Consider the following 144,179-nt stretch of genomic DNA (forward strand, 5'->3'; position numbering starts at 1 on the left):
TCGCAGTGTGGCCCCCGGATCTCAGCTCTGCAGCCCCCGATCACTCGCAGTGTGGCCCCCGGATCTGAGCTGTGCAGCCCCCGATCACTCGCAGTGTGGCCCCCGGATCTGAGCTGTGCAGCCCCCGATCACTCGCAGTGTGGCCCCAGCAGCAGACGGTGGTGCAGCCCCCGATCACTCGCAGTGTGGCCCCAGCAGCAGACGGTGGTGCAGCCCCGTCAGTTCCTACATGAGTGTCTGCTGCCGGTGACATCAGCAGAGGAAGGATGCGCAGTACAAGCCAATGGGAGACACAGGACGGAGCTGGGGAGGGGGCGACCCGTCATCTGCTGCCAGGGGTCAGCTGGTGTCAGGGCTGCAGAGCCGGGGGACAGGGCAGCAGGTATCCCAGCAGCCACCGCTCTCTAACTTGCACCCCCTGTGTAATACACTGCACCCCCTGTATAATACACTGCACCCCCTGTATAATACACTGCACCCCCTGTATAGTATACACTGCACCCCCTGTATAATACACTGCACCCCCTGTATAGTATACACTGCACCCCCTGTATAGTATACACTGCACCCCCTGTATAATACACTGCACCCCCTGTATAGTATACACTGCACCCCGTGTATAATACATTGCACCCCCTGTATAGTATACACTGCACCCCCTGTATAGTATACACTGCACCCCCTGTATAGTATACACTGCACCCCCTGTATAGTATACACTGCACCCCTGTATAGTATACACTGCACCCCCCTGTATAGTATCCACTGCACCCCTGTATAGTATACACTGCATCCCCTGTATAGTATCCACTGCACCCCCTGTATAGTATACACTGCACCCCCTGTATAATACACTGCACCCCCTGTATAGTATACACTGCACCCCCTGTATAATACACTGCACCCCCTGTATAGTATACACTGCACCCCCTGTATAATACACTGCACCCCGTGTATAATACATTGCACCCCCTGTATAGTATACACTGCACCCCCTGTATAGTATACACTGCACCCCCTGTATAGTATACACTGCACCCCCTGTATAGTATACACTGCACCCCCTGTATAGTATACACTGCACCCCCTGTATAATACACTGCACCCCCTGTATAGTATACACTGCACCCCCTGTATAGTATACACTGCACCCCCTATATAGTATACACTGCACCCCCTGTATAGTATACACTGCACCCCTGTATAGTATACACTGCACCCCCTGTATAGTATACACTGCACCCCTGTATAGTATACACTGCACCCCCTGTATAGTATACACTGCACCCCCTGTATAATACACTGCACCCCCTGTATAATACACTGCACCCCCTGTATAGTATACACTGCACCCCCTGTATAATACACTGCACCCCTGTATAGTATACACTGCACCCCTGTATAGTATACACTGCACCCCCTGTATAGTATACACTGCACCCCCTGTATAATACACTTCACCCCCTGTATAGTATACACTGCACCCCTGTATAGTATACACTGCACCCCCTGTATAGTATACACTGCACCCCCTGTATAATACACTGCACCCCCTGTATAGTATACACTGCACCCCTGTATAGTATACACTGCACCCCCTGTATAATACACTGCACCCCCTGTATAGTATACACTGCACCCCCTGTATAGTATACACTGCACCCCCTGTATAATACACTGCACCCCCTGTATAATACACTGCACCCCCTGTATAGAATACACTGCACCCCCAGTATAGTATACACTGCACCCCTGTATAATACACTGCAACCCCTGTATAGTATACACTGCACCCCCTGTATAGTATACACTGCACCCCTTTGTATAGTATACACTGCACCCCCTGTATAATACACTGCACCCCCAGTATAGTATACACTGCACCCCCTGTATAGTATACACTGCACCCCCCTGTATAATACACTGCACCCCCTGTATAGTATACACTGCATCCCCTGTATAGTATACACTGCACCCACTGTATAGTATACACTGCACCCCCTGTATAATACACTGCACCCCCTGTATAGTATACACTGCACCCCCTGTATAGTATACACTGCACCCCCTGTATAGTATACACTGCACCCCCTGTATAATACACTGCACCCCCTGTATAATACACTGCACCCCCTGTATAGTATACACTGCACCCCCTGTATAGTATACACTGCACCCCCTGTATAATACACTGCACCCCCTGTATAATACACTGCACCCCCTGTATAGAATACACTGCACCCCCAGTATAGTATACACTGCACCCCTGTATAATACACTGCACCCCCTGTATAGTATACACTGCACCCCCTGTATAGTATACACTGCACCCCCCTGTATAGTATACACTGCACCCCCTGTATAATACACTGCACCCCCAGTATAGTATACACTGCACCCCCTGTATAGTATACACTGCACCCCCCTGTATAATACACTGCACCCCCTGTATAGTATACACTGCACCCCCTGTATAATACACTGCACCCCCTGTATAATACACTGCACCCCCTGTATAGTATACACTGCACCCCCTGTATAGTATACACTGCACCCCCTGTATAATACACTGCACCCCCTGTATAGTATACACTGCACCCCCAGTATAGTATACACTGCACCCCTGTATAGTATACACTCACCCCCTGTATAGTATACACTGCACCCCCTGTATAGTATACACTGCACCCCCTGTATAATACACTGCACCCCCAGTATAGTATACACTGCACCCCCTGTATAGTATACACTGCACACCCCTGTATAGTATACACTGCACCCCCTGTATAATACACTGCACCCCCAGTATAGTATACACTGCACCCCCTGTATAGTATACACTGCACCCCCTGTATAGTATACACTGCACCCCCTATATAGTATACACTGCACCCCCTGTATAGTATACACTGCACCCCCTGTATAATACACTGCACCCCCTGTATAGTATACACTGCACCCCCTGTATAATACACTGCACCCCCTGTATAGTATACACTGCATCCCCTGTATAGTATACACTGCACCCCCTGTATAGTATACACTGCACCCCCTGTATAGTATACACTGCACCCCTTGTATAGTATACACTGCACCCCTGTATAGTATACACTGCACCCCCTGTATAATACACTGCACCCCCTGCATAGTATACACTGCACCCCCTGTATAGTATACACTGCACCCTCTGTATAGTATACACTGCACCCCCATTTATAGTATACACTGCACCCCCTGTATAGTATACACCGCACCCCCTGTATAGTATACACTGCATCCCCTGTATAGTATACACTGCACCCCTTGTATAGTATACACTGCACCCCCTGTATAATACACTGCACCCCCTGTATAGTATACACTGCACCCCCTGTATAATACACTGCACCCCCTGTATAGTATACACTGCATCCCCTGTATACTATACACTACACCCCCTGTATAGTATACACTGCACCCCCTGTATAATACACTGCACCCCCTGTATAGTATACACTGCACCCCCTGTATAGTATACACTGCACCTACTGTATAATACACTGCACTCCTGTATAATACACTGCACCCCCTGTATAGTATACACTGCACCCCTGTATAGTATACACTGCACCCCCTGTATAGTATACACTGCACCTCCTGTATAGTATACACTGCAACCCTGTATACTATACACTGCACCTCCTGTATAGTATACACTGCACCCCTGTATAGTATACACTGCACCTCCTGTATAGTATACACTGCACCCCCTGTATAGTATACACTGCACCTCCTGTATAGTATACACTGCACCTCCTGTATAGTATACACTGCACCCCCTGTATAGTATACACTGCACCCCCTGTATAGTATACACTGCACCCCCTGTATACTATACACTGCACCCCCTGTATAGTATACACTGCACCCCCTGTATACTATACACTGCACCCCCTGTATAGTATACACTGCACCCCCTGTATAGTATACACTGCACCCCCTGTATAATACACTGCACCCCCTGTATAGTATACACTGCACCCCCTGTATAATACACTGCACCCCCTGTATAGTATACACTGCACCTCCTGTATAGTATACACTGCACCCCCTGTATAATACACTGCACCCCCTGTATAGTATACACTGCACCTCCTGTATAGTATACACTGCACCCCCTGTATAGTATACACTGCACCCCCTGTATAGTATACACTGCACCCCCTGTATAGTATACACTGCACCCCCTGTATAGTATACACTGCACCCCTGTATAGTATACACTGCACCCCCTGTATAATACACTGCACTTCCTGTATAGTATACACTGCACCACCTGTATAGTATACACTGCACCCCCTGTACAGTATACACTGCTCCCCCTGTATAATACACTGCACCTCCTGTATAGTATACACTGCACCCCTGTATAGTATACACTGCACCCCTGTATAGTATACACTGCACCCCCTGTATAATACACTGCACTTCCTGTATAGTATACACTGCACCCCTGTATAGTATACACTGCACCCCCTGTATAGTATACACTGCACCCCCTGTATAATATACACTGCACCCTTGTATAGTATACACTGCACCCCCCCCTGTATAGTATACACTGCACCCCCTGTATAGTTTACACTGCACCCCCTGTATAGTATACGCTGCACCCCCTGTATAATACACTGCAACCCCTGTATAGTATACACTGCACCCCTGTATAGTATACACTGCACCCCTGTATAGTATACACTGCACCCCTGTATAGTATACACTGCACCCCTGTATAGTATACACTGCACCCTTGTATAGTATACACTGCACCCCCCCCTGTATAGTATACACTGCACCCCCTGTATAGTTTACACTGCACCCCTGTATAGTATACACTGCACCCCCCCTGTATAGTATACACTGCACCCCTGTATAGTATACACTGCACCCCCCTGTATAGTATACACTGCACCCCTGTATAGTATACACTGCACCCCCCTGTATAGTATACACTGCACCCCCCCCCCTGTATAGTATACACTGCACCACTGTATAGTATACACTGCACCCATGTATAGTATACACTGCACCCCCTGTATAGTATACACTGCACCCCTGTATAGTATACACTGCACCCCCTGTATAGTATACACTGCACCCCTGTATAGTATACACTGCACCCCCTGTATAATACACTGCACCCCCTGTATAGTATACACTGTACCCCCTGTATAGTATACACTGCACCCCTGTATAGTATACACTGCACCCCTGTATAGTATACACTGCACCCCCTGTATAGTATACACTGCACCCCTGTATAGTATACACTGCACCCCCTGTATAGTATACACTGCACCCCTGTATAGTATACACTGCACCCCTGCATAGTATACACTGCACCTCCTGTATAGTATACACTGCACCCCTGTATACACTGCACCCCCTGTATAGTATACACTGCACCCCTGTATAGTATACACTGCACCCCTGTATAGTATACACTGCACCCCCTGTATAGTATACACTGCACCCCTGTATAGTATACACTGCACCCCCTGTATAGTATACACTGCACCCCTGTATAGTAAACACTGCACCCCCTGTATAATACACTGCACCCCCTGTATAGTATACACTGTACCCCCTGTATAGTATACACTGTACCCCTGTATAGTATACACTGCACCCCTGTATAGTATACACTGCACCCCCTGTATAGTATACACTGCACCCCTGTATAGTATACACTGCACCCCCTGTATAGTATTCACTGCACCCCCTGTATAGTATACACTGCACCCCTGTATAGTATACACTGCATCCCCTGTATAGTATACACTGCACCCCCTGTATAGTATACACTGCACCTCCTGTATAGTATACACTGCACCTCCTGTATAGTATACACTGCACCCCTCTATAGTATACACTGCACCCCCTGTATAGTATACACTGCACCCCCTGTATAGTATACACTGCACCCCTGTATAGTATACACTGCAACCCATGTATAGTATACACTGCACCCCCTGTATAATACACTGCACCCCCTGTATAGTATACTCTGCACCTCCTGTATAGTATACACTGCACCCCCTGTATAGTATACACTGCACCCCCTGTATAATACACTGCACCCCTGTATAGTATACACTGCACCCCCTGTATAGTATACACTGCACCCCCTGTAAGGTATACACTGCACCCCCTGTATAGTATACACTGCACCCCCTGTATAGTATACACTGCACCCCTGTATATTATACACTGCACCCCCTGTATAGTATACACTGCACTTCCTGTATAGTATACACTGCACCCCCTGTATAGTATACACTGCACCCCTGTAAAATACACTGCACCCCCTGTATAGTATACACTGCACCCCCTGTATAGTATACACTGCACCCCCTGTATAGTATACACTGCACCCCTGTATAGTATACACTGCACCCCCTGTATAGTATGCACTGCACCCCTCTATAGTATACACTGCACCCCCTGTATAGTATACACTGCACCCCCTGTATAATACACTGCACCCCCTGTATAGTATACACTGCACCTCCTGTATAGTATACACTGCACCCCTGTATAGTATACACTGCACCCCCTGTATAATATACACTGCACCCCTGTATAGTATACACTGCACCCCTGTATAGTATACACTGCACCCCCTGTATAATACACTGCACCCCTGTATAGTATACACAGCACCCCTGTATAGTATACACTGCACACCCTGTATAGTATACACTGCACCCCTGTATAGTATACACTGCACCCCTGTATAATACACTGCATCCCTGTATAGTATACACTGCACCCCAGTATAGTATACACTGCACCCCCTGTATAGTATACACTGCACCCCCTGTATAATATACACTGCACCCCTGTATAGTATACACTGCACCTCCTGTATAGTATACACTGCACCCCCTGTATAGTATACACTGCACCTCATGTATAGTATACACTGCACCCCCTGTATAGTATACACTGCACCCCTGTATAGTATACACTGCACCCCCTGTATAGTATACACTGCACCCCCTGTATACTATACACTGCACCCCCTGTATAGTATACACTGCACCTCCTGTATAGTATACACTGCACCCCCTGTATAGTATACACTGCACCCCCTGTATAGTATACACTGCACCCCTGTATAGTATACACTGCACCCCCTGTATACTATACACTGCACCCCCTGTATAGTATACACTGCACTTCCTGTATAGTATACACTGCACCCCCTGTATAGTATACACTGCACCTCCTGTATAGTATACACTGCACCCCCTGTATAGTATACACTGCACCCCCTGTATAGTATACACTGCACCCCCTGTATAGTATACACTGCACCTCCTGTATAGTATACACTGCACCCCTGTATAGTATACACTGCACCCCCTGTATAGTATGCACTGCACCCCTCTATAGTATACACTGCACCCCCTGTATAGTATACACTGCACCCCCTGTATAGTATACACTGCAACCCCTGTATAGTATGCACTGCACCCCTCTATAGTATACACTGCACCCCCTGTATAGTATACACTGCACCCCCTGTATAATACACTGCACCCCCTGTATAGTATACACTGCACCCCCTGTATAGTATACACTGCACCCCCTGTATAGTATACACTGCACCCCCTGTATAATACACTGCACCCCCTGTATAGTATACACTGGACCCCTGTATAGTATACACTGCACCCCCTGTATAGTATACACTGCACCCCTGTATAATACACTGCACCCCTGTATAGTATACACTGCACCACTGTATAGTATACACTGCACCCCCTGTATAATACACTGCACCCCTGTATAGTATACACTGCACCCCTGTATAATACACTGCACACCCTGTATAGTATACACTGCACCCCTGTATAGTATACACTGCACCCCTGTATAATACACTGCACCCCTGTATAGTATACACTGCACCCCTGTATAATACACTGCACCCCCTGTATAGTATACACTGCACCCCTGTATAATACACTGCACCCCTGTATAGTATACACTGCACCTCCTGTATAGTATACACTGCACCCCCTGTATAGTATATTCTGCACCTCATGTATAGTATACACTGCACCCCCTGTATAGTATACACTGCACCCCTGTATAGTATACACTGCACCCCCTGTATAGTATACACTGCACCCCCTGTATAGTATACACTGCACCCCCTGTATAGTATACACTGCACCCCTGTATAGTATACACTGCACCTCCTGTATAGTATACACTGCACCCCCTGTATAGTATACACTGCACTTCCTGTATAGTATACACTGCACCCCCTGTATAGTATACACTGCACCCCCTGTATAGTATACACTGCACCCCTGTATAGTATAAACTGCACCCCTGTATAATACACTGCACCCCCTGTATAGTATACACTGCACCTCTGTATAGTATACACTGCACCCCCTGTATAATACACTGCACCCCTGTATAGTATACACTGCACCCCTGTATAGTATACACTGCACCCCCTGTATAGTATACACTGCACCCCCTGTATAATACACTGCACCCCTGTATAGTATACACTGCACCCTCTGTATAGTGTACACTGCACCCCTTGTATAATACACTGCACCCCCCTGTATACTATACACTGCACCCCCTGTATAGTATACACTGCACCCCCTGTATAGTATACACTGCACCCCTTGTATAGTTTACACTGCACCCCCTGTATAGTATACACTGCACCCCCTGTATAATACACTGCACCCCCTGTATAATACACTGCACCCCCTGTATAGTATACACTGCACCCCCTGTATAATACACTGCACCCCCTGTATAGTATACACTGCACCCCTCTATAGTATACACTGCACCCCCTGTATATTATACACTGCACCCCCTGTATAGTATACACTGCACCCCCTGTATAGTATACACTGCACCCCCTGTATAATACACTGCACCCCCTGTATAGTATACACTGCACCTCCTGTATAGTATACACTGCACCCCTTGTATAGTATACACTGCACCCCCTGTATAATGTACACTGCACCTCCTGTATAGTATACACTGCACCCCCTGTATAGTATACACTGCACCCCTGTATAGTATACACTGCACCCCCTGTATAGTATACACTGCACCCCCTGTATCGTATACACTGCACCCCTGTATAGTATACACTGCACCCCCTGTATAGTATACACTGCACCCCCTGTATAGTATACACTGCACCCCTGTATAGTATACACTGCACCCCCTGTATAGTATACACTGCACCCCCTGTATAGTATACACTGCACCCCTGTATAGTATACACTGCACCCCCTGTATAATACACTGCACCCCCTGTATAATACACTGCACCTCCTGTATAGTATACACTGCACCCCCTGTATAGTATACGCTGCACCCCCTGTATAATACACTGCACCCCCTGTATAATACACTGCACCCCCTGTATAGTATACACTGCACCCCCTGTATAGTATACACTGCACCCCCTGTATAATACACTGCACCCCTGTATAGTATACACTGCACCCGTGTATAGTATACACTGCACCCCTGTATAGTATACACTGCACTCCTGTATAGTATACACTGCATCCCCTGTATAGTATACACTGCACCTCCTGTATAGTATACACTGCACCCCCTGTATAGTATACACTGCACCCCTGTATAGTATACACTGCACCCCCTGTATAGTATACACTGCACCCCTGTATAGTATACACTGCACCCCCCTGTATAGTATCCACTGCACCCCTGTATAGTATCCACTGCACCCCTGTATAGTATACACTGCATCCCCTGTATAGTATACACTGCACCTCCTGTATAGTATACACTGCACCCCCTGTATAGTATACACTGCACCCCTGTATAGTATACACTGCACCCCCTGTATAGTATACACTGCACCCCTGTATAGTATACACTGCACCCCCCTGTATAGTATCCACTGCACCCCTGTATAGTATCCACTGCACCCCTGTATAGTATACACTGCACCCCCCTGTATAGTATACACTGCACCCCTGTATAGTATACACTGCACCCCCTGTATAGTATACACTGCACCTCCTGTATAGTATACACTGCACCCCTGTATAGTATACACTGCACCTCCTGTATAGTATACACTGCACCCCCTGTATAGTATACACTGCACCCCCTGTATAATACACTGCACCCCCAGTATAGTATACACTGCACCCCCTGTATAGTATACACTGCACCTCCTGTATAGTATACTCTGCACCCCCTGTATAGTATACACTGCACCCCTGTATAGTATACACTGCATCCCCTGTATAGTATACACTGCACCCCCTGTATAGTATACACTGCACCCCTGTATAGTATACACTGCACCCCCTGTATAGTATACACTGCACCCCCTGTATAATACACTGCAACCCCTGTATAGTATACACTGCACCCCCTGTATAGTATACACTGCACCCCCTGTATAGTATACACTGCACCCCCTGTATAATACACTGCACCCCCAGTATAGTATACACTGCACCCCTGTATAATACACTGCACCCCTGTATAGTATACACTGCACCCCCTGTATAGTATACACTGCACCCCCTATATAGTATACACTGCACCCCCTGTATAATACACTGCACCCCCAGTATAGTATACACTGCACCCCCTGTATAGTATACACTGCACCTCCTGTATAGTATACTCTGCACCCCCTGTATAGTATACACTGCACCCCTGTATAGTATACACTGCATCCCCTGTATAGTATACACTGCACCCCCTGTATAGTATACACTGCACCCCTGTATAGTATACACTGCACCCCCCTGTATAGTATACACTGCACCCCTGTATAGTATACACTGCACCCCCTGTATAGTATACACTGCACCCCTGTATAGTATACACTGCACCCCCTGTATAGTATGCACTGCACCCCTCTATAGTATACACTGCATCCCCTGTATAGTATACACTGCACCCCCTGTATAATACACTGCACACCCTGTATAGTATACACTGCACCTCCTGTATAGTATACACTGCACCCCTGTATAGTATACACTGCACCCCCTGTATAATATACACTGCACCCCTGTATAGTATACACTGCACCCCTGTATAGTATACACTGCACCCCCTGTATAATACACTGCACCCCTGTATAGTATACACAGCACCCCTGTATAATACACTGCACACCCTGTATAGTATACACTGCACCCCTGTATAATACAGTGCATCCCTGTATAGTATACACTGCACCCCTGTATAGTATACACTGCACCCCCTGTATAGTATACACTGCACCCCCTGTATAATATACACTGCACCCCTGTATAGTATACACTGCACCTCCTGTATAGTATACACTGCACCCCCTGTATAGTATACACTGCACCTCATGTATAGTATACACTGCACCCCCTGTATAGTATACACTGCACCCCTGTATAGTATACACTGCACCCCCTGTATAGTATACACTGCACCCCCTGTATACTATACACTGCACCCCCTGTATAGTATACACTGCACCTCCTGTATAGTATACACTGCACCCCCTGTATAGTATACACTGCACCCCTGTATAGTATACACTGCACCCCCTGTATACTATACACTGCACCCCCTGTATAGTATACACTGCACTTCCTGTATAGTATACACTGCACCCCCTGTATAGTATACACTGCACCTCCTGTATAGTATACACTGCACCCCCTGTATAGTATACACTGCACCCCCTGTATAGTATACACTGCACCTCCTGTATAGTATACACTGCACCCCTGTATAGTATACACTGCACCCCCTGTATAGTATGCACTGCCCCCCTCTATAGTATACACTGCACCCCCTGTATAGTATACACTGCACCCCCTGTATAGTATACACTGCAACCCCTGTATAGTATGCACTGCACCCCTCTATAGTATACACTGCACCCCCTGTATAGTATACACTGCACCCCCTGTATAATACACTGCACCCCCTGTATAGTATACACTGCACCCCCTGTATAGTATACACTGCACCCCCTGTATAGTATACACTGCACCCCCTGTATAATACACTGCACCCCCTGTATAGTATACACTGGACCCCTGTATAGTATACACTGCACCCCCTGTATAGTATACACTGCACCCCTGTATAATACACTGCACCCCTGTATAGTATACACTGCACCACTGTATAGTATACACTGCACCCCCTGTATAATACACTGCACCCCTGTATAGTATACACTGCACCCCCTGTATAGTATACACTGCACCCCTGTATAATACACTGCACCCCTGTATAGTATACACTGCACCTCCTGTATAGTATACACTGCACCCCCTGTATAGTATATTCTGCACCTCATGTATAGTATACACTGCACCCCCTGTATAGTATACACTGCACCCCTGTATAGTATACACTGCACCCCCTGTATAGTATACACTGCACCCCCTGTATAGTATACACTGCACCCCCTGTATAGTATACACTGCACCCCTGTATAGTATACACTGCACCTCCTGTATAGTATACACTGCACCCCCTGTATAGTATACACTGCACTTCCTGTATAGTATACACTGCACCCCCTGTATAGTATACACTGCACCCCCTGTATAGTATACACTGCACCCCTGTATAGTATAAACTGCACCCCTGTATAATACACTGCACCCCCTGTATAGTATACACTGCACCTCTGTATAGTATACACTGCACCCCCTGAATAATACACTGCACCCCTGTATAGTATACACTGCACCCCTGTATAGTATACACTGCACCCCTGTATAGTATACACTGCATCCCCTGTATAGTATACACTGCACCCCCTGTATAGTATACACTGCACCCCTGTATAGTATACACTGCACCCCCTGTATAGTATACACTGCACCCCCTGTATAATACACTGCAACCCCTGTATAGTATACACTGCACCCCCTGTATAGTATACACTGCACCCCTTGTATAGTTTACACTGCACCCCCTGTATAGTATACACTGCACCCCCTGTATAATACACTGAACCCTCTGTATAGTATACACTGCACCCCCTGTATAATACACTGCACCCCCTGTATAGTATACACTGCAACCCTCTATAGTATACACTGCACCCCCTGTATAGTATACACTGCACCCCCTGTATAGTATACACTGCACCCCCTGTATAGTATACACTGCACCCCCTGTATAATACACTGCACCCCCTGTATAGTATACACTGCACCTCCTGTATAGTATACACTGCACCCCTTGTATAGTATACACTGCACCCCCTGTATAATGTACACTGCACCTCCTGTATAGTATACACTGCACCCCCTGTATAGTATACACTGCACCCCTGTATAGTATACACTGCACCCCCTGTATAGTATACACTGCACCCCCTGTATAGTATACACTGCACCCCTGTATAGTATACACTGCACCCCCTGTATAGTATACACTGCACCCCCTGTATAGTATACACTGCACCCCTGTATAGTATACACTGCACCCCCTGTATAGTATACACTGCACCCCCTGTATAGTATACACTGCACCCCTGTATAGTATACACTGCACCCCCTGTATAATACACTGCACCCCCTGTATAATACACTGCACCTCCTGTATAGTATACACTGCACCCCCTGTATAGTATACGCTGCAACCCCTGTATAATACACTGCACCCCCTGTATAGTATACACTGCACCCCCTGTATAATACACTGCACCCCCTGTATAGTATACACTGCACCCCCTGTATAGTATACACTGCACCCCCTGTATAATACACTGCACCCCTGTATAGTATACACTGCACCCGTGTATAGTATACACTGCACCCCTGTATAGTATACACTGCACCCCCTGTATAGTATACACTGCACCCCCTGTATAGTATACACTGCACCCCCTGTATAATACACTGCACCCCCAGTATAGTATACACTGCACCCCCAGTATAGTATACACTGCACCCCCAGTATAGTATACACTGCACCCCCAGTATAGTATACACTGCACCTCCTGTATAGTATACACTGCATCCCCTGTATAGTATACACTGCACCTCCTGTATAGTATACACTGCACCCCCTGTATAGTATACACTGCACCCCTGTATAGTATACACTGCACCCCCTGTATAGTATACACTGCACCTCCTGTATAGTATACACTGCACCCCCCTGTATAGTATACACTGCACCCCCTGTATAGTATACACTGCACCCCTGTATAGTATACACTGCACCCCTGTATAGTATACACTGCACCCCCTGTATAGTATACACTGCACCCCCTGTATAATACACTGCACCCCCTGTATAGTATACACTGCACCCCTCTGTATAGTATCCACTGCACCCCTGTATAGTATCCACTGCACCCCTGTATAGTATACACTGCACCCCCCTGTATAGTATACACTGCACCCCTGTATAGTATACACTGCACCCCCTGTATAGTATACACTGCACCTCCTGTATAGTATACACTGCACCCCTGTATAGTATACACTGCACCTCCTGTATAGTATACACTGCACCCCCTGTATAGTATACACTGCACCCCCTGTATAATACACTGCACCCCCAGTATAGTATACACTGCACCCCCTGTATAGTATACACTGCACCTCCTGTATAGTATACTCTGCACCCCCTGTATAGTATACACTGCACCCCTGTATAGTATACACTGCATCCCCTGTATAGTATACACTGCACCCCCTGTATAGTATACACTGCACCCCCTGTATAGTATACACTGCACCCCCTGTATAGTATACACTGCACCCCCTGTATAGTATACACTGCACCCACTGTATAGTATACACTGCACCCCCTGTATAATACACTGCACCCCCTGTATAGTATACACTGCACCCCTGTATAGTATACACTGCACCCCCTGTATAGTATACACTGCACCCCCTGTATAATACACTGCAACCCCTGTATAGTATACACTGCACCCCCTGTATAGTATACACTGCACCCCCTGTATAGTATACACTGCACCCCCTGTATAATACACTGCACCCCCAGTATAGTATACACTGCACCCCTGTATAATACACTGCACCCCTGTATAGTATACACTGCACCCCCTGTATAGTATACACTGCACCCCCTGTATAGTATACACTGCACCCCCTGTATAATACACTGCACCCCCAGTATAGTATACACTGCACCCCCTGTATAGTATACACTGCACCTCCTGTATAGTATACTCTGCACCCCCTGTATAGTATACACTGCACCCCTGTATAGTATACACTGCATCCCCTGTATAGTATACACTGCACCCCCTGTATAGTATACACTGCACCCCCTGTATATTATACACTGCACCCCCTGTATAGTATACACTGCACCCCTGTATAGTATACACTCACCCCCTGTATAGTATACACTGCACCCCCTGTATAGTATACACTGCACCCCTGTATAGTATACACTGCACCCCCCTGTATAGTATACACTGCACCCCTGTATAGTATACACTGCACCCCCTGTATAGTATACACTGCACCCCCTGTATAGTATACACTGCACCCCCTGTATAATACACTGCAACCCCTGTATAGTATACACTGTACCCCAGAGGAGTAATGCTCTGCAGGATGTATTTGAGGATCTGATCACATTCCTCCTCCTTAGGAATATTACAATTGACTTGATTCTGGTGCATGGTATCAGGGTGCGATGATCTGCAGAATAGGAGAAGGTCCCCAGGTGCATCATGTTATTTCTGTCTCTCAGATATAGGGTCATAGTGACCCGGGGTTGCACAGGTCTTGGGGTCGCTGCAGCTTCGTTACAGTGTCTCTCGTCAATAATACATGAGAGTAATTGTATCTTTCAGAACAAGGTGACAACAGCGAGGCAACAGAGCGCAGCCAGCGAGATCATTAGTATCTACACAAGAAGCTGAGCCCCTTCTGCCTGCGCTCACCCTCCAGCTGTGGGAGAACTACAACCCTCAGCAAGGACTGCCTGATGAGAGATATAGGGATGCCATGAGATAACGCTGTCCTATGTTATTTGTAGGATCTCTGCTTGCTGTATGAAACAGATAGGGGGTCATTTACTAAGGGCCCGATTTGTGTTTCCCCGACGTGTTACCCGAATATTTCCAATTTGCGCCGATTTTCCCTGTATTGCCCCGGGATTTGGCGCAAGCGATCGCATTGTGGTGCATCAGCTCCGGCATGCACGCGACGGAAATCGGGGGGCGTGGCCCGACGGATTCGGAAAAACCGCCGCATTTAAAACAATAAAAGTGTCGCTTAGGACGCGCTTACCTTCACTTGGTCCGGTATATAATCTGTATGTAGTGATCTCCCCCTAGTGGTGGTGTGTAATCTGTATGTAGTGATCTCCCCCTAGTGGTGGTGTATAATGTGTATGTAGTGATCTCCTCCTAGTGGTGGTGTATAATGTGTATGTAGTGATCTCCCCCTAGTGGTGGTGTATAATCTGTATGTAGTGATCTCCCCCTAGTGGTGGTGTATAATCTGTATGTAGTGATCTCCCCCTAGTGGTGGTGTATAATGTGTATGTAGTGATCTCCTCCTAGTGGTGGTGTATAATCTGTATGTAGTGATCTCCTCCTAGTGGTGGTGTATAATGTGTATGTAGTGATCTCCTCCTAGTGGTGGTGTATAATGTGTATGTAGTGATCTCCTCCTAGTGGTGGTGTATAATGTGTATGTAGTGATCTCCCCCTAGTGGTGGTGTATAATGTGTATGTAGTGATCTCCTCCTAGTGGTGGTGTATAATGTGTATGTAGTGATCTCCTCCTAGTGGTGGTGTATAATGTGTATGTAGTGATCTCCTCCTAGTGGTGGTGTATAATCTGTATGTAGTGATCTCCCCCTAGTGGTGGTGTATAATGTGTATGTAGTGATCTCCCCCTAGTGGTGGTGTATAATGTGTATGTAGTGATCTCCCCCTAGTGGTGGTGTATAATCTGTATGTAGTGATCTCCTCCTAGTGGTGGTGTATAATGTGTATGTAGTGATCTCCCCCTAGTGGTGGTGTATAATGTGTATGTAGTGATCTCCCCCTAGTGGTGGTGTATAATCTGTATGTAGTGATCTCCTCCTAGTGGTGGTGTATAATCTGTATGTAGTGAGCTCCCCCTAGTGGTGGTGTATAATGTGTATGTAGTGATCTCCTCCTAGTGGTGGTGTATAATGTGTATGTAGCGATCTCCTCCTAGTGGTGGTGTATAATCTGTATGTAGTGATCTCCTCCTAGTGGTGGTGTATAATCTGTATGTAGTGATCTCCTCCTAGTGGTGGTGTATAATCTGTATGTAGTGATCTCCCCCTAGTGGTGGTGTATAATCTGTATGTAGTGATCTCCCCCTAGTGGTGGTGTATAATGTGTATGTAGTGATCTCCTCCTAGTGGTGGTGTATAATGTGTATGTAGTGATCTCCCCCTAGTGGTGGTGTATAATGTGTATGTAGTGATCTCCTCCTAGTGGTGGTGTATAATGTGTATGTAGTGATCTCCTCATAGTGGTGGTGTATAATGTGTATGTAGTGATCTCCCCCTAGTGGTGGTGTATAATGTGTATGTAGTGAGCTCCCCCTAGTGGTGGTGTATAATGTGTATGTAGTGATCTCCTCCTAGTGGTGGTGTATAATGTGTATGTAGTGATCTCCTCCTAGTGGTGGTGTATAATGTGTATGTAGTGATCTCCCCCTAGTGGTGGTGTATAATGTGTATGTAGTGATCTCCTCCTAGTGGTGGTGTATAATGTGTATGTAGTGATCTCCTCCTAGTGGTGGTGTATAATGTGTATGTAGTGATCTCCCCCTAGTGGTGGTGTATAATGTGTATGTAGTGATCTCCTCCTAGTGGTGGTGTATAATGTGTATGTAGTGATCTCCTCCTAGTGGTGGTGTATAATGTGTATGTAGTGATCTCCTCCTAGTGGTGGTGTATAATCTGTATGTAGTGATCTCCCCCTAGTGGTGGTGCATAATGTGTATGTAGTGATCTTCCCCTAGTGGTGGTGTATAATGTGTATGTAGTGATCTCCCCCTAGTGGTGGTGTATAATCTGTATGTAGTGATCTCCTCCTAGTGGTGGTGTATAATGTGTATGTAGTGATCTCCCCCTAGTGGTGGTGTATAATGTGTATGTAGTGATCTCCCCCTAGTGGTGGTGTATAATGTGTATGTAGTGATCTCCCCCTAGTGGTGGTGTATAATGTGTATGTAGTGATCTCCCCCTAGTGGTGGTGTATAATCTGTATGTAGTGATCTCCTCCTAGTGGTGGTGTATAATCTGTATGTAGTGATCTCCTCCTAGTGGTGGTGTATAATGTGTATGTAGTAATCTCCTCCTAGTGGTGGTGTATAATATGTATGTAGTGATCTCCCCCTAGTGGTGGAGTATAATGTGTATGTAGTGATCTCCTCCTAGTGGTGGTGTATAATGTGTATGTAGTGAGCTCCCCCTAGTGGTGGTGTATAATCTGTATGTAGTGATCTCCCCCTAGTGGTGGTGTATAATCTGTATGTAGTGATCTCACCCTAGTGGTGGTGTATAATCTGTATGTAGTAATCTCCCCCTAGTGGTGATGTATAATCTGTATGTAGTGATCTCCTCCTAGTGGTGATGTATAATGTGTATGTAGTGATCTCCTCCTAGTGGTAGTGTATAACCTGTATGTAGTGATCTCCCCCTAGTGGTGGTATATAATGTGTATGTAGTGATCTCCCCCTAGTGGTGGTATATAATGTGTATGTAGTGATCTCCCCCTAGTGGTGGTGTATAATGTGTATGTAGTGATCTCCCCCTAGTGGTGGTGTATAATCTGTATGTAGTGATCTCCTCCTAGTGGTGGTGTATAATCTGTATGTAGTGATCTCATCCTAGTGGTGGTGTATAATGTGTATGTAGTGATCTCCCCCTAGTGGTGGTGTATAATGTGTATGTAGTGATCTCCCCCTAGTGGTGGTGTATAATGTGTATGTAGTGATCTCCTCCTAGTGGTGGTGTATAATGTGTATGTAGTGATCTCCCCCTAGTGGTGGTGTATAATCTGTATGTAGTGATCTCCTCCTAGTGGTGGTGTATAATGTGTATGTAGTGATCTCCTCCTAGTGGTGGTGTATAATCTGTATGAAGTGATCTCCTCCTAGTGGTGGTGTATAATGTGTATGTAGTGATCTCCCCCTAGTGGTGGTGTATAATCTGTATGTAGTGATCTCCTCCTAGTGGTGGTGTATAATGTGTATGTAGTGATCTCCTCCTAGTGGTGGTTTATAATGTGTATGTAGTGATCTCCTCCTAGTGGTGGTGTATAATGTGTATGTAGTGATCTCCTCCTAGTGGTGGTGTATAATCTGTATGTAGTGATCTCCTCCTAGTGGTGGTGTATAATGTGTATGTAGTGATCTCCCCCTAGTGGTGGTGTATAATCTGTATGTAGTGATCTCCTCCTAGTGGTGGTGTATAATCTGTATGTAGTGATCTCCTGCTAGTGGTGGTGTATAATGTGTATGTAGTGATCTCCTCCTAGTGGTGGTGTATAATGTGTATGTAGTGATCTCCTCCTAGTGGTGGTGTATAATCTGTATGTAGTGATCTCCCCCTAGTGGTGGTGTATAATGTGTATGTAGTTATCTCCCCCTAGTGGTGGTGTATAATCTGTATGTAGTGATCTCCTCCTAGTGGTGGTGTATAATCTGTATGTAGTGATCTCCTCCAAGTGGTGGTGTATAATCTGTATGTAGTGATCTCCCCCTAGTGGTGGTGTATAATCTGTATGTAGTGATCTCCTCCTAGTGGTGGTGTATAATGTGTATGTAGTGATCTCCCCCTAGAGGTGGTGTATAATGTGTATGTAGTGATCTCCCCCTAGTGGTGGTGTATAATCTATATGTAGTGATCTCCTCCTAGTGGTGGTGTATAATCTGTATGTAGTGATCTCCTCCTAGTGGTGGTGTATAATGTGTATGTAGTGATCCCCCCCTAGTGGTGGTGTATAATCTGTATGTAGTGATCTCCTCCTAGTGGTGGTGTATAATCTGTATGTAGTGATCTCCTCCTAGTGGTTGTGTATAATCTGTATGTAGTGATCTCCCCCTAGTGGTGGTGTATAATCTGTATGTAGTGATCTCCTCCTAGTGGTGGTGTATAATCTGTATGTAGTGCTCTCCCTCTAGTGGTGGTGTATAATGTGTATGTAGTGATCTCCTCCTAGTGGTGGTGTATAATCTGTAAGTAGTGATCTCCCCCTAGTGGTGGTGTATAATGTGTATGTAGTGATCTCCTCCTAGTGGTGGTGTATAATGTGTATGTAGTGATCTCCCCCTAGTGGTGATGTATAATCTGTATGTAGTGATTTCCTCCTAGTGGTGGTGTATAATCTGTATGTAGTGATCTCCCCCTAGTATTGGTGTATAATCTGTATGTAGTGATCTCCCCCTAGTGGTGGTGTATAATGTGTATGTAGTGATCTCCTCCTAGTGGTGGTGTATAATGTGTATGTAGTGATCTCCCCCTAGTGGTGGTGTATAATGTGTATGTAGTGATCTCCCCCTAGTGGTGGTGTATAATGTGTATGTAGTGATCTCCTCCTAGTGGTGGTGTATAATGTGTATGTAGTGAGCTCCCCCTAGTGGTGGTGTATAATGTGTATGTAGTGAGCTCCTCCTAGTGGTGGTGTATAATGTGTATGTAGTGATCTCCTCCTTGTGGTGGTGTATAATCTGTATGTAGTGAGCTCCCCCTAGTGGTGGTGTATAATGTGTATGTAGTGATCTCCTCCTAGTGGTGGTGTATAATGTGTATGTAGTAATCTCCCCCTAGTGGTGGTGTATAATGTGTATGTAGTGATCTCATCCTAGTGGTGGTGTATAATCTGTATGTAGTGATCTCGCCCTAGTGGTGGTGTATAATCTGTATGTAGTGATCTCCCCCTAGTGGTGGTGTATAATCTGTATGTAGTGATCTTCTCCTAGTGGTGGTGTATAATCTGTATGTAGTGATCTCCCCCTAGTGGTGGTGTATAATCTGTATGTAGTGATCTCCTCCTAGTGGTGGTGTATAATCTGTATGTAGTGATCTCCTCCTAGTGGTGGTGTATAATCTGTATGTAGTGATCTCCCCCTAGTGGTGGTGTATAATGTGTATGTAGTGATCTCCTCCTAGTGGTGGTGTATAATCTGTATGTAGTGATCTCCCCCTAGTGGTGGTGTATAATCTGTATGTAGTGATCTCCTCCTAGTGGTGGTGTATAATGTGTATGTAGTGATCTCCTCCTAGGGGTGGTGTATAATGTGTATGTAGTGATCTCCTCCTAGTGATGGTGTATAATGTGTATGTAGTGATCTCCCCCTAGTTGTGGTGTATAATCTGTATGTAGTGATCTCCCTAGTGGTGGTGTATAATGTGTATGTAGTGATCTCCTCCTAGTGGTGGTGTATAATCTGTATGTAGTGATCTCCCCCTATTGGTGGTGTATAATGTGTATGTAGTGATCTCCTCCTAGTGGTGGTGTATAATTTGTATGTAGTGATCTCCTCCTAGTTGTGGTGTATAATCTGTATGTAGTGATCTCCCTAGTGGTGGTGTATAATGTGTATGTAGTGATCTCCTGCTAGTGGTGGTGTATAATCTGTATGTAGTGATCTCCCCCTATTGGTGGTGTATAATGTGTATGTAGTGATCTCCCCCTAGTGGTGGTGTATAATGTGTATGTAGTGATCTCCCCCTAGTGGTGGTGTATAATGTGTATGTAGTAATCTCCCCCTAGTGGTGGTGTATAATGTGTATGTAGTGATCTCCTCCTAGTGGTGGTGTATAATGTGTATGTAGTGATCTCCCCCTAGTGGTGGTGTATAATGTGTATGTAGTGATCTCCTCCTAGTGGTGGTGTATAATCTGTATGTAGTGATCTCCCCCTAGTGGTGGTGTATAATGTGTATGTAGTGATCTCATCCTAGTGGTGGTGTATAATCTGTATGTAGTGATCTCGCCCTAGTGGTGGTGTATAATCTGTATGTAGTGATCTCCCCCTAGTGGTGGTGTATAATCTGTATGTAGTGATCTTCTCCTAGTGGTGGTGTATAATCTGTATGTAGTGATCTCCCCCTAGTGGTGGTGTATAATCTGTATGTAGTGATCTCCTCCTAGTGGTGGTGTATAATATGTATGTAGTGATCTCCTCCTAGTGGTGGTGTATAATGTGTATGTAGTGATCTCCCCCTAGTGGTGGTGTATAATGTGTATGTAGTGATCTCCTCCTAGTGGTGGTGTATAATGTGTATGTAGTGATCTCCTCCTAGTGGTGGTGTATAATCTGTATGTAGTGATCTCCTCCTAGTGGTGGTGTATAATGTGTATGTAGTGATCTCCCCCTAGTGGTGGTGTATAATGTGTATGTAGTGATCTCCTCCTAGTGGTGGTGTATAATGTGTATGTAGTGATCTCCTCCTAGTGGTGGTGTATAATCTGTATGTAGTGAGCTCCTCCTAGTGGTGGTGTATAATCTGTATGTAGTGATCTCCCCCTAGTGGTGGTGTATAATGTGTATGTAGTGATCTCCTCCTAGTGGTGGTGTATAATCTGTATGTAGTGATCTCCCTCTAGTGGTGGTGTATAATGTGTATGTAGTGATCTCCTCCTAGTGGTGGTGTATAATGTGTATGTAGTGATCTCCTCCTAGTTGTGGTGTATAATCTGTATGTAGTGATCTCCCCCTAGTGGTGGTGTATAATCTGTATGTAGTGATCTCCTCCTAGTGGTGGTGTATAATCTGTATGTAGTGATCTCCTCCTAGTGGTGGTGTATAATCTGTATGTAGTGATCTCCCCCTAGTGGTGGTGTATAATCTGTATGTAGTGATCTCCCCCTAGTGGTGGTGTATAATGTGTATGTAGTGATCTCCCCCTAGTGGTGGTGTATAATCTGTATGTAGTGAGCTCCCCCTAGTGGTGGTGTATAATCTGTATCTAGTGATCTCCCGCTAGTGGTGGTGTATAATCTGTATGTAGTGATCTCCCCATAGTGGTGGTGTACAATCTGTATGTAGTGATCTCCTCCTAGTGGTGGTGTATAATGTGTATGTAGTGATCTCCCCCTAGTGGTGGTGTATAATCTATATGTAGTGATCTCCCCCTAGTGGTGGTGTATAATGTGTATGTAGTGATCTCCCCCTAGTGGTGGTGTATAATGTGTATGTAGTGATCTCCTCCTAGTGGTGGTGTATAATGTGTATGTAGTGATCTCCCCCTAGTGGTGGTGTATAATCTGTATGTAGTGATCTCCCCCTAGTGGTGGTGTATAATGTGTATGTAGTGATCTCCCCCTAGTGGTGGTGTATAATCTGTATGTAGTGATCTCCTCCTAGTGGTGGTGTATAATGTGTATGTAGTGAGCTCCTCCTAGTGGTGGTGTATAATCTGTATGTAGTGATCTCCCCCTAGTGGTGGTGTATAATCTGTATGTAGTGATCTCCCCCTAGTGGTGGTGTATAATCTGTATGTAGTGATCTCCCCCTAGTGGTGGTGTATAATGTGTATGTAGTGATCTCCTCCTAGTGGTTGTGTATAATCTGTATGTAGTGATCTCCTCCTAGTGGTGGTGTATAATCTGTATGTAGTGATCTCCTCCTAGTGGTGGTGTATAATCTGTATGTAGTGATCTCCTCCTAGTGGTGGTGTATAATCTGTATGTAGTGATCTCCTCCTAGTGGTGGTGTATAATCTGTATGTAGTGATCTCCTCCTAGTGGTGGTGTATAATCTGTATGTAGTGATCTCCCCCTAGTGGTGGTGTATAATCTATATGTAGTGATCTCCCCCTAGTGGTGGTGTATAATGTGTATGTAGTGATCTCCCCCTAGTGGTGGTGTATAATCTGTATGTAGTGATCTCCCCCTAGTGGTGGTGTATAATGTGTATGTAGTGATCTCCTCCTAGTGGTGGTGTATAATCTGTATGTAGTGATCTCCCCCTAGTGGTGGTGTATAATGTGTATGTAGTGATCTCCCCCTAGTGGTGGTGTATAATGTGTATGTAGTGATCTCCCCCTAGTGGTGGTGTATAATCTGTATGTAGTGATCTCCCCCTAGTGGTGGTGTATAATCTGTATGTAGTGATCTCCTCCTAGTGGTGGTGTATAATGTGTATGTAGTGATCTCCTCCTAGTGGTGGGGTATAATCTGTATGTAGTGATCTCCTCATAGTGGTGGTGTATAATCTGTATGTAGTGATCTCCCCCTAGTGGTGGTGTATAATGTGTATGTAGTGATCTCCCCCTAGTGGTGGTGTATAATATGTATGTAGTGATCTCCCCCTAGTGGTGGTGTATAATGTGTATGTAGTGATCTCCTCCTAGTGGTGGTGTATAATCTGTATGTAGTGATCTCCCCCTAGTGGTGGTGTATAATGTGTATGTAGTGATCTCCTCCTAGTGGTGGTGTATAATGTGTATGTAATGATCTCCTCCTAGTGGTGGTGTATAATGTGTATGTAGTGATCTCCCCCTAGTGGTGGTGTATAATGTGTATGTAGTGATCTCCCCCTAGTGGTGGTGTATAATCTGGTATGTAGTGATCTCCCTCTAGTGGTGGTGTATAATCTGTATGTAGTGATCTCCTCCTAGTGGTGGTGTATAATCTGTATGTAGTGATCTCCTCCTAGTGGTGGTGTATAATCTGTATGTAGTGATCTCCCCCTAGTGGTGGTGTACAATGTGTATGTAGTGATCTCCTCCCAGTGGTGGTGTATAATCTGTATGTAGTGATCTCTTCCTAGTGGTGGTGTATAATCTGTATGTAGTGATCTCCCCCTAGTGGTGGTGTATAATGTGTATGTAGTGATCTCCTCCTAGTGGTGGTGTATAATCTGTATGTAGTGATCTCCCCCTAGTGGTGGTGTATAATCTGTATGTAGTGATCCCCCCTAGTGGTGGTGTATAATCTGTATGTAGTGATCTCCTCCTAGTGGTGGTGTATAATCTGTATGTAGTGATCTCCCCCTAGTGGTGTATAATCTGTATGTAGTGATCCCCCCTAGTGGTGGTGTATAATCTGTATGTAGTGATCTCCTCCTAGTGGTGGTGTATAATCTGTATGTAGTGATCTCCTCCTAGTGGTAGTGTATAATGTGTATGTAGTGATCTCCTCCTAGTGGTGAGGTATAATCTGTATGTAGTGATCTCCTCCTAGTGGTGAGGTATAATCTGTATGTAGTGATCTCCCCCTAGTGGCGGTGTATAATGTGTATGTAGTGATCTCCCCCTAGTGGTGGTGTATAATCTGTATGTAGTGATCTCCTCCTAGTGGTGGTGTATAATGTGTATGTAGTGATCTCCTCCTAGTGGTGGTGTATAATCTGTATGTAGTGATCCCCCCTAGTGGTGAGGTATAATCTGTATGTAGTGATCTCCCCCTAGTGGCGGTGTATAATGTGTATGTAGTGATCTCCCCCTAGTGGTGGTGTATAATCTGTATGTAGTGATCTCCTCCTAGTGACGGTGTATAATGTGTATGTAGTGATCTCCTCCTAGTGGTGGTGTATAATCTGTATGTAGTGATCTCCCCCTAGTGGTGGTGTATAATCTGTATGTAGTAATCTCCCCCTAGTGGTGATGTATAATCTGTATGTAGTGATCTCCTCCTAGTGGTGATGTATAATGTGTATGTAGTGATCTCCTCCTAGTGGTGGTGTATAATCTGTATGTAGTGATCTCCCCCTAGTGGTGGTGTATAATCTGTATGTAGTAATCTCCCCCTAGTGGTGATGTATAATGTGTATGTAGTGATCTCCCCCTAGTGGTGGTGTATAATCTGTATGTAGTGATCTCCTCCTAGTGGTGGTGTATAATGTGTATGTAGTGATCTCCTCCTAGTGGTGGTGTATAATCTGTATGTAGTGATCCCCCCTAGTGGTGAGGTATAATCTGTATGTAGTGATCTCCCCCTAGTGGCGGTGTATAATGTGTATGTAGTGATCTCCCCCTAGTGGTGGTGTATAATCTGTATGTAGTGATCTCCTCCTAGTGACGGTGTATAATGTGTATGTAGTGATCTCCTCCTAGTGGTGGTGTATAATCTGTATGTAGTGATCTCCCCCTAGTGGTGGTGTATAATCTGTATGTAGTAATCTCCCCCTAGTGGTGATGTATAATCTGTATGTAGTGATCTCCTCCTAGTGGTGATGTATAATGTGTATGTAGTGATCTCCTCCTAGTGGTAGTGTATAACCTGTATGTATTGATCTCCCCCTAGTGGTGGTGTATAATGTGTATGTAGTGATCTCCTCCTAGTGGTGGTGTATAATCTGTATGTAGTGATCTCCCCCTAGTGGTGGTGTATAATCTGTATGTAGTGAGCTCCCCCTAGTGGTGGTGTACAATCTGTATGTAGTGAGCTCCCCCTAGTGGTGGTGTATAATGTGTATGTAGTGATCTCCCCCTAGTGGTGGTGTATAATGTGTATGTAGTGAGCTCCCCCTAGTGGTGGTGTATAATCTGTATGTAGTGATCTCCCCCTAGTGGTGGTGTATAATGTGTATGTAGTGATCTCCCCCTAGTGGTGGTGTATAATCTGTATGTAGTGATCTCCTCCTAGTGGTGGTGTATAATGTGTATGTAGTGATCTCCTCCTAGTGGTGGTGTATAATCTGTATGTAGTGATCTCCTCCTAGTGGTGGTGTATAATCTGTATGTAGTGATCTCCCCCTAGTGGTGGTATATAATGTGTATGTAGTGATCTCCCCCTAGTGGTGGTATATAATGTGTATGTAGTGATCTCCCCCTAGTGGTGGTTTATAATGTGTATGTAGTGATCTCCCCCTAGTGGTGGTGTATAATCTGTATGTAGTGATCTCCTCCTAGTGGTGAGGTATAATCTGTATGTAGTGATCTCCCCCTAGTGGCGGTGTATAATGTGTATGTAGTGATCTCCCCCTAGTGGTGGTGTATAATCTGTATGTAGTGAGCTCCCCCTAGTAGTGGTGTATAATCTGTATGTAGTGATCTCCCCCTAGTGGTGGTGTATAATGTGTATGTAGTGAGCTCCCCCTAGTGGTGGTGTATAATCTGTATATAGTGAGCTCCCCCTAGTGGTGGTGTATAATGTGTATGTAGTGATCTCCTTCTAGTGGTGGTGTATAATCTGTATGTAGTGATCTCCTCCTAGTGGTGGTGTATAATGTGTATGTAGTGATCTCCCTCTAGTGGTGGTGTATAATGTGTATGTAGTGATCTCCTCCTAGTGGTGGTGTATAATGTGTATGTAGTGATCTCCTCCTAGTTGTGGTGTATAATCTGTATGTAGTGATCTCCCCCTAGTGGTGGTGTATAATCTGTATGTAGTGATCTCCTCCTAGTGGTGGTGTATAATCTGTATGTAGTGATCTCCTCCTAGTGGTGGTGTATAATCTGTATGTAGTGATCTCCCCCTAGTGGTGGTGTATAATCTGTATGTAGTGATCTCCCCCTAGTGGTGATGTATAATGTGTATGTAGTGATCTCCCCCTAGTGGTGGTGTATAATCTGTATGTAGTGATCTCCTCCTAGTGGTGGTGTATAATGTGTATGTAGTAATCTCCCCCTAGTGGTGGTGTATAATGTGTATGTAGTGATCTCCCCCTAGTGGTGGTGTATAATATGTATGTAGTGATCTCTCCCTAGTGGTGGTGTATAATGTGTATGTAGTGATCTCCTCCTAGTGGTGGTGTATAATGTGTATGTAGTGATCTCCCCCTAGTGGTGGTGTATAATGTGTATGTAGTGATCTCCTCCTAGTGGTGGTGTATAATGTGTATGTAGTGATCTCCTCCTAGTGGTGGTGTATAATGTGTATGTAGTGATCTCCTCCTAGTGGTGGTGTATAATGTGTATGTGGTGATCTCCCTCTAGTGGTGGTGTATAATGTGTATGTAGTGATCTCCTCCTAGTGGTGGTGTATAATGTGTATGTGGTGATCTCCCTCTAGTGGTGGTGTATAATGTGTATGTAGTGATCTCCTCCTAGTGGTGGTGTATAATCTGTATGTAGTGATCTCCCCCTAGTGGTGGTGTATAATCTGTATGTAGTGAGCTCCCCCTAGTGGTAGTGTATAATGTGTATGTAGTGATCTCCCCCTAGTGGTGGTGTATAATCTGTATGTAGTGATCTCCTCCTAGTGGTGGTGTATAATGTGTATGTAGTGATCTCCTCCTAGTGGTGGTGTATAATGTGTATGTAGTGATCTCCTCCTAGTGGTGGTGTATAATCTGTATGTAGTGATCTCCCCCTAGTGGTGGTGTATAATCTGTATGTAGTGATCTCCCCCTAGTGGTGGTGTATAATGTGTATGTAGTGATCTCCTCCTAGTGGTGGTGTATAATGTGTATGTAGTGATCTCCTCCTAGTGGTGGTGTATAATGTGTATGTAGTGATCTCCTCCTAGTGGTGGTGTATAATCTGTATGTAGTGATCTCCTCCTAGTGGTGGTGTATAATCTGTATGTAGTGATCTCCCCCTAGTGGTGGTGTATAATCTGTATGTAGTGATCTCCCCCTAGTGGTGGTGTATAATGTGTATGTAGTGATCTCCTCCTAGTGGTGGTGTATAATGTGTATGTAGTGATCTCCCCCTAGTGGTGGTGTATAATGTGTATGTAGTGATCTCCTCCTAGTGGTGGTGTATAATGTGTATGTAGTGATCTCCCCCTAGTGGTGGTGTATAATCTGTATGTAGTGATCTCCCCCTAGTGGTGGTGTATAATGTGTATGTAGTGATCTCCCCCTAGTGGTGGTGTATAATGTGTATGTAGTGATCTCCCCCTAGTGGTGGTGTATAATGTGTATGTAGTGATCTCCCCCTAGTGGTGGTGTATAATGTGTATGTAGTGATCTCCCCCTAGTGGTGGTGTATAATGTGTATGTAGTGATCTCCCCCTAGTGGTGGTGTATAATGTGTATGTAGTGATCTCCCCCTAGTGGTGGTGTATAATGTGTATGTAGTGATCTCCCCCTAGTGGTGGTGTATAATGTGTATGTAGTGATCTCCCCCTAGTGGTGGTGTATAATGTGTATGTAGTGATCTCCCCCTAGTGGTGGTGTATAATGTGTATGTAGTGATCTCCTCCTAGTGGTGGTGTATAATGTGTATGTAGTGATCTCCCCCTAGTGGTAGTGTATAATGTGTATGTAGTGATCTCCCCCTAGTGGTGGTGTATAATGTGTATGTAGTGATCTCCCCTTAGTGGTGGTGTATAATGTGTATGTAGTGATCTCCCCCTAGTGGTGGTGTATAATGTGTATGTAGTGATCTCCCCCTAGTGGTGGTGTATAATGTGTATGTAGTGATCTCCTCCTAGTGGTGGTGTATAATGTGTATGTAGTGATCTCCTCCTAGTGGTGGTGTATAATGTGTATGTAGTGACCTCCTCCTAGTGGTGGTGTATAATGTGTATGTAGTGACCTCCTCCTAGTGGTGGTGTATAATGTGTATGTAGTGACCTCCTCCTAGTGGTGGTGTATAATGTGTATGTAGTGATCTCCCCCTAGTGGTGGTGTATAATCTGTATGTAGTGATCTCCCCCTAGTGGTGGTGTATAATCTGTATGTAGTGATCTCCCCCTAGTGGTGGTGTATAATGTGTATGTAGTGATCTCCCCCTAGTGGTGGTGTATAATGTGTATGTAGTGATCTCCCCCTAGTGGTGGTGTATAATCTGTATGTAGTGATCTCCCCCTAGTGGTGGTGTATAATGTGTATGTAGTGATCTCCCCCTAGTGGTGGTGTATAATGTGTATGTAGTGATCTCCCCCTAGTGGTGGTGTATAATGTGTATGTAGTGATCTCCCCCTAGTGGTGGTGTATAATGTGTATGTAGTGATCTCCCCCTAGTGGTGGTGTATAATCTGTATGTAGTGATCTCCCCCTAGTGGTGGTGTATAATGTGTATGTAGTGATCTCCTCCTAGTGGTGGTGTATAATCTGTATGTAGTGATCTCCTCCTAGTGGTGGTGTATAATGTGTATGTAGTGATCTCCTCCTAGTGGTGGTGTATAATGTGTATGTAGTGAGCTCCCCCTAGTGGTGGTGTATAATGTGTATGTAGTGATCTCCTCCAAGTGGTGGTGTATAATCTGTATGTAGTGATCTCCTCCTAGTGGTGGTGTATAATGTGTATGTAGTGATCTCCTCCTAGTGGTGGTGTATACTGTGTATGTAGTGATCTCCCCCTAGTGGTGGTGTATAATCTGTATGTAGTGATCTCCCCCTAGTGGTGGTGTATAATGTGTATGTAGTGATCTCCCCCTAGTGGTGGTGTATAATGTGTATGTAGTGATCTCCCCCTAGTGGTGGTGTATAATCTGTATATAGTGATCTCCCCCTAGTGGTGGTGTATAATGTGCATGTAGTGATCTCCTCCTAGTGGTGGTGTATAATGTGTATGTAGTGATCCCCCCCTAGTGGTGGTGTATAATCTGTATGTAGTGATCTCCCCCTAGTGGTGGTGTATAATGTGTATGTAGTGATCTCCTCCTAGTGGTGGTGTATAATGTGTATGTAGTGATCTCCTCCTAGTGGTGGTGTATAATGTGTATGTAGTGATCTCCTCCTAGTGGTGGTGTATAATGTGTAAGTAGTGATCTCCCCCTAGTGGTGGTGTATAATCTGTATGTAGTGATCTCCCCCTAGTGGTGGTGTATAATGTGTATGTAGTGATCTCCCCCTAGTGGTGGTGTATAATGTGTATATAGTGATCTCCCCCTAGTGGTGGTGTATAATGTGTATGTAGTGATCTCCTCCTAGTGGTGGTGTATAATGTGTATGTAGTGTTCTCCCCCTAGTGGTGGTGTATAATCTGTATGTAGTGATCTCCCCCTAGTGGTGGTGTATAATCTGTATGTAGTGATCTCCTCCTAGTGGTGATGTATAATCTGTATGTAGTGATCTCCCCCTAGTGGTGGTGTATAATCTGTATGTAGTGATCTCCCCCTAGTGGTGGTGTATAATGTGTATGTAGTGATCTCCCCCTAGTGGTGGTGTATAATGTGTATGTAGTGATCTCCCCCTAGTGGTGGTGTATAATGTGTATGTAGTGATCTCCCCCTAGTGGTGGTGTATAATCTGTATATAGTGATCTCCCCCTAGTGGTGGTGTATAATGTGTATGTAGTGATCTCCCCCTAGTGGTGGTGTATAATGTGTATGTAGTGATCTCCCCCTAGTGGTGGTGTATAATCTGTATATAGTGATCTCCCCCTAGTGGTGGTGTATAATGTGTATGTAGTGATCTCCCCCTAGTGGTGGTGTATAATCTGTATGTAGTGATCTCCTCCTAGTGGTGGTGTATAATGTGTATGTAGTGATCTCCCCCTAGTGGTGGTGTATAATCTGTATGTAGTGATCTCCCCCTAGTGGTGGTGTATAATGTGTATGTAGTGATCTCCCCCTAGTGGTGGTGTATAATCTGTATGTAGTGATCTCCTCCTAGTGGTGGTGTATAATGTGTATGTAGTGATCTCCCCCTAGTGGTGGTGTATAATCTGTATGTAGTGATCTCCCCCTAGTGGTGGTGTATAATCTGTATGTAGTGATCTCCTCCTAGTGGTGGTGTATAATGTGTATGTAGTGATCTCCCCCTAGTGGTGGTGTATAATGTGTATGTAGTGATCTCCCCCTAGTGGTGATGTATAATGTGTATGTAGTGATCTCCTCCTAGTGGTGGTGTATAATGTGTATGTAGTGATCTCCCCCTAGTGGTGGTGTATAATGTGTATGTAGTGATCTCCCCCTAGTGGTGGTGTATAATCTGTATGTAGTGATCTCCCCCTAGTGGTGGTGTATAATCTGTATGTAGTGATCTCCCCCTAGTGGTGGTGTATAATCTGTATGTAGTGATCTCCTCCTAGTGGTGGTGTATAATGTGTATGTAGTGATCTCCCCCTAGTGGTGGTGTATAATGTGTATGTAGTGATCTCCCCCTAGTGGTGGTGTATAATCTGTATGTAGTGATCTCCCCCTAGTGGTGGTGTATAATCTGTATGTAGTGATCTCCTCCTAGTGGTGGTGTATAATCTGTATGTAGTGATCTCCCCCTAGTGGTGGTGTATAATCTGTATGTAGTGATCTCCTCCTAGTGGTGGTGTATAATGTGTATGTAGTGATCTCCCCCTAGTGGTGGTGTATAATCTGTATGTAGTGATCTCCCCCTAGTGGTGGTGTATAATGTGTATGTAGTGATCTCCCCCTAGTGGTGGTGTATAATGTGTATGTAGTGATCTCCCCCTAGTGGTGGTGTATAATGTGTATGTAGTGATCTCCCCCTAGTGGTGGTGTATAATGTGTATGTAGTGATCTCCCCCTAGTGGTGGTGTATAATCTGTATGTAGTGATCTCCCCCTAGTGGTGGTGTATAATGTGTATGTAGTGATCTCCCCCTAGTGGTGGTGTATAATGTGTATGTAGTGATCTCCCCCTAGTGGTGGTGTATAATGTGTATGTAGTGATCTCCTCCTAGTGGTGGTGTATAATGTGTATGTAGTGATCTCCCCCTAGTGGTAGTGTATAATGTGTATGTAGTGATCTCCCCCTAGTGGTGGTGTATAATGTGTATGTAGTGATCTCCCCTTAGTGGTGGTGTATAATGTGTATGTAGTGATCTCCCCCTAGTGGTGGTGTATAATGTGTATGTAGTGATCTCCCCCTAGTGGTGGTGTATAATGTGTATGTAGTGATCTCCTCCTAGTGGTGGTGTATAATGTGTATGTAGTGATCTCCTCCTAGTGGTGGTGTATAATGTGTATGTAGTGACCTCCTCCTAGTGGTGGTGTATAATGTGTATGTAGTGACCTCCTCCTAGTGGTGGTGTATAATGTGTATGTAGTGACCTCCTCCTAGTGGTGGTGTATAATGTGTATGTAGTGATCTCCCCCTAGTGGTGGTGTATAATCTGTATGTAGTGATCTCCCCCTAGTGGTGGTGTATAATCTGTATGTAGTGATCTCCCCCTAGTGGTGGTGTATAATGTGTATGTAGTGATCTCCCCCTAGTGGTGGTGTATAATGTGTATGTAGTGATCTCCCCCTAGTGGTGGTGTATAATCTGTATGTAGTGATCTCCCCCTAGTGGTGGTGTATAATGTGTATGTAGTGATCTCCCCCTAGTGGTGGTGTATAATGTGTATGTAGTGATCTCCCCCTAGTGGTGGTGTATAATGTGTATGTAGTGATCTCCCCCTAGTGGTGGTGTATAATGTGTATGTAGTGATCTCCCCCTAGTGGTGGTGTATAATCTGTATGTAGTGATCTCCCCCTAGTGGTGGTGTATAATGTGTATGTAGTGATCTCCTCCTAGTGGTGGTGTATAATCTGTATGTAGTGATCTCCTCCTAGTGGTGGTGTATAATGTGTATGTAGTGATCTCCTCCTAGTGGTGGTGTATAATGTGTATGTAGTGAGCTCCCCCTAGTGGTGGTGTATAATGTGTATGTAGTGATCTCCTCCAAGTGGTGGTGTATAATCTGTATGTAGTGATCTCCTCCTAGTGGTGGTGTATAATGTGTATGTAGTGATCTCCTCCTAGTGGTGGTGTATACTGTGTATGTAGTGATCTCCCCCTAGTGGTGGTGTATAATCTGTATGTAGTGATCTCCCCCTAGTGGTGGTGTATAATGTGTATGTAGTGATCTCCCCCTAGTGGTGGTGTATAATGTGTATGTAGTGATCTCCCCCTAGTGGTGGTGTATAATCTGTATATAGTGATCTCCCCCTAGTGGTGGTGTATAATGTGCATGTAGTGATCTCCTCCTAGTGGTGGTGTATAATGTGTATGTAGTGATCCCCCCCTAGTGGTGGTGTATAATCTGTATGTAGTGATCTCCCCCTAGTGGTGGTGTATAATGTGTATGTAGTGATCTCCTCCTAGTGGTGGTGTATAATGTGTATGTAGTGATCTCCTCCTAGTGGTGGTGTATAATGTGTATGTAGTGATCTCCTCCTAGTGGTGGTGTATAATGTGTAAGTAGTGATCTCCCCCTAGTGGTGGTGTATAATCTGTATGTAGTGATCTCCCCCTAGTGGTGGTGTATAATGTGTATGTAGTGATCTCCCCCTAGTGGTGGTGTATAATGTGTATATAGTGATCTCCCCCTAGTGGTGGTGTATAATGTGTATGTAGTGATCTCCTCCTAGTGGTGGTGTATAATGTGTATGTAGTGTTCTCCCCCTAGTGGTGGTGTATAATCTGTATGTAGTGATCTCCCCCTAGTGGTGGTGTATAATCTGTATGTAGTGATCTCCTCCTAGTGGTGATGTATAATCTGTATGTAGTGATCTCCCCCTAGTGGTGGTGTATAATCTGTATGTAGTGATCTCCCCCTAGTGGTGGTGTATAATGTGTATGTAGTGATCTCCCCCTAGTGGTGGTGTATAATGTGTATGTAGTGATCTCCCCCTAGTGGTGGTGTATAATGTGTATGTAGTGATCTCCCCCTAGTGGTGGTGTATAATCTGTATATAGTGATCTCCCCCTAGTGGTGGTGTATAATGTGTATGTAGTGATCTCCCCCTAGTGGTGGTGTATAATGTGTATGTAGTGATCTCCCCCTAGTGGTGGTGTATAATCTGTATATAGTGATCTCCCCCTAGTGGTGGTGTATAATGTGTATGTAGTGATCTCCCCCTAGTGGTGGTGTATAATCTGTATGTAGTGATCTCCTCCTAGTGGTGGTGTATAATGTGTATGTAGTGATCTCCCCCTAGTGGTGGTGTATAATCTGTATGTAGTGATCTCCCCCTAGTGGTGGTGTATAATGTGTATGTAGTGATCTCCCCCTAGTGGTGGTGTATAATCTGTATGTAGTGATCTCCTCCTAGTGGTGGTGTATAATGTGTATGTAGTGATCTCCCCCTAGTGGTGGTGTATAATCTGTATGTAGTGATCTCCCCCTAGTGGTGGTGTATAATCTGTATGTAGTGATCTCCTCCTAGTGGTGGTGTATAATGTGTATGTAGTGATCTCCCCCTAGTGGTGGTGTATAATGTGTATGTAGTGATCTCCCCCTAGTGGTGATGTATAATGTGTATGTAGTGATCTCCTCCTAGTGGTGGTGTATAATGTGTATGTAGTGATCTCCCCCTAGTGGTGGTGTATAATGTGTATGTAGTGATCTCCCCCTAGTGGTGGTGTATAATCTGTATGTAGTGATCTCCCCCTAGTGGTGGTGTATAATCTGTATGTAGTGATCTCCCCCTAGTGGTGGTGTATAATCTGTATGTAGTGATCTCCTCCTAGTGGTGGTGTATAATGTGTATGTAGTGATCTCCCCCTAGTGGTGGTGTATAATGTGTATGTAGTGATCTCCCCCTAGTGGTGGTGTATAATCTGTATGTAGTGATCTCCCCCTAGTGGTGGTGTATAATCTGTATGTAGTGATCTCCTCCTAGTGGTGGTGTATAATCTGTATGTAGTGATCTCCCCCTAGTGGTGGTGTATAATCTGTATGTAGTGATCTCCTCCTAGTGGTGGTGTATAATGTGTATGTAGTGATCTCCCCCTAGTGGTGGTGTATAATGTGTATGTAGTGATCTCCCCCTAGTGGTGGTGTATAATCTGTATGTAGTGATCTCCTCCTAGTGGTGGTGTATAATCTGTATGTAGTGATCTCCCCCTAGTGGTGGTGTATAATCTGTATGTAGTGATCTCCTCCTAGTGGTGGTGTATAATGTGTATGTAGTGATCTCCCCCTAGTGGTGGTGTATAATCTGTATGTAGTGATCTCCTCCTAGTGGTGGTGTATAATCTGTATGTAGTGATCTCCTCCTAGTGGTGGGGTATAGTCTGTATGTAGTGATCTCCTCCTAGTGGTGGTGTATAATCTGTATGTAGTGATCTCCCCCTAGTGGTGGTGTATAATGTGTATGTAGTGATCTCCTCCTAGTGGTGGTGTATAATGTGTATGTAGTGATCTCCCCCTAGTGGTGGTGTATAATGTGTATGTAGTGATCTCCTCCTAGTGGTGGTGTATAATGTGTATGTAGTGATCTCCCCCTAGTGGTGGTGTATAATGTGTATGTAGTGATCTCCCCCTAGTGGTGGTGTATAATCTGTATGTAGTGATCTCCTCCTAGTGGTGGTGTATAATCTGTATGTAGTGATCTCCTCCTAGTGGTGGTGTATAATCTGTATGTAGTGATCTCCCCCTAGTGGTGGTGTATAATGTGTATGTAGTGAGCTCCCCCTAGTGGTGGTGTATAATGTGTATGTAGTGAGCTCCTCCTAGTGGTGGTGTATAATGTGTATGTAGTGATCTCCCCCTAGTGGTGGTGTATAATCTGTATGTAGTGATCTCCTCCTAGTGGTGGTGTATAATGTGTATGTAGTGATCTCCTCCTAGTGGTGGTGTATAATCTGTATGTAGTGATCTCCCCCTAGTGGTGGTGTATAATGTGTATGTAGTGATCTCCCCCTAGTGGTGGTGTATAATGTGTATGTAGTGATCTCCTCCTAGTGGTGGTGTATAATGTGTATGTAGTGATCTCCCCCTAGTGGTGGTGTATAATCTGTATGTAGTGATCTCCCCCTAGTGGTGGTGTATAATGTGTATGTAGTGATCTCCCCCTAGTGGTGGTGTATAATCTGTATGTAGTGATCTCCTCCTAGTGGTGATGTATAATCTGTATGTAGTGATCTCCCCCTAGTGGTGGTGTATAATATATATGTAGTGATCTCCTCCTAGTGGTGATGTATAATCTGTATGTAGTGATCTCCCCCTAGTGGTGGTGTATAATATGTATGTAGTAATCTCCTCCTAGTGGTGATGTATAATGTGTATGTAGTGATCTCCCCCTAGTGGTGGTGTATAATGTGTATGTAGTGATCTCCTCCTAGTGGTGGTGTATAATCGGTATGTGGTGATCTCCCCCTAGTGGTGGTGTATAATGTGTATGTAGTGATCTCCCCCTAGTGGTGGTGTATAATGTGTATGTAGTGATCTCCTCCTAGTGGTGGTGTATAATGTGTATGTAGTGATCTCTCCCTAGTGGTGGTGTATAATCTGTATGTAGTGATCTCCCCCTAGTGGTGGTGTATAATCTGTATGTAGTGAGCTCCCCCTAGTGGTGGTGTATAATGTGTATGTAGTGATCTCCTCCTAGTGGTGGTGTATAATGTGTATGTAGTGATCTCCCCCTAGTGGTGGTGTATAATCTGTATGTAGTGATCTCCCCCTAGTGGTGGTGTATAATCTGTATGTAGTGAGCTCCCCCTAGTGGTGGTGTATAATCTGTATGTAGTGAGCTCCCCCTAGTGGTGGTGTATAATCTGTATGTAGTGATATCCCCCTAGTGGTGGTGTATAATCTGTATGTAGTGATCTCCTCCTAGTGGTGGTGTATAATCTGTATGTAGTGATCTCCTCCTAGTGGTGGTGTATAATGTGTATGTAGTGATCTCTCCCTAGTGGTGGTGTATAATGTGTATGTAGTGATCTCCTCCTAGTGGTGGTGTATAATCTGTATGTAGTGATCTCCTCCTAGTGGTGGTGTATAATGTGTATGTAGTGATCTCTCCCTAGTGGTGGTGTATAATGTGTATGTAGTGATCTCTCCCTAGTGGTGGTGTATAATGTGTATGTAGTGATCTCCCCCTAGTGGTGGTGTATAATGTGTATGCAGTGATCTCCCCCTAGTGGTGGTGTATAATCTGTATGTAGTGATCTCCTCCTAGTGGTGGTGTATAATCTGTATGTAGTGAGCTCCTCCTAGTGGTGGTGTATAATGTGTATGTAGTGATCTCTCCCTAGTGGTGGTGTATAATCTGTATGTAGTGATCTCCTCCTAGTGGTGGTGTATAATCTGTATGTAGTGATCTCCTCCTAGTGGTGGTGTATAATCTGTATGTAGTGATCTCCTCCTAGTGGTGGTGTATAATCTGTATGTAGTGAGCTCCTCCTAGTGGTGGTGTATAATGTGTATGTAGTGATCTCCCCCTAGTGGTGGTGTATAATGTGTATGTAGTGATCTCCTCCTAGTGGTGGTGTATAATCTGTATGTAGTGATCTCCTCCTAGTGGTGGTGTATAATGTGTATGTAGAGATCTCCTCCTAGTGGTGGTGTATAATCTGTATGTAGTGATCTCCCCCTAGTGGTGGTGTATAATGTGTATGTAGTGATCTACCCCTAGTGGTGGTGTATAATGTGTATGTAGTGATCTCCCCCTAGTGGTGGTGTATAATCTGTATGTAGTGATCTCCCCCTAGTGGTGGTGTATAATCTGTATGTAGTGAGCTCCTCCTAGTGGTGGTGTATAATCTGTATGTAGTGATCTCCCCCTAGTGGTGGTGTATAATGTGTATGTAGTGATCTCCCCCTAGTGGTGGTGTATAATGTGTATGTAGTGATCTCCTCCTAGTGGTGGTGTATAATGTGTATGTAGTGATCTCCCCCTAGTGGTGGTGTATAATGTGTATGTAGTGATCTCCCCCTAGTGGTGGTGTATAATGTGTATGTAGTGATCTCCCCCTAGTGGTGGTGTATAATGTGTATGTAGTGATCTCCCCCTAGTGGTGGTGTATAATCTGTATGTAGTGATCTCCCCCTAGTGGTGGTGTATAATGTGTATGTAGTGATCTCCCCCTAGTGGTGGTGTATAATGTGTATGTAGTGATCTCCTCCTAGTGGTGGTGTATAATGTGTATGTAGTGATCTCCCCCTAGTGATGGTGTATAATGTGTATGTAGTGATCTCCTCCTAGTGGTGGTGTATAATGTGTATGTAGTGATCTCCTCCTAGTGGTGGTGTATAATGTGTATGTAGTGATCTCCCCCTAGTGGTGGTGTATAATGTGTATGTAGTGATCTCCTCCTAGTGGTGGTGTATAATGTGTATGTAGTGATCTCCTCCTAGTGGTGGTGTATAATGTGTATGTAGTGATCTCCTCCTAGTGGTGGTGTATAATGTGTATGTAGTGATCTCCCCCTAGTGGTGGTGTATAATGTGTATGTAGTGATCTCCCCCTAGTGGTGGTGTATGTAGTGATCTCCTCCTAGTGGTGGTGTATAATGTGTATGTAGTGATCTCCTCCTAGTGGTGGTGTATAATCTGTATGTAGTGAGCTCCTCCTAGTGGTGGTGTATAATGTGTATGTAGTGATCTCCTCCTAGTGGTGGTGTATAATGTGTATGTAGTGATCTCCTCCTAGTGGTGGTGTATAATGTGTATGTAGTGATCTCCCCCTAGTGGTGGTGTATAATCTGTATGTAGTGATCTCCTCCTAGTGGTGGTGTATAATCTGTATGTAGTGATCTCCTCCTAGTGGTGGTGTATAATGTGTATGTAGTGATCTCCTCCTAGTGGTGGTGTATAATGTGTATGTAGTGATCTCCTCCTAGTGGTGGTGTATAATGTGTATGTAGTGATCTCCCCCTAGTGGTGGTGTATAATCTGTATGTAGTGATCTCCTCCTAGTGGTGGTGTATAATCTGTATGTAGTGATCTCCTCCTAGTGGTGGTGTATAATCTGTATGTAGTGATCTCCCCTAGTGGTGGTGTATAATCTGTATGTAGTGATCTCCTCCTAGTGGTGGTGTATAATGTGTATGTAGTGATCTCCCCCTAGTGGTGGTGTATAATGTGTATGTAGTGAGCTCCCCCTAGTGGTGGTGTATAATCTGTATGTAGTGATCTCCCCCTAGTGGTGGTGTATAATGTGTATGTAGTGAGCTCCTCCTAGTGGTGGTGTATAATGTGTATGTAGTGATCTCCCCCTAGTGGTGGTGTATAATGTGTATGTAGTGATCTCCTCCTAGTGGTGATGTATAATGTGTATGTAGTGATCTCCCCCTAGTGGTGGTGTATAATGTGTATGTAGTGATCTCCCCCTAGTGGTGGTGTATAATGTGTATGTAGTGATCTCCCCCTAGTGGTGGTGTATAATGTGTATGTAGTGATCTCCTCCTAGTGGTGGTGTATAATGTGTATGTAGTGATCTCCCCCTAGTGGTGGTGTATAATGTGTATGTAGTGATCTCCTCCTAGTGGTGGTGTATAATGTGTATGTAGTGATCTCCTCCTAGTGGTGGTGTATAATGTGTATGTAGTGATCTCCCCCTAGTGGTGGTGTATAATGTGTATGTAGTGATCTCCCCCTAGTGGTGGTGTATAATGTGTATGTAGTGATCTCCCCCTAGTGGTGGTGTATAATGTGTATGTAGTGATCTCCTCCTAGTGGTGGTGTATAATGTGTATGTAGTGATCTCCTCCTAGTGGTGGTGTATAATGTGTATGTAGTGATCTCCCCCTAGTGGTGGTGTATAATGTGTATGTAGTGAGCTCCTCCTAGTGGTGGTGTATAATGTGTATGTAGTGATCTCCCCCTAGTGGTGGTGTATAATGTGTATGTAGTGATCTCCTCCTAGTGGTGGTGTATAATGTGTATGTAGTGATCTCCCCCTAGTGGTGGTGTATAATCTGTATGTAGTGATCTCCCCTAGTGGTGGTGTATAATCTGTATGTAGTGATCTCCCACTAGTGGTGGTGTATAATGTGTATGTAGTGATCTCCCCCTAGTGGTGGTGTATAATGTGTATGTAGTGATCTCCTCCTAGTGGTGGTGTATAATCTGTATGTAGTGATCTCCTCCTAGTGGTGGTGTATAATCTGTATGTAGTGATCTCCTCCTAGTGGTGGTGTATAATGTGTATGTAGTGATCTCCTCCTAGTGGTGGTGTATAATCTGTATGTAGTGATCTCCCCCTAGTGGTGGTGTATAATGTGTATGTAGTGATCTCCCACTAGTGGTGGTGTATAATGTGTATGTAGTGATCTCCCCCTAGTGGTGGTGTATAATGTGTATGTAGTGATCTCCCCCTAGTGGTGGTGTATAATCTGTATGTAGTGATCTCCCCCTAGTGGTGGTGTATAATGTGTATGTAGTGATCTCCCCCTAGTGGTGGTGTATAATGTGTATGTAGTGATCTCCCCCTAGTGGTGGTGTATAATGTGTATGTAGTGATCTCCCCCTAGTGGTGGTGTATAATGTGTATGCAGTGATCTCCCCCTAGTGGTGGTGTATAATGTGTATGTAGTGATCTCCCCCTAGTGGTGGTGTATAATCTGTATGTAGTGATCTCCCCCTAGTGGTGGTGTATAATGTGTATGTAGTGATCTCCCCCTAGTGGTGGTGTATAATGTGTATGTAGTGATCTCCCCCTAGTGGTGGTGTATAATGTGTATGTAGTGATCTCCCCCTAGTGGTGGTGTATAATCTGTATGTAGTGATCTCCTGCTAGTGGTGGTGTATAATGTGTATGTAGTGATCTCCTCCTAGTGGTGGTGTATAATCTGTATGTAGTGATCTCCTCCTAGTGGTGGTGTATAATCTGTATGTAGTGATCTCCTCCTAGTGGTGGTGTATAATGTGTATGTAGTGAGCTCCCCCTAGTGGTGGTGTATAATGTGTATGTAGTGATCTCCTCCTAGTGGTGGTGTATAATGTGTATGTAGTGATCTCCTCCTAGTGGTGGTGTATAATGTGTATGTAGTGATCTCCTCCTAGTGGTGATGTATAATGTGTATGTAGTGATCTCCTCCTAGTGGTGGTGTATAATCTGTATGTAGTGATCTCCTCCTAGTGGTGGTGTATAATGTGTATGTAGTGATCTCCCCCTAGTGGTGGTGTATAATGTGTATGTAGTGAGCTCCCCCTAGTGGTGGTGTATAATGTGTATGTAGTGAGCTCCCCCTAGTGGTGGTGTATAATGTGTATGTAGTGATCTCCTCCTAGTGGTGGTGTATAATGTGTATGTAGTGATCTCCCCCTAGTGGTGGTGTATAATGTGTATGTAGTGATCTCCCCCTAGTGGTGGTGTATAATGTGTATGTAGTGATCTCCTCCTAGTGGTGGTGTATAATCTGTATGTAGTGATCTCCCCCTAGTGGTGGTGTATAATCTGTATGTAGTGATCTCCTCCTAGTGGTGGTGTATAATGTGTATGTAGTGATCTCCTCCTAGTGGTGGTGTATAATGTGTATGTAGTGATCTCCTCCTAGTGGTGGTGTATAATGTGTATGTAGTGATCTCCTCCTAGTGGTGGTGTATAATCTGTATGTAGTGATCTCCCCCTAGTGGTGGTGTATAATGTGTATGTAGTGATCTCCTCCTAGTGGTGGTGTATAATGTGTATGTAGTGATCTCCTCCTAGTGGTGATGTATAATGTGTATGTAGTGATCTCCTCCTAGTGGTGGTGTATAATCTGTATGTAGTGATCTCCTCCTAGTGGTGGTGTATAATGTGTATGTAGTGATCTCCCCCTAGTGGTGGTGTATAATGTGTATGTAGTGATCTCCCCCTAGTGGTGGTGTATAATGTGTATGTAGTGATCTCCTCCTAGTGGTGGTGTATAATGTGTATGTAGTGATCTCCCCCTAGTGGTGGTGTATAATCTGTATGTAGTGATCTCCTCCTAGTGGTGGTGTATAATCTGTATGTAGTGATCTCCTCCTAGTGGTGGTGTATAATGTGTATGTAGTGATCTCCCCCTAGTGGTGGTGTATAATGTGTATGTAGTGATCTCCCCCTAGTGGTGGTGTATAATGTGTATGTAGTGATCTCCCCCTAGTGGTGGTGTATAATCTGTATGTAGTGATCTCCCCCTAGTGGTGGTGTATAATGTGTATGTAGTGAGCTCCCCCTAGTGGTGGTGTATAATCTGTATGTAGTGATCTCCTCCTAGTGGTGGTGAATAATCTGTATGTAGTGATCTCCCCCTAGTGGTGGTGTATAATCTGTATGTAGTGATCTCCTCCTAGTGGTGGTGTATAATGTGTATGTATTGATCTCCTCCTAGTGGTGGTGTATAATGTGTATGTAGTGATCTCCCCCTAGTGGTGGTGTATAATGTGTATGTAGTGATCTCCTCCTAGTGGTGGTGTATAATGTGTATGTAGTGATCTCCTCCTAGTGGTGGTGTATAATGTGTATGTAGTGAGCTCCCCCTAGTGGTGGTGTATAATCTGTATGTAGTGATCTCCTCCTAGTGGTGGTGTATAATGTGTATGTATTGATCTCCTCCTAGTGGTGGTGTATAATGTGTATGTAGTGATCTCCCCCTAGTGGTGGTGTATAATGTGTATGTAGTGATCTCCTCCTAGTGGTGGTGTATAATGTGTATGTAGTGATCTCCTCCTAGTGGTGGTGTATAATGTGTATGTAGTGATCTCCCCCTAGTGGTGGTGTATAATGTGTATGTAGTGATCTCCTCCTAGTGGTGGTGTATAATCTGTATGTAGTGATCTCCTCCTAGTGGTGGTGAATAATCTGTATGTAGTAATCTCCTCCTAGTGGTGGTGTATAATGTGTATGTAGTGATCTCCCCCTAGTGGTGGTGTATAATGTGTATGTAGTGATCTCCCCCTAGTGGTGGTGTATAATGTGTATGTAGTGATCTCCCCCTAGTGGTGGTGTATAATGTGTATGTAGTGATCTCCTCCTAGTGGTGGTGTATAATGTGTATGTAGTGATCTCCCCCTAGTGGTGGTGTATAATGTGTATGTAGTGATCTCCCCCTAGTGGTGGTGTATAATCTGTATGTAGTGATCTCCTCCTAGTGGTGGTGTATAATGTGTATGTAGTGATCTCCTCCTAGTGGTGGTGTATAATGTGTATGTAGTGATCTCCTCCTAGTGGTGGTGTATAATGTGTATGTAGTGATCTCCTCCTAGTGGTGGTGTATAATGTGTATGTAGTGATCTCCTCCTAGTGGTGGTGTATAATGTGTATGTAGTGACCTCCCCCTAGTGGTGGTGTATAATCTGTATGTAGTGATCTCCTCCCAGTGGTGGAGTATAATGTGTATGTAGTGATCTCCCCCTAGTGGTGGTGTATAATCTGTATGTAGTGAGCTCCCCCTAGTGGTGGTGTATAATGTGTATGTAGTGATCTCCCCCTAGTGGTGGTGTATAATCTGTATGTAGTGATCTCCTCCTAGTGGTGGTGAATAATCTGTATGTAGTGAGCTCCCCCTAGTGGTGGTGTATAATGTGTATGTAGTGATCTCCTCCTAGTGGTGGTGTATAATCTGTATGTAGTGATCTCCCCCTAGTGGTGGTGTATAATCTGTATATAGTGATCTCCTAGTGGTGGTGTATAATGTGTATGTAGTGATCTCCCCCTAGTGGTGGTGTATAATCTGTATGTAGTGATCTCCCCCTAGTGGTGGTGTATAATGTGTATGTAGTGATCTCCCCCTAGTGGTGGTGTATAATGTGTATGTAGTGATCTCCTCCTAGTGGTGGTGTATAATCTGTATGTAGTGATCTCCTCCTAGTGGTGGTGTATAATGTGTATGTAGTGATCTCCCCCTAGTGGTGGTGTATAATGTGTATGTAGTGATCTCCCCCTAGTGGTGGTGTATAATGTGTATGTAGTGATCTCCTCCTAGTGGTGGTGTATAATCTGTATGTAGTGATCTCCTCCTAGTGGTGGTGTATAATGTGTATGTAGTGATCTCCCCCTAGTGGTGATGTATAATCTGTATGTAGTGATCTCCTCCTAGTGGTGGTGTATAATGTGTATGTAGTGATCTCCTCCTAGTGGTGGTGTATAATGTGTATGTAGTGATCTCCCCCTAGTTGTGGTGTATAATGTGTATGTAGTGATCTCCTCCTAGTGGTGGTGTATAATGTGTATGTAGTGACCTCCCCCTAGTGGTGGTGTATAATGTGTATGTAGTGATCTCCCCCTAGTGGTGGTGTATAATGTGTATGTAGTGATCTCCCCCTAGTGGTGGTGTATAATGTGTATGTAGTGATCTCCTCCTAGTGGTGATGTATAATCTGTATGTAGTGATCTCCTCCTAGTGGTGGTGTATAATCTGTATGTAGTGATCTCCTCCTAGTGGTGGTGTATAATCTGTATGTAGTGATCTCCTCCTAGTGGTGGTGTATAATGTGTATGTAGTGAGCTCCCCCTAGTGGTGGTGTATAATGTGTATGTAGTGATCTCCTCCTAGTGGTGGTGTATAATGTGTATGTAGTGATCTCCTCCTAGTGGTGGTGTATAATGTGTATGTAGTGATCTCCCCCTAGTGGTGGTGTATAATGTGTATGTAGTGATCTCCCCCTAGTGGTGGTGTATAATGTGTATGTAGTGATCTCCCCCTAGTGGTGGTGTATAATCTGTATGTAGTGATCTCCCCCTAGTGGTGGTGTATAATGTGTATGTAGTGATCTCCTCCTAGTGGTGGTGTATAATCTGTATGTAGTGATCTCCTCCTAGTGGTGGTGTATAATGTGTATGTAGTGATCTCCCCCTAGTGGTGGTGTATAATCTGTATGTAGTGATCTCCTCCTAGTGGTGGTGTATAATGTGTATGTAGTGATCTCCCCCTAGTGGTGGTGTATAATGTGTATGTAGTGATCTCCCCCTAGTGGTGGTGTATAATCTGTATGTAGTGATCTCCTCCTAGTGGTGGTGTATAATGTGTATGTAGTGATCTCCCCCTAGTGGTGGTGTATAATCTGTATGTAGTGATCTCCTCCTAGTGGTGGTGTATAATGTGTATGTAGTGATCTCCCCCTAGTGGTGGTGTATAATGGTGTATAATGTGTATGTAGTGATCTCCCCCTAGTGGTGGTGTATAATGTGTATGTAGTGATCTCCTCCTAGTGGTGGTGTATAATGTGTATGTAGTGATCTCCTCCTAGTGGTGGTGTATAATCTGTATGTAGTGATCTCCCCCTAGTGGTGGTGTATAATCTGTATGTAGTGATCTCCTCCTAGTGGTGGTGTATAATATGTATGTAGTGATCTCCCCCTAGTGGTGGGGTATAATCTGTATGTAGTGATCTCCCCCTAGTGGTGATGTATAATGTGTATGTAGTGATCTCCCCCTAGTGGTGGTGTATAATCTGTATGTAGTGATCTCCCCCTAGTGGTGGTGTATAATCTGTATGTAGTGATCTCCCCCTGGTGGTGGTGTATAATGTGTATGTAGTGATCTCCCCCTAGTGGTGGTGTATAATGTGTATGTAGTGATCTCCTCCTAGTGGTGGTGTATAATGTGTATGTAGTGATCTCCCCCTAGTGGTGGTGTATAATGTGTATGTAGTGATCTCCTCCTAGTGGTGGTGTATAATGTGTATGTAGTGATCCCCCTAGTGGTGGTGTATAATGTGTATGTAGTGATCTCCCCCTAGTGGTGGTGTATAATGTGTATGTAGTGATCTCCTCCTAGTGGTGGTGTATAATGTGTATGTAGTGATCTCCCCCTAGTGGTGGTGTATAATGTGTATGTAGTGATCTCCTCCTAGTGGTGGTGTATAATGTGTATGTAGTGATCTCCTCCTAGTGGTGGTGTATAATGTGTATGTAGTGATCTCCTCCTAGTGGTGGTGTATAATCTGTATGTAGTGATCTCCTCCTAGTGGTGGTGTATAATGTGTATGTAGTGATCTCCCCCTAGTGGTGGTGTATAATGTGTATGTAGTGATCTCCTCCTAGTGGTGGTGTATAATCTGTATGTAGTGATCTCCTCCTAGTGGTGGTGTATAATGTGTATGTAGTGATCTCCCCCTAGTGGTGGTGTATATTCTCTGTACAGTGTGAGGCTCAGCTCTGAGGGGTTGTTGTGTCTCGGGGGTCACTACGGGTAACCCCTCTATACCTGTGTCTTTTATACTGCATTCAGACTGACAACAGATAGCAATAGTTTCCTCACTGATTTGGTGACTGGTATTTGTGAATTTGTACTAGACCTAATAAAGTTTAATGAAAAGCTCTGCCTGGTGGGTCCTTGCACGCTGCGTCATGACGTTATAGAGCTGCCTCAGTTCCGCCTGTTTCCAGTTGCTTCTTCATTGTCATCGGGGTCCTGAGCGGTGCAGGTGTCCCGGGCGCTGCCTGCTCTATTTCCGGTGCTGTGAGGCTGCGGCTCGGTGTCTATCCCGGTGTCACGATGTCTGAGGATACGGAGCGCTCCGATGGCCGCATCGTAAAGATGGAGGTTGACTACAGCGCCACAGTGGACCAGCGGCTGCCGGAGTGCGAGAAGCTGGCGGCGGTGAGAGGGAGACGGGAGCAGAGTCATGCCCATGGAGGGGAGGCGGGGCCTGCTCCTCCATTATATCATATTATACAGAGAGGAGATAGAGAGAGAGAGAGAGAGAGGGGGGGGGGGATTACAGGAGAGAGAGAGAGGGGGGGGGGGATTACAGGAGAGAGAGAGGGGGGGGGATTACAGGAGAGAGAGGGGGGGGGATTACAGAAGAGAGAGAGGGGGGGGGGATTACAGAAGAGAGAGGGGGGGGGGATTACAGAAGAGAGAGAGGGGGGGGATTACAGAAGAGAGAGAGGGGGGGATTACAGAAGAGAGAGAGGGGGGGATTACAGAAGAGAGAGAGGGGGGGATTACAGAAGAGAGAGGGGGGGGATTACAGAAGAGAGAGAGGGGGGGATTACAGAAGAGAGAGAGGGGGGGATTACAGAAGAGAGAGAGGGGGGGATTACAGAAGAGAGAGAGGGGGGGATTACAGAAGAGAGAGAGGGGGGGGATTACAGAAGAGAGAGAGGGGGGGGATTACAGAAGAGAGAGAGGGGGGGGATTACAGAAGAGAGAGAGGGGGGGGATTACAGAAGAGAGAGAGGGGGGGGATTACAGAAGAGAGAGAGGGGGGGGATTACAGAAGAGAGAGAGGGGGGGGATTACAGAAGAGAGAGGGGGGGATTACAGAAGAGAGAGGGGGGGGATTACAGAAGAGAGAGAGGGGGGGGGATTACAGAAGAGAGAGGGGGGGGATTACAGAAGAGAGAGGGGGGGGGATTACAGAAGAGAGAGAGAGGGGGGGATTACAGAAGAGAGAGGGGGGGGGATTACAGAAGAGAGAGAGAGGGGGGGGATTACAGAAGAGAGAGAGAGGGGGGGGATTACAGAAGAGAGAGAGAGGGGGGGGGATTACAGAAGAGAGAGAGAGGGGGGGGATTACAGAAGAGAGAGAGAGGGGGGGGATTACAGAAGAGAGAGAGAGGGGGGGGATTACAGAAGAGAGAGAGAGGGGGGGATTACAGAAGAGAGAGAGGGGGGGGATTACAGAAGAGAGAGAGGGGGGGGATTACAGAAGAGAGAGAGGGGGGGGATTACAGAAGAGAGAGAGAGAGAGAGAGGGGGGATTACAGAAGAGAGAGAGAGAGAGAGGGGGGATTACAGAAGAGAGAGAGAGAGAGAGGGGGGGATTACAGAAGAGAGAGGGGGGGATTACAGAAGAGAGAGAGAGAGAGAGAGAGGGGGGGATTACAGAAGAGAGAGAGGGGGGGGATTACAGAAGAGAGAGAGGGGGGGGATTACAGAAGAGAGAGAGAGAGAGAGAGGGGGGATTACAGAAGAGAGAGAGAGGGGGGGATTACAGAAGAGAGAGGGGGGGATTACAGAAGAGAGAGAGAGAGAGAGGGGGGGGGGATTACAGAAGAGAGAGAGAGAGAGAGGGGGGGGATTACAGAAGAGAGAGAGAGAGAGAGAGGGGGGGGATTACAGGAGAGAGAGAGAGAGGGGGGGGATTACAGGAGAGAGAGAGAGAGGGGGGGGATTACAGGAGAGAGAGAGAGAGAGAGGGGGGGGATTACAGGAGAGAGAGAGAGAGGGGGGATTACAGGAGAGAGAGAGAGAGAGGGGGGATTACAGGAGAGAGAGAGAGAGAGGGGGGGGATTACAGGAGAGAGAGAGAGAGGGGGGGATTACAGGAGAGAGAGAGAGAGGGGGGGGATTACAGGAGAGAGAGAGAGAGGGGGGGATTACAGGAGAGAGAGAGAGAGGGGGGGATTACAGGAGAGAGAGAGAGAGAGGGAGGGGGGGGGATTACAGAAGAGAGAGAGAGAGAGAGGGGGGGGATTACAGAAGAGAGAGGGGGGATTACAGAAGAGAGAGGGGGGGATTACAGGAGAGAGAGAGAGAGGGGGGATTACAGAAGAGATAGAGAGAGGGGGGGATTACAGGAGAGAGAGAGAGAGGGGGGGATTACAGGAGAGAGAGAGAGAGGGGGGGATTACAGGAGAGATAGAGAGAGGGGGGGGATTACAGGAGAGATAGAGAGAGGGGGGGGATTACAGGAGAGAGAGAGAGAGGGGGGGGATTACAGGAGAGAGAGAGAGAGGGGGGGGATTACAGGAGAGAGAGAGAGAGGGGGGGGATTACAGGAGAGAGAGAGAGAGGGGGGGATTACAGGAGAGAGAGAGAGAGGGGGGGGGATTACAGGAGAGAGAGAGAGAGGGGGGGGGATTACAGGAGAGAGAGAGAGAGGGGGGGGATTACAGGAGAGAGAGAGAGAGGGGGGGGATTACAGGAGAGAGAGAGAGAGGGGGGATTACAGAAGAGAGAGAGAGGGGGGGATTACAGAAGAGAGAGAGAGAGAGAGAGAGAGGGGGGGGATTACAGAAGAGAGAGGGGGGGATTACAGAAGAGAGAGGGGGGAGATTACAGGAGAGAGAGAGAGGGGGGGGGATTACAGAAGAGATAGAGAGAGGGGGGGGATTACAGAAGAGAGAGGGGGGGGATTACAGAAGAGAGAGGGGGGGGATTACAGAAGAGAGAGGGGGGGGATTACAGAAGAGAGAGGAGGGGGGATTACAGAAGAGAGAGGAGGGGGGATTACAGAAGAGAGAGGAGGGGGGATTACAGAAGAGAGAGGAGGGGGGATTACAGAAGAGAGAGAGAGAGGGGGGGATTACAGAAGAGAGAGAGAGAGAGGGAGGGGGGGGGATTACAGAAGAGAGAGGAGGGGGGATTACAGAAGAGAGAGGAGGGGGGATTACAGAAGAGAGAGGGGGGGGATTACAGAAGAGAGAGGGGGGGGATTACAGAAGAGAGAGAGAGGGGGGGGATTACAGAAGAGAGAGGGGGGGGGATTACAGAAGAGAGAGAGAGGGGGGGGATTACAGAAGAGAGAGAGAGGGGGGGGATTACAGAAGAGAGAGAGAGGGGGGGGGATTACAGAAGAGAGAGAGGGGGGGATTACAGAAGAGAGAGAGAGGGGGGGATTACAGAAGAGAGAGAGAGGGGGGGGGATTACAGAAGAGAGAGAGGGGGGGATTACAGAAGAGAGAGAGGGGGGATTACAGAAGAGAGAGAGGGGGGGGATACAGAGGGGGGGATACAGAGGGGGGGATACAGAGGGGAGAGAGGGGGGGGGATACAGAGGGGAGAGAGGGGGGGATTACAGAGGGGAGAGAGGTGGGGGGATACAGAGGGGAGAGAGGGGGGGGATACAGAGGGGAGAGAGGTGGGGGGATACAGAGGGGAGAGAGGTGGGGGGATACAGAGGGGAGAGAGGTGGGGGGATACAGAGGGGAGAGAGGTGGGGGGATACAGAGGGGAGAGAGGTGGGGGATACAGAGGGGAGAGAGGTGGGGGGATACAGAGGGGAGAGAGGGGGGGGATACAGAGGGGAGAGAGGTGGGGGGATACAGAGGGGATAGAGGTGGGGGGATACAGAGGGGGGGATACAGAGGGGGGGATACAGAGGGGAGAGGGGAGGGGGGGATACAGAGGGGAGAGAGGGGGGGATACAGAGGGGAGAGAGGTGGGGGGATACAGAGGGGAGAGAGGGGGGGATACAGAGGGGAGAGAGGTGGGGGATACAGAGGGGAGAGAGGTGGGGGGATACAGAGGGGGGGATACAGAGGGGGGGATACAGAGGGGAGAGGGGAGGGGGGGATACAGAGGGGAGAGAGGGGGGGGATACAGAGGGGAGAGAGGTGGGGGGATACAGAGGGGAGAGAGGTGGGGGGATACAGAGGGGAGAGAGGTGGGGGGATACAGAGGGGAGAGAGGGGGGGGATACAGAGGGGAGAGAGAGGGGGGGGGATACAGAGGGGAGAGAGAGGGGGGGGGATACAGAGGGGAGAGAGAGGGGGGGGATACAGAGAGGAGAGAGAGGGGGGGATACAGAGAGGAGAGAGAGGGGGGGGATACAGAGGGGAGAGAGAGGGGGGGATACAGAGGGGAGAGAGAGGGGGATACAGAGGGGAGAGAGGGGGGGGATACAGAGGGGAGAGAGGGGGGGGATACAGAGGGGGGAGGGGGGGGATACAGAGGGGAGAGAGGGGGGGATACAGAGAGGAGGGGGGGGATACAGAGAGGAGACGCGGTGGTCTGTGTCTGGGTGGTCCTTGCTCCTCCCCCTTCTTGCCAAGTTGTGCTAATAATTTATGGAGTTTAAAGGATTTTCTGATTTTTTATTTTAGGAGGGAAAACTGCAGGAGGTGATAGAGACGCTGCTGTCACTGGAGAAACAGACGCGAACGGTGCGTACAAACTACGTCTATCATACAAAGGGATACAGGGTGTAGCGGTACATCTATCACGGCGGGGGGAGGTACGGGGTGTAGCTGTACATCTATGGGGGCAGGGGAGGCACGGGGTGTAGCTGTACATCTATGGGGGCAGGGGAGGCACGGGGTGTAGCTGTACATCTATGGGGGCAGGGGAGGAACGGGGTGTAGCTGTACATCTATGGGGGCAGGGGAGGAACGGGGTGTAGCTGTACATCTATGGGGGCAGGGGAGGAACGGGGTGTAGCTGTACATCTATGGGAGCAGGGGAGGAACGGGGTGTAGCTGTACATCTATGGGGGCAGGGGAGGAACGGGGTGTAGCGGTACATCTATCACGGCGGGAGAGGTACGGGGTGTAGTGGTACATCTATCACGGCGGGGGAGGTACGGGGTGTAGCGGTACATCTATCACGGCGGGGGAGGTACGGGGTGTAGCGGTACATCTATCTCGGCGGGGGAGGTACGGGGTGTAGCGGTACATCTATCTCGGCGGGAGAGGTACGGAGTGTAGCGGTACATCTATCACGGCGGGAGAGGTACGGAGTGTAGCGGTACATCTATCACGGCGGGAGAGGTACGGGGTGTAGCGGTACATCTATCACGGCGGGGGAGGTACGGGGTGTAGCGGTACATCTATCAAGGCGGGGGAGGTACGGGGTGTAGCGGTACATCTATCTCGGCGGGGGAGGTACGGGGTGTAGCGGTACATCTATCACGGCGGGGGAGGTACGGGGTGTAGCGGTACATCTATCTCGGCGGGGGAGGTACGGGGTGTAGCGGTACATCTATCTCGGCGGGAGAGGTACGGAGTGTAGCGGTACATCTATCACGGCGGGGGAGGTACGGAGTGTAGCGGTACATCTATCACGGCGGGGGAGGTACAGGGTGTAGCGGTACATCTATCACGGCGGGGGAGGTACGGGGTGTAGCAGTACTTCTATCACAGTGGGGGTGGTACAGGGTGTAGCGGTACATCTATGGGGGTGATGGGTGACCCCGCTACATAACCTGCCCCTCCCCCAGGCCTCTGACATGGTGTCCACGTCTCGCATCCTGGTGGCACTGGTGAAGATGTGTTATGAAGCCAAGGAGTGGGATCTGCTGAACGAGAACGTCATGCTGCTGTCCAAGAGGAGGAGCCAGCTCAAACAGGTACCGCCCACTGGGGGAGGAGGGGTCTGTGTCATGTGACCAGTACATGGAGGGCGGGGTTTCTTGCATGGGTGTGACCTCTTTGTTCTCCAGGCAGTGGCCAAGATGGTGCAGCAGTGCTGTAAGTACGTGGAGGAGATCACAGACCTCCCCATCAAGCTGCGGCTCATAGACACCCTGCGGACCGTCACCGAGGGGAAGGTGAGGAAACCTGGGGGGCGGGGCCTGGGGGGGAGCCTGGGGCTGGCGCTGTCACCCTGGGGGGGAGCCTGGGGCTGGCGCTGGTACCCTGGGGGGGAGCCTGGGGCTGGCGCTGGTACCCTGGGGGGGAGCCTGGGGCTGGCGATGTCACCCTGGGGGGGAGCCTGGGGCTGGCGCTGGTACCCTGGGGGGGAGCCTGGGGCTGGCGCTGGTACCCTGGGGGGGAGCCTGGGGCTGGCGCTGGTACCCTGGGGGGGAGCCTGGGGCTGGCGCTGTCACCCTGGGGGGGAGCCTGGGGCTGGCGCTGTCACCCTGGGGGGGAGCCTGGGGCTGGCGCTGTCACCCTGGGGGGGAGCCTGGGGCTGGCGCTGTCACCCTGGGGGGGAGCCTGGGGCTGGCGCTGTCACCCTGGGGGGGAGCCTGGGGCTGGCGCTGTCACCCTGGGGGGGAGCCTGGGGCTGGCGCTGTCACCCTGGGGGGGAGCCTGGGGCTGGCGCTGTCACCCTGGGGGGGAGCCTGGGGCTGGCGCTGTCACCCTGGGGGGGAGCCTGGGGCTGGCGCTGTCACCCTGGGGGGGAGCCTGGGGCTGGCGCTGTCACCCTGGGGGGGGAGCCTGGGGCTGGCGCTGTCACCCTGGGGGGGGAGCCTGGGGCTGGCGCTGTCACCCTGGGGGGGGAGCCTGGGGCTGGCGCTGTCACCCTGGGGGGGGGGGAGCCTGGGGCTGGCGCTGTCACCCTGGGGGGGAGCCTGGGGCTGGCGCTGTCACCCTGGGGGGGGGGAGCCTGGGGCTGGCGCTGTCACCCTGGGGGGGGGGGAGCCTGGGGCTGGCGCTGTCACCCTGGGGGGGGAGCCTGGGGCTGGCGCTGTCACCCTGGGGGGGGGGAGCCTGGGGCTGGCGCTGGTACCCTGGGGGGGGGGGGAGCCTGGGGCTGGCGCTGGTAACCTGGGGGGGAGCCTGGGGCTGGCGCTGGTACCCTGGGGGGGAGCCTGGGGCTGGCGCTGGTACCCTGGGGGGGAGCCTGGGGCTGGCGCTGGTACCCTGGGGGGGAGCCTGGGGCTGGCGCTGTCACCCTGGGGGGGAGCCTGGGGCTGGCGCTGTCACCCTGGGGGGAGCCTGGGGCTGGCGCTGTCACCCTGGGGGGGAGCCTGGGGCTGGCGCTGTCACCCTGGGGGGGAGCCTGGGGCTGGCGCTGTCACCCTGGGGGGGAGCCTGGGGCTGGCGCTGTCACCCTGGGGGGGAGCCTGGGGCTGGCGCTGTCACCCTGGGGGGGAGCCTGGGGCTGGCGCTGTCACCCTGGGGGGGAGCCTGGGGCTGGCGCTGTCACCCTGGGGGGGAGCCTGGGGCTGGCGCTGTCACCCTGGGGGGGAGCCTGGGGCTGGCGCTGTCACCCTGGGGGGGAGCCTGGGGCTGGCGCTGTCACCCTGGGGGGGAGCCTGGGGCTGGCGCTGTCACCCTGGGGGGGGAGCCTGGGGCTGGCGCTGTCACCCTGGGGGGGGGGGAGCCTGGGGCTGGCGCTGTCACCCTGGGGGGGGGGAGCCTGGGGCTGGCGCTGTCACCCTGGGGGGGGGGGAGCCTGGGGCTGGCGCTGTCACCCTGGGGGGGGGGAGCCTGGGGCTGGCGCTGTCACCCTGGGGGGGGGGGAGCCTGGGGCTGGCGCTGTCACCCTGGGGGGGGGGGAGCCTGGGGCTGGCGCTGGTACCCTGGGGGGGGGGGGGAGCCTGGGGCTGGCGCTGGTACCCTGGGGGGGGGGGGAGCCTGGGGCTGGCGCTGGTACCCTGGGGGGGGGGGGGAGCCTGGGGCTGGCGCTGTCACCCTGGGGTGGGGGGGGGAGCCTGGGGCTGGCGCTGTCACCCTGGGGGGGGGGGGAGCCTGGGGCTGGCGCTGTCACCCTGGGGGGGGGGGGGGAGCCTGGGGCTGATGCTGTCACCCTGGGGGGGGGGGAGCCTGGGGCTGGCGCTGTCACCCTGGGGGGGGGGGAGCCTGGGGCTGGCGCTGTCACCCTGGGGGGGGGGGGAGCCTGGGGCTGGCGCTGTCACCCTGGGGGGGGGGGAGCCTGGGGCTGGCGCTGTCACCCTGGGGGGGGGGGAGCCTGGGGCTGGCGCTGGTACCCTGGGGGGGGGGAGCCTGGGGCTGGCGCTGGTACCCTGGGGGGGGGGGAGCCTGGGGCTGGCGCTGTCACCCTGGGGGGGGGGGAGCCTGGGGCTGGCGCTGTCACCCTGGGGGGGGGGAGCCTGGGGCTGGCGCTGGTACCCTGGGGGGGGGGGAGCCTGGGGCTGGCGCTGGTACCCTGGGGGGGGGAGCCTGGGGCTGGCGCTGTCACCCTGGGGGGGGGGGGAGCCTGGGGCTGGCGCTGGTACCCTGGGGGGGGGGAGCCTGGGGCTGGCGCTGGTACCCTGGGGGGGGGGAGCCTGGGGCCGGCGCTGTCACCCTGGGGGGGGGGGGAGCCTGGGGCTGGCGCTGGTACCCTGGGGGGGGGGAGCCTGGGGCTGGCGCTGGTACCCTGGGGGGGGGGGAGCCTGGGGCTGGCGCTGGTACCCTGGGGGGGGGGAGCCTGGGGCTGGCGCTGTCACCCTGGGGGGGGGGGGAGCCTGGGGCTGGCGCTGGTACCCTGGGGGGGGGGGGAGCCTGGGGCTGGCGCTGTCACCCTGGGGGGGGGGGGAGCCTGGGGCTGGCGCTGGTACCCTGGGGGGGGGGGGAGCCTGGGGCTGGCGCTGTCACCCTGGGGGGGAGCCTGGGGCTGGCGCTGTCACCCTGGGGGGGGGGGGAGCCTGGGGCTGGCGCTGGTACCCTGGGGGGGGGGGGAGCCTGGGGCTGGCGCTGGTACCCTGGGGGGGGGGGGGAGCCTGGGGCTGGCGCTGTCACCCTGGGGGGGGGGGGGAGCCTGGGTCTGATGCTGGTGGGGGGTGTATTTAGGGGGCTCTGACCCCTCTGCTTCTCTCTCAGATCTATGTGGAGATAGAGCGGGCGCGGCTCACTAAGACCCTGGCCGCCATCAGGGAGCAGAGCGGAGACGTGAAGGAGGCGGCCGCCATATTGCAGGAGCTTCAGGTAAGGAGCCGCCGCTCTGTATGGGGGGCCCGGGGATTACCCTGGTAGGTCCTACTGATCTCCAGGCCCAGCGGGTATAACAGGGGGAGGAGCCAAGCACCCAGCATCCTGCGCTGTATTGTAGGTGGAGACGTACGGATCCATGGAGAAGAAGGAGAAGGTGGAGTTCATCCTGGAGCAGATGCGTCTCTGCCTCGCTGTGAAGGATTATATCCGCACCCAGATCATCAGCAAGAAGATCAACACCAAGTTCTTCCAGGATGACAACACCGAGGTAACGACATCCCCAGAGCTACACTCACTGTCCTGCTGTATTATACTCCAGAGCTGCACTCACTATTCTGCTGTATTATACTGCAGAGCTGCACTCACTATTCTGCTGTATTATACTGCAGAGCTGCACTCACTATTCTGCTGTATTATACTGCAGAGCTGCACTCACTATTCTGCTGTATTATACCCCAGAGCTGCACTCGCTATTCTGCTGTATTATACTGCAGAGCTACACTCACTGTCCTGCTGTATTATACTGCAGAGCTGCACTCACTATTCTGCTGTATTATACTGCAGAGCTACACTCACTGTCCTGCTGTATTATACTGCAGAGCTGCACTCACTATTCTGCTGTATTATACTCCAGAGCTGCACTCACTATTCTGCTGTATTATACTGCAGAGCTGCACTCACTATTCTGCTGTATTATACTGCAGAGCTGCACTCACTATTCTGCTGTATTATACTGCAGAGCTGCACTCACTATTCTGCTGTATTATACTGCAGAGCTGCACTCACTATTCTGCTGTATTATACTCCAGAGCTGCACTCACTATTCTGCTGTATTGTACCCCAGAGCTGCACTCACTATTCTGCTGTATTATACCCCAGAGCTGCACTCACTATTCTGCTGTATTATACCCCAGAGCTGCACTCACTATTCTGCTGTATTATACCCCAGAGCTGCACTCACTATTCTGCTGTATTATACCCCAGAGCTGCACTCACTATTCTGCTGTATTATACCCCAGAGCTGCACTCACTATTCTGCTGTATTGTCCCCCAGAGCTGCACTCACTATTCTGCTGTATTGTCCCCCAGAGCTGCACTCACTATTCTGCTGTATTGTCCCCCAGAGCTGCACTCACTATTCTGCTGTATTATACTGCAGAGCTGCACTCACTATTCTGCTGTATTATACTGCAGAGCTGCACTCACTATTCTGCTGTATTATACTGCAGAGCTGCACTCACTATTCTGCTGTATTATACCCCAGAGCTGCACTCGCTATTCTGCTGTATTATACTGCAGAGCTACACTCACTGTCCTGCTGTATTATACTGCAGAGCTGCACTCACTATTCTGCTGTATTATACTGCAGAGCTACACTCACTGTCCTGCTGTATTATACTGCAGAGCTGCACTCACTATTCTGCTGTATTATACTCCAGAGCTGCACTCACTATTCTGCTGTATTATACTGCAGAGCTGCACTCACTATTCTGCTGTATTATACTGCAGAGCTGCACTCACTATTCTGCTGTATTATACTGCAGAGCTGCACTCACTATTCTGCTGTATTATACTGCAGAGCTGCACTCACTATTCTGCTGTATTATACTCCAGAGCTGCACTCACTATTCTGCTGTATTATACTCCAGAGCTGCACTCACTATTCTGCTGTATTGTACCCCAGAGCTGCACTCACTATTCTGCTGTATTATACCCCAGAGCTGCACTCACTATTCTGCTGTATTATACCCCAGAGCTGCACTCACTATTCTGCTGTATTATACCCCAGAGCTGCACTCACTATTCTGCTGTATTATACCCCAGAGCTGCACTCACTATTCTGCTGTATTATACCCCAGAGCTGCACTCACTATTCTGCTGTATTGTCCCCCAGAGCTGCACTCACTATTCTGCTGTATTATACCCCAGAGCTGCACTCACTATTCTGCTGTATTATACCCCAGAGCTGCACTCACTATTCTGCTGTATTATACCCCAGAGCTGCACTCACTATTCTGCTGTATTATACCCCAGAGCTGCACTCACTATTCTGCTGTATTATACCCCAGAGCTGCACTCACTATTCTGCTGTATTATACTGCAGAGCTACACTCACTGTCCTGCTGTATTATACTGCAGAGCTGCACTCACTATTCTGCTGTATTATACTGCAGAGCTACACTCACTGTCCTGCTGTATTATACTGCAGAGCTGCACTCACTATTCTGCTGTATTATACTCCAGAGCTGCACTCACTATTCTGCTGTATTATACTGCAGAGCTGCACTCACTATTCTGCTGTATTATACTGCAGAGCTGCACTCACTATTCTGCTGTATTATACTGCAGAGCTGCACTCACTATTCTGCTGTATTATACTGCAGAGCTGCACTCACTATTCTGCTGTATTATACTGCAGAGCTGCACTCACTATTCTGCTGTATTATACTCCAGAGCTGCACTCACTATTCTGCTGTATTATACTCCAGAGCTGCACTCACTATTCTGCTGTATTGTACCCCAGAGCTGCACTCACTATTCTGCTGTATTATACCCCAGAGCTGCACTCACTATTCTGCTGTATTATACCCCAGAGCTGCACTCACTATTCTGCTGTATTATACCCCAGAGCTGCACTCACTATTCTGCTGTATTGTCCCCCAGAGCTGCACTCACTATTCTGCTGTATTGTCCCCCAGAGCTGCACTCACTATTCTGCTGTATTGTCCCCCAGAGCTGCACTCACTATTCTGCTGTATTGTCCCCCAGAGCTGCACTCACTATTCTGCTGTATTGTCCCCCAGAGCTGCACTCACTATTCTGCTGTATTGTCCCCCAGAGCTGCACTCACTATTCTGCTGTATTGTCCCCCAGAGCTGCACTCACTATTCTGCTGTATGATACCCCAGAGCTGCACTCACTATTCTGCTGTATGATACCCCAGAGCTGCACTCACTATTCTGCTGTGCTCTCTGACTCTTCCTGGTCTCTTCCTGCAGCAGTTGAAGCTGAAGTACTACAACCTGATGATCCAGGTGGACCAGCACGAGGGCTCCTACCTGTCCATCTGTAAGCATTACCGCGCCATCTACGACACCCCCTGCATCCAGGCCGAGAGCGACAAGTGGCAGCAGGTGAGTCCGGGGCTCAGCCCCTCCCCCAGCCCCACCCCTCATGGTGCCCCGCCCCCAATAACACCGACCTCTCCCCCCAGGCTCTGAAGAGCGTCGTCCTCTATGTTATCCTTTCCCCATACGACAACGAGCAATCGGACCTGGTGCACCGGATCAGCGCCGACAAGAAGCTGGAGGACATCCCCAAGTACAAGTACGGACCTGCAGTCCCATGTAACACCACACATAACCCAACATCATGTAGTAGATATGTCCTGCAGTCCTATGTAACAGCACAGATAACACAGTGATATCTCTGAGTACAGATCATGTAGTAGATGTGTCCTGCAGTCCTATGTAACAGCACAGATAACACAGTGATATCTCTGAGTACAGATCATGTAGTAGATGTGTCCTGCAGTCCCATGTAACACCACAGATAACGTAGTGATATCTCTGAGTACAGGTCATGTAGTAGGTGTGTCCTGCAGTCCTATGTAACACCACAGATAACACAGTGATATCTCTGAGTACAGATCATGTAGTAGATGTGTCCTGCAGTCCTATGTAACACCACAGATAACACAGTGATATCTCTGAGTACAGATCATGTAGTAGATGTGTCCTGCAGTCCCATGTAACACCACAGATAACGTAGTGATATCTCTGAGTACAGGTCATGTAGTAGGTGTGTCCTGCAGTCCTATGTAACACCACAGATAACACAGTGATATCTCTGAGTACAGATCATGTAGTAGATGTGTCCTGCAGTCCTATGTAACACCACAGATAACACAGTGATATCTCTGAGTACAGATCATGTAGTAGATGTGTCCTGCAGTCCCATGTAACACCACAGATAACACAGTGATATCTCTGAGTACAGATCATGTAGTAGATGTGTCCTGCAGTCCTATGTAACACCACAGATAACACAGTGATATCTCTGAGTACAGATCATGTAGTAGATGTGTCCTGCAGTCCTATGTAACACCACAGATAACACAGTGATATCTCTGAGTACAGATCATGTAGTAGATGTGACCTGCAGTCCTATGTAACACCACAGATAACACAGTGATATCTCTGAGTACAGATCATGTAGTAGATGTGACCTGCAGTCCTATGTAACACCACAGATAACACAGTGATATCTCTGAGTACAGATCATGTAGTAGATGTGACCTGCAGTCCCATGTAACACCACAGATAACACAGTGATATCTCTGAGTACAGATCATGTAGTAGATGTGTCCTGCAGTCCTATGTAACACCACAGATAACACAGTGATATCTCTGAGTACAGATCATGTAGTAGATGTGTCCTGCAGTCCCATGTAACACCACAGATAACACAGTGATATCTCTGAGTACAGATCATGTAGTAGATGTTCCCTGCAGTCCCATGTAACAGCACAGATAACACAGTGATATCTCTGAGTACAGATCATGTAGTAGATGTGTCCTGCAGTCCTATGTAACACCACAGATAACACAGTGATATCTCTGAGTACAGATCATGTAGTAGATGTGTCCTGCAGTCCCATGTAACACCACAGATAACACAGTGATATCTCTGAGTACAGATCATGTAGTAGATGTGTCCTGCAGTCCTATGTAACACCACAGATAACAGTGATATCTCTGAGTACAGATCATGTAGTAGATGTGTCCTGCAGTCCTATGTAACACCACAGATAACACAGTGATATCTCTGAGTACAGATCATGTAGTAGATGTGTCCTGCAGTCCTATGTAACACCACAGATAACACAGTGATATCTCTGAGTACAGATCATGTAGCAGATGTGTCCTGCAGTCCTATGTAACAGCACAGATAACACAGTGATATCTCTGAGTACAGATCATGTAGTAGATGTGTCCTGCAGTCCTATGTAACACCACAGATAACACAGTGATATCTCTGAGTACAGATCATGTAGTAGATGTGTCCTGCAGTCCTATGTAACACCACAGATAACACAGTGATATCTCTGAGTACAGATCATGTAGTAGATGTGTCCTGCAGTCCTATGTAACAGCACAGATAACACAGTGATATCTCTGAGTACAGATCATGTAGTAGATGTGTCCTGCAGTCCTATGTAACACCACAGATAACACAGTGATATCTCTGAGCACAGATCATGTAGTAGATGTGTCCTGCAGTCCTATGTAACACCACAGATAACACAGTGATATCTCTGAGTACAGATCATGTAGTAGATGTGTCCTGCAGTCCTATGTAACAGCACAGATAACACAGTGATATCTCTGAGTACAGATCATGTAGTAGATGTGTCCTGCAGTCCTATGTAACACCACAGATAACACAGTGATATCTCTGAGTACAGATCATGTAGTAGATGTGACCTGCAGTCCTATGTAACACCACAGATAACACAGTGATATCTCTGAGTACAGATCATGTAGTAGATGTGTCCTGCAGTCCTATGTAACACCACAGATAACACAGTGATATCTCTGAGTACAGATCATGTAGTAGATGTGTCCTGCAGTCCTATGTAACAGCACAGATAACACAGTGATATCTCTGAGTACAGATCATGTAGTAGATGTGTCCTGCAGTCCTATGTAACACCACAGATAACACAGTGATATCTCTCTGAGTACAGATCATGTAGTAGATGTGTCCTGCAGTCCTATGTAACAGCACAGATAACACAGTGATATCTCTGAGTACAGATCATGTAGTAGATGTGTCCTGCAGTCCTATGTAACAGCACAGATAACACAGTGATATCTCTGAGTACAGATCATGTAGTAGATGTGTCCTGCAGTCCTATGTAACACCACAGATAACACAGTGATATCTCTGAGTACAGATCATGTAGTAGATGTGTCCTGCAGTCCTATGTAACACCACAGATAACACAGTGATATCTCTGAGTACAGATCATGTAGTAGATGTGTCCTGCAGTCCTATGTAACACCACAGATAACACAGTGATATCTCTGAGTACAGATCATGTAGTAGATGTGTCCTGCAGTCCTATGTAACACCACAGATAACACAGTGATATCTCTCTGAGTACAGATCATGTAGTAGATGTGTCCTGCAGTCCTATGTAACACCACAGATAACACAGTGATATCTCTGAGTACAGATCATGTAGTAGATGTGTCCTGCAGTCCTATGTAACACCACAGATAACACAGTGATATCTCTGAGTACAGATCATGTAGTAGATGTGTCCTGCAGTCCTATGTAACAGCACAGATAACACAGTGATATCTCTGAGTACAGATCATGTAGTAGATGTGTCCTGCAGTCCTATGTAACACCACAGATAACACAGTGATATCTCTGAGTACAGATCATGTAGTAGATGTGTCCTGCAGTCCCATGTAACACTACAGATAACACAGTGATATCTCTGAGTACAGATCATGTAGTAGATGTGTCCTGCAGTCCTATGTAACAGCACAGATAACACAGTGATATCTCTGAGTACAGATCATGTAGTAGATGTGTCCTGCAGTCCTATGTAACACCACAGATAACACAGTGATATCTCTGAGTACAGATCATGTAGGAGATGTGTCCTGCAGTCCTATGTAACACCACAGATAACACAGTGATATCTCTGAGTACAGATCATGTAGTAGATGTGTCCTGCAGTCCTATGTAACAGCACAGATAACACAGTGATATCTCTGAGTACAGATCATGTAGTAGATGTGTCCTGCAGTCCTATGTAACACCACAGATAACACAGTGATATCTCTGAGTACAGATCATGTAGTAGATGTGTCCTGCAGTCCCATGTAACACCACAGATAACACAGTGATATCTCTGAGTACAGATCATGTAGTAGATGTGTCCTGCAGTCCTATGTACAGATCATGTAGTAGATGTGTCCTGCAGTCCTATGTAACACCACAGATAACACAGTGATATCTCTGAGTACAGATCATGTAGTAGATGTGTCCTGCAGTCCTATGTAACACCACAGATAACACAGTGATATCTCTGAGTACAGATCATGTAGTAGATGTGACCTGCAGTCCTATGTAACACCACAGATAACACAGTCATATCTCTGAGTACAGATCATGTAGTAGATGTGTCCTGCAGTCCTATGTAACACCACAGATAACACAGTGATATCTCTGAGTACAGATCATGTAGTAGATGTGTCCTGCAGTCCTATGTAACACCACAGATAACACAGTGATATCTCTGAGTACAGATCATGTAGTAGGTGTGTCCTGCAGTCCTATGTAACACCACAGATAACAGTGATATCTCTGAGTACAGATCATGTAGTAGATGTGTCCTGCAGTCCTATGTAACAGCACAGATAACACAGTGATATCTCTGAGTACAGATCATGTAGTAGTGTCCTGCAGTCCTATGTAACACCACAGATAACACAGTGATATCTCTGAGTACAGATCATGTAGTAGATGTGTCCTGCAGTCCTATGTAACACCACAGATAACACAGTGATATCTCTGAGTACAGATCATGTAGTAGATGTGACCTGCAGTCCTATGTAACAGCACAGATAACACAGTGATATCTCTCTGAGTACAGATCATGTAGTAGATGTGTCCTGCAGTCCTATGTAACACCACAGATAACACAGTGATATCTCTGAGTACAGATCATGTAGTAGATGTGTCCTGCAGTCCTATGTAACACCACAGATAACACAGTGATATCTCTGAGTACAGATCATGTAGTAGGTGTGTCCTGCAGTCCTATGTAACACCACAGATAACACAGTGATATCTCTGAGTACAGATCATGTAGTAGGTGTGTCCTGCAGTCCTATGTAACACCACAGATAACACAGTGATATCTCTGAGTACAGATCATGTAGTAGATGTGTCCTGCAGTCCTATGTAACACCACAGATAACACAGTGATATCTCTGAGTACAGATCATGTAGTAGATGTGTCCTGCAGTCCTATGTAACACCACAGATAACACAGTGATATCTCTGAGTACAGATCATGTAGTAGATGTGACCTGCAGTCCTATGTAACACCACAGATAACACAGTGATATCTCTGAGTACAGATCATGTAGCAGATGTGTCCTGCAGTCCTATGTAACACCACAGGTAACACAGTGATATCTCTGAGTACAGATCATGTAGTAGATGTGTCCTGCAGTCCTATGTAACAGCACAGATAACACAGTGATATCTCTGAGTACAGATCATGTAGTAGATGTGACCTGCAGTCCTATGTAACACCACAGATAACACAGTGATATCTCTGAGTACAGATCATGTAGTAGATGTGTCCTGCAGTCCTATGTAACACCACAGATAACACAGTGATATCTCTGAGTACAGATCATGTAGTAGATGTGTCCTGCAGTCCTATGTAACAGCACAGATAACACAGTGATATCTCTGAGTACAGATCATGTAGTAGATGTGACCTGCAGTCCTATGTAACACCACAGATAACACAGTGATATCTCTCTGAGTACAGATCATGTAGTAGATGTATCCTGCAGTCCTATGTAACAGCACAGATAACACAGTGATATCTCTGAGTACAGATCATGTAGTAGATGTGTCCTGCAGTCCTATGTAACACCACACATATCACAGTGATATCTCTGAGTACAGATCATGTAGTAGATGTGTCCTGCAGTCCTATGTAACACCACAGATAACACAGGGATATCTCTGAGTACAGATCATGTAGTAGATGTATCCTGCAGTCCTATGTAACACCACAGATAACACAGTGATATCTCTGAGTACAGATCATGTAGTAGATGTGTCCTGCAGTCCTATGTAACAGCACAGATAACACAGTGATATCTCTGAGTACAGATCATGTAGTAGATGTGTCCTGCAGTCCCATGTAACACCACAGATAACACAGTGATATCTCTGAGTACAGATCATGTAGTAGATGTGTCCTGCAGTCCTATGTAACACCACAGATAACACAGTGATATCTCTGAGTACAGATCATGTAGTAGATGTGTCCTGCAGTCCTATGTAACACCACAGATAACACAGTGATATCTCTGAGTACAGATCATGTAGTAGATGTGACCTGCAGTCCTATGTAACACCACAGATAACACAGTGATATCGGAGTACAGATCATGTAGTAGATGTGTCCTGCAGTCCTATGTAACACCACAGATAACACAGTGATATCTCTGAGTACAGATCATGTAGTAGATGTGTCCTGCAGTCCTATGTAACAGCACAGATAACACAGTGATATCTCTGAGTACAGATCATGTAGTAGTGTCCTGCAGTCCTATGTAACACCACAGATAACACAGTGATATCTCTGAGTACAGATCATGTAGTAGTGTCCTGCAGTCCTATGTAACAGCACAGATAACACAGTGATATCTCTGAGTACAGATCATGTAGTAGATGTGTCCTGCAGTCCTATGTAACACCACAGATAACACAGTGATATCTCTGAGTACAGATCATGTAGTAGATGTGTCCTGCAGTCCCATGTAACACCACAGATAACACAGTGATATCTCTGAGTACAGATCATGTAGTAGATGTGTCCTGCAGTCCTATGTAACACCACAGATAACACAGTGATATCTCTGAGTACAGATCATGTAGTAGATGTGTCCTGCAGTCCTATGTAACACCACAGATAACACAGTGATATCTCTGAGTACAGATCATGTAGTAGATGTGTCCTGCAGTCCTATGTAACACCACAGATAACACAGTGATATCTCTGAGTACAGATCATGTAGTAGATGTGTCCTGCAGTCCTATGTAACAGCACAGATAACACAGTGATATCTCTGAGTACAGATCATGTAGTAGATGTGTCCTGCAGTCCTATGTAACACCACAGATAACACAGTGATATCTCTGAGTACAGATCATGTAGTAGATGTGTCCTGCAGTCCTATGTAACACCACAGATAACACAGTGATATCTCTGAGTACAGATCATGTAGTAGATGTGTCCTGCAGTCCTATGTAACACCACAGATAACACAGTGATATCTCTGAGTACAGATCATGTAGTAGATGCGTCCTGCAGTCCTATGTAACAGCACAGATAACACAGTGATATCTCTGAGTACAGATCATGTAGTAGATGTGTCCTGCAGTCCCATGTAACACCACAGATAACACAGTGATATCTCTGAGTACAGATCATGTAGTAGATGTGTCCTGCAGTCCCATGTAACACCACAGATAACACAGTGATATCTCTGAGTACAGATCATGTAGTAGATGTGACCTGCAGTCCTATGTAACACCACAGATAACACAGTGATATCTCTGAGTACAGATCATGTAGTAGATGTGCCCTGCAGTCCCATGTAACACCACAGATAACACAGTGATATCTCTGAGTACAGATCATGTAGTAGCTGTGTCCTGCAGTCCTATGTAACACCACAGATAACACAGTGATATCTCTGAGTACAGATCATGTAGTAGATGTGTCCTGCAGTCCTATGTAACACCACAGATAACACAGTGACATCTCTGAGTACAGATCATGTAGTAGATGTGTCCTGCAGTCCTATGTAACAGCACAGATAACACAGTGATATCTCTGAGTACAGATCATGTAGTAGATGTGTCCTGCAGTCCTATGTAACACCACAGATAACACAGTGATATCTCTGAGTACAGATCATGTAGTAGATGTGTCCTGCAGTCCCATGTAACACCACAGATAACACAGTGATATCTCTGAGTACAGATCATGTAGTAGATGTGTCCTGCAGTCCTATGTAACACCACAGATAACACAGTGATATCTCTGAGTACAGATCATGTAGTAGATGTGTCCTGCAGTCCTATGTAACACCACAGATAACACAGTGATATCTCTGAGTACAGATCATGTAGTAGATGTGACCTGCAGTCCTATGTAACACCACAGATAACACAGTGATATCTCTGAGTACAGATCATGTAGTAGATGTGTCCTGCAGTCCTATGTAACACCACAGATAACACAGTGATATCTCTGAGTACAGATCATGTAGTAGATGTGTCCTGCAGTCCTATGTAACACCACAGATAACACAGTGATATCTCTGAGTACAGATCATGTAGTAGATGTGACCTGCAGTCCTATGTAACACCACAGATAACACAGTGATATCTCTGAGTACAGATCATGTAGTAGATGTGTCCTGCAGTCCTATGTAACACCACAGATAACACAGTGATATCTCTGAGTACAGATCATGTAGTAGATGTGACCTGCAGTCCTATGTAACACCACAGATAACACAGTGATATCTCTGAGTACAGATCATGTAGTAGATGTGTCCTGCAGTCCTATGTAACACCACAGATAACACAGTGATATCTCTGAGTACAGATCATGTAGTAGATGTGACCTGCAGTCCTATGTAACACCACAGATAACACAGTGATATCTCTGAGTACAGATCATGTAGTAGATGTGTCCTGCAGTCCTATGTAACACCACAGATAACACAGTGATATCTCTGAGTACAGATCATGTAGTAGATGTGCCCTGCAGTCCTATGTAACACCACAGATAACACAGTGATATCTCTGAGTACAGATCATGTAGTAGATGTGACCTGCAGTCCTATGTAACACCACAGATAACACAGTGATATCTCTGAGTACAGATCATGTAGTAGATGTGTCCTGCAGTCCCATGTAACACTACAGATAACACAGTGATATCTCTGAGTACAGATCATGTAGTAGATGTGTCCTGCAGTCCTATGTAACAGCACAGATAACACAGTGATATCTCTGAGTACAGATCATGTAGTAGATGTGTCCTGCAGTCCTATGTAACACCACAGATAACACAGTGATATCTCTGAGTACAGATCATGTAGTAGATGTGTCCTGCAGTCCTATGTAACAGCACAGATAACACAGTGATATCTCTGAGTACAGATCATGTAGTAGATGTGTCCTGCAGTCCTATGTAACACCACAGATAACACAGTGATATCTCTGAGTACAGATCATGTAGTAGATGTGTCCTGCAGTCCCATGTAACACCACAGATAACACAGTGATATCTCTGAGTACAGATCATGTAGTAGATGTGTCCTGCAGTCCTATGTACAGATCATGTAGTAGATGTGTCCTGCAGTCCTATGTAACACCACAGATAACACAGTGATATCTCTGAGTACAGATCATGTAGTAGATGTGTCCTGCAGTCCTATGTAACACCACAGATAACACAGTGATATCTCTGAGTACAGATCATGTAGTAGATGTGACCTGCAGTCCTATGTAACACCACAGATAACACAGTCATATCTCTGAGTACAGATCATGTAGTAGATGTGTCCTGCAGTCCTATGTAACAGCACAGATAGCACAGTGATATCTCTGAGTACAGATCATGTAGTAGATGTGTCCTGCAGTCCCATGTAACACCACAGATAACACAGTGATATCTCTGAGTACAGATCATGTAGTAGATGTGTCCTGCAGTCCCATGTAACACCACAGATAACACAGTGATATCTCTGAGTACAGATCATGTAGTAGATGTGTCCTGCAGTCCTATGTAACAGCACAGATAACACAGTGATATCTCTGAGTACAGATCATGTAGTAGATGTGTCCTGCAGTCCTATGTAACACCACAGATAACACAGTGATATCTCTGAGTACAGATCATGTAGTAGATGTGTCCTGCAGTCCCATGTAACAGCACAGATAACACAGTGATATCTCTGAGTACAGATCATGTAGTAGATGTGTCCTGCAGTCCTATGTAACACCACAGATAACACAGTGATATCTCTGAGTACAGATCATGTAGTAGATGTGACCTGCAGTCCTATGTAACACCACAGATAACACAGTGATATCTCTGAGTACAGATCATGTAGTAGATGTGTCCTGCAGTCCTATGTAACACCACAGATAACACAGTGATATCTCTGAGTACAGATCATGTAGTAGATGTGTCCTGCAGTCCTATGTAACAGCACAGATAACACAGTGATATCTCTGAGTACAGATCATGTAGTAGATGTGACCTGCAGTCCTATGTAACAGCACAGATAACACAGTGATATCTCTGAGTACAGATCATGTAGTAGATGTGTCCTGCAGTCCTATGTAACAGCACAGATAACACAGTGATATCTCTGAGTACAGATCATGTAGTAGATGTGTCCTGCAGTCCTATGTAACACCACAGATAACACAGTGATATCTCTGAGTACAGATCATGTAGTAGATGTGTCCTGCAGTCCTATGTAACACCACAGATAACACAGTGATATCTCTGAGTACAGATCATGTAGTAGATGTGTCCTGCAGTCCTATGTAACACCACAGATAACACAGTGATATCTCTGAGTACAGATCATGTAGTAGATGTGACCTGCAGTCCTATGTAACACCACAGATAACACAGTGATATCTCTCTGAGTACAGATCATGTAGTAGATGTGTCCTGCAGTCCTATGTAACACCACAGATAACACAGTGATATCTCTGAGTACAGATCATGTAGTAGATGTGTCCTGCAGTCCTATGTAACACCACAGATAACACAGTGATATCTCTGAGTACAGATCATGTAGTAGATGTGTCCTGCAGTCCTATGTAACACCACAGATAACACAGTGATATCTCTGAGTACAGATCATGTAGTAGATGTGTCCTGCAGTCCTATGTAACTCCACAGATAACACAGTGATATCTCTGAGTACAGATCATGTAGTAGATGTGTCCTGCAGTCCTATGTAACAGCACAGATAACACAGTGATATCTCTGAGTACAGATCATGTAGTAGATGTGTCCTGCAGTCCTATGTAACACCACAGATAACACAGTGATATCTCTGAGTACAGATCATGTAGTAGATGTGTCCTGCAGTCCCATGTAACACCACAGATAACACAGTGATATCTCTGAGTACAGATCATGTAGTAGATGTGTCCTGCAGTCCTATGTAACACCACAGATAACACAGTGATATCTCTGAGTACATGTCATGTAGTAGATGTGTCCTGCAGTCCTATGTAACACCACAGATAACACAGTGATATCTCTGAGTACAGATCATGTAGTAGATGTGACCTGCAGTCCTATGTAACACCACAGATAACACAGTGATATCTCTGAGTACAGATCATGTAGTAGATGTGACCTGCAGTCCTATGTAACACCACAGATAACACAGTGATATCTCTGAGTACAGATCATGTAGTAGATGTGTCCTGCAGTCCTATGTAACACCACAGATAACACAGTGACATCTCTGAGTACAGATCATGTAGTAGATGTGTCCTGCAGTCCTATGTAACAGCACAGATAACACAGTGATATCTCTGAGTACAGATCATGTAGTAGATGTGACCTGCAGTCCTATGTAACACCACAGATAACACAGTGATATCTCTGAGTACAGATCATGTAGTAGATGTGTCCTGCAGTCCTATGTAACACCACAGATAACACAGTGATATCTCTGAGTACAGATCATGTAGTAGATGTGTCCTGCAGTCCCATGTAACACCACAGATAACACAGTGATATCTCTGAGTACAGATCATGTAGTAGATGTGTCCTGCAGTCCTATGTAACACCACACATATCACAGTGATATCTCTGAGTACAGATCATGTAGTAGATGTGTCCTGCAGTCCTATGTAACACCACAGATAACACAGGGATATCTCTGAGTACAGATCATGTAGTAGATGTATCCTGCAGTCCTATGTAACACCACAGATAACACAGTGATATCTCTGAGTACAGATCATGTAGTAGATGTGTCCTGCAGTCCTATGTAACAGCACAGATAACACAGTGATATCTCTGAGTACAGATCATGTAGTAGATGTGTCCTGCAGTCCCATGTAACACCACAGATAACACAGTGATATCTCTGAGTACAGATCATGTAGTAGATGTGTCCTGCAGTCCTATGTAACACCACAGATAACACAGTGATATCTCTGAGTACAGATCATGTAGTAGATGTGTCCTGCAGTCCTATGTAACAGCACAGATAACACAGTGATATCTCTGAGTACAGATCATGTAGTAGTGTCCTGCAGTCCTATGTAACACCACAGATAACACAGTGATATCTCTGAGTACAGATCATGTAGTAGTGTCCTGCAGTCCTATGTAACAGCACAGATAACACAGTGATATCTCTGAGTACAGATCATGTAGTAGATGTGTCCTGCAGTCCTATGTAACACCACAGATAACACAGTGATATCTCTGAGTACAGATCATGTAGTAGATGTGTCCTGCAGTCCTATGTAACACCACAGATAACACAGTGATATCTCTGAGTACAGATCATGTAGTAGATGTGCCCTGCAGTCCCATGTAACACCACAGATAACACAGTGATATCTCTGAGTACAGATCATGTAGTAGATGTGTCCTGCAGTCCTATGTAACACCACAGATAACACAGTGATATCTCTGAGTACAGATCATGTAGTAGATGTGTCCTGCAGTCCCATGTAACACCACAGATAACACAGTGATATCTCTGAGTACAGATCATGTAGTAGATGTGTCCTGCAGTCCTATGTAACACCACAGATAACACAGTGATATCTCTGAGTACAGATCATGTAGTAGATGTGTCCTGCAGTCCTATGTAACACCACAGATAACACAGTGATATCTCTGAGTACAGATCATGTAGTAGATGTGTCCTGCAGTCCTATGTAACACCACAGATAACACAGTGATATCTCTGAGTACAGATCATGTAGTAGATGTGTCCTGCAGTCCTATGTAACACCACAGATAACACAGTGATATCTCTGAGTACAGATCATGTAGTAGATGTGTCCTGCAGTCCTATGTAACACCACAGATAACACAGTGATATCTCTGAGTACAGATCATGTAGTAGATGTGTCCTGCAGTCCTATGTAACACCACAGATAACACAGTGATATCTCTGAGTACAGATCATGTAGTAGATGTGTCCTGCAGTCCTATGTAACACCACAGATAACACAGTGATATCTCTGAGTACAGATCATGTAGTAGATGTGTCCTGCAGTCCTATGTAACACCACAGATAACACAGTGATATCTCTGAGTACAGATCATGTAGTAGATGTGTCCTGCAGTCCTATGTAACACCACAGATAACACAGTGATATCTCTGAGTACAGATCATGTAGTAGATGTGTCCTGCAGTCCTATGTAACACCACAGATAACACAGTGATATCTCTGAGTACAGATCATGTAGTAGATGTGTCCTGCAGTCCTATGTAACACCACAGATAACACAGTGATATCTCTGAGTACAGATCATGTAGTAGATGTGTCCTGCAGTCCTATGTAACACCACAGATAACACAGTGATATCTCTGAGTACAGATCATGTAGTAGATGTGTCCTGCAGTCCTATGTAACACCACAGATAACACAGTGATATCTCTGAGTACAGATCATGTAGTAGATGTGTCCTGCAGTCCTATGTAACACCACAGATAACACAGTGATATCTCTGAGTACAGATCATGTAGTAGATGTGTCCTGCAGTCCTATGTAACACCACAGATAACACAGTGATATCTCTGAGTACAGATCATGTAGTAGATGTGTCCTGCAGTCCCATGTAACAGCACAGATAACACAGTGATATCTCTGAGTACAGATCATGTAGTAGATGTGTCCTGCAGTCCTATGTAACACCACAGATAACACAGTGATATCTCTGAGTACAGATCATGTAGTAGATGTGTCCTGCAGTCCTATGTAACACCACAGATAACACAGTGATATCTCTGAGTACAGATCATGTAGTAGATGTGTCCTGCAGTCCTATGTAACACCACAGATAACACAGTGATATCTCTGAGTACAGATCATGTAGTAGATGTGTCCTGCAGTCCTATGTAACACCACAGATAACACAGTGATATCTCTGAGTACAGATCATGTAGTAGATGTGTCCTGCAGTCCTATGTAACACCACAGATAACACAGTGATATCTCTGAGTACAGATCATGTAGTAGATGTGTCCTGCAGTCCTATGTAACACCACAGATAACACAGTGATATCTCTGAGTACAGATTATGTAGTAGATGTGTCCTGCAGTCCTATGTAACAGCACAGATAACACAGTGATATCTCTGAGTACAGATCATGTAGTAGATGTGTCCTGCAGTCCTATGTAACACCACAGATAACACAGTGATATCTCTGAGTACAGATTATGTAGTAGATGTGTCCTGCAGTCCCATGTAACAGCACAGATAACACAGTGATATCTCTGAGTACAGATCATGTAGTAGATGTGTCCTGCAGTCCTATGTAACACCACAGATAACACAGTGATATCTCTGAGTACAGATCATGTAGTAGATGTGTCCTGCAGTCCTATGTAACACCACAGATAACACAGTGATATCTCTGAGTACAGATCATGTAGTAGATGTGTCCTGCAGTCCTATGTAACACCACAGATAACACAGTGATATCTCTGAGTACAGATCATGTAGTAGATGTGTCCTGCAGTCCCATGTAACACCACAGATAACACAGTGATATCTCTGAGTACAGATCATGTAGTAGATGTGCCCTGCAGTCCTATGTAACAGCACAGATAACACAGTGATATCTCTGAGTACAGATCATGTAGTAGATGTGTCCTGCAGTCCTATGTAACAGCACAGATAACACAGTGATATCTCTGAGTACAGATCATGTAGTAGATGTGACCTGCAGTCCCATGTAACACCACAGATAACACAGTGATATCTCTGAGTACAGATCATGTAGTAGATGTGTCCTGCAGTCCTATGTAACACCACAGATAACACAGTGATATCTCTGAGTACAGATCATGTAGTAGATGTGTCCTGCAGTCCTATGTAACACTACAGATAACACAGTGATATCTCTGAGTACAGATCATGTAGTAGATGTGTCCTGCAGTCCTATGTAACACCACAGATAACACAGTGATATCTCTGAGTACAGATCATGTAGTAGATGTGTCCTGCAGCCCCATGTAACAGCACAGATAACACAGTGATATCTCTGAGCACAGATCATGTAGTAGATGTGTCCTGCAGTCCTATGTAACAGCACAGATAACACAGTGATATCTCTGAGTACAGATCATGTAGTAGATGTGTCCTGCAGTCCTATGTAACAGCACAGATAACACAGTGATATCTCTGAGTACAGATCATGTAGTAGATGTGACCTGCAGTCCTATGTAACATCACAGATAACACAGTGATATCTCTGAGTACAGATCATGTAGTAGATGTGTCCTGCAGTCCTATGTAACACCACAGATAACACAGTGATATCTCTCTGAGTACAGATCATGTAGTAGATGTGTCCTGCAGTCCTATGTAACACCACAGATAACACAGTGATATCTCTGAGTACAGATCATGTAGTAGATGTGTCCTGCAGTCCCATGTAACACCACAGATAACACAGTGATATCTCTGAGTACAGATCATGTACTAGATGTGTCCTGCAGTCCCATGTAACACCACAGATAACACAGTGATATCTCTGAGTACAGATCATGTAGTAGATGTGTCCTGCAGTCCTATGTAACAGCACAGATAACACAGCGTTATCTCTGAGTACAGATCATGTAGTAGATGTGTCCTGCAGTCCTATGTAACACCACAGATAACACAGTGATATCTCTGAGTACAGATCATGTAGTAGATGTGTCCTGCAGTCCTATGTAACACCACAGATAACACAGTGATATCTCTGAGTACAGATCATGTAGTAGATGTGTCCTGCAGTCCTATGTAACAGCACAGATAACACAGTGATATCTCTGAGTACAGATCATGTAGTAGATGTGTCCTGCAGTCCTATGTAACACCACAGATAACACAGTGATATCTCTGAGTACAGATCATGTAGTAGATGTGTCCTGCAGTCCTATGTAACACCACAGATAACACAGTGATATCTCTGAGTACAGATCATGTAGTAGCTGTGTCCTGCAGTCCTATGTAACACCACAGATAACACAGTGATATCTCTGAGTACAGATCATGTAGTAGATGTGTCCTGCAGTCCTATGTAACACCACAGATAACACAGTGATATCTCTGAGTACAGATCATGTAGTAGATGTGTCCTGCAGTCCTATGTAACAGCACAGATAACACAGTGATATCTCTGAGTACAGATCATGTAGTAGATGTGTCCTGCAGTCCCATGTAACACCACAGATAACGCAGTGATATCTCTGAGTACAGATCATGTAGTAGATGTGTCCTGCAGTCCTATGTAACACCACAGATAACACAGTGATATCTCTGAGTACAGATCATGTAGTAGATGTGTCCTGCAGTCCTATGTAACACCACAGATAACACAGTGATATCTCTGAGTACAGATCATGTAGTAGATGTGTCCTGCAGTCCTATGTAACACTACAGATAACACAGTGATATCCCTGAGTACAGATCATGTAGTAGATGTGTCCTGCAGTCCTATGTAACACCACAGATAACACAGTGATATCTCTGAGTATAGATCATGTAGTAGATGTGTCCTGCAGTCCTATGTAACACCACAGATAACACAGTGATACCTCTGAGTACAGATCATGTAGTAGATGTGTCCTGCAGTCCTATGTAACACCACAGATAACACAGTGATATCTCTGAGTACAGATTATGTAGTAGATGTGTCCTGCAGTCCCATGTAACACCACAGATAACACAGTGATATCTCTGAGTACAGATCATGTAGTAGATGTGTCCTGCAGTCCTATGTAACACCACAGATAACACAGTGATATCTCTGAGTACAGATTATGTAGTAGATGTGTCCTGCAGTCCCATGTAACACCACAGATAACACAGTGATATCTCTGAGTACAGATCATGTACTAGATGTGTCCTGCAGTCCTATGTAACACCACAGATAACACAGTGATATCTCTGAGTACAGATCATGTAGTAGATGTGTCCTGCAGTCCTATGTAACACCACAGATAACACAGTGATATCTCTGAGTACAGATCATGTAGTAGATGTGACCTGCAGTCCTATGTAACACCACAGATAACACAGTGATATCTCTGAGTACAGATCATGTAGTAGATGTGTCCTGCAGTCCTATGTAACAGCACAGATAACACAGTGATATCTCTGAGTACAGATCATGCAGTAGATGTGTCCTGCAGTCCTATGTAACACCACAGATAACACAGTGATATCTCTCTGAGTACAGATCATGTAGTAGATGTGTCCTGCAGTCCTATGTAACACCACAGATAACACAGTGATATCTCTGAGTACAGATCATGTAGTAGATGTGTCCTGCAGTCCTATGTAACACCACAGATAACGCAGTGATATCTCTGAGTACAGATCATGTAGTAGATGTGTCCTGCAGTCCTATGTAACACCACAGATAACACAGTGATATCTCTGAGTACAGATCATGTAGTAGATGTGTCCTGCAGTCCTATGTAACACCACAGATAACACAGTGATATCTCTCTGAGTACAGATCATGTAGTAGATGTGTCCTGCAGTCCTATGTAACACCACAGATAACACAGTGATATCTCTGAGTACAGATCATGTACTAGATGTGTCCTGCAGTCCTATGTAACACCACAGATAACACAGTGATATCTCTGAGTACAGATCATGTAGTAGATGTGACCTGCAGTCCTATGTAACACCACAGATAACACAGTGATATCTCTGAGTACAGATCATGTAGTAGATGTGTCCTGCAGTCCTATGTAACACCACAGATAACACAGTGATATCTCTGAGTACAGATCATGTAGTAGATGTGCCCTGCAGTCCTATGTAACACCACAGATAACACAGTGATATCTCTGAGTACAGATCATGTAGTAGATGTGTCCTGCAGTCCTATGTAACAGCACAGATAACACAGTGATATCTCTGAGTACAGATCATGTAGTAGATGTGTCCTGCAGTCCTATGTAACAGCACAGATAACACAGTGATATCTCTGAGTACAGATCATGTAGTAGATGTGTCCTGCAGTCCTATGTAACAGCACAGATAACACAGTGATATCTCTGAGTACAGATCATGTAGTAGATGTGTCCTGCAGTCCTATGTAACAGCACAGATAACACAGTGATATCTCTGAGTACAGGTCATGTAGTAGATGTGTCCTGCAGTCCTATGTAACAGCACAGATAACACAGTGATATCTCTGAGTACAGATCATGTAGTAGATGTGTCCTGCAGTCCTATGTAACACCACAGATAACACAGTGATATCTCTGAGTACAGATCATGTAGTAGATGTGTCCTGCAGTCCCATGTAACACCACAGATAACACAGTGATATCTCTGAGTACAGATCATGTAGTAGATGTGTCCTGCAGTCCTATGTAACACCACAGATAACACAGTGATATCTCTGAGTACAGATCATGTAGTAGATGTGTCCTGCAGTCCTATGTAACACCACAGATAACACAGTGATATCTCTGAGTACAGATCATGTAGTAGATGTGACCTGCAGTCCCATGTAACACCACAGATAACACAGTGATATCTCTGAGTACAGATCATGTAGTAGATGTGTCCTGCAGTCCTATGTAACACCACAGATAACACAGTGATATCTCTGAGTACAGATCATGTAGTAGATGTGCCCTGCAGTCCCATGTAACACCACAGATAACACAGTGATATCGGAGTACAGATCATGTAGTAGATGTGTCCTGCAGTCCTATGTAACACCACAGATAACACAGTGATATCTCTCTGAGTACAGATCATGTAGTAGATGTGTCCTGCAGTCCTATGTAACACCACAGATAACACAGTGATATCTCTGAGTACAGATCATGTAGTAGATGTGTCCTGCAGTCCTATGTAACACCACAGATAACACAGTGATATCTCTGAGTACAGATCATGTAGTAGATGTGTCCTGCAGTCCTATGTAACAGCACAGATAACACAGTGATATCTCTGAGTACAGATCATGTAGTAGATGTGTCCTGCAGTCCTATGTAACACCACAGATAACACAATGATATCTCTGAGTACAGATCATGTAGTAGATGTGTCCTGCAGTCCTATGTAACACCACAGATAACACAGTGATATCTCTGAGTACAGATCATGTAGTAGATGTGTCCTGCAGTCCTATGTAACACCACAGATAACACAGTGATATCTCTGAGTACAGATCATGTAGTAGATGTGTCCTGCAGTCCTATGTAACAGCACAGATAACACAGTGATATCTCTGAGTACAGATCATGTAGTAGATGTGTCCTGCAGTCCCATGTAACACCACAGATAACACAGTGATATCTCTGAGTACAGATCATGTAGTAGATGTGTCCTGCAGTCCTATGTAACACCACAGATAACACAGTGATATCTCTGAGTACAGATCATGTAGTAGATGTGTCCTGCAGTCCTATGTAACACCACAGATAACACAATGATATCTCTGAGTACAGATCATGTAGTAGATGTGTCCTGCAGTCCTATGTAACACCACAGATAACACAGTGATATCTCTGAGTACAGATCATGTAGTAGATGTGTCCTGCAGTCCTATGTAACACCACAGATAACACAGTGATATCTCTGAGTACAGATCATGTAGTAGATGTGTCCTGCAGTCCTATGTAACACCACAGATAACACAGTGATATCTCTGAGTACAGATCATGTAGTAGATGTGTCCTGCAGTCCTATGTAACACCACAGATAACACAGTGATATCTCTGAGTACAGATCATGTAGTAGATGTGTCCTGCAGTCCTATGTAACACTACAGATAACACAGTGATATCTCTGAGTACAGATCATGTAGTAGATGTGTCCTGCAGTCCTATGTAACAGCACAGATAACACAGTGATATCTCTGAGTACAGATCATGTAGTAGATGTGTCCTGCAGTCCTATGTAACACCACAGATAACACAGTGATATCTCTGAGTACAGATTATGTAGTAGATGTGTCCTGCAGTCCCATGTAACAGCACAGATAACACAGTGATATCTCTGAGTACAGATCATGTAGTAGATGTGTCCTGCAGTCCTATGTAACACCACAGATAACACAGTGATATCTCTGAGTACAGATCATGTAGTAGATGTGTCCTGCAGTCCTATGTAACACCACAGATAACACAGTGATATCTCTGAGTACAGATCATGTAGTAGGTGTGTCCTGCAGTCCTATGTAACACCACAGATAACACAGTGATATCTCTGAGTACAGATCATGTAGTAGATGTATCCTGCAGTCCTATGTAACACCACAGATAACACAGTGATATCTCTGAGTACAGATCATGTAGTAGATGTGCCCTGCAGTCCTATGTAACACCACAGATAACACAGTGATATCTCTGAGTACAGATCATGTAGTAGATGTGTCCTGCAGTCCTATGTAACAGCACAGATAACACAGTGATATCTCTGAGTACAGATCATGTAGTAGATGTGCCCTGCAGTCCTATGTAACACCACAGATAACACAGTGATATCTCTGAGTACAGATCATGTAGTAGATGTGTCCTGCAGTCCTATGTAACACCACAGATAACACAGTGATATCTCTGAGTACAGATCATGTAGTAGATGTGTCCTGCAGTCCTATGTAACACCACAGATAACACAGTGATATCTCTGAGTACAGATCATGTAGTAGATGTGTCCTGCAGTCCTATGTAACACCACAGATAACACAGTGATATCTCTGAGTACAGATCATGTAGTAGATGTGTCCTGCAGTCCTATGTAACAGCACAGATAACACAGTGATATCTCTGAGTACAGATCATGTAGTAGATGTGTCCTGCAGTCCTATGTAACACCACAGATAACACAGTGATATCTCTGAGTACAGATCATGTAGTAGATGTGTCCTGCAGTCCTATGTAACAGCACAGATAACACAGCGTTATCTCTGAGTACAGATCATGTAGTAGATGTGTCCTGCAGTCCTATGTAACAGCACAGATAACACAGTGATATCTCTGAGTACAGATCATGTAGTAGATATGTCCTGCAGTCCTATGTAACAGCACAGATAACACAGTGATATCTCTGAGTACAGATCATGTAGTAGATGTGTCCTGCAGTCCTATGTAACACCACAGATAACACAGTGATATCTCTGAGTACAGATCATGTAGTAGATGTGCCCTGCAGTCCTATGTAACAGCACAGATAACACAGTGATATCTCTGAGTACAGATCATGTAGTAGATGTGTCCTGCAGTCCCATGTAACACCACAGATAACACAGTGATATCTCTGAGTATAGATCATGTAGTAGATGTGTCCTGCAGTCCTATGTAACACCACAGATAACACAGTGATACCTCTGAGTACAGATCATGTAGTAGATGTGTCCTGCAGTCCTATGTAACACCACAGATAACACAGTGATATCTCTGAGTACAGATTATGTAGTAGATGTGTCCTGCAGTCCCATGTAACACCACAGATAACACAGTGATATCTCTGAGTACAGATCATGTACTAGATGTGTCCTGCAGTCCTATGTAACACCACAGATAACACAGTGATATCTCTGAGTACAGATCATGTAGTAGATGTGTCCTGCAGTCCTATGTAACACCACAGATAACACAGTGATATCTCTGAGTACAGATCATGTAGTAGATGTGACCTGCAGTCCTATGTAACACCACAGATAACACAGTGATATCTCTGAGTACAGATCATGTAGTAGATATGTCCTGCAGTCCCATGTAACACCACAGATAACACAGTGATGTCTCTGAGTACAGATCATGTAGTAGATGTGTCCTGCAGTCCTATGTAACAGCACAGATAACACAGTGATATCTCTGAGTACAGATCATGTAGTAGATGTGTCCTGCAGTCCCATGTAACACCACAGATAACACAGTGATATCTCTGAGTACAGATCATGTAGTAGATGTGTCCTGCAGTCCTATGTAACACCACAGATAACACAGTGATATCTCTGAGTACAGGTCATGTAGTAGATGTGTCCTGCAGTCCTATGTAACACCACAGATAACACAGTGATATCTCTGAGTACAGATCATGTAGTAGATGTGTCCTGCAGTCCTATGTAACACCACAGATAACACAGTGATATCTCTGAGTACAGATCATGTAGTAGATGTGTCCTGCAGTCCCATGTAACACCACAGATAACACAGTGATATCTCTGAGTACAGATCATGTAGTAGATGTGTCCTGCAGTCCCATGTAACACCACAGATAACACAGTGATATCTCTGAGTACAGATCATGTAGTAGATGTGACCTGCAGTCCTATGTAACACCACAGATAACACAGTGATATCTCTGAGTACAGATCATGTAGTAGATGTGTCCTGCAGTCCTATGTAACAGCACAGATAACACAGTGATATCTCTGAGTACAGATCATGTAGTAGATGTGTCCTGCAGTCCTATGTAACACCACAGATAACACAGTGATATCTCTGAGTACAGATCATGTAGTAGATGTGCCCTGCAGTCCCATGTAACACCACAGATAACACAGTGATATCGGAGTACAGATCATGTAGTAGATGTGTCCTGCAGTCCTATGTAACACCACAGATAACACAGTGATATCTCTCTGAGTACAGATCATGTAGTAGATGTGTCCTGCAGTCCTATGTAACACCACAGATAACACAGTGATATCTCTGAGTACAGATCATGTAGTAGATGTGTCCTGCAGTCCTATGTAACACCACAGATAACACAGTGATATCTCTGAGTACAGATCATGTAGTAGATGTGTCCTGCAGTCCTATGTAACACCACAGATAACACAGTGATATCTCTGAGTACAGATCATGTAGTAGATGTGTCCTGCAGTCCTATGTAACAGCACAGATAACACAGTGATATCTCTGAGTACAGATCATGTAGTAGATGTGTCCTGCAGTCCTATGTAACACCACAGATAACACAGTGATATCTCTGAGTACAGATCATGTAGTAGATGTGTCCTGCAGTCCCATGTAACACCACAGATAACCCAGTGATATCTCTGAGTACAGATCATGTAGTAGATGTGTCCTGCAGTCCTATGTAACACCACAGATAACACAGTGATATCTCTGAGTACAGATCATGTAGTAGATGTGTCCTGCAGTCCTATGTAACACCACAGATAACACAGTGATATCTCTGAGCACAGATCATGTAGTAGATGTGTCCTGCAGTCCTATGTAACACCACAGATAACACAGTGATATCTCTGAGTACAGATCATGTAGTAGATGTGACCTGCAGTCCTATGTAACACCACAGATAACACAATGATATCTCTGAGTACAGATCATGTAGTAGATGTGTCCTGCAGTCCTATGTAACACCACAGATAACACAGTGATATCTCTGAGTACAGATCATGTAGTAGATGTGTCCTGCAGTCCTATGTAACACCACAGATAACACAGTGATATCTCTGAGTACAGATCATGTAGTAGATGTGTCCTGCAGTCCTATGTAACACCACAGATAACACAGTGATATCTCTGAGTACAGATCATGTAGTAGGTGTGTCCTGCAGTCCTATGTAACACCACAGATAACACAGTGATATCTCTGAGTACAGATCATGTAGTAGATGTGTCCTGCAGTCCCATGTAACACCACAGATAACACAGTGATATCTCTCTGAGTACAGATCATGTAGTAGATGTGTCCTGCAGTCCTATGTAACACCACAGATAACACAGTGATATCTCTGAGTACAGATCATGTAGTAGCTGTGTCCTGCAGTCCTATGTAACACCACAGATAACACAGTGATATCTCTGAGTACAGATCATGTAGTAGATGTGTCCTGCAGTCCTATGTAACACCACAGATAACACAGTGATATCTCTGAGTACAGATCATGTAGTAGATGTGTCCTGCAGTCCTATGTAACACCACAGATAACACAGTGATATCTCTGAGTACAGATCATGTAGTAGATGTGTCCTGCAGTCCTATGTAACACCACAGATAACACAGTGATATCTCTGAGTACAGATCATGTAGTAGATGTGTCCTGCAGTCCTATGTAACACCACAGATAACACAGTGATATCTCCCTGAGTACAGGTCATGTAGTAGATGTGACCTGCAGTCCTATGTAACACCACAGATAACACAGTGATATCTCTGAGTACAGATCATGTAGTAGATGTGTCCTGCAGTCCTATGTAACACCACAGATAACACAGTGATATCTCTGAGTACAGATCATGTAGTAGATGTGTCCTGCAGTCCTATGTAACACCACAGATAACACAGTGATATCTCTGAGTACAGATCATGTAGTAGATGTGTCCTGCAGTCCTATGTAACACCACAGATAACACAGTGATATCTCTGAGTACAGATCATGTAGTAGATGTGACCTGCAGTCCCATGTAACAGCACAGATAACACAGTGATATCTCTGAGTACAGATCATGTAGTAGATGTGTCCTGCAGTCCTATGTAACACCACAGATAACACAGTGATATCTCTGAGTACAGATCATGTAGTAGATGTGACCTGCAGTCCTATGTAACAGCACAGATAACACAGTGATATCTCTGAGTACAGATCATGTAGTAGATGTGTCCTGCAGTCCTATGTAACACCACAGATAACACAGTGATATCTCTGAGTACAGATCATGTAGTAGATGTGTCCTGCAGTCCTATGTAACACCACAGATAACACAGTGATATCTCTGAGTACAGATCATGTAGTAGATGTGCCCTGCAGTCCCATGTAACACCACAGATAACACAGTGATATCGGAGTACAGATCATGTAGTAGATGTGTCCTGCAGTCCTATGTAACACCACAGATAACACAGTGATATCTCTGAGTACAGATCATGTAGTAGATGTGTCCTGCAGTCCTATGTAACACCACAGATAACACAGTGATACCTCTGAGTACAGATCATGTAGTAGATGTGTCCTGCAGTCCTATGTACAGATCATGTAGTAGATGTGTCCTGCAGTCCTATGTAACACCACAGATAACACAGTGATATCTCTGAGTACAGATCATGTAGTAGATGTGTCCTGCAGTCCTATGTAACACCACAGATAACACAGTGATATCTCTGAGTACAGATCATGTAGTAGATGTGTCCTGCAGTCCTATGTAACAGCACAGATAACACAGTGATATCTCTGAGTACAGATCATGTAGTAGATGTGTCCTGCAGTCCTATGTAACACCACAGATAACACAGTGATATCTCTGAGTACAGATCATGTAGTAGATGTGACCTGCAGTCCTATGTAACACCACAGATAACACAGTGATATCTCTGAGTACAGATCATGTAGTAGATGTGTCCTGCAGTCCTATGTAACACCACAGATAACACAGTGATATCTCTGAGTACAGATCATGTAGTAGATGTGTCCTGCAGTCCTATGTAACACCACAGATAACACAATGATATCTCTGAGTACAGATCATGTAGTAGATGTGTCCTGCAGTCCTATGTAACACCACAGATAACACAGTGATATCTCTGAGTACAGATCATGTAGTAGATGTGACCTGCAGTCCTATGTAACACCACAGATAACACAGTGATATCTCTGAGTACAGATCATGTAGTAGATGTGTCCTGCAGTCCTATGTAACACCACAGATAACACAGTGATATCTCTGAGTACAGATCATGTAGTAGATGTGTCCTGCAGTCCTATGTAACACCACAGATAACACAGTGATATCTCTGAGTACAGATCATGTAGTAGATGTGTCCTGCAGTCCTATGTAACACTACAGATAACACAGCGATATCTCTGAGTACAGATCATGTAGTAGATGTGTCCTGCAGTCCTATGTAACAGCACAGATAACACAGTGATATCTCTGAGTACAGATCATGTAGTAGATGTGTCCTGCAGTCCTATGTAACACCACAGATAACACAATGATATCTCTGAGTACAGATCATGTAGTAGATGTGTCCTGCAGTCCTATGTAACACCACAGATAACACAGTGATATCTCTGAGTACAGATCATGTAGTAGATGTGTCCTGCAGTCCTATGTAACACCACAGATAACACAGTGATATCTCTGAGTACAGATCATGTAGTAGATGTGTCCTGCAGTCCTATGTAACACTACAGATAACACAGCGATATCTCTGAGTACAGATCATGTAGTAGATGTGTCCTGCAGTCCTATGTAACAGCACAGATAACACAGTGATATCTCTGAGTACAGATCATGTAGTAGATGTGTCCTGCAGTCCTATGTAACACCACAGATAACACAATGATATCTCTGAGTACAGATCATGTAGTAGATGTGTCCTGCAGTCCTATGTAACACCACAGATAACACAGTGATATCTCTGAGTACAGATCATGTAGTAGATGTGTCCTGCAGTCCTATGTAACACCACAGATAACACAGTGATATCTCTGAGTACAGATCATGTAGTAGATGTGTCCTGCAGTCCTATGTAACACCACAGATAACACAGTGATATCTCTGAGTACAGATCATGTAGTAGATGTGACCTGCAGTCCTATGTAACACCACAGATAACACAGTGATATCTCTGAGTACAGATCATGTAGTAGATGTGTCCTGCAGTCCTATGTAACACCACAGATAACACAGTGATATCTCTGAGTACAGATCATGTAGTAGATGTGTCCTGCAGTCCCATGTAACACCACAGATAACACAGTGATACCTCTGAGTACAGATCATGTAGTAGATGTGACCTGCAGTCCTATGTAACACCACAGATAACACAGTGATATCTCTGAGTACAGATCATGTAGTAGATGTGACCTGCAGTCCTATGTAACACCACAGATAACACAATGATATCTCTGAGTACAGATCATGTAGTAGATGTGTCCTGCAGTCCTATGTAACACCACAGATAACACAGTGATATCTCTGAGTACAGATCATGTAGTAGATGTGACCTGCAGTCCTATGTAACACCACAGATAACACAGTGATATCTCTGAGTACAGATCATGTAGCAGATGTGTCCTGCAGTCCTATGTAACACCACAGATAACACTGTGATATCTCTGAGTACAGATCATGTAGTAGATGTGTCCTGCAGTCCTATGTAACACCACAGATAACACAGTGATATCTCTGAGTACAGATCATGTAGTAGATGTGACCTGCAGTCCTATGTAACACCACAGATAACACAGTGATATCTCTGAGTACAGATCATGTAGCAGATGTGTCCTGCAGTCCTATGTAACACCACAGATAACACTGTGATATCTCTGAGTACAGATCATGTAGTAGATGTGTCCTGCAGTCCTATGTAACACCACAGATAACACTGTGATATCTCTGAGTACAGATCATGTAGTAGATGTGTCCTGCAGTCCTATGTAACACCACAGATAACACAGTGATATCTCTGAGTACAGATCATGTAGTAGATGTGTCCTGCAGTCCTATGTAACACCACAGATAACACAGTGATATCTCTGAGTACAGATCATGTAGTAGATGTGTCCTGCAGTCCTATGTAACACCACAGATAACACAGTGATATCTCTGAGTACAGATCATGTAGTAGATGTGTCCTGCAGTCCTATGTAACACCACAGATAACACAGTGATATCTCTGAGTACAGATCATGTAGCAGATGTGTCCTGCAGTCCTATGTAACAGCACAGATAACACAGTGATATCTCTGAGTACATATCATGTAGTAGATGTGACCTGCAGTCCTATGTAACACCACAGATAACAGTGATATCTCTGAGTACAGATCATGTAGTAGATGTGTCCTGCAGTCCTATGTAACACCACAGATAACACAGTGATATCTCTGAGTACAGATCATGTAGTAGATGTGTCCTGCAGTCCTATGTAACACCACAGATAACACAGTGATATCTCTGAGTACAGATCATGTAGTAGATGTGTCCTGCAGTCCTATGTAACACCACAGATAACACAGTGATATCTCTGAGTACAGATCATGTAGTAGATGTGTCCTGCAGTCCTATGTAACACCACAGATAACACAGTGATATCTCTGAGTACAGATCATGTAGTAGATGTGTCCTGCAGTCCTATGTAACACCACAGATAACACAGTGATATCTCTGAGTACAGATCATGTAGTAGATGTGTCCTGCAGTCCTATGTAACACCACAGATAACACAGTGATACCTCTGAGTACAGATCATGTAGTAGATGTGTCCTGCAGTCCTATGTAACACCACAGATAACACAGTGATATCTCTGAGTACAGATCATGTAGTAGATGTGTCCTGCAGTCCCATGTAACAGCACAGATAACACAGTGATATCTCTGAGTACAGATCATGTAGTAGATGTGTCCTGCAGTCCTATGTAACACCACAGATAACACAGTGATATCTCTGAGTACAGATCATGTAGTAGATGTGACCTGCAGTCCTATGTAACACCACAGATAACACAGTGATATCTCTGAGTACAGATCATGTAGTAGATGTGTCCTGCAGTCCTATGTAACAGCACAGATAACACAGTGATATCTCTGAGTACAGATCATGTAGTAGATGTGTCCTGCAGTCCCATGTAACAGCACAGATAACACAGTGATATCTCTGAGTACAGATCATGTAGTAGATGTGTCCTGCAGTCCTATGTAACACCACAGATAACACAGTGATATCTCTGAGTACAGATCATGTAGTAGATGTGTCCTGCAGTCCTATGTAACACCACAGATAACACAGTGATTTCTCTGAGTACAGATCATGTAGTAGATGTGACCTGCAGTCCTATGTAACACCACAGATAACACAGTGATATCTCTGAGTACAGATCATGTAGTAGATGTGTCCTGCAGTCCTATGTAACACCACGGATAACACAGTGATATCTCTGAGTACAGATCATGTAGTAGATGTGTCCTGCAGTCCCATGTAACACCACAGATAACACAGTGATATCTCTGAGTACAGATCATGTAGTAGATGTGTCCTGCAGTCCTATGTAACACCACAGATAACACAGTGATATCTCTGAGTACAGATCATGTAGTAGATGTGTCCTGCAGTCCTATGTAACACCACAGATAACACAGTGATATATCTGAGTACAGATCATGTAGTAGATGTGTCCTGCAGTCCTATGTAACACCACAGATAACACAGTGATATCTCTGAGTACAGATCATGTAGTAGTGTCCTGCAGTCCTATGTAACACCACAGATAACACAGTGATATCTCTGAGTACAGATCATGTAGTAGATGTGTCCTGCAGTCCCATGTAACACCACAGATAACACAGTGATATCTCTGAGTACAGATCATGTAGTAGATGTCACCTGCAGTCCCATGTAAGCGCTGTGTTTCTGCAGGGATCTGTTGAAGCTCTTCACCACGATGGAGCTGATGCGCTGGTCCTCCCTGGTGGAGGAGTACGGGAAGGAGCTGCGGGAGGGATCTCTGGACAGTGAGGCCACAGATGTCTTCAGTTGCTCAGAACAGGGGGAGAAGCACTGGAAGGACCTGAAGAACAGAGTGGTGGAGCACGTAAGAGAGCGCCCCCTACTGCAGACATGTGGCGGGGGGGGGGGTTTGGGAGGGACTTTTCTGTGTTGTGGGGTGGGTAAGAGGGGCTTCTTTGCTGGGCAGGGGTGAGGTTGGGAGACTCTTTTCTGGGGGTCGGGTGGGAGGGGCTTCTTTGAGCAGGGGAGAGGTTGGGAGGGGCTTTTCTGGGCGGGGGAGGGGCTTCTTTGCTGCAGTTTTGTGCTGAGTCTCTCCTGTAATTACAGAATATAAGAATTATGGCAAAGTATTACACGCGGATCACCATGAAGAGGATGGCGCAGCTGCTGGATCTCTCAGTGGATGTAAGTAGCCACCCACCACAGCGCACAATGCAGGACCCTGATTGGTTGTTTCGGAGTCTGAAGCCTCCATCACTGTATATTCTCTGATCCCGAAAGCTGGAGGATGTTACTCTCCACTCCACTGGCTCCTCCTTTTCCCTTAGCTCAGCATTGCCTCTGCAGTAGTGCCCTAAAGCGTGGTCCCGCCTCCTGGCTCTGCCCGTCCCCCGCCTCCTGGCTCTGCCCGTCCCCCGCCTCCTGGCTCTGCCCGTCCCCCGCCTCCTGGCTCTGCCCGTCCCCCGCCTCCTGGCTCTGCCCGTCCCCCGCCTCCTGGCTCTGCCCGTCCCCCGCCTCCTGGCTCTGCCCGTCCCCCGCCCCCTGGCTCTGCCCGTCCCCCGCCCCCTGGCTCTGCCCGTCCCCTGGCTCTGCCCGTCCCCTGGCTCTGCCCGCCCCCTGGCTCTATCCGCCCCCTGGCTGTGCCTGGCGCTGCCCCTGCCTCCGCCCCCTGGCTCTATCCGCCCCCTGGCTGTGCCTGGCGCTGCCCCTGCCTCCGCCCCCTGGCTCTATCCGCCCCCTGGCTGTGCCTGGCGCTGCCCCTGCCTCCGCTTCCTGGCTCTATCCGCCTCCTGGCTGTGCCTGGCGCTGCCCCTGCCTCCGCCCCCTGGCTCTATCCGCCCCCTGGCTCTATCCGCCCCCTGGCTCTATCCGCCCCCTGGCTGTGCCTGGCGCTGCCCCTGCCTCCGCCTCCTGGCTGTGCCTGGCGCTGCCCCTGCCTCCGCCCCCTGGCTCTATCCGCCCCCTGGCTGTGCCTGGGGCTGCCCCTGCCTCCGCTTCCTGGCTCTATCCGCCCCCGCCTCTGCCTGTCCCCTGCCTCCGCCTCCTGGCTCTGCCCGTCCCCTGTCTCCGCCTCCTGGCTCTGCCCGGCGCTGCCCCCTCCCCCTTGGCTCTGCCCGCCCCCTCTTATCCACGTCTCTCCTCCCCCGTAGGAGTCGGAGGAGTTCCTCTCCACCCTCGTTGTGAATAAGACGATCTTCGCCAAGGTGGACCGACTGGCCGGAATCATCAACTTCCAGAGGCCCAAAGACCCCAACGACCTCCTGAACGACTGGTCCCAGAAGCTGAACTCGCTGATGGCGCTGGTCAACAAGACGACGCACCTGATCGCCAAGGAGGAGATGATCCACAACCTGCAGTGATGGGGGCGGGGCTGTATCATATTATGTGTTTTTTATGTTTTTGGGATTTGCTTTTTGTTTTGTTTAATATTAATAATAAAACTCACAAGGACGGTGCGGGTGTAAGTCTTACTGCGTGTCACATGACCAGTGGAGTCCCCGCTCCTACAGCAAGTACCACAGCCCTGCATCACATGACCACCAGACACCCCGCTCCCACAGCAAGTACCACAGCCCTGCATCACATAACCAGCATAAGCCCATCCCACATCACATGGCCAGCAGAGACCCCACAGCAAGTACCGCAGCCCTATCTGTAAAATCCTCTGTTTCTCCTGGGCGGGACTTCTGGGTTGTGACATCAGCTAAGGACACCGAGGCCAGAGCACTGAGGGCATTCACATGAACGTGCACAAGCAGCCCAGCCATTCAGGACAAAGAATCCGTGACTGTACAGAGGGGGAGACAGAGCACTGGATCTCCCTGGGGTCTCCCTGAATACACTGCGCCATGCGTGGGGGGGCCGAGGGGTCTCACTGTATATACTGCGCCGTGCGTGGGGGGGGGGGGCCGAGGGGTCTCACTGTATACACTGCGCCATGCGTGGGGGCCGAGGGGTCTCACTGTATACATTGCGCCGTGCGTGGGGGGCCGAGGGGTCTCACTGTATACACTGCGCCGTGCGTGGGGGGCCGAGGGGTCTCACTGTATACACTGCGCCGTGCGTGGGGGGCCGAGGGGTCTCACTGTATACACTGTGCCGTGTGTAGGGGGGCCGAGGGGTCTCACTATATACACTGTGACATGTGTAGGGGGGGCAGAGGGGTCTCACTAAATACACTGTGACGTGTGTAGGGGGGCAGAGGGGTCTCACTGTATACACTGTGCCGTGTGTAGGGGGGCCGAGGGGTCTCACTATATACACTGTGACATGTGTAGGGGGGGCAGAGGGGTCTCACTAAATACACTGTGACGTGTGTAGGGGGGCAGAGGGGTCTCACTGTATACACTGTGACGTGTGTAGGGGGGCAGAGGGGTCTCACTGTATACACTGCACCGTGCGTAGGGGGGGCAGAGGGGTCTCCCTGTATACACTGCGCCGTGTGTAGGGGGGCAGAGGGGTCTCCCTGTATACACTGCCCCCACAGTAGCCAAAATAGTCAAAGTGTCCCCGTAGTAGTTAATATGTTCATTGGGGCCCCTATGTAGCCAATAAAGTAACTGTGCCCCCACAGTAGCCAATTTAGTGATAGTGCTGCCACAGAAGTAAGTAATCACAGAGGCCCCAATATAATAGCAGTGCTCCTTCCGTAGTCAATAGTCACAATAGCCCAACAGTAGCAAATAGAGTATCAGTGCAACAAATTCAGACAATATAGTCACAGGGTCTCCACAGTAGCCAATTTATTATTAGTGTCTCCAGCAGCTCACGCCACAAGGACTTAACTGTAGCTAATCGTAATAGGGCCCCCACAGTAGCCAATAAATCAGTGCAATCATAGTATCCAATATAGTATCAGTAACCCCACAATAAAGTAACAGTGCCCCGGCAATAGCTAGTTTAGTCATTGGGGCCACACTGTAACCTATAAAGTCATCAGGGTCTTACAAGTAGCGAACAAAGTGACAGCGCCCCACAGAAGCTAAAATAGTAACAATGCTCCCACATCAGTCAATATAGTCACAACATCCCTGCAGTAGCCAATATAGCAACAGTGCTCCCACAGTAGTCAATAGTCACAGGTACCCAGTATAGCAGCAATGCACTCCCCAATGTAGCCAATATAATCACGGGGCCTTCACAATTGACAATAAAGTATCAGTGCCCTCATAGTAACCACTAGAGTAACAGGGGCCCCACAGTAACCAATATATCATCAGTGCCAACCAGTAGCCCACTGTCAAAGGACCTTAACAGCACCACTGTCACAGGGTCTTATCAGTAGCCAATAGTCACAGGACCCCACTGTAGCCCATAGTTGCAATGTTCCCCACAGTAGCCCATAGTTACAGTGCTCCCACAGTAGCCATTATAGTTACAGTGCCCCTACAGTAGATGTATCTCAGTATTTATCGCTTCCCCTCAGTCCGTCTCTTCCTCTGTTTCTTCCCCCAATATCTGTCTCTACCCCTCAGTGTCTTCATATGTATCTGTCTCTTCCCTCATTGTCAAGCTCCTCCCTTTTTCCAAAACCACACCCATTGTCCAACCCCCATACATATTATAATATTGTCTTTGAAGGAAGCCAACCATCTCGGATCTACCTAATATTCTGTTGGTTGGTTGCTATATATTTGATTTTTTTTTTTTTTTTGCAAAATCTAAGATTTTTCTAAGAATTTTCTACATTTCGAATAAATCTTAGCTTTTTTTTTTTTTTAAAAAGGATGACAATAATCAAGTATATAGCGAATAATATAGAATAATGCTCCCTCCTGTGGCCAACCCCCTAAGGACCCAAATTATACCCCCTAATGCAACTCAGCGACATATAATACCCCCTCCCTCCCCCTGTAACATATATACATACATATTGTGTGGCACTGAAGGGGTTAACTGTGGATGGGTTTTCATACTATGCAAGGCCTTAGTGCTGAGGTTGTGTTGTCCAGCACCTTGGACACAGGTGGAGATAGCAGCCTAATCAGTCTGCATAAAGCTGCTGAGCAGAGCGGAGAGAGGAGGCTGGAGAGCGCACACAGCCCTGACCCCTGACCTCTGTGCCTGAAGCAGCAAAGTCTTTTATGTTCTAGTGGTGAGTTAGGAGAACTCTGTTTAGTTAGCGCCCAGACGGGTAGGATTTTGTTTGTTTGATGCCTGTATGTGAAGGCTGTTTTATTTTGTACCTGCTCCTGGAATAAGCGCAGGCGAGACCTGTTTTGGACTGAAAGTTTGGTGTCACTGTCTTAGACTGCATCACGTATCACCGCTACCACGGACTCTACTGGGCCAAATCTTCCACAATATATATATATACTAGAGGCAGCTCCCGGCACTGCCCGGACACGAAATAACTGCTCTGAGCAGAAAATGTTTTATCTGTCAATGACTGTCATTGACTCTGACTCTGTCTTTGACTTCCCCATCACTGTCTCTGTCAGTCTGTGTCACTGACTGTCTCTGTCAGTCTCTGTCACTGATTGTCTGTCAATCTCTTTTACTGTGAGTCTCTGTCCCTGACTGTCTCTGAGAGTCTCTGTCACTAATGAAGAAGAACTATCCTGGCGCTCAGAGTGAGTGCAGGGATATTTCTTATTCATTAGTTCTTGGCGTGACGTGGAGTGACTCTGTCAGTGACTGTCAGTCTCTTTCACAGACCCTCTCTTTCAATCTCTGTCACTGACTGTTTCTTTCAATGTCAGTTTCTGCCAATGACTGTGAGTCTCTGTCACTGACTATCTCTGTCAGTCTCTTTTACTGTCAGTCTCTGTCACTGACTGTCTGTCTGTCTCTGTTGGTCTCTGTCACTGACTGTCTGTCTGTCTCTGTCACTGACTGTCAGCCTCTAAATGTCTCTGTCAGTCTCAGTCACTGACTGTATTTTTCAATTTCAGTCTCTTTCAATGTCAGTCCCTGTCACAGACTCTCTCTGTCACTGAATATCAGTCTCTGCATGTCTCTGTCACTGACTGTCTGTCAGTCTTTGTCACAGACTCTCTCTGTCAGTCTCTTTCAGTGTCAGTCTCTGTCACTGACTGTCAGTCTCTGTCACAGACTCTCTCTGTCACTGACTGTCTCTGTCATTTTCTGTCACTGACTATCTCTATCAGTCTCCTTTACTATCAGTCTTTGTCACAGACTCTGTCAGTCTCTTTCAGTGTCAGTCTCTGTCACTGACTGTCAGTCTCTGTCACAGACTCTCTCTGTCACTGACTGTCTCTGTCATTTTCTGTCACTGACTATCTCTATCAGTCTCCTTTACTATCAGTCTTTGTCACAGACTCTGTCAGTCTCTTTCAGTGTCAGTCTCTGTCACTGACTGTCTCTGTCTGTCTCTGTCACTGACTATCTCTAGAGTCTCTTTTACTGTCAGTCTAGTCCAAACTGCTTTGCGGCGGGCTCTGGTGCCGCAAAGACTCCGGTCCCAGGTAGTGGCTTGTGTCATCGTCTGCAGTGGTCCAGAGGATCCACAACCCCTGAGCCTGACAGTAAGATCCGGCCATGGATCCCGCTGAGGTTCCATCTCCCAGCAAGCCCGATCTTGCCACCATTGTGATCCACCAATGCTGGAGCAACTCACCGCCATGCTACAACAGCTGCTAGCTACCCAGCAACAACAACAGGTTCCTGAGGCTGTCCCTTCGACTTCTACTGCTCCGGTTTGTCCGGTTTGCCACTGAACCTAGACCACGGCTGTCCATGGCCAGCAAGAATGATGGCGATTCCAAGATGTGCAGGAGCTTTATAACCCAGAGCTCCCTGCACATAGAATTCATGCCGTCTCTATTCATCACGGAGCGATCCAAGGTGGCCTTCATAATCAAGCCTCCTCTCCGGGAAAGCCCTGGTTTGGGCTACCCCCCTTTGGGACAGAAACAACCTGGTAAAAGCTTCACTCGCGGCCTTTCTGACAGAGTTTCGGTCCGTGTTTGAAGAACCGGCTCGGGCTTCCTCCGCTGAGACTGCGCTATTGAATTTACGCCAGGGAAATTCCTCTGTGGGAAATTATGCGGTCCAGTCCCCTACCTTCGTAGATAACCAAATAAACCTAACCTCCTACTGAAGGAAAAATCACAAACTGCAACAAACAATAATCAATATACAAAAGTCAGAGAGACGGCGCTGGGAAAAAAGGAGGAGAAAGTCCAAAAACACCACAGTCTGAATATCAAGCAAAAGTTTTTTCGCCGCATCAACGTCTTTCCAACTGGATTCTTAAATGTCCCTACAAAAAATCTTCAAATACCTCTTTCCTTATGTTACACAGCATACAGGTGAGGGTAAGTATTCCTTAGTTGTTTGTCCGTTCGTCTTCCCAGGACTATGTTCTTATATACCGTGATCGTGAACGAAGCTCTCAAACACTGACCAATTCCGGGTCTGCGGGTGCACGGGTCCGGTCTTCCGACTGGAACTTCTTGCTTTTCGTTGCACTCTTGGGTAGTGCTTACTCCGCTCCCATAGAAGATAAGAAGACGCAATGGTGCAGCGAGTTTTTACAATTAAAATGTAATAAAAGTTTAATCAATATACTCACACAACATATAATTAAAAAAGGCCTTGAATACAAAAATGTCGCACTTTCGGTACAGCTTGCCCGACTCCGAGTTTCGCCTTTTCGGCTTCTTCTGGGGCTTACCAACGTGCATAAGCTGTAAGCTATATATAGTGATCGTTAACGAGAATAGCTGTTAACTGTTTGTTAACTAACTAAATTTTTTCTTTAAACCTCAAATATGTGAAATAACATTATTAAGTTAGATAAATTTACCATATAACATATATGTAAAAAGTGCTTTTACAATAAGTGCTATTACATAGTGCTATTACATAGTGCTTTTATATAGTGCTGTTCTAACAGCCCTAGGAGCTATTAATACATAAAGTTAGATAATAATGGTTAGAATGGAATCGTGTTTGGTCCACCTAATCAAAGAAAACATTTGATTTCAAAATCGGCATTCAATCCTAAAGGAATCAGAGTTTTTAACTGAAAAATCCAAAAGGATTCCCTCTGACTCATTTTTTTCTCTAAATCTTCACCTCTCCAACGTGGGGCTACTTCTTCTAAACTAAAAAAGCTAGTGCCCTTAGGATTTTTCTGATGACATTTTTCGTAGTGGGCAGACAGTGCATGATCCATTTTGCCCTTTTTAATATTTCTGAAGTGCTCACCAATTCTAACTTTTAATTTTCTTATGGTGCGCCCAATATATTTAAGGCCACAAGGGCAAATGATCATATAAATGACTCTTGTCGAGTCACAAGTGGCAAAGTGTTTTAAATCATACATTTGTGAATTGTCACTTATGATTTAAAACACTTTGCCACTTGTGACTGAACTTTTTGATCGCCTACGGGGTGCCAAGGTTTTCACCAAGCTGGATCGCCGAGGGGCATACAACCTCATCCGCAACCGGGAAGGCGACGACTGGAAAACAGCCTTCAATTCTCGTGATGGGCATTTTGAGTATTTGGTAATGCCTTTTGGAACTCTGCAATGCTCCAGCAGTGTTCCAAGAATTCATCAACGATATTTTCAGAGACTTGCTCTACACTTGTGTCGTTGTCGACTTGGACGATATTTTGGTGTTCTCTCCTGATCTACAGTCTCACCAAACCCACGTCCGGCAAGTTCTCAAGTGCTTAACGGCCAATTGTTTATATGCCAAACTCGAGAAGTGCCAATTTCACCAGAGTAGTCTTCCGGTTCTTTGATACATTATTTCTGATAAAGGCTACAGATGGATCCTTCCAAGTTGGAAGCTGTACTTCAGTGGCCTCGCCTAGTGGGACTTCGTGCCATACAGAGATTTCTGGGCTTCACCAACTATTATAGACAATTTATTCCCCACTTCTCCTCTCTTGTGTCTCCCATCGTGACACTGACTAGGAAAAATGCCAATCCGAGACACTGGTCTCCGGCGGCTGAAGAAGCCTTCACTAGGCTGAAGTCTGCCTTTGCCTCTGCGCCAGTACTCACAAGACCTGACACAGAGAAACCTTTCCAGTTGGAGGTTGACACCTCATCCGTTGGTGCCGGGGCCGTCCTTACCCAGAAGGGGCCCAGGGGTCGTACCCTCACCTGCAGTTTTTTCTCCAAGACCTTCGCAGCTGCTGAGAGGAATTACTCCATTGGTGATCGGGAACTACTGGCCATAAAATTAGCTTTGGAAGAGTGGCGCTATCTTCTGGAAGGTGCTTGTCACTCGGTCTATATTTATACTGACCCCAAGAATCTCAGCGTCTTAATCCTTGTCAGGCTCGTTGGTCTCTCTTCTTCTCCCGATTCGATTTTCTGATACATTTCCGTCCTGCAGAGAAGAATATTAAGGCCGACGCGCTCTCTCATGCCTCAGATGTTGTTGGGGAGGATCCTGTTCATAGTTACATTGTTGTTCTGGCCGCTCCAGTAGACATTCGGCAGCTCCCTCCAGGCAAGATGTATGTCCGACCTGCCCTTCGTTTTGACTTGGGGACATTGCTCTTGTGTGGCTGGACACCCTGGGGTGTAGCGTTCTGTAGCCCTTATTTCCCGTTACTATTGGTGGCCAGACCTGGCCAAAGATGTTTAAACCAAAAGAGAGTTCCACAAAAGGGAGTATAATCAAATATAGATAGTTTTATTGTAAACAAAACAGTTTTAAAACCATGACAACAAATACATGCAAGATAATAGAAACCTGTGCCCAGGGGAGATATACCCCGACACTAGACAGCGTGGGTTAACATTGTGTGTAATATTTAGCACAGTGGCAGTAAGAACAACATAGGAATATTGTGTAAGCACACCTGGGAGATGGACAGCGAGTACCTATTGTGGAAACTAATCCCCATCAGACATATCTCAAGAAGACAATGCAAGTGCACATAAAAAGAGGGATTCTTATAAGGTTAAAAGAGTCAAATTGTCCTCACCCATAGTGCAGCTGAACTCCACGCTGACCCCGACGCACGTTTCAACTGTCAAGCCTTCAGCTGTGAACCTCTAGATGAAGGCTTGCATGTATTTGTTGTCATGGTTTTAAAACTGTTTTGTTTATAATATAACTATCTATATTTGATTATACTCCCTTTGTGGAACTCTTTTTTGGTTTAAACAGTATTCACAAGTTCCACTGGTACTACTAATATCAAATTGTGTATATTGCTAGCAAAAATTCTTTTTTGGTTTGGTCTGGCCAAAGATGTGCAGGATTTTGTGAGTTCCTGCATTCCCTGTGCTCGTAACAAGACATCACGCCTCAAACCTGCTGGTCTCCTGATGCTGTTGCCGATACCCAGCCGCTCGTGGACTCACATGGCCATGGACTTTGTCACAAACCTTCCATAGTGCTCTGGGAATACTGTCATCTGGGTGGTAACCGACCGGTTCTCGAAAATGTCCCATTTGTCCCACCGCCAGGTCTGCCGTCTCCATGCCATGCCAGCCTGTTCTTCACCCACATCTTTCGGCTGCATGGACTTCCATTGCACATCGTTTCTGACAGAGGGGTTCAGTTTGTCTCTTGCTTCTGGCGATCTCTATGTAATCAGCTGCAGGTGAAACTGGACTTTGCTTCTGCGTACCATCCACAGTCTAATGGACAGGTAGAGAGAGTCAACCAGACTCTGGGCTGCTACCTTTGTCATTTTGTCTCGGCCTGCCAGGACGACTCGTCTGCTTTATTGCTGTGGGCGGAGTTCTCATACAATTCCCTGGACTCCGAAACTTCAGGTTCTACCCCCTTCTTCATCGTCTATGGACAGCATCCACGCTCTCCTTTTCCTCTGCCTGTGTCCACGGATGTTCCTGCTGTTGAGGAGTTGGTACGTGACCTGAACTCCATCTGGGAGCAGACTCGCCTTTCATTGTTGCAAGCTTCTGCCCGTATCAAGCTCCAGGCTGACAAGAAACGCTGGACTCCTCCTGTTTTCTCTCCTGGTGACAAGGTTTGGTTATCCACTAGGTACTTCTGGCTGAAGATTCCAGGGTACAAGCTTGGCCCACAATTCATGGGTCCTTTTGTGGTTCTGTCTCACATAAATCCGGTGTCCTACAAGCTGCGTTTACCTTCCACCATGCGCATTCCGAACTCCTTCCATATCTCCCTACTCAAGCCTGTTGTCCTGAACCGCTTCTCCCGGCAAGTATCTCCAACCGTTCCTGTGGCTGTCTCCTCGGACATCTATGAGGTGAAGGAGATTTTCGATATGAAGACGGTGAAGGTTAAGCGGTTCTTCTTAGTTGACTGGAAGGGGTTCAGGCCGGAGGAGAGATCTTGGGAGCCCGAAGACAACATCTTGGACCATGATCTTCTACACAAATTTCTCCAGCCTAAGAGGAGGGGGAGGCCAAAGGGGGGGGGGGGGGTACTGTCACGGGTGGTCCCGCAACCCATATCGCGGGCTCACCCGTGCTCTCCGGGGCTCACAGACGTGGCGCCGTCCGTTCCGGATCCTCGGCCCAGCTCCGTGCGCACGCATCCCTGTCTACTAGGGCGTGTGTGCGGCGTCTTCAGGACATTTAAAGGTCCAGCACCTTCGTTCCTGCTTTGCCGGATCTTTGTGCCTCACAGCCTCAGAGAAAGTTTCTTAGCGATTACCCTGCGTTCCAGTGTCTCCTGCGTTCCTGAGTGCCTCCGTGTTCCTGTGTTACCAGTGTTCCTCTGTGCTGTTGTGTCCTGTGTTCCCGTACCCTTCTGCTTGGACCTCCTGTTGCTGACCCCGGATTGGACTCTGACGCTGTATCTCTGCCGCCTGCCCTGACCTTGTGCCTGGACCTAACCACGAGATTGTCTGCCGTTTCTGTACCTCGACCTTGGCCGCCACTGCAGACAAGTCACGCCTGTGGAACGACCTAGTGGTACCATGCCACAGCTTGTCTAACCCACCTTGCGGCGGGCTCTGGTGAAAACCGGGTGCCAGGTAGTGGCTTGTGTCATCATCTGCAGCGGTCCAGAGGATTCACAACCCCTGAGTTTGATAACTAAGATCGTGCCCCTGATATCCTGCATGTGTCACTTCCCCGCTCAGGTCCCTGGAGTTCACCTTCTTCTTCCTGGTGCATGTAAGTGCATTGTCTGTGTATAATGCGCTGTGCGGGGAGTCACTAAGATCGTGCCCCTGATATCCTGCATGTGTCACTTCCCCGCTCAGGTCCCTGGAGTTCACCTTCTTCTTCCTGGTGCATGTAAGTGCATTGTCCGTGTATAATGCGCTGTGCGGGGAGTCACTAAGATCCTTCCCCCGATATCCTGCATGTGTCACTTCCCCGCTCAGGTCCCAGGAGTTCACCTTCTTCTTCCTGGTGCATGTAAGTGCGTTGTCTGAGTAGCTGGGGGTTGCGGCCTAGGGTGCGCTGATGTCACGGTGCTTGGTATGGGGACCGGAGTTGCAGTTCTGGGCTTAAGTCTCTGAACTTGCCCTGGGTGCCAGGTAGTAGGCCTGAGGCTCTAGCAGTTCCTGGGATTAATGGCTGTGGCAATGACTGTGCTGCTCACTCTGTCTCCTGACTGACTGCACCATGAGGTCAGACTGTGTGCTCTCACCCAGCAGGGGTTTTTATACTCCCCTGGTCAGGTGGTAGCGCCTCTCCAATCACCTTCCAGCTTGCATAACAGACACATCATTGGATAATCACATACACCAGTTAACTGTTTCCTTGCCAGGCAGTGGCTACAGCTGTAATTACACAAAGTTCTCCATTGTCTTCTGTATGAGTGGTGCAGGCTACGCAGATAGGCCCTGACATGGAGAGGGCGCTATTCACAACTACCCCCTTGCCTATACATAGGTAGGAGTGTTATATCTCTTCCCCTCAATGTTTTACTCTGTGTCTGTCACTGGACCTCAGTGTCAGTCTCTTCCTTGAGTGTTACTTCCCCACAGTGTCTTCCTATGTGTCTGTCTCTTCCTTGGTGAATGTCTCTTCCCCCTTCATTCTCTGTCTTTTCCTCTGTGTATGCCACTTCTCCTCAGTGTCTGTCTCTTTCCCTCTATGTTTGTATCAGTTTTTTTCTCAGTGTCTGTCTCTTCCCCTCTCTGTTTGTATCTGTCTCTTCCTCAGTGTCTGTCTCTTCCCCTCTCTGTTTGTATCTGTCTCTTCCCCCCAGTCTCTATCTCTTCTTCTGTCTGTCTCTTCTCCTCAGTGTCAGTCTCTTCCCCTCACTGTTGGTATCTGTCTCTTCCTCAGTGTCAGTCTCTTCCCCTCACTGTTGGTATCTGTCTCTTCCTCAGTGTCTGTCTCTTCTCCTCAGGCTGCATTCACACTGCCGCAAGGGGGACGTATATACGGCCGATATACGTCCCCCATAGATGGCAATGGGCGCGCGGCGCCCTACGGGAGCAGTACGGTGCAGCACACGTGTGGCACCGTACCGCTCCGTACCCCGTGAAAAAATAGGACATGTCCAATTTTTTCACGCCATACGGCGCCGTGCGCCATGTATCCCTCTCCCCGCGTCGGTCGTGTGAATCCAGCCTCAGCCTGTATCTTCCCTTGTTCCTCTCCTGCCTAGTATCTGTCTCTTCTTCTCAATGGCTTCCTATGTGTCCTCCTACTTTCCCCTCAGCCTGTCTGTACCTGTGTGTCTCTTTCCCTCAGTGTCTGTCTATTCCTGTGTGTCTCTTCTCCTCAGTGTCTGTCTGTTCCTGTGTGTCTCTTTCCCTCAGTGTCTGTCTGTTCCTGTGTGTCTCTTTCCCTCAGTGTCTGTCTATTCCGGTGTGTCTCTTTCCCTCAGTGTCTGTCTGTCCCTGTGTGTCTCTTTCCCTCAGTGTCTGTCTGTTCCTGTGTGTCTCTTCTCCTCAGTGTCTGTCTGTTCCTGTGTGTCTCTTTCCCTCAGTGTCTGTCTGTTCCTGTGTGTTTCTTTCCCTCAGTGTCTGTTTGTTCCTGTGTGTCTCTTCTCCTCAGTGTCTGTCTGTCCCTGTGTGTCTCTTCTCCTCAGTGTCTGTCTGTTCCTGTGTGTCTCTTCTCCTCAGTGTCTGTCTATTCCGGTGTGTCTATTTCCCTCAGTGTCTGTCTGTTCCTGTGTGTCTCTTTCCCTCAGTGTCTGTCTATTCCGGTGTGTCTCTTTCCCTCAGTGTCTGTCTGTTCCTGTGTGTCTCTTCTCCTCAGTGTCTGTCTGTTCCTGTGTGTCTCTATCCCTCAGTGTCTGTCTGTTCCTGTGTGTCTCTTCTCCTCAGTGTCTGTCTGTTCCTGTGTCTCTTTCCCTCAGTGTCTGTCTCTTCTCCTCAGTGTCTGTCTGTTCCTGTGTGTCTCTTTCCCTCAGTGTCTGTCTGTTCCTGTGTGTCTCTTTCCCTCAGTGTCTGTCTGTTCCTGTGTGTCTCTTCTCCTCAGTGTCTGTCTGTTCCCGTGTGTCTCTTTCCCTCAGTGTCTGTCTGTTCCTGTGTCTCTTTCCCTCAGTGTCTGTCTGTTCCTGTGTCTCTTTCCCTCAGTGTCTGTCTATTCCTTTGTGTCTCTTCTCCTCAGTGTCTGTCTATTCCTGTGTGTCTCTTTCCCTCAGTGTCTGTCTGTTCCTGTGTGTCTCTTTCCCTCAGTGTCTGTCTATTCCTGTGTGTCTCTTTCCCTCAGTGTCTGTCTGTTCCTGTGTGTCTCTTCTCCTCAGTGTCTGTCTGTTCCTGTGTGTCTCTTTCCCTCAGTGTCTGTCTGTTCCTGTGTGTCTCTTTCCCTCAGTGTATGTCTGTTCCTGTGTCTCTTTCCCTCAGTGTCTGTCTGTTCCTGTGTGTCTCTTTCCCTCAGTGTCTGTCTGTTCCTGTGTGTCTCTTTCCCTCAGTGTCTGTCTATTCCTGTGTGTCTCTTTCCCTCAGTGTCTGTCTGTCCCTGTGTGTCTCTTCTCCTCAGTGTCTGTCTGTTCCTGTGTGTCTCTTCTCCTCAGTGTCTGTCTGTTCCTGTGTGTCTCTTCTCCTCAGTGTCTGTCTGTTCCTGTGTGTCTCTTTCCCTCAGTGTCTGTCTGTTCCTGTGTGTCTCTTCTCCTCAGTGTCTGTCTGTTCCTGTGTGTCTCTTTCCCTCAGTGTCTGTCTGTTCCTGTGTGTCTCTTCTCCTCAGTGTCTGTCTGTTCCTGTGTGTCTCTTTCCCTCAGTGTCTGTCTGTTCCTGTGTGTCTCTTCTCCTCAGTGTCTGTCTGCTCCTGTGTGTCTCTTCTCCTCAGTGTCTGTCTGTTCCTGTGTGTCTCTTTCCCTCAGTGTCTGTCTGTTCCTGTGTCTCTTTCCCTCAGTGTCTGTCTGTTCCTGTGTCTCTTTCCCTCAGTGTCTGTCTGTTCCTGTGTCTCTTTCCCTCAGTGTCTGTCTGTCTGTTCCTGTGTGTCTCTTTCCCTCAGTGTCTGTCTGTTCCTGTGTGTCTCTTTCCCTCAGTGTCTGTCTATTCCCGTGTGTCTCTTCTCCTCAGTGTCTGTCTGTTCCTGTGTGTCTCTTTCCCTCAGTGTCTGTCTGTTCCTGTGTGTCTCTTCTCCTCAGTGTCTGTCTATTCCTGTGTGTCTCTTTCCCTCAGTGTCTGTCTGTTCCTGTGTGTCTCTTTCCCTCAGTGTCTGTCTGTTCCTGTGTGTCTCTTCTCCTCAGTGTCTGTCTATTCCTGTGTGTCTCTTTCCCTCAGTGTCTGTCTGTTCCTGTGTCTCTTTCCCTCAGTGTCTGTCTGTTCCCGTGTGTCTCTTTCCCTCAGTGTCTGTCTCTTCTCCTCAGTGTCTGTCTGTTCCTGTGTGTCTCTTTCCCTCAGTGTCTGTCTATTCCCCTCTCTCTGTGTCTGTCTCATCCCCTCTCTGTTTCTCTTCCTGAGTGTCTGTCTCTTCCTCCTCAGTCTCTTCCCTTCTCTATTTTTCTTCCTCCTCAGTCTCTTCCTCCTAGGACTCTTTCTCCCTCAGTGTCTGTCTCTTGCTGTATCTCTGTATCTTGCCCTCTCTCTCTCTGTGCCTCTTCCTCCCTCAGTGTCTGTGTCTCTTCCTACCTCAGTGCCTGTCTCTTCCCCTCTCTCTGTGTCTGTCTCATCCCCTCTCTGTTTCTCTTCCTGAGTGTCTGTCTCTTCCTCCTCAGTCTCTTCCCTTCTCTGTCTCTTCCTCCTCAGTCTCTTCCCCTCTCTCTGTCTCTTCCTCATCAGTCTCTTCCCCTCTCTGTGTCTCTTCCTCCTCAGTCTCTTCCCCTCTCTCTGTCTCTTCCCCTCTCTGTGTCTCTTCCTCCTCAGTCTCTTCCCCTCTCTATTTCTCTTCCTCCTGAGTCTATTCCTCCTAGGACTCTTCCTCCCTTCGTGTCTGTCTGTTGCTATCTCTCTGTACCTTGCCCTCTCTCTCTGTGCCTCTTCCTCCCTCAGTGTCTGTGTCTTGCCCTCTCTCTGTGTCTCTTCCTACCTCAGTCTCTCTCTCTCTCTGCCTCTCTCTCGGTCTCTCGTCCTCTCTCTGTGTCTGACTATGTCCATCTCTCAGTTTCTCTTCCTTCCTGTGTGTCTTTTCCCCTCTCTATGTGTCTCTTCCTCTCTCTGTGTATGTCTCTGTCCCTCTCTCTGTGTCTCTTCCTACCTCAGTGTCTATCTCTGTTCATCTCAATCTGCATCTCTCAGTGTTCATATCTGCCTCTCTTTCTTTGTCTCTTCCCTCTCTGTTTCCCTTCCATTCTATCTGTCTCTTCCCCTCTCTTTGTGTCCCTTCCTCTCGCTGTGTATGTCTCTGTCCCTCTCTCTGTGTATCTTCCTCCCTCAGTACCTGTCTTTTCCCCTCTCTCTGTGTCTCTTCCTCCCTCAGTGCCTGTCTCTTCCCCTCTCTCTGTGTCTCTTCCTCTCTCTGTGTCTGTCTCATCCCCTCTCTGTTTCTCTTCCTAAGTGTCTGTCCCTTCCTCTCTCTCTGTGTCTGTCTCTTCCTCCACAGTTTTTCTTTTTCTCTGTCTCTTCCTCCTCAGTGTCTTCCCCTCTCTGTGTCTCTTCCTCCTCAGTGTCTTCCCCTCTCTCTGTCTCTTCCTCCACAGTTTCTTCCTTTTTCTCTCTCTTCCTCCTCGGTCTCTTCCCCTCTCTCTGTCTCTTCCACCTCAGTTTCCCCCCTCTGTCTCTTCCTCCACAGTTTCTTCCTTTTTCTCTGTCTCTTCCCCTCTCTGTGTCTCTTCCTCCTCAGTGTCTTCACCTCTCTCTGTCTCTTCCTCCACAGTTTCTTCCTTTTTCTCTCTCTCTTCCTCCTCGGTCTCTTCCCCTCTCTCTGTCTCTTCCTCCTCAGTTTCTTCCCCTCTCTATTTCTCTTCCTCCTGAGTCTATTCCTCCTAGGACTCTTTCTCCCTCAGTGTCTGTCTCTTGCCCTCTCTCTGTGTCTCTTCCTACCTCAGTGCCTGTCTCTTCCCCTCTCTCTGTGTCTCTTCCTCTCTCTGTGTCTGTCTCATCCCCTCTCTGTTTCTCTTCCTGAGTGTCTGTCTCTTCCTCCAAAGTTTTTTTTTCTCTGTCTCTTCCTCCTCAGTGTCTTCCCCTCTCTGTCTCTTCCTCCTCAGTGTCTTCCCCTCTCTCTGTCTCTTCCTCCTCAGTGTCTTCCCCTCTCTCTGTCTCTTCCTCCTCAGTCTCTTCCTCCTCAGTGTCTTCCCCTCTCTCTGTCTCTTCCTCCAGTTTCTTCCTTTTTCTCTCTCTTCCTCCTCAGTCTCTTCCCCTCTCTCTGTGTCTGTCATATCCCCTCTCTGTTTCTCTTCCTGAGTGTCTGTCTCTTCCTCTCTCTCTCTGTGTCTGTATCTTCCCTTTCTCTTTGTCTATTCTGTCTGTCTCTGTCCTTCTCTCTGTGTCCCTTCGCTCTTTCTCTGTCTCTTCCGTCTGTCTCTTCTCTCTCTCTGTCTCTTCCATCTGTCTCTTCTGTTATCTATGTCCCCCTCTCTTTGCCTCTTCCTCTCTCTGTCTGTCTCTTCCCTTCTCTGTTTCTCCTCCTTCCTGAGTGTCTGTCTCTGTCCCTCTCTCTGTCTCATCTTTCCTCAGTATCTATCTCTGTCCTTCGCTCTCTGTGTCTCTTCCTCCCTCTGTGTCTGTCTCTTCCCTCTCTCTTTGTCTCTTCTCTCTGTCTCTGTGTTTCTTCGCTCTCTCTGTCTCTTCCACCTGTCTCTTCCCCTTTCTCTCTGTCTCTTCCATCTATCTATTCCCCTCTCTCTGTCTCTTTCCCTCTCCGTGTCTCTTCCCTCTCTCTGTGTCTGTTCCATCCGTCTTTTCCCCTCTCTCTGTCTCTTTCCCTCTCCGTGTCTCTTCTGTCTGTGAATAAGTGTCTGTCTCTGTCCCTCTCTCTCTGTATCTTCCTCCCCAGTGTCTGTCTCTGCCTCTCTCTCTCTTCTCCTCTTTCTAATAACATTAGTGGCTGTCTCTTACTCCCTCGGTGTCTGTCTCTGACTCTCTCTCCCTTTCTCCCTCAGTGTCTGTCTCTGTCCTTCTCTCTCTGTGCCTCTTCCTCCCTCAGTGTCTGTCTCTTTCCCTCTCAGTGTCTCTTCAGTCTGTCTCTTCCCCTCTCTCTGTGTCTCTTGCGTCTGTTTCTTCCCCTTTCTCTGTGTCTCTTGCGTCTGTCTCTGTCCCTCTCTCTGTGTCTCTTTCATCTGTCTCTGTCCCTCTCTGTGTCTCTTCCCTCTCTCTGTGTCTCTTGCGTCTGTCTCTTCCCCTTTCTCTGTGTCTCTTGCGTCTGTCTCTGTCCCTCTCTCTGTATCTCTTCCGACTGTCTCTGTCCCACTCTCTGCGTATCTTCCCTTTCTCTGTGTCTCTTCCGACTGTCTCTTCCCCTCTCTCTGTGACTCTTCTGTCTGTCTCTTCCCCTCTCTCTGTGTCTCTTCCTCCCTCATTGTCTGTCTCTTCCCTCTCCCTGTCTCTTCCCCTTTCTCTCTGTCTCTTCCATCTATCTATTCCGTTATCTATGTCCCCCTCTCTGTGTCTCTTCCCTCTCTCTCTTCCATCTATCTCTCTCTGTGTCTGTTCCATCTGTCTCTTCTCCTCTCTGTGTCTCTTCCGTTTGTGAATAAGTGTCTGTCCACTTCCTTCTCTCTGTGTCTCTTCCTCTCTCAGTGTCTGTCTCTTCCTCCCCAGTGTCTGTCTCTGCCCCTCTCTTCTTCCTCCCTAAGTGTCTGTCTCTTCCTCCCTCAGTGTCTGTCTCTGTCCCTCTCTCTGTCTCTTCCTCCCTCATTGTCTGTCTTCCCGTCTCTGTATCTCTTCCTCCCTCGGTGTCTGTCTCTGTCCCTCTCTCTGTCTCTTCCTCCCTCATTGTCTGTCTCTGTCCTTCTCTCTCTGTGCCTCTTTCTCCCTCAGTGTCTGTCTCTTCCTCCCACTGTGTGTCGTCTTCCCTCAGTATCTGTCTCTGTCCTTCTCTCTCTGTGCCTCTTTCTCCCTCAGTGTCTGTCTCTTCCCCTTTCTCTGTGTCTCTTCCCACTGTCTCTGTCCCTCTCTCTGCGTATCTTCCCTCTCTCGGTGTCTCTTCTGTCTGTCTCTTTCATCTGTCTCTGTGTCCCTTCCGTCTGTCTCTTCCCGCTCTATGTGTCTCTTCCTCCCTCATTGTCTGTCTCTTCTCTATCTCTGTGTCTCTTCCCTCCCTCAGTGTCTGTCACTTCCCTCCCTCTGTCTCTTCCCTCCCTCAGTGTCTGTCTCTTCCCCTCTCTGTTTCTCTTCCTTCCTGAGTGTCTGTCTCTGTCCCTCTCTCTGTCTCATCTTTCCTCAGTATCTATCTCTGTCCTTCGCTCTCTGTGTCTCTTCCTCCCTCTGTGTCTGTCTCTTCCCTCTCTCTTTGTCTCTTCTCTCTGTCTCTGTCCCTCTCTCTGTGTCTCTTCCCTCTCTCTGTGTCTGTTCCATCTGTCTATTCCCCTCTCTCTGTCTCTTTCCCTCTCCGTGTCTCTTCCTCTCTCATTGTCTGTCTCTTCCCTCTCTCTGTGTCTGTTCCATCTGTCTCTTTCCCTCTCCGTGTCTCTTCCTCTCTCATTGTCTGTCTCTTCCCTCTCTGTGTGTCTGTTCCATCTTTCTCTTCCTCTCTCATTGTCTGTCTCTTTCCCTCTCCGTGTCTCTTCTGTCTGTGAATAAGTGTCTGTATCTGTCCCTCTCTCTGTGTATCTTCCTCCCCAGTGTCTGTCTCTGCCTCTCTCTCTCTTCCCCTCTTTCTAATAACATTAGTGGCTGTCTCTTACTCCCTCAGTGTCTGTCTCTGTCCCTCTCTTCTTCCTCCCTCAGTGTCTCTCTCTGTCCCTCTTCTTCCCTCAGTGTCTGTCTCTTCCTCCCACTGTCTCGTCTTCTCTCAGTATCTGTCTCTGTCCTTCTCTCTCTGTGCCTCTTCCTCCCTCAGTGTCTGTCTCTTTCCCTCTCAGTGACTCTTCAGTCTGTCTCTGTCCCTCTCTGTGTATCTTCCCTCTCTCAGTGTCTCTTGCGTCTGTCTCTTCCCCTTTCTCTGTGTCTCTTGCGTTTGTCTCTGTCCCTCTCTCTGTGTCTCTTTCATCTGTCAGTCTCCCTCTCTGTGTCTCTTCCCCTTTCTCTGTGTCTCTTGCATCTGTCTCTGTCCCTCTCTCTGTGTCTCTTCCGACTGTCTCTGTCCCTCTCTCTGCGTATCTTCCCATTCTCTGTGTCTCTTCCAACTGTCTCTTCCCCTCTCTCTGTGTCTCTTCTGTCTGTCTCTTCCCTCTCTCTGTGTCTCTTGCGTCTGTCTCTTGCCTGTCTCTGTGTCGCGTCCGTCTGTCTCTTCCCCTCTCTCTGTGTCTCTTCCTCCCTCATTGTCTGTCTCTTCCATCTATCTATTCTGTTATCTATGTCCCCCTCTCTGTGTCTCTTCCCTCTCTCTCTTCCATCTATCTCTTTCTGTGTCTGTTCCATCTGTCTCTTCTCCTCTCTGTGTCTCTTCTGTCTGTCTCTTCCCTCTCTCTGTGTCTCTTCTGTCTGTCTCTTCCCTCTCTCTGTGTCTCTTCTGTCTGTCTCTTGCCTGTCTCTGTGTCGCGTCCGTCTCTTCCCCTCTCTCTGTGTCTCTTCCTCCCTCATTGTCTGTCTCTTCCATCTATCTATTCCGTTATCTATGTCCCCCTCTCTGTGTCTCTTCCCTCTCTCTCTTCCATCCATCTCTCTCTGTGTCTGTTCCATCTGTCTCTTCTCCTCTCTGTGTCTCTTCCGTTTGTGAATAAGTGTCTGTCCACTTCCTTCTCTCTGTGTCTCTTCCTCTCTCAGTGTCTGTCTCTTCCTCCCTTAGTGTCTGTCTCTGCACCTCTCTTCTTCCTCCCTAAGTGTCTGTCTCTTCCTCCCTCAGTGTCTGTCTCTGTCCCTCTCTCTGTCTCTTCCTCCCTCATTGTCTGTCTTCCCGTCTCTGTATCTCTTCCTCCCTCGGTGTCTGTCTCTGTCCCTCTCTCTGTCTCTTCCTCCCTCATTGTCTGTCTCTGTCCTTCTCTCTCTGTGCCTCTTTCTCCCTCAGTGTCTGTCTCTTCCCCTTTCTCTGTGTCTCTTGCGTCTGTCTCTGTCCCGCTCTCTGCGTATCTTCCCTTTCTCTGTGTCTCTTCTCTCTCTTTGTGTCTCTTATCCTCTCTCTGTGTCTCTTCTGACTGTCTCAGTCCCTCCCTCTATGTATCTTCCCTCTCTGTGTCTCTTCCCCTCCCTCTGTGTCTCTTCTGTCTGTCTCCTCCCCTCTCACTGTGTCTCTTCTGTCTGTCTCTTCCCTCTCTCTGTGTCTCTTCCCCTCTCACTGTGTCTCTTCCGCCTGTCTCTTCCCTCTCTGTGTCTCTTCCGTCTGTCTCTTCCCTCTCTCTGTGTCTCTTCCGTCTGTCTCTTCCCTCTCTCTGTGTCTCTCCCCTCTCTGTGTCTTTTCCGCCTATCTCTTCCCTCTCTCTCTGTCTCTCTTCCCTCTGTCTGTGTCTCTTCCCTCTCTCTCTCTGTGTCTATTCTGTCTGTCTCTTCTCTCTCTCTGTCTCTTCCATCTGTCTCTTCTGTTATCCCCCTCTCTTTGTCTCTTCCCCTCTCTGTTTCTCTTCCTTCCCGAGTGTCTGTCCCTCTCTCTGTGTCTCATCTTTCCTCAGTATCTATCTCTGTCCTTCGCTCTCTGTGTCTCTTCTCTCTCTCTTTGTCTCTTCTGTCTGTCTCTGTCCCTCTCTCTGTGTTTCTTCGCTCTCTCTGTCTATTCCCCTTTCTCTCTGTCTCTTCCATCTATCTATTCCGTTATCTATGTCCCCCTCTCTGTGTCTGTCTCTTCCCCTCTCTGTGTCTGTTCCATCCATCTATTCCCCTCTCTCTGTCTCCTTCCCTCTGTGTCTCTTCCTCTCTCATTGTCTGTCTCTTCCCTCTCTCTGTGTCTGTTCCATGTGTCTATTCCCTTCTCTCTGTCTCTTTCCCTCTCCGTGTCTCTTCCCTCTCTCTGTGTCTGTTCCATCCGTCTATTCCCTTCTCTCTGTCTCTTTCCCTCTCCGTGTCTCTTCCTCTCTCATTGTCTGTCTCTTTCCCTCTCCGTGTCTCTTCTGTCTGTGAATAAGTGTCTGTCTCTGTCCCTCTCTCTGTGTATCTTCCTCCCCAGTGTCTGTCTCTGCCTCTCTCTCTCTTCCCCTCTTTCTAATAACATTAGTGGCTGTCTCTTACTCCCTCAGTGTCTGTCTCTGTCCCTCTCTTCTTCCTCCCTCAGTGTCTCTCTCTGTCCCTCTTCTTCCCTCAGTGTCTGTCTCTTCCTCCCACTGTCTCGTCTTCCCTCAGTATCTGTCTCTGTCCTTCTCTCTCTGTGCCTCTTCCTCCCTCAGTGTCTGTCTCTTTCCCTCTCAGTGACTCTTCAGTCTGTCTCTGTCCCTCTCTGTGTATCTTCCCTCTCTCAGTGTCTCTTGCGTCTGTCTCTTCCCCTTTCTCTGTGTCTCTTGCGTCTGTCTCTGTCCCTCTCTCTGTGTCTCTTCCGACTGTCTCTGTCCCTCTCTCTGCGTATCTTCCCATTCTCTGTGTCTCTTCCAACTGTCTCTTCCCCTCTCTCTGTGTCTCTTCTGTCTGTCTCTTCCCTCTCTCTGTGTCTCTTCTGTCTGTCTCTTGCCTGTCTCTGTGTCGCGTCCGTCTCTTCCCCTCTCTCTGTGTCTCTTCCTCCCTCATTGTCTGTCTCTTCCATCTATCTATTCCGTTATCTATGTCCCCCTCTCTGTGTCTCTTCCCTCTCTCTCTTCCATCCATCTCTCTCTGTGTCTGTTCCATCTGTCTCTTCTCCTCTCTGTGTCTCTTCCCTCTCTCTCTTCCATCCATCTCTCTCTGTGTCTGTTCCATCTGTCTCTTCTCCTCTCTGTGTCTCTTCCGTTTGTGAATAAGTGTCTGTCCACTTCCTTCTCTCTGTGTCTCTTCCTCTCTCAGTGTCTGTCTCTTCCTCCCTTAGTGTCTGTCTCTGCCCCTCTCTTCTTCCTCCCTAAGTGTCTGTCTCTTCCTCCCTCAGTGTCTGTCTCTGTCCCTCTCTCTGTCTCTTCCTCCCTCATTGTCTGTCTTCCCGTCTCTGTATCTCTTCCTCCCTCGGTGTCTGTCTCTGTCCCTCTCTCTGTCTCTTCCTCCCTCATTGTCTGTCTCTGTCCTTCTCTCTCTGTGCCTCTTTCTCCCTCAGTGTCTGTCTCTTCCCCTTTCTCTGTGTCTCTTGCGTCTGTCTCTGTCCCGCTCTCTGCGTATCTTCCCTTTCTCTGTGTCTCTTCTCTCTCTTTGTGTCTCTTATCCTCTCTCTGTGTCTCTTCTGACTGTCTCAGTCCCTCCCTCTATGTATCTTCCCTCTCTCTGTGTCTCTTCCTCTCCCTCTGTGTCTCTTCTGTCTGTCTCCTCCCCTCTCACTGTGTCTCTTCTGTCTGTCTCTTCCCTCTCTCTGTGTCTCTTCCCCTCTCACTGTGTCTCTTCCGCCTGTCTCTTCCCTCTCTGTGTCTCTTCCGTCTGTCTCTTCCCTCTCTCTGTGTCTCTTCCGTGTGTCTCTTCCCTCTCTCTGTGTCTCTCCCCTCTCTGTGTCTTTTCCGCCTATCTCTTCCCTCTCTCTCTGTCTCTCTTCCCTCTGTCTGTGTCTCTTCCCTCTCTCTCTCTGTGTCTATTCTGTCTGTCTCTTCTCTCTCTCTGTCTCTTCCATCTGTCTCTTCTGTTATCCCCCTCTCTTTGTCTCTTCCCCTCTCTGTTTCTCTTCCTTCCCGAGTGTCTGTCCCTCTCTCTGTGTCTCATCTTTCCTCAGTATCTATCTCTGTCCTTCGCTCTCTGTGTCTCTTCTCTCTCTCTTTGTCTCTTCTGTCTGTCTCTGTCCCTCTCTCTGTGTTTCTTCGCTCTCTCTGTCTATTCCCCTTTCTCTCTGTCTCTTCCATCTATCTATTCCGTTATCTATGTCCCCCTCTCTGTGTCTGTCTCTTCCCCTCTCTGTGTCTGTTCCATCCATCTATTCCCCTCTCTCTGTCTCCTTCCCTCTGTGTCTCTTCCTCTCTCATTGTCTGTCTCTTCCCTCTCTCTGTGTCTGTTCCATGTGTCTATTCCCTTCTCTCTGTCTCTTTCCCTCTCCGTGTCTCTTCCCTCTCTCTGTGTCTGTTCCATGTGTCTATTCCCTTCTCTCTGTCTCTTTCCCTCTCCGTGTCTCTTCCCTCTCTCTGTGTCTGTTCCATCCGTCTATTCCCTTCTCTCTGTCTCTTTCCCTCTCCGTGTCTCTTCCTCTCTCATTGTCTGTCTCTTTCCCTCTCCGTGTCTCTTCTGTCTGTGAATAAGTGTCTGTCTCTGTCCCTCTCTCTGTGTATCTTCCTCCCCAGTGTCTGTCTCTGCCTCTCTCTCTCTTCCCCTCTTTCTAATAACATTAGTGGCTGTCTCTTACTCCCTCAGTGTCTGTCTCTGTCCCTCTCTTCTTCCTCCCTCAGTGTCTCTCTCTGTCCCTCTTCTTCCCTCAGTGTCTGTCTCTTCCTCCCACTGTCTCGTCTTCCCTCAGTATCTGTCTCTGTCCTTCTCTCTCTGTGCCTCTTCCTCCCTCAGTGTCTGTCTCTTTCCCTCTCAGTGACTCTTCAGTCTGTCTCTGTCCCTCTCTGTGTATCTTCCCTCTCTCAGTGTCTCTTGCGTCTGTCTCTTCCCCTTTCTCTGTGTCTCTTGCGTCTGTCTCTGTCCCTCTCTCTGTGTCTCTTCCGACTGTCTCTGTCCCTCTCTCTGCGTATCTTCCCATTCTCTGTGTCTCTTCCAACTGTCTCTTCCCCTCTCTCTGTGTCTCTTCTGTCTGTCTCTTCCCTCTCTCTGTGTCTCTTCTGTCTGTCTCTTGCCTGTCTCTGTGTCGCGTCCGTCTCTTCCCCTCTCTCTGTGTCTCTTCCTCCCTCATTGTCTGTCTCTTCCATCTATCTATTCCGTTATCTATGTCCCCCTCTCTGTGTCTCTTCCCTCTCTCTCTTCCATCCATCTCTCTCTGTGTCTGTTCCATCTGTCTCTTCTCCTCTCTGTGTCTCTTCCGTTTGTGAATAAGTGTCTGTCCACTTCCTTCTCTCTGTGTCTCTTCCTCTCTCAGTGTCTGTCTCTTCCTCCCTTAGTGTCTGTCTCTGCCCCTCTCTTCTTCCTCCCTAAGTGTCTGTCTCTTCCTCCCTCAGTGTCTGTCTCTGTCCCTCTCTCTGTCTCTTCCTCCCTCATTGTCTGTCTTCCCGTCTCTGTATCTCTTCCTCCCTCGGTGTCTGTCTCTGTCCCTCTCTCTGTCTCTTCCTCCCTCATTGTCTGTCTCTGTCCTTCTCTCTCTGTGCCTCTTTCTCCCTCAGTGTCTGTCTCTTCCCCTTTCTCTGTGTCTCTTGCGTCTGTCTCTGTCCCTCTCTCTGCGTATCTTCCCTTTCTCTGTGTCTCTTCTGTCTGTCTCTTCCCTCTCTCTGTGTCTCCTCCCCTCTCTCTGTGTCTCTTCTGTCTGTCTCTTCCCTCTCTCTGTGTCTCTTCCCCTCTCTCTGTGTCTCTTCTGTCTGTCTCTTCCCTCTCTCTGTGTCTCCTCCCCTCTCTCTGTGTCTCTTCTGTCTGTCTCTTCCCGCTCTCTGTGTCTCTTCCCCTCTCTCTGTGTCTCTTCTGTCTGTCTCTTCCCTCTCTCTGTGTCTCCTCCCCTCTCTCTGTGTCTCTTCTGTCTGTCTCTTCCCGCTCTCTGTGTCTCTTCCCCTCTCTCTGTGTCTCTTCTGTATGTCTCTTCTCCTGTCACTGTGTCTCTTCCCCTCTCTCTGTGTCTCCTCCCCTCTCTCTGTGTCTCTTCTGTCTGTCTCTTCCCTCTCTCTGTGTCTCTTCTGTCTGTCTCTTCCCTCTCTCTGTGTCTCCTCCCCTCTCTCTGTGTCTCTTCTGTCTGTCTCTTCCCTCTCTCTGTGTCTCTTCCCCTCTCTCTGTGTCTCTTCTGTCTGTCTCCTCCCCTCTCACTGTGTCTCTTCTGTCTGTCTCTTCCCTCTCTCTGTGTCTCTTCCCCTCTCTCTGTGTCTCTTCTGTCTGTCTCTTCCCTCTCTCTGTGTCTCCTCCCCTCTCTCTGTGTCTCTTCTGTCTGTCTCTTCCCTCTCTCTGTGTCTCCTCCCCTCTCTCTGTGTCTCTTCTGTCTGTCTCTTCCCTCTCTCTCTGTCTCTTCCCTCAGTCTGTCTCTTCCCCTCTCTCTGTGTCTCTTCTGTCTGTCTCTTCCCTCTCTCTGTGTCTCCTCCCCTCTCTCTGTGTCTCTTCTGTCTGTCTCTTCCCTCTCTCTGTGTCTCTTCCCCTCTCTCTGTGTCTCTTCTGTATGTCTCTTCTCCTGTCACTGTGTCTCTTCCCGCTCTATGGCGCTCGTGCTTCTGCCTCTTGATGTATGGGGCAGCCAGCAGCGCAGCGTTTATCCTGCGCCGGGCAGGGCCTGTGTAGAAAAACCGCAGCCGGCGACTTTTCACGTATGAAAAGTCGCCGGCAGCAGCGAGTGCACAGGCGCGGGGACAGTAACACCCTGTGCCGGCCCACTCCCGTCCGGCCGCGCCCCCCTGGCGTGAAGGTGGCGGATGGGGGCAAATAATCACAATAAGCAAGCATTATTTCAGGGCCTCTGTGCCACTGGCGGTGCGCAGAGGTCCTGATAAATATGCCCCTATGTGTCTCTTCCTCCCTCATTGTCTGTCTCTTCTCTCTCTCTCTGTGTCTCTTCCCTCCCTCAGTGTCTGTCTCTTCCCTGTCTCTGTGTATCTTCCCTCTCTCTTTGTCTCTTCCCTGTCTCTGTGTCTCTTCCCTGTCTCTGTCTCTTCCCTCTCTGTGTATCTTCCCTCTCTCTATATCTCTTCCCTGTCTCTGTCCCTTCCCTGTTTCTGTGTCTCTTCCCTGTCTCTGTCTGTCTCTTCCCTGTTTCTGTGTCTGTTTCCTCCCTCTCCCTCTGTCTGTGTCTCTTCCGCCTGTGTCTTCCCTCTCTGTGTCTCTTCCGTCTCTGTGTTATTTCCCTGTCTCTGTCTCTTCCCCTCTGTGTCTCTTTCGCCTGTCTCTTCCCTCTACGGGAGTCTCTGTGCCTGTCTCTTCCCTGTCTGTGTCTCTTCCGCCTGTCTCTTCCCTGTCTGTGTCTCTTCCCTCTCTGTGTCTCTTCCGTCTGTCTCTTCCCTCTCTGTGTCTCTTCCTCCTGTCTCTTCCCTCTCCGGGAGTCTCTCTGTGTCAGTCTCTTCCCTGTCTGTGTCTCTTCCGTCTGTCTCTTCCCTCTCCGGGAGTCTCTGTGTCTGTCTCTTCCCTCTCTGTGTTTCTTCCGCCTGTCTCTTCCCTCTCCGGAAGTCTCTCTGTCTCTGTGTCTGTCTCTTCCCTCTCCGGGAGTCTCTCTGTGTCTGTCGCTTCCATGTCTGTGTCTCTTCCCTCTCCGGGAGTCTCTGTGTCTGTCTCTTCCCTGTTTCTGTCTCTTCCCTCTACCTCTGTCTGTGTCTCTTCCGCCTGTGTCTTCCCTCTCTGTGTCTCTTCCGTCTCTCTGTGTCTTTCTTTTCCCCGTCTCTGTGTTATTTCCCTGTCTCTTCCCCTCTATCTGTGTCTCTTTCGCCTGTCTCTTCCCTCTCCGGGAGTCTCTGTGTCTGTCTCTTCCCTGTCTGTGTCTCTTCCACCTGTCTCTTCCCTCTCCGGGAGTCTCTGTGCCTGTCTCTTCCCTGTCTGTGTCTCTTCCGCCTGTCTCTTCCCTCTCTGTGTCTCTTCCGTCTGTCTCTTCCCTCTCCAGGAGTCTCTCTGTGTCAGTCTCTTCCCAGTCTGAGTCTCTTCCGCCTGTCTCTTCCCTCTCCGGGAGTCTCTGTGTCTGTCTCTTCCCTGTCTCTTCCGCCTGTGTCTTCCCTCTCTGTGTCTCTTCCGTCTCTCTGTGTCTGTCTCTTCCCCGTCTCTGTGTTATTTCCCTGTCTCTGTCTCTTCCCCTCTGTCTGTGTCTCTTCCCTCTCCGGGAGTCTCTGTGCCTGTCTCTTCCCTGTCTGTGTCTCTTCCGCCTGTCTCTTCCCTGTCTGTGTCTCTTCCGCCTGTCTCTGTGTCTGTCTCTTCCGCCTGTCTCTTCCCTGTCTGTGTCTCTTCCGCCTGTCTCTTCCCTCTCCGGGAGTCTCTGTGACTGTCTCTTCCCTGTCTGTGTCTCTTCCGCCTGTCTCTGTGTCTGTCTCTTCCCTGTCTGTGTCTCTTCCGCCTGTCTCTGTCTCTTCCCTCTCTGTATCTCTTCCGCCTGTCTCTTCCCTGTCTGCGTCTCTTCCGCCTGTCTCTTCCCTATCTGTGTCTCTTCCGCCTGTCTCTTCCCTCTCTAGGAGTCTCTGTGTCTGTCTCTTCCCTGTCTGTGTCTCTTCCGCCTGTCTCTTCCCTCTCCGGGAGTCTCTGTGTCTCTCTCTTCCCTCTCCGGGAGTCTCTGTGCCTGTCTCTTCCCTCTCTGTGTCTCTTCCGCCTGTCTCTTGCCTGTCTGTGTCTCTTCCGCCTGTCTCTTCCCTCGCTGTGTCTGTCTCTTCCCTGTCTGTGTCTCTTCCACCTGTCTCTTCCCTGTCTGTGTCTCTTCCGCCTGTCTCTTCCCTGTCTGTGTCTCTTCCGCCTGTCTCTTCCCTCTCCGGGAGTCTCTCTGTCTCTTCCCTCTCTGTGTCTGTCTCTTTCCTCTCTGTGTCTCTTCCGCCTGTCTCTTCCTCCTCCGGGAGTCTCTCTGTCTCTTCCGCCTGTCTCTTCCCTCTCTGTGTCTCTTCCGCCTGTTTCTTCCCTGTCTGTGTCTCTTCCCTCTCTGTGTCTCTTCCGCCTGTCTCTTCCCTCTCTGTGTCTCTTCCGCCTGTCTCTGTGTCTGTCTCTTCCATGTCTGTGTCTCTTCCCTCTCTGTGTCTGTCTCTTCCCTGTCTGTGTCTCTTCCGCCTGTCTCTTCCCTGTCTGTGTCTCTTCCGCCTGTCTCTTCCCTCTCCGGGAGTCTCTGTGCCTGTCTCTTCCCTGTCTGTGTCTCTTCCGCCTGTCTCTTCCCTTTCTGTGTCTCTTCCGCCTGTCTCTTCCCTCTCTGTGTCTCTTCCGCCTTTTTCTTCCCTGTCTGTGTCTCTTCCCTCTCTGTGTCTGTCTCTTCCCTCTCTGTGTCTCTTCCGCCTGTCTCTTCCCTCTCCGGGAGTCTCTGTGTCTGTCTCTTCCCTCTCTGTGTCTCTTCCGCCTGTCTCTTCCCTCTCCGGGAGTCTCTGTCTCTTCCGCCTGTCTCTTCCCTCTCTCTGTCTCTGTGCCTGTCTCTTCCTTGTCTGCGTCTCTTCCCTCTCTGTGCCTGTCCCTTCCTTGTCTGTGTCTCTTCCGCCTGTCTCTTCCCTGTCTGTGTCTCTTCCGCCTGTCTCTTCCCTCTTTGTGTCTGTCTCTTCCCTGTCTGTGTCTCTTCCGCCTGTCTCTTCCCTCTCTCTGTCTCTGTGCCTGTCTCTTCCCTCTCTCTGTCTCTGTGCCTGTCTCTTCCCTGTCTGTGTCTCTTCCGCCTGTCTCTTCCCTCTCTGTGTCTGTCTCTTCCCTGTCTGTGTCTCTTCCGCCTGTCTCTTCCCTCTCTGTGTCTGTCTCTTCCCTGTCTGTGTCTCTTCCGCCTGTCTCTTCCCTGTCTGTGTCTCTTCCGCCTGTCTCTTCCCTCTCTCTGTCTCTGTGCCTGTCTCTTCCTTGTCTGTGTCTCTTCCCTGTCTGTGTCTCTTCCGCCTGTCTCTTCCCTGTCTGTGTCTCTTCCGCCTGTCTCTTCCCTCTCTGTGCCTGCCTCTTCCCTGTCTGTGTCTCTTCCGCCTGTCTCTTCCCTCTCTGTGCCTGTCTCTTCCCTGTCTGTGTCTCTTCCGCCTGTCTCTTCCCTCTCCGGGAGTCTCTGTGCCTGTCTCTTCCCTGTCTGTGTCTCTTCCGCCTGTCTCTTCCCTCTCTCTGTCTCTGTGTCTGTCTCTTCCCTCTCTGTGTCTCTTCCGCCTGTCTCTTCCCTCTCTGGGAGTCTCTGTGCCTGTCTCTTCCCTGTCTGTGTCTCTTCCCTCTCTGTGTCTGTCTCTTCCCTCTCTGTGTCTCTTCCGCCTGTCTCTTCCCTCTCCGGGAGTCTCTGTGTCTGTCTCTTCCCTGTCTGTGTCTCTTCCCTCTCCGGGAGTATCTGTGTCTGTCTCTTCCCTCTCCGGGAGTCTCTGCGTCTGTCTCTTCCCTCTCTGTGTCTCTTCCGCCTGTCTCTTCCCTGTCTGTGTCTCTTCCGCCTGTCTCTTCCATGTCTGTGTCTCTTCTGCCTGTCTCTTCCCTGTCTGTGTCTCTTCCGCCTGTCTCTTCCCTGTCTGTGTCTCTTCCGCCTGTCTCTTCCCTCTCCGGGAGTCTCTCTGTCTCTTCCCTCTCTGTGTCTGTCTCTTCCCTCTCTGTGTCTCTTCCGCCTGTCTCTTCCCTCTCCGGGAGTCTCTCTGTCTCTTCCCTCTCTGTGTCTCTTCCGCCTGTCTCTTCCCTGTCTGTGTCTCTTCCCTCTCCGGGAGTCTCTCTGTCTCTTCCCTCTCTCTGTCTCTTCCGCCTGCCTCTTCCCTCTCTGTGTCTCTTCCGCCTGTCTCTTCCCTGTCTGTGTCTCTTCCGCCTGTCTCTTCCCTCTCTGTGTCTCTTCCGCCTGTCTCTTCCCTCTCTATGTCTCTTCCGCCTGTCTCTGTGTCTATCTCTTCCCTGTCTGTGTCTCTTCCGCCTGTCTCTTCCCTGTCTGTGTCTCTTCCGCCTGTCTCTTCCCTCTCCGGTAGTCTCTGTGCCTGTCTCTTCCCTGTCTGTGTCTCTTCCGCCTGTCTCTTCCCTCTCCGGGAGTCGCTGTGCCTGTCTCTTCCCTGTCTGTGTCTCTTCCGCCTGTCTCTTTCCTCTCCGGGAGTCTCTGTGCCTGTCTCTTCCCTGTCTGTTTCTCTTCCGCCTGTCTCTTCCCTCTCTGTGTCTGTCTCTTCCCTCTCTGTGTCTCTTCCGCCTGTCTCTTCCCTCTCCGGGAGTCTCTGTGCCTGTCTCTTCCCTGTCTGTGTCTCTTCCGCCTGTCTCTTCCCTCTCTGTGTCTGTCTCTTCCCTCTCTGTGTCTCTTCCCTCTCCGGGAGTCTCTGTGTCTGTCTCTTCCCTGTCTGTGTCTCTTCCGCCTGTCTCTTCCCTCTCTGTGTCTGTCTCTTCCCTGTCTGTGTCTCTTCCGCCTGTCTCTTCCCTCTCTGTGTCTGTCTCTTCCCTGTCTGTGTCTCTTCCGCCTGTCTCTTCCCTGTCTGTGTCTCTTCCGCCTGTCTCTTCCCTCTACGGTAGTCTCTGTGCCTGTCTCTTCCCTGTCTGTGTCTCTTCCGCCTGTCTCTTCCCTCTCCAGGAGTCTCTGTGCCTGTCTCTTCCCTGTCTGTGTCTCTTCCGCCTGTCTCTTTCCTCACCGGGAGTCTCTGTGCCTGTCTCTTCCCTGTCTGTGTCTCTTCCGCCTGTCTCTTCCCTCTCTGTGTCTGTCTCTTCCCTCTCTGTGTCTCTTCCGCCTGTCTCTTCCCTCTCCGGGAGTCTCTGTGCCTGTCTCTTCCCTGTCTGTGTCTCTTCCGCCTGTCTCTTCCCTCTCTGTGTCTGTCTCTTCCCTCTCTGTGTCTCTTCCCTCTCCGGGAGTCTCTGTGTCTGTCTCTTCCCTGTCTGTGTCTCTTCCGCCTGTCTCTTCCCTCTCTGTGTCTCTTCCGCCTGTCTCTTCCCTCTCCGGGAGTCTCTGTGCCTGTCTCTTCCCTGTCTGTGTCTCTTCCGCCTGTCTCTTCCCTCTCTGTGTCTGTCTCTTCCCTCTCTGTGTCTCTTCCCTCTCCGGGAGTCTCTGTGTCTGTCTCTTCCCTCTCTGTGTCTGTCTCTTCCTTGTCTGTGTCTCTTCCGCCTGTCTCTTCCCTCTCTGTGTCTGTCTCTTCCCTGTCTGTGTCTCTTCCGCCTGTCTCTTCCCTCTCCGGGAGTCTCTGTGCCTGTCTCTTCCCTCTCTGTGTCTCTTCCGCCTGTCTCTTCCCTCTCTGTGTCTCTTCCGCCTGTCTCTTCCCTCTACGGTAGTCTCTGTGCCTGTCTCTTCCCTGTCTGTGTCTCTTCCGCCTGTCTCTTCCCTCTCCAGGAGTCTCTGTGCCTGTCTCTTCCCTGTCTGTGTCTCTTCCGCCTGTCTCTTCCCTCTCCGGTAGTCTCTGTGCCTGTCTCTTCCCTGTCTGTGTCTCTTCCGCCTGTCTCTTCCCTCTCCGGGAGTCGCTGTGCCTGTCTCTTCCCTGTCTGTGTCTCTTCCGCCTGTCTCTTTCCTCTCCGGGAGTCTCTGTGCCTGTCTCTTCCCTGTCTGTTTCTCTTCCGCCTGTCTCTTCCCTCTCTGTGTCTGTCTCTTCCCTCTCTGTGTCTCTTCCGCCTGTCTCTTCCCTCTCCGGGAGTCTCTGTGCCTGTCTCTTCCCTGTCTGTGTCTCTTCCGCCTGTCTCTTCCCTCTCTGTGTCTGTCTCTTCCCTCTCTGTGTCTCTTCCCTCTCCGGGAGTCTCTGTGTCTGTCTCTTCCCTGTCTGTGTCTCTTCCGCCTGTCTCTTCCCTCTCTGTGTCTGTCTCTTCCCTGTCTGTGTCTCTTCCGCCTGTCTCTTCCCTCTCTGTGTCTCTTCCGCCTGTCTCTTCCCTCTCTGTGTCTGTCTCTTCCCTGTCTGTGTCTCTTCCGCCTGTCTCTTCCCTGTCTGTGTCTCTTCCGCCTGTCTCTTCCCTCTACGGTAGTCTCTGTGCCTGTCTCTTCCCTGTCTGTGTCTCTTCCGCCTGTCTCTTCCCTCTCCAGGAGTCTCTGTGCCTGTCTCTTCCCTGTCTGTGTCTCTTCCGCCTGTCTCTTTCCTCACCGGGAGTCTCTGTGCCTGTCTCTTCCCTGTCTGTGTCTCTTCCGCCTGTCTCTTCCCTCTCTGTGTCTGTCTCTTCCCTCTCTGTGTCTCTTCCGCCTGTCTCTTCCCTCTCCGGGAGTCTCTGTGCCTGTCTCTTCCCTGTCTGTGTCTCTTCCGCCTGTCTCTTCCCTCTCTGTGTCTGTCTCTTCCCTCTCTGTGTCTCTTCCCTCTCCGGGAGTCTCTGTGTCTGTCTCTTCCCTGTCTGTGTCTCTTCCGCCTGTCTCTTCCCTCTCTGTGTCTGTCTCTTCCCTCTCTGTGTCTCTTCCGCCTGTCTCTTCCCTCTCCGGGAGTCTCTGTGCCTGTCTCTTCCCTGTCTGTGTCTCTTCCGCCTGTCTCTTCCCTCTCTGTGTCTGTCTCTTCCCTCTCTGTGTCTCTTCCCTCTCCGGGAGTCTCTGTGTCTGTCTCTTCCCTCTCTGTGTCTGTCTCTTCCTTGTCTGTGTCTCTTCCCTCTCTGTGTCTGTCTCTTCCCTGTCTGTGTCTCTTCCGCCTGTCTCTTCCCTCTCCGGGAGTCTCTGTGCCTGTCTCTTCCCTCTCTGTGTCTCTTCCGCCTGTCTCTTCCCTCTCTGTGTCTCTTCCGCCTGTCTCTTCCCTCTCTGTGTCTCTTCCGCCTGTCTCTTCCCTCTCTGTGTCTCTTCCGCCTGTCTCTTCCCTCTCTGTGTCTGTCTCTTCCTTGTCTGTGTCTCTTCCGCCTGTCTCTTCCCTCTCTGTGTCTGTCTCTTCCCTGTCTGTGTCTCTTCCGCCTGTCTCTTCCCTCTCCGGGAGTCTCTGTGTCTGTCTCTTCCCTCTCTGTGTCTGTCTCTTCCCTCTCTGTGTCTGTATCTTCCCTCTCCGGGAGTCTCTGTGTCTGTCTCTTCCCTCTCTGTGTCTGTCTCTTCCCTGTCTGTGTCTCTTCCGCCTGTCTCTTCCCTCTCTGTGTCTGTCTCTTCCCTGTCTGTGTCTCTTCCGCCTGTCTCTTCCCTCTCCGGGAGTCTCTGTGTCTGTCTCTTCCCTCTCTGTGTCTCTTCCGCCTGTCTCTTCCCTCTCTGTGTCTGTCTCTTCCTTGTCTGTGTCTCTTCCGCCTGTCTCTTCCCTCTCTGTGCCTGTCTCTTCCCTCTCTGTGTCTGTCTCTTCCCTCTCCGGGAGTCTCTGTGTCTGTCTCTTCCCTCTCTGTGTCTGTCTCTTCCCTCTCTGTGTCTGTCTCTTCCCTCTCCGGGAGTCTCTGTGTCTGTCTCTTCCCTCTCTGTGTCTGTCTCTTCCCTCTCTGTGTCTCTTCCGCCTGTCTCTTCCCTCTCTGTGTCTGTCTCTTCCCTGTCTGTGTCTCTTCCGCCTGTCTCTTCCCTCTCCGGGAGTCTCTGTGTCTGTCTCTTCCCTCTCTGTGTCTGTCTCTTCCCTCTCCGGGAGTCTCTGTGCCTGTCTCTTCCCTCTCTGTGTCTGTCTCTTCCCTCTCCGGGAGTCTCTGTGCCTGTCTCTTCCCTCTCTGTGTCTGTCTCTTCCCTGTCTGTGTCTCTTCTGTCTGTCTCTTCCCTCTCTCTGTGTCTCTTCCCCTCTCTCTGTGTCTCTTCTGTCTGTCTCTTCCCTCTCTCTGTGTCTCCTCCCCTCTCTCTGTGTCTCTTCTGTCTGTCTCTTCCCTCTCTCTGTGTCTCCTCCCCTCTCTCTGTGTCTCTTCTGTCTGTCTCTTCCCTCTCTCTCTGTCTCTTCCCTCAGTCTGTCTCTTCCCCTCTCTCTGTGTCTCTTCTGTCTGTCTCTTCCCTCTCTCTGTGTCTCCTCCCCTCTCTCTGTGTCTCTTCTGTCTGTCTCTTCCCTCTCTCTGTGTCTCTTCCCCTCTCTCTGTGTCTCTTCTGTATGTCTCTTCTCCTGTCACTGTGTCTCTTCCCGCTCTATGGCGCTCGTGCTTCTGCCTCTTGATGTATGGGGCTGCCAGCAGCGCAGCGTTTATCCTGCGCCGGGCAGGGCCTGTGTAGAAAAACCGCAGCCGGCGACTTTTCACGTATGAAAAGTCGCCGGCAGCAGCGAGTGCACAGGCGCGGGGACAGTAACACCCTGTGCCGGCCCACTCCCGTCCGGCCGCGCCCCCCTGGCGTGAAGGTGGCGGATGGGGGCAAATAATCACAATAAGCAAGCATTATTTCAGGGCCTCTGTGCCACTGGCGGTGCGCAGAGGTCCTGATAAATATGCCCCTATGTGTCTCTTCCTCCCTCATTGTCTGTCTCTTCTCTCTCTCTCTGTGTCTCTTCCCTCCCTCAGTGTCTGTCTCTTCCCTGTCTCTGTGTATCTTCCCTCTCTCTTTGTCTCTTCCCTGTCTCTGTGTCTCTTCCCTGTCTCTGTCTCTTCCCTCTCTGTGTATCTTCCCTCTCTCTATATCTCTTCCCTGTCTCTGTCCCTTCCCTGTTTCTGTGTCTCTTCCCTGTCTCTGTCTGTCTCTTCCCTGTTTCTGTGTCTGCTTCCTCCCTCTCCCTCTGTCTGTGTCTCTTCCGCCTGTGTCTTCCCTCTCTGTGTCTCTTCCGTCTCTGTGTTATTTCCCTGTCTCTGTCTCTTCCCCTCTGTGTCTCTTTCGCCTGTCTCTTCCCTCTACGGGAGTCTCTGTGCCTGTCTCTTCCCTGTCTGTGTCTCTTCCGCCTGTCTCTTCCCTGTCTGTGTCTCTTCCCTCTCTGTGTCTCTTCCGTCTGTCTCTTCCCTCTCTGTGTCTCTTCCTCCTGTCTCTTCCCTCTCCGGGAGTCTCTCTGTGTCAGTCTCTTCCCTGTCTGTGTCTCTTCCGTCTGTCTCTTCCCTCTCCGGGAGTCTCTGTGTCTGTCTCTTCCCTCTCTGTGTCTCTTCCGCCTGTCTCTTCCCTCTCCGGAAGTCTCTCTGTCTCTGTGTCTGTCTCTTCCCTCTCCGGGAGTCTCTCTGTGTCTGTCGCTTCCATGTCTGTGTCTCTTCCCTCTCCGGGAGTCTCTGTGTCTGTCTCTTCCCTGTTTCTGTCTCTTCCCTCTACCTCTGTCTGTGTCTCTTCCGCCTGTGTCTTCCCTCTCTGTGTCTCTTCCGTCTCTCTGTGTCTTTCTTTTCCCCGTCTCTGTGTTATTTCCCTGTCTCTTCCCCTCTGTCTGTGTCTCTTTCGCCTGTCTCTTCCCTCTCCGGGAGTCTCTGTGTCTGTCTCTTCCCTGTCTGTGTCTCTTCCACCTGTCTCTTCCCTCTCCGGGAGTCTCTGTGCCTGTCTCTTCCCTGTCTGTGTCTCTTCCGCCTGTCTCTTCCCTCTCTGTGTCTCTTCCGTCTGTCTCTTCCCTCTCCAGGAGTCTCTCTGTGTCAGTCTCTTCCCAGTCTGAGTCTCTTCCGCCTGTCTCTTCCCTCTCCGGGAGTCTCTGTGTCTGTCTCTTCCCTGTCTCTTCCGCCTGTGTCTTCCCTCTCTGTGTCTCTTCCGTCTCTCTGTGTCTGTCTCTTCCCCGTCTCTGTGTTATTTCCCTGTCTCTGTCTCTTCCCCTCTGTCTGTGTCTCTTCCCTCTCCGGGAGTCTCTGTGCCTGTCTCTTCCCTGTCTGTGTCTCTTCCGCCTGTCTCTTCCCTGTCTGTGTCTCTTCCGCCTGTCTCTGTGTCTGTCTCTTCCGCCTGTCTCTTCCCTGTCTGTGTCTCTTCCGCCTGTCTCTTCCCTCTCCGGGAGTCTCTGTGACTGTCTCTTCCCTGTCTGTGTCTCTTCCGCCTGTCTCTGTGTCTGTCTCTTCCCTGTCTGTGTCTCTTCCGCCTGTCTCTGTCTCTTCCCTCTCTGTATCTCTTCCGCCTGTCTCTTCCCTGTCTGCGTCTCTTCCGCCTGTCTCTTCCCTGTCTGTGTCTCTTCCGCCTGTCTCTTCCCTCTCTAGGAGTCTCTGTGTCTGTCTCTTCCCTGTCTGTGTCTCTTCCGCCTGTCTCTTCCCTCTCCGGAAGTCTCTGTGTCTCTCTCTTCCCTCTCCGGGAGTCTCTGTGCCTGTCTCTTCCCTCTCTGTGTCTCTTCCGCCTGTCTCTTGCCTGTCTGTGTCTCTTCCGCCTGTCTCTTCCCTCGCTGTGTCTGTCTCTTCCCTGTCTGTGTCTCTTCCACCTGTCTCTTCCCTGTCTGTGTCTCTTCCGCCTGTCTCTTCCCTGTCTGTGTCTCTTCCGCCTGTCTCTTCCCTCTCCGGGAGTCTCTCTGTCTCTTCCCTCTCTGTGTCTGTCTCTTTCCTCTCTGTGTCTCTTCCGCCTGTCTCTTCCTCCTCCGGGAGTCTCTCTGTCTCTTCCGCCTGTCTCTTCCCTCTCTGTGTCTCTTCCGCCTGTTTCTTCCCTGTCTGTGTCTCTTCCCTCTCTGTGTCTCTTCCGCCTGTCTCTTCCCTCTCTGTGTCTCTTCCGCCTGTCTCTGTGTCTGTCTCTTCCATGTCTGTGTCTCTTCCCTCTCTGTGTCTGTCTCTTCCCTGTCTGTGTCTCTTCCGCCTGTCTCTTCCCTGTCTGTGTCTCTTCCGCCTGTCTCTTCCCTCTCCGGGAGTCTCTGTGCCTGTCTCTTCCCTGTCTGTGTCTCTTCCGCCTGTCTCTTCCCTTTCTGTGTCTCTTCCGCCTGTCTCTTCCCTCTCTGTGTCTCTTCCGCCTTTTTCTTCCCTGTCTGTGTCTCTTCCCTCTCTGTGTCTGTCTCTTCCCTTTCTGTGTCTCTTCCGCCTGTCTCTTCCCTCTCCGGGAGTCTCTGTGTCTGTCTCTTCCCTCTCTGTGTCTCTTCCGCCTGTCTCTTCCCTCTCCGGGAGTCTCTGTCTCTTCCGCCTGTCTCTTCCCTCTCTCTGTCTCTGTGCCTGTCTCTTCCTTGTCTGCGTCTCTTCCCTCTCTGTGCCTGTCCCTTCCTTGTCTGTGTCTCTTCCGCCTGTCTCTTCCCTGTCTGTGTCTCTTCCGCCTGTCTCTTCCCTCTTTGTGTCTGTCTCTTCCCTGTCTGTGTCTCTTCCGCCTGTCTCTTCCCTCTCTCTGTCTCTGTGCCTGTCTCTTCCCTCTCTCTGTCTCTGTGCCTGTCTCTTCCCTGTCTGTGTCTCTTCCGCCTGTCTCTTCCCTCTCTGTGTCTGTCTCTTCCCTGTCTGTGTCTCTTCCGCCTGTCTCTTCCCTCTCTGTGTCTGTCTCTTCCCTGTCTGTGTCTCTTCCGCCTGTCTCTTCCCTGTCTGTGTCTCTTCCGCCTGTCTCTTCCCTCTCTCTGTCTCTGTGCCTGTCTCTTCCTTGTCTGTGTCTCTTCCCTGTCTGTGTCTCTTCCGCCTGTCTCTTCCCTGTCTGTGTCTCTTCCGCCTGTCTCTTCCCTCTCTGTGCCTGCCTCTTCCCTGTCTGTGTCTCTTCCGCCTGTCTCTTCCCTCTCTGTGCCTGTCTCTTCCCTGTCTGTGTCTCTTCCGCCTGTCTCTTCCCTCTCCGGGAGTCTCTGTGCCTGTCTCTTCCCTGTCTGTGTCTCTTCCGCCTGTCTCTTCCCTCTCTCTGTCTCTGTGTCTGTCTCTTCCCTCTCTGTGTCTCTTCCGCCTGTCTCTTCCCTCTCTGGGAGTCTCTGTGCCTGTCTCTTCCCTGTCTGTGTCTCTTCCCTCTCTGTGTCTGTCTCTTCCCTCTCTGTGTCTCTTCCGCCTGTCTCTTCCCTCTCCGGGAGTCTCTGTGTCTGTCTCTTCCCTGTCTGTGTCTCTTCCCTCTCCGGGAGTATCTGTGTCTGTCTCTTCCCTCTCCGGGAGTCTCTGCGTCTGTCTCTTCCCTCTCTGTGTCTCTTCCGCCTGTCTCTTCCCTGTCTGTGTCTCTTCCGCCTGTCTCTTCCATGTCTGTGTCTCTTCTGCCTGTCTCTTCCCTGTCTGTGTCTCTTCCGCCTGTCTCTTCCCTGTCTGTGTCTCTTCCGCCTGTCTCTTCCCTCTCCGGGAGTCTCTCTGTCTCTTCCCTCTCTGTGTCTGTCTCTTCCCTCTCTGTGTCTCTTCCGCCTGTCTCTTCCCTCTCCGGGAGTCTCTCTGTCTCTTCCCTCTCTGTGTCTCTTCCGCCTGTCTCTTCCCTGTCTGTGTCTCTTCCCTCTCCGGGAGTCTCTCTGTCTCTTCCCTCTCTCTGTCTCTTCCGCCTGCCTCTTCCCTCTCTGTGTCTCTTCCGCCTGTCTCTTCCCTGTCTGTGTCTCTTCCGCCTGTCTCTTCCCTCTCTGTGTCTCTTCCGCCTGTCTCTTCCCTCTCTGTGTCTCTTCCGCCTGTCTCTTCCCTCTCTATGTCTCTTCCGCCTGTCTCTGTGTCTATCTCTTCCCTGTCTGTGTCTCTTCCGCCTGTCTCTTCCCTGTCTGTGTCTCTTCCGCCTGTCTCTTCCCTCTCCGGTAGTCTCTGTGCCTGTCTCTTCCCTGTCTGTGTCTCTTCCGCCTGTCTCTTCCCTCTCCGGGAGTCGCTGTGCCTGTCTCTTCCCTCTCTGTGTCTCTTCCGCCTGTCTCTTCCCTCTCCGGGAGTCTCTGTGCCTGTCTCTTCCCTGTCTGTGTCTCTTCCGCCTGTCTCTTCCCTCTCTGTGTCTGTCTCTTCCCTCTCTGTGTCTCTTCCCTCTCCGGGAGTCTCTGTGTCTGTCTCTTCCCTGTCTGTGTCTCTTCCGCCTGTCTCTTCCCTCTCTGTGTCTGTCTCTTCCCTGTCTGTGTCTCTTCCGCCTGTCTCTTCCCTCTCTGTGTCTCTTCCGCCTGTCTCTTCCCTCTCTGTGTCTGTCTCTTCCCTGTCTGTGTCTCTTCCGCCTGTCTCTTCCCTGTCTGTGTCTCTTCCGCCTGTCTCTTCCCTCTACGGTAGTCTCTGTGCCTGTCTCTTCCCTGTCTGTGTCTCTTCCGCCTGTCTCTTCCCTCTCCAGGAGTCTCTGTGCCTGTCTCTTCCCTGTCTGTGTCTCTTCCGCCTGTCTCTTTCCTCACCGGGAGTCTCTGTGCCTGTCTCTTCCCTGTCTGTGTCTCTTCCGCCTGTCTCTTCCCTCTCTGTGTCTGTCTCTTCCCTCTCTGTGTCTCTTCCGCCTGTCTCTTCCCTCTCCGGGAGTCTCTGTGCCTGTCTCTTCCCTGTCTGTGTCTCTTCCGCCTGTCTCTTCCCTCTCTGTGTCTGTCTCTTCCCTCTCTGTGTCTCTTCCCTCTCCGGGAGTCTCTGTGTCTGTCTCTTCCCTGTCTGTGTCTCTTCCGCCTGTCTCTTCCCTCTCTGTGTCTCTTCCGCCTGTCTCTTCCCTCTCCGGGAGTCTCTGTGCCTGTCTCTTCCCTGTCTGTGTCTCTTCCGCCTGTCTCTTCCCTCTCTGTGTCTGTCTCTTCCCTCTCTGTGTCTCTTCCCTCTCCGGGAGTCTCTGTGTCTGTCTCTTCCCTCTCTGTGTCTGTCTCTTCCTTGTCTGTGTCTCTTCCGCCTGTCTCTTCCCTCTCTGTGTCTGTCTCTTCCCTGTCTGTGTCTCTTCCGCCTGTCTCTTCCCTCTCCGGGAGTCTCTGTGCCTGTCTCTTCCCTCTCTGTGTCTCTTCCGCCTGTCTCTTCCCTCTCTGTGTCTCTTCCGCCTGTCTCTTCCCTCTACGGTAGTCTCTGTGCCTGTCTCTTCCCTGTCTGTGTCTCTTCCGCCTGTCTCTTCCCTCTCCAGGAGTCTCTGTGCCTGTCTCTTCCCTGTCTGTGTCTCTTCCGCCTGTCTCTTCCCTCTCCGGTAGTCTCTGTGCCTGTCTCTTCCCTGTCTGTGTCTCTTCCGCCTGTCTCTTCCCTCTCCGGGAGTCGCTGTGCCTGTCTCTTCCCTGTCTGTGTCTCTTCCGCCTGTCTCTTTCCTCTCCGGGAGTCTCTGTGCCTGTCTCTTCCCTGTCTGTTTCTCTTCCGCCTGTCTCTTCCCTCTCTGTGTCTGTCTCTTCCCTCTCTGTGTCTCTTCCGCCTGTCTCTTCCCTCTCCGGGAGTCTCTGTGCCTGTCTCTTCCCTGTCTGTGTCTCTTCCGCCTGTCTCTTCCCTCTCTGTGTCTGTCTCTTCCCTCTCTGTGTCTCTTCCCTCTCCGGGAGTCTCTGTGTCTGTCTCTTCCCTGTCTGTGTCTCTTCCGCCTGTCTCTTCCCTCTCTGTGTCTGTCTCTTCCCTGTCTGTGTCTCTTCCGCCTGTCTCTTCCCTCTCTGTGTCTCTTCCGCCTGTCTCTTCCCTCTCTGTGTCTGTCTCTTCCCTGTCTGTGTCTCTTCCGCCTGTCTCTTCCCTGTCTGTGTCTCTTCCGCCTGTCTCTTCCCTCTACGGTAGTCTCTGTGCCTGTCTCTTCCCTGTCTGTGTCTCTTCCGCCTGTCTCTTCCCTCTCCAGGAGTCTCTGTGCCTGTCTCTTCCCTGTCTGTGTCTCTTCCGCCTGTCTCTTTCCTCACCGGGAGTCTCTGTGCCTGTCTCTTCCCTGTCTGTGTCTCTTCCGCCTGTCTCTTCCCTCTCTGTGTCTGTCTCTTCCCTCTCTGTGTCTCTTCCGCCTGTCTCTTCCCTCTCCGGGAGTCTCTGTGCCTGTCTCTTCCCTGTCTGTGTCTCTTCCGCCTGTCTCTTCCCTCTCTGTGTCTGTCTCTTCCCTCTCTGTGTCTCTTCCCTCTCCGGGAGTCTCTGTGTCTGTCTCTTCCCTGTCTGTGTCTCTTCCGCCTGTCTCTTCCCTCTCTGTGTCTGTCTCTTCCCTCTCTGTGTCTCTTCCGCCTGTCTCTTCCCTCTCCGGGAGTCTCTGTGCCTGTCTCTTCCCTGTCTGTGTCTCTTCCGCCTGTCTCTTCCCTCTCTGTGTCTGTCTCTTCCCTCTCTGTGTCTCTTCCCTCTCCGGGAGTCTCTGTGTCTGTCTCTTCCCTCTCTGTGTCTGTCTCTTCCTTGTCTGTGTCTCTTCCGCCTGTCTCTTCCCTCTCTGTGTCTGTCTCTTCCCTGTCTGTGTCTCTTCCGCCTGTCTCTTCCCTCTCCGGGAGTCTCTGTGCCTGTCTCTTCCCTCTCTGTGTCTCTTCCGCCTGTCTCTTCCCTCTCTGTGTCTCTTCCGCCTGTCTCTTCCCTCTCTGTGTCTCTTCCGCCTGTCTCTTCCCTCTCTGTGTCTCTTCCGCCTGTCTCTTCCCTCTCTGTGTCTGTCTCTTCCTTGTCTGTGTCTCTTCCGCCTGTCTCTTCCCTCTCTGTGTCTGTCTCTTCCCTGTCTGTGTCTCTTCCGCCTGTCTCTTCCCTCTCCGGGAGTCTCTGTGTCTGTCTCTTCCCTCTCTGTGTCTGTCTCTTCCCTCTCTGTGTCTGTATCTTCCCTCTCCGGGAGTCTCTGTGTCTGTCTCTTCCCTCTCTGTGTCTGTCTCTTCCCTGTCTGTGTCTCTTCCGCCTGTCTCTTCCCTCTCTGTGTCTGTCTCTTCCCTGTCTGTGTCTCTTCCGCCTGTCTCTTCCCTCTCCGGGAGTCTCTGTGTCTGTCTCTTCCCTCTCTGTGTCTCTTCCGCCTGTCTCTTCCCTCTCTGTGTCTGTCTCTTCCTTGTCTGTGTCTCTTCCGCCTGTCTCTTCCCTCTCTGTGCCTGTCTCTTCCCTCTCTGTGTCTGTCTCTTCCCTCTCCGGGAGTCTCTGTGTCTGTCTCTTCCCTCTCTGTGTCTGTCTCTTCCCTCTCTGTGTCTGTCTCTTCCCTCTCCGGGAGTCTCTGTGTCTGTCTCTTCCCTCTCTGTGTCTGTCTCTTCCCTCTCTGTGTCTCTTCCGCCTGTCTCTTCCCTCTCTGTGTCTGTCTCTTCCCTGTCTGTGTCTCTTCCGCCTGTCTCTTCCCTCTCCGGGAGTCTCTGTGTCTGTCTCTTCCCTCTCTGTGTCTGTCTCTTCCCTCTCCGGGAGTCTCTGTGCCTGTCTCTTCCCTCTCTGTGTCTGTCTCTTCCCTCTCCGGGAGTCTCTGTGCCTGTCTCTTCCCTCTCTGTGTCTGTCTCTTCCCTGTCTGTGTCTCTTCCGCCTGTCTCTTCCCTCTCCGGGAGTCTCTGTGCCTGTCTCTTCCCTCTCTGTGTCTGTCTCTTCCCTGTCTGTGTCTCTTCCGCCTGTCTCTTCCCTCTCTGTGTCAGTCTCTTCCCTGTCTGTGTCTCTTCCGCCTGTCTCTTCCCTCTCCGGGAGTCTCTGTGCCTGTCTCTTCCCTCTCTGTGTCTGTCTCTTCCCTGTCTGTGTCTCTTCCGCCTGTCTCTTCTCTCTCTGTGTCAGTCTCTTCCCTGTCTGTGTCTCTTCCGCCTGTCTCTTCCCTCTCCGGGAGTCTCTTGTGTCTGTCTCTTCCCTCTCTGTGTCTGTCTCTTCCCTGTCTGTGTCTCTTCCGCCTGTCTCTTCCCTCTCCGGGAGTCTCTGTGTCTGTCTCTTCCCTCTCTGTGTCTGTCTCTTCCCTCTCTGTGCCTGTCTCTTCCCTGTCTGTGTCTCTTCCGCCTGTCTCTTCCCTCTCCGGGAGTCTCTGTGCCTGTCTCTTCCCTCTCTGTGTCTGTCTCTTCCCTGTCTGTGTCTCTTCCGCCTGTCTCTTCCCTCTCTGTGTCTGTCTCTTCCCTGTCTGTGACTCTTCCGCCTGTCTCTTCCCTCTCCGGGAGTCTCTTCCGCCTGTCTCTTCCCTCTCCGGGAGTCTCTGTGCCTGTCTCTTCCCTGTCTGTGTCTCTTCCGCCTGTCTCTTCCCTCTCTGTGCCTGTCTCTTCCCTGTCTGTGTCTCTTCCGCCTGTCTCTTGCCTCTCTGTGCCTGTCTCTTCCCTGTCTGTGTCTCTTCCGCCTGTCTCTTCCCTCTCCGGGAGTCTCTGTGTCTGTCTCTTCCCTCTCTGTGTCTCTTCCCTCTCTGTGTCTGTCTCTTCCCTCTCTGTGTCTCTTCCGCCTGTCTCTTCCCTCTCCGGGAGTCTCTGTGTCTGTCTCTTCCCTCTCTGTGTCTGTCTCTTCCCTCTCTGTGTCTGTCTCTTCCCTCTCTGTGTCTCTTCCGCCTGTCTCTTCCCTCTCTGTGTCTGTCTCTTCCCTCTCTGTGTCTGTCTCTTCCCTGTCTGTGTCTCTTCCGCCTGTCTCTTCTCTCTCTGTGTCAGTCTCTTCCCTGTCTGTGTCTCTTCCGCCTGTCTCTTCCCTCTCCGGGAGTCTCTGTGTCTGTCTCTTCCCTCTCTGTGTCTGTCTCTTCCCTGTCTGTGTCTCTTCCGCCTGTCTCTTCCCTCTCCGGGAGTCTCTGTGTCTGTCTCTTCCCTCTCTGTGTCTGTCTCTTCCCTCTCTGTGCCTGTCTCTTCCCTGTCTGTGTCTCTTCCGCCTGTCTCTTCCCTCTCCGGGAGTCTCTGTGCCTGTCTCTTCCCTCTCTGTGTCTGTCTCTTCCCTCTCTGTGTCTCTTCCGCCTGTCTCTTCCCTCTCCGGGAGTCTCTGTGTCTGTCTCTTCCCTCTCTGTGTCTGTCTCTTCCCTCTCTGTGTCTCTTCCGCCTGTCTCTTCCCTCTCTGTGTCTGTCTCTTCCCTCTCTGTGTCTCTTCCGCCTGTCTCTTCCCTCTCCGGGAGTCTCTGTGTCTGTCTCTTCCCTCTCTGTGCCTGTCTCTTCCCTCTCTGTGTCTGTCTCTTCCCTGTCTGTGTCTCTTCCGCCTGTCTCTTCCCTCTCCGGGAGTCTCTGTGTCTGTCTCTTCCCTCTCTGTGTCTGTCTCTTCCCTCTCTGTGTCTCTTCCGCCTGTCTCTTCCCTCTCTGTGTCTGTCTCTTCCCTCTCTGTGTCTCTTCCGCCTGTCTCTTCCCTCTCCGGGAGTCTCTGTGTCTGTCTCTTCCCTCTCTGTGCCTGTCTCTTCCCTCTCTGTGTCTGTCTCTTCCCTGTCTGTGTCTCTTCCGCCTGTCTCTTCCCTCTCCGGGAGTCTCGTACATAATTTCCCGTCGTGCTTTGCGGCTCTTGACAAGTCGGATCCAAGATGGCGTAGAAAGTAATGACAGGTAAGTCCTGACCCCCGCCGCCCCCGGCCCCGCTCCCCCCGGTGCTGGACCCGCCGCCCCGACCCCCGGGGGCTGCACCGAGCGTCCGGAGCCGCGGGGGGCAGCGGGGAGGCAGGCAGTGCGCGGCCCGGACGTGTGTTTACATCCCCGGCCTGCGGGACTAGGCGAGCGCCCGGCGCCGGGGGAGGACAGGCCGCAGAGCGGAGGAGGGGGCCGGGGGCAGAGCACGGAGCGGGGATCACGGTATACCAGGGGCTGATATCACCTCAACATGTTACATGGGGTGCACAGGGGACACTGCTGGGGTGCGGGGGCGCTCGGGTGTATTTGGGGAGGGGAAGAGGTGTGGGGGGGCTGGGGTGTATTTGAGGAGGGGGGAGGTGGGCTAGGGTGTATTTGGGGAGGGGGGGGAGGTGGGCTGGGGTGTATTTGGGGAGGTGGGCTGGGGTGTATTTGGGGAGGGGGGGGAGGTGGGCTGGGGTGTATTTGGGGAGGGGGGGAGGTGGGCTGGGGTGTATTTGGGGAGGGGGGAAAGGTGCAGGGGGCCTGGGGTGTATTTGGGGAGAGGTGCGGGGGGGCCTGGGGTGTATTTGGGGAGAGGTGCGGGGGGGCCTGGGGTGTATTTGGGGAGAGGTGCGGGGGGGCCTGGGGTGTATTTGGGGAGAGGTGCGGGGGGGCCTGGGGTGTATTTGGGGAGAGGTGCGGGGGGGCCTGGGGTGTATTTGGGGAGAGGTGCGGGGGGGCCTGGGGTGTATTTGGGGAGAGGTGCGGGGGGGCCTGGGGTGTATTTGGGGAGAGGTGCGGGGGGGCCTGGGGTGTATTTGGGGAGAGGTGCGGGGGGGGCCTGGGGTGTATTTGGGGAGGGGTGCGGGGGGGGCCTGGGGTGTATTTGGGGAGGGGTGCGGGGGGGGCCTGGGGTGTATTTGGGGAGGGGGAGAGGTGCGGGGGGGGGCCTGGGGTGTATTTGGGGAGGGGGAGAGGTGCGGGGGGGGGGGCTGGGGTGTATTTGGGGAGGGGGGCGGATTATATATATTTAGTATGGACACACTGCCCAGTATATAGTTTATGGTGTAGGATACGATCTGTATACTGTATGGACACACTGCCCAGTATATAGTTTATGGTGTAGGATACGATCTGTATACTGTACGGACACACTGCCCAGTATATAGTTTATGGTGTAGGATACGATCTGTATACTGTACGGACACACTGCCCAGTATATAGTTTATGGTGTAGGATACGATCTGTATACTGTATGGACACTGCCCAGTATATAGTTTATGGTGTAGGATACGATCTGTATACTGTACGGACACACTGCCCAGTATATAGTTTATGGTGTAGGATACGATCTGTATACTGTACGGACACACTGCCCAGTATATAGTTTATGGTGTAGGATACGATCTGTATACTGTATGGACACTGCCCAGTATATAGTTTATGGTGTAGGATACGATCTGTATACTGTATGGACACACTGCCCAGTATATAGTTTATGGTGTAGGATACGATCTGTATACTGTATGGACACTGCCCAGTATATAGTTTATGGTGTAGGATACGATCTGTATACTGTAGGGACACACTGCCCAGTATATAGTTTATGGTGTAGGATACGATCTGTATACTGTATGGACACTGCCCAGTATATAGTTTATGGTGTAGGATACGATCTGTATACTGTAGGGACACACTGTCCACTATATAGTTTATGGTGTAGGATACGATCTGTATACTGTATGGACACACTGCCCAGTATATAGTTTATGGTGTAGGATACGATCTGTATACTGTATGGACACTGCCCAGTATATAGTTTATGGTGTAGGATACGATCTGTATACTGTAGGGACACACTGCCCAGTATATAGTTTATGGTGTAGGATACGATCTGTATACTGTAGGGACACACTGTCCACTATATAGTTTATGGTGTAGGATACTATCTGTATACTGTACGGACACACTGTCCAGTATATAGTTTATGGTGTAGGATGCGATCTGTATACTGTAGGGACACACTGTCCAGTATATAGTTTTTGGTGTAGGATACTTTCTTTATGCTATTACTGTGGATACATTGTGGTGTGTTTGTAGTTTGGATACACAGTAAATAGTTTATACTGTAGATACAATCCGGTTACATTGTGGATTTCTTGGGGTGTAGGAGCAGCCCCCATTATTATATGAATGAATCGTGTATATACAGTACAGTCATATTGATACATTTGTATAATGTATGGCGTGTAATTACTGTATGGATACACTGTGGATAGGTTATGGTGTAGTACCCTTTATGGATACATTATTATGGGGTAGATATGCGCTGCTCAAAAAGTAAGAGGAACACTAAAATCCCAATGAATGAATGAAATCTTTGTTTAAATGTTTTTCATGTTTGAAAAGTGCTGAATGCAATAAAACTAATAAAATGATAGATAAAATTCCCATGGAGGCCTAGATGTGGAATGGTCCTCAAAATCAAAGGGGGAAATCAAATCATGATCCAACTCTGTATTTAATGTTGCTTCCACGTGCCTGTATGACCTCCCTACAATGCCTGGGCATGCTCCTGATGAGGCTCAGTAGTGTGTGTGGCTTCCACGTGCCTGTATGACCTCCCTACAATGCCTGGGCATGCTCCTGATGAGGCTCACTATGGTGTGTGGTCTCCACGTGCCTGTATGACCTCCCTACAATGCCTGGGCATGCTCCTGATGAGGCTCAGTAGTGTGTGTGACCTCCACGTGCCTGTATGACCTCCCTACAATGCCTGGGCATGCTCCTGATGAAGCTCTGTAGTGTGTGGCCTCCACGTGCCTGTATGACCTCCCTACAATGCCTGGGCATGCTCCTGATGAGGCTCACTATGGTGTGTGGTCTCCACGTGCCTGTATGACCTCCCTACAATGCCTGGGCATGCTCCTGATGAAGCTCTGTAGTGTGTGGCCTCCACGTGCCTGTATGACCTCCCTACAATGCCTGGGCATGCTCCTGATGAGGCTCAGTAGTGTGTGGCCTCCACGTGCCTGTATGACCTCCCTACAATGCCTGGGCATGCTCCTGATGAAGCTCTGTAGTGTGTGGCCTCCACGTGCCTGTATGACCTCCCTACAATGCCTGGGCATGCTCCTGATGAGGCTCACTATGGTGTGTGGTCTCCACGTGCCTGTATGACCTCCCTACAATGCCTGGGCATGCTCCTGATGAAGCTCTGTAGTGTGTGGCCTCCACGTGCCTGTATGACCTCCCTACAATGCCTGGGCATGCTCCTGATGAGGCTCAGTAGTGTGTGTGGCCTCCACGTGCCTGTATGACCTCCCTACAGCGCCTGGGCATGCTCCTGATGAGGCTCACTATGGTGTGTGGCCTCCACGTGCCTGTATGACCTCCCTACAATGCCTGGGCATGCTCCTGATGAGGCTCTGTAGTGTGTGTGGCCTCCATGTGCCTGTATGTCCTCCCTACAATGCCTGGGTATGCACCTGATGAGGCTCAGTATTGTGTGTGGCCTCCACGTGTCTGTATGACCTCCCTACAATGCCTGGACATGATCCTGATGAGTCTCAGTAGTGTGTGGCCTCCACTTGCCTGTATGACCTCCCTACAATGTCTGGGCATGCTCCTGATGAGGCTCAGTAGTGTGTGGCCTCCACTTGCCTGTATGACCTCCCTACAATGAATGGGTATGCACCTGATGAGGCTCAGTATTGTGTGTGGCCTCCACGTGCCTGTATGACCTCCCTACAATGCCTGGACATGATCCTGATGAGTCTCAGTAGTGTGTGGCCTCCACTTGCCTGTATGACCTCCCTACAATGTCTGGGCATGCTCCTGGTGAGGCTCAGTAGTGTGTGTGGCCTCCACGTGCCTGTATGACCTCCCTACAACACCTGGGCATGCTCCTGATGAGGCTCAGTAGTGTGTGGTCTCCACGTGCCTGTATGACCTCCCTACAATACCTGGGCATGCTCCTGATGAGGCTCAGTAGTGTGTGGCCTCCACGTGCCTGTATGACCTCCCTACAATGCCTGGGCATGCTCCTGGTGAGGCTTAGTAGTGTGTGGCCTCCATATGCCTGTATGACCTCCCTACAAAGCCTGGGCATGCCCCTGATGAGGCTCAGTAGTGTGTGGCCTCCACGTGCCTGTATGACCTCCCTACAATGTCTGGGCATGCTACTGATGAGGAGGGGGATGTTCTCCCAGACCTGAATTATATAACTGGTAAAATAATCCATAGCATAGAAACCTTCATCATGCAGGAACTGCTGACACACTACATCCACAGGAGGCCTAGCAATGTCATGTATCACAAGGAACCAATGCCCCCTGCACCAGAATCTGGTCTCATCTGGTGCTGTGGATCTCATCCCTCTACCTAATGGCACTCATGCTAGGCCTCTGGTTAGCACATGCAGGGCTGTGCGGCCCCAACACCATTACTGACCCATGATGGAGGATGCTGTAATGTCTGTCACATGTGCTCAGTGTGAACCTTCTCTTATTAGTGAAGAGTCCAATCTGCCAATCTTGGTTTTCTCTGGCGAATGCCAATTGTCCTGCACAGTGTTGGACTGTAGCAATGAATCCTTGTGCAGGGGCCGGGCACTGCTCTTGTTGTTCCTCCTTGTACATACAAGGAGGTAGTTGTCCTGCTGCTGGGTTGTTGCCGTCCTACGACCCCTCCATGTCTCCTGGTGTACTGTACTGGCCTGTCTCCTGGTGTCTCCTCCTCCTTCTCCATCTCCGGGTGCCCTGGCCTATATGGACACTCTGCATAAGGGCTCATTCACACAGTGCAATGGGGACCGAAATCTGGCTATACCATTTGCGGCCAGATACTTGTCCCCATTGTCGCCTACGTCGCATGGTCACGTTGTATTATAGATAAAATCCAGTTACTGTATGGACACTGTGTATAGTACGTGGTGTAGACACAATCCAGTCACTGTATGGATAAGTACGTGGTGTGGATACTATCCAGTCACTGTATGGATAAGTACATGGTGTGGATATTATCCAGTCACTGTATGGATAAGTACGTGGTGTGGATACTATCCAGTCACTGTATGGATAAGTACGTTGTGGGGATACTATCCAGTCACTGTATGGATAAGTACATGGTGGGGGATACTATCCAGTTACTGTATGGATAAGTACGTGGTGTGGATACTATCCAGTCACTGTATGGATAAGTACGTGGTGTGGATACTATCCAGTCACTGTATGGATAAGTACGTGGTGTGGATACTATCCAGTCACTGTATGGATAAGTACGTGGTGTGGATACTATCCAGTCACTGTATGGATAAGTACGTGGTGTGGATACTATCCAGTCACTGTATGGATAAGTACGTGGTGGGGGATACTATCCAGTTACTGTATGGATAAGTACGTGGTGGGGGATACTATCCAGTTACTGTATGGATAAGTACGTGGTGGGGGATACTATCCAGTTACTGTATGGATAAGTACGTGGTGGGGGATACTATCCAGTTACTGTATGGATAGGTACGTGGTGTGGATACTATCCAGTCACTGTATGGATAAGTACGTGGTGTGGATACTATCCAGTCACTGTATGGATAAGTACGTGGTGTGGATACTATCCAGTCACTGTATGGATAAGTACGTGGTGTGGATACTATCCAGTCACTGTATGGATAAGTACGTGGTGTGGATACTATCCAGTCACTGTATGGATAAGTACGTGGTGTGGATACTATCCAGTCACTGTATGGATAAGTACGTGGTGTGGATACTATCCAGTCACTGTATGGATAAGTACGTGGTGTGGATACTATCCAGTCACTGTATGGATAAGTACGTGGTGTGGATACTATCCAGTCACTGTATGGATAAGTACGTGGTGGGGGATACTATCTAGTCACTGTATGGATAAGTACGTGGTGGGGATACTATCCAGTTACTGTATGGATAAGTACGTGGTGGGGATACTATCCAGTTACTGTATGGATAAGTACGTGGTGGGGATTCTATCCAGTTACTGTATGGATAAGCACGTGGTGGGGATACTATCCAGTTACTATATGGATAAGTACGTGGTGGGGATACTATCCAGTTACTGTATGGATAAGTACGTGGTGGGGATACTATCCAGTTACTGTATGGATAAGTACGTGGTGGGGATACTATCCAGTTACTGTATGGATAAGTACGTGGTGGGGATACTATCCAGTTACTGTATGGATAAGTACGTGGTGGGGATACTATCCAGTTACTGTAGGGATAAGTACGTGGTGGGGATACTATCCAGTTACTGTAGGGATAAGTACGTGGTGGGGATACTATCCAGTTACTGTAGGGATAAGTACGTGGTGGGGATACTATCCAGTTACTGTAGGGATAAGTACGTGGTGGGGATACTATCCAGTTACTGTAGGGATAAGTACGTGGTGGGGATACTATCCAGTTACTGTAGGGATAAGTACGTGGTGGGGATACTATCCAGTTACTGTATGGATAAGTACGTGGTGGGGATACTATCCAGTTACTGTATGGATAAGTACGTGGTGTGGATACTATCCAGTCACTGTATGGATAAGTACGTGGTGGGGGATACTATCCAGTCACTGTATGGATAAGTACGTGGTGGGGGATACTATCCAGTCACTGGGTGGGATGCTCGGGCTGGAGGGGGGCGCCCCCTCTGGGTGGGATGCTCGGGCTGGAGGGGGGCGCCCCCTCTGGGTGGGATGCTCGGGCTGTTCTGTGTGATCAGGAGGTGCTGGCGCTATGATATCCGTACAGGTTGGAGCAGAGGTCAGAGGTGGCCGCCTGTAGCCATGACCTTGGCTGACCCCATGGTGGGTGATCCGGTTACTGCTGGAGCAGCGTCTGGTATCCCCAGTGCTGTATATTACACTGTTATTTCTCCCCCCTTACTGTATAGTGTAATTATTGATTGCAAACTCTTGGGGACAGTGTGAGAACACCCAAGCCCATGGATGACATCACTGATATACAATAACCAGCCCCGCCCCCTTCCTGTATATCCTGTGTGATGGTAGTCACAGCCCCGCCCCCTTCCTGTATATCCTGTGTGAGAGGTGGTCACAGCCCCACCCCCTGCCTGTATATCCTGTGTGAGAGGTAGTCACAGCCCCGCCCCCTGCCTGTATATCCTGTGTGAGATGTAGTCACAGCCCCGCCCCCTGCCTGTATATCCTGTGTGAGAGGTAATCACAGCCCCGCCCCCTGCCTGTATATCCTGTGTGAGAGGTAGTCACAGCCACGCCCCCTGCCTGTATATCCTGTGTGAGAGGTAGTCACAGCCCCGCCCCCTGCCTGTATATCCTGTGTGAGGTAGTCACAGCTCCGCCCCCTGCCTGTATGTCCTGTGTGAGAGGTAGTCACAGCCCCGCCCCCCTGCCTGTATGTCCTGTGTGAGAGGTAGTCACAGCCCCGCCCCCTGCCTGTATATCCTGTGTGAGAGGTAGTCACAGCCCCGCCCCCAGCCTGTATATCCTGTGTAAGAGGTAGTCACAGCCCCGCCTCCTGCCTGTATATCCTGTGTGATGGTAGTCACAGCCCCGCCCCCTGCCTGTATATCCTGTGTGAGAGGTAGTCACAGCCCCGCCCCCTGCCTGTATATCCTGGGTGAGAGGTAGTCACAGCCCCGTCCCCTGCCTGTATATCCTGTGTGTGAGGTCACAGCCCCGTCCCCTGCCTGTATATCCTGTGTGAGAGGTAGTCACAGCCCCGCCCCCTGCCTGTATATCCTGTGTGAGGTAGTCACAGCCCCGCCCTCTGCCTGTATATCCTGTGTGAGAGGTAGTCACAGCCCCGCCCTCTGCCTGTATATCCTGTGTGAGAGGTAGTCACAGCCCCGCCCCCTGCCTGTATATCCTGTGTGAGAGGTAGTAACAGCCCCGCCCCCTGCCTGTATATCCTGTGTGAGAGGTAGTCACAGCCCCGCCCCCTGCCTGTATATCCTGTGTGAGAGGTAGTCACAGCCCCGCCCCCTGCCTGTATATCCTGTGTGAGAGGTAGTCACAGCCCCGCCCCCTGCCTGTATATCCTGTGTGTGAGAGGTAGTCACAGCCCCGCCCCCTGCCTGTATATCCTGTGTGAGGTAGTCACAGCCCCGCCCCCTGCCGGTATATCCTGTGTGAGGGGTAGTCACAGCCCCGCCCCCTGCCTGTATATCCTGTGTGAGAGGTAGTCACAGCCCCGCCCTCTGCCTGTATATCCTGTGTGAGAGGTAGTCACAGCCCCGCCCCCTGCCTGTATATCCTGTGTGAGGGGTAGTCACAGCCCCGCCCCCTTCCTGTATATCCTGTGTGAGAGGTAGTCACAGCCCCGCCCCCTGCCTGTATATCCTGTGTGAGAGGTAGTCACAGCCCCGCCCCCTGCCTGTATATCCTGTGTGATGGTAGTCACAGCCCCGCCCCCTGCCTGTATATCCTGTGTGTGAGAGGTAGTCACAGCCCCGTCCCCTGCCTGTATATACTGTGTGAGAGGTAGTCACAGCCCCGCCCCCTGCCTGTATATCCTGTGTGAGAGGTAGTCACAGCCCCGCCCCCTGCCTGTATATTCTGTGTGAGAGGTAGTCACAGCCCCGCCCCCTGCCTGTATATCCTGTGTGAGAGGTAGTCACAGCCCCGCCCCCTGCCTGTATATCCTGTGTGAGAGGTAGTCACAGCCCCGCCCCCTGCCTGTATATCCTGTGTGATGGTAGTCACAGCCCCGCCCCCTGCCTGTATATCCTGTGTGAGAGGTAGTCACAGCCCCGCCCCCTTCTGGTGAGGTACTGATGACTGTTATGTCCCGGCAGGAGCTCTGTCCTGAGTCATGGCAGACAGAAGAGCGGCTCATCCCTGTGATGAAGCTTGTGACTCCCTGCGGAGGTCGGACTTCGAGGCGGCGCTGAAGCTTTGTACAGAATGTCTGCTGTCCCTCAGCCACTACAAGAGCTCCGCCCCCTCCACGCACATCCACCGCATCGAGATCGAGAGCCTGCTCTACCGCATCGCTTCATGCCTGCAACTGGTGAGCCCCAGGGGTCCCGGACCCCCACTGTACGAGGGTAGTAACTGGCTCTCAGCATGCAGTGCAGGTCACATACAGGATGGCCCATACCTCCCAGCATGCAGTGCAGGTCACATACAGGATGACTCGTACCTCCCAGCATGCAGTGCAGGTCACATACAGGATGGCCCATACCTCCCAGCATGCAGTGCAGGTCACATACAGGATGGCCCATACCTCCCAGCATGCAGTGCAGGTCACATACAGGATGGCCCATACCTCCCAGCATGCAGTGCAGGTCACATACAGGATGGCTCGTACCTCCCAGCATGCAGTGCAGGTCACATACAGGATAGTCCATACCTCCCAGCATGCAGTGCAGGTCACATACAGGATGGCCCATACCTCCCAGCATGCAGTGCAGGTCACATACAGGATGGCCCATACCTCCCAGCATGCAGTGCAGGTTACATACAGGATGGCCCATACCTCCCAGCATGCAGTGCAGGTTACATACAGGATGGTCCATACCTCCCAGCATGCAGTGCAGGTCACATACAGGATGGCTCGTACCTCCCAGCATGCAGTGCAGGTCACATACAGGATGGCCCATACCTCCCAGCATGCAGTGCAGGTCAGGTACCTATAGCATAGCCCATACCTCCCAGCATGCAGTGCAGGTCACATACAGGATGGCCCGTACCTCCCAGCATGCAGTGCAGGTCACATACAGGATGGCCCATACCTCCCAGCATGCAGTGCAGGTCACATACAGGATGGCCCATACCTCCCAGCATGCAGTGCAGGTCACATACAGGATGGCCCATACCTCCCAGCATGCAGTGCAGGTCACATACAGGATGGCTCGTACCTCCCAGCATGCAGTGCAGGTCACATACAGGATAGTCCATACCTCCCAGCATGCAGTGCAGGTCACATACAGGATGGCCCGTACCTCCCAGCATGCAGTGCAGGTCACATACAGGATGGCCCATACCTCCCAGCATGCAGTGCAGGTCACATACAGGATGGCCCGTACCTCCCAGCATGCAGTGCAGGTCACATACAGGATGGCCCATACCTCCCAGCATGCAGTGCAGGTCACATACAGGATGGCCCGTACCTCCCAGCATGCAGTGCAGGTCACATACAGGATGGCCCGTACCTCCCAGCATGCAGTGCAGGTCACATACAGGATGGCCCGTACCTCCCAGCATGCAGTGCAGGTCACATACAGGATGGCCCATACCTCCCAGCATGCAGTGCAGGTCACATACAGGATGGCCCCTACCTCCCAGCATGCAGTGCAGGTCAGGTACCTATAGCATAGCCCATACCTCCCAGCATGCAGTGCAGGTCACATACAGGATGGCCCATACCTCCCAGCATGCAGTGCAGGTCACATACAGGATGGCCCGTACCTCCCAGCATGCAGTGCAGGTCACATACAGGATGGCCCATACCTCCCAGCATGCAGTGCAGGTCACATACAGGATGGCTCGTACCTCCCAGCATGCAGTGCAGGTCACATACAGGATGGCTCGTACCTCCCAGCATGCAGTGCAGGTCAGGTCACATACAGGATGGCCCCTACCTCCCAGCATGCAGTGCAGGTCACATACAGGATGGCCCGTACCTCCCAGCATGCAGTGCAGGTCACATACAGGATGGCTCGTACCTCCCAGCATGCAGTGCAGGTCACATACAGGATGGCCCCTACCTCCCAGCATGCAGTGCAGGTCACATACAGGATGGCCCATACCTCCCAGCATGCAGTGCAGGTCACATACAGGATGGCCGTACCTCCCAGCATGCAGTGCAGGTCACATACAGGATGGCCCATACCTCCCAGCATGCAGTGCAGGTCAGGTCACATACAGGATGGCCCATACCTCCCAGCATGCAGTGCAGGTCAGGTACATATAGCATAGCCCATACCTCCCAGCATGCAGTGCAGGTCACATACAGGATGGCCGTACCTCCCAGCATGCAGTGCAGGTCACATACAGGATGGCCCGTACCTCCCAGCATGCAGTGCAGGTCACATACAGGATGGCCCATACCTCCCAGCATGCAGTGCAGGTCACATACAGGATGGCCCATACCTCCCAGCATGCAGTGCAGGTCACATACAGGATGGCTCGTACCTCCCAGCATGCAGTGCAGGTCACATACAGGATGGCCCGTAACTCCCAGCATGCAGTGCAGGTCAGGTCACATACAGGATGGCCCATACCTCCCAGCATGCAGTGCAGGTCAGGTACATATAGCATAGCCCATACCTCCCAGCATGCAGTGCAGGTCACATACAGGATGGCCCGTACCTCCCAGCATGCAGTGCAGGTCACATACAGGATGGTCCATACCTCCCAGCATGCAGTGCAGGTCACATACAGGATGGTCCGTACCTCCCAGCATGCAGTGCAGGTCACATACAGGATGGTCCGTACCTCCCAGCATGCAGTGCAGGTCACATACAGGATGGCCCCTACCTCCCAGCATGCAGTGCAGGTCACATACAGGATGGCCCCTACCTCCCAGCATGCAGTGCAGGTCACATACAGGATGGCCCCTACCTCCCAGCATGCAGTGCAGGTCACATACAGGATGGCCCCTACCTCCCAGCATGCAGTGCAGGTCACATACAGGATGGCCCCTACCTCCCAGCATGCAGTGCAGGTCACATACAGGATGGCACATACCTCCCAGCATGCAGTGCAGGTCACATACAGGATGGCCCGTACCTCCCAGCATGCAGTGCAGGTCACATACAGGATGGTCCCTACCTCCCAGCATGCAGTGCAGGTCACATACAGGATGGCCCGTACCTACCAGCATGCAGTGCAGGTCACATACAGGATGGCCCGTACCTCCCAGCATGCAGTGCAGGTCACATACAGGATGGCCCGTACCTCCCAGCATGCAGTGCAGGTCACATACAGGATGGTCC

General features: G+C 48.7%; 2 protein-coding genes across 2 annotated transcripts in view; both read left to right on the forward strand.

Moving 5' to 3' along the window:
• Positions 1–46,823: 46,823 nt before the first annotated feature.
• On the forward strand, positions 46,824–89,912 carry PSMD12 (proteasome 26S subunit, non-ATPase 12). Its single transcript, XM_072132037.1, has 11 exons — positions 46,824–47,043; positions 51,216–51,275; positions 52,328–52,456; positions 52,550–52,657; positions 55,602–55,706; positions 55,831–55,980; positions 58,712–58,846; positions 58,927–59,039; positions 88,147–88,321; positions 88,564–88,641; positions 89,607–89,912. The coding sequence occupies exons 1-11, from the start codon at positions 46,939–46,941 to the stop codon at positions 89,814–89,816; spliced, it is 1,368 nt and encodes a 455-aa protein (XP_071988138.1). The 5' UTR covers positions 46,824–46,938; the 3' UTR covers positions 89,817–89,912.
• A 42,196-nt stretch (positions 89,913–132,108) lies between these two features.
• The window catches only part of HELZ (helicase with zinc finger), a gene marked incomplete at its 3' end in the record, with an annotated part of 57,462 nt that continues 45,391 nt past the window's right edge, over positions 132,109–144,179 (forward strand). Inside the window, exons 1-2 of the mRNA XM_072132038.1 lie at positions 132,109–132,230; positions 141,036–141,250. Coding sequence (XP_071988139.1) covers positions 141,053–141,250 — 198 coding nt within the window. The remainder of the gene's footprint in view (positions 132,231–141,035; positions 141,251–144,179) is intronic.

This window comes from Engystomops pustulosus, unplaced genomic scaffold (genome assembly GCF_040894005.1).
Source record: "Engystomops pustulosus unplaced genomic scaffold, aEngPut4.maternal MAT_SCAFFOLD_212, whole genome shotgun sequence".
Lineage (NCBI taxonomy): Eukaryota > Metazoa > Chordata > Amphibia > Anura > Leptodactylidae > Engystomops > Engystomops pustulosus.

Coding starts and splice junctions, on each gene's coding strand:
- PSMD12 (XM_072132037.1), top strand. CDS start 46,939: ATGTCTGAGGATACGGAGCGCTCCGATGGCCGCATCGTAAAGATGGAG. Junction 52,658..55,601: donor GGACCGTCACCGAGGGGAAG/GTGAGGAAACCT, acceptor CTTCTCTCTCAG/ATCTATGTGGAGATAGAGCG. Junction 55,981..58,711: donor TCCAGGATGACAACACCGAG/GTAACGACATCC, acceptor CTCTTCCTGCAG/CAGTTGAAGCTGAAGTACTA.